Raw genomic sequence first — 144,179 nt, forward strand, 5'->3', positions numbered from 1 at the left:
GTTTCCACCCCGGGAATCTAAGCGCCAACATCCTTCTAATGCGTATGCTGCTTAAAGTTTCTGTCTTTCACCTGTTTTTTTGAGATTTGGGTTGCATTGTTCTGATTGGAGTTTTTTTTTAAAAAATAAAAATTCACAGGCTTTTTACAGGGTTAAGGAGTTACTCTTCTCCACAAGAACTTGCACTAAGGTTGGAGCCTTCAATCCGAAGCTGGGTAAGATTCTACGCGCTAAGCAAGAAAAATACAGTATTATGTCTTTCTATTTGTGGGAGAAATACAATTTAGTCTTCAAGATTGTGCAAAGGAATGACATTTGTTAAGTTTTGAAACCCCCTGAGCCCATTTTTGTTTGGAAAGTTTTATTTGGTTAGTGAAATCAGGTTAAAGCCTCGACTTGTTTGACAAGAACTCTTCAAATTTGATGGAAACTTTAGTGAATATCAGGTTAAATCCTGGACTTTCTTGACAAGATATCTTCACATTTGTTCATCAAGTGCATTTACATTTCCGTAAGTTTTGTCCACATATCAATAAATTACAAGGTTTTCTCAGTTTGCTTGCTATCCGAAGTGTTCTTTACCTTTTCTTAATCCTTTTAACCTTCTGTTGAATATCTGTAGTATTTATCTCGGAAGATTCCTGTCTTCATCATTTACTTCTCCGTCTTGTTGATCTTTCCTTTTATCTGATTGATCTTGATTGGAGGATTGTTATCGAATTGTGTTATTAGTGATATATGATTTAGTGCTTGTTCAATTACTATTGGACAGTACCAGGCCATGTGTAATTCTGCAGGTATACAGAGTGCCTGTCATTCACAGGACAAAAGCTTGAAATATTTCTGTTCATTTCCCAATTGGAGTAATCTTGAAATTATTGCTATACGGAAGCTAAAATTAGTTATTGTCAACAGAGAGAAGGCTGTTTTATTTATTTTTACTTTGATTTGTCTTGTGTTAAAGTTTCCATGCTTATCATCCTTGGCTTTCTTAAATGGTGATAGGTGCGTGAAGAGATTGAGAGAACGCTTCAATCTACCCTGAGGTCAGTTCTTGCACAATGAGGAATTATGTTGTTTTCTTAACTAGAAACTTACCATTCTCGAAGTATCGGCATGAATATGTTGGTTGATATTGGTATAAACTGATTTACAAAGATTTCTTCTGGTTGTTGCAGATACTCACTAAATGATAATGAGACTTCTCAATCAAGGGCTATTCAGTTACTTTTTGACGATATATTTCCTTCTTCCCTTTTCACGGGCAGTAAAGTATCCATGGGCAATAGGCCCATTAAGGTTCTCTTGCATGATGCCAGTTCCAACAAGAGAATAACATCTGGACCCTTATCTTCGGCAAAAGTTGGTGTGGTTGTGCTTAATGGGGAATTTAATCCCAACGATCTAGAAGACTGGAGTGAGGAAGAGTTCAGCAAAAAGGTTATTCGTGAAAGAGACGGAAAACGTCCATTATTGACTGGAGATTTAGTCATTCAGCTGAGGGATGGTGTGGGATATCTGGGTGATATCAGCTTCACTGACAATTCAAGCTGGATAAAGAGCAGGACCTTTAGGTTGGGACTGAAATTGATTAACCGTTCTGGTCAATTTAGGGTCAGAGAAGGAGTTAGCAAGCCTTTTACTGTAAGAGATCATCGTGGGGAAGGTAAGTTCTTTTTACGTTCCCTTATCTCCATTAACCTTTTAATGAAAACCCTGCAAAGCGGAAGAAAGGACAGTTGGGTAGAAATTTGTTTGGGCTTGCTATATTATCCACTTCTACTTTCCTCAAGCGGATTTGAATATCCATTTTGTTGAGATGTTGCTCGTAGTACAACTGATGACCAGTCTTTGTGCATATTATTTTGATGTAATATTTTGTACTGATATTGTTGTATTTTCTTATTCCTTTGGTTTAGCTTATAGGAAGCATTACCCTCCCACTTTGGACGATGAGATATGGCGGTTGGAAAAGATTGCTAAAGATGGTGCATCACACAAAAGGTTGAGTACGGAAGGCATATCATGTGTGAAAGACTTCTTACGGCTGCTTGTCACTGACCCATCTCTTTTACGTAAGGTAAGGTCATCCTTAATAACATTTAGAATGTTGTCTTTGGTCTGAAAGTCAACCTTTTATTTATATAAAGTTTGTTTTTGGTGTCATCTAAATTATAGATGCTGGCTTGTGGGAACAACATATGGGAGAAAATAACTGAACATGTGACCACATGTCTGTTAGACAACAGCGAGTGGTACATATACAATGCCGGAGAAAGTATTGTACTTCTGTTCAACTGCATCTATGAGCTTGTAGGTGCAATTCTTGATGGACAAAATTTCCAGTCCATTGACAAATTAGATGTATTTCAGAAGGTCTGTACTCTGTATCCCACATAGATATTCATTTGATTCCTTACTGTAAGAGTTAAGAAGCTGATGGTATTCTTATAACTGCCAGCGGATGGTGGAAGACCTTAAGCGTAATGTTTATAAAAATTTGAATTGTCTAGCTCCCTTTGAGGACCATTCTTTGATTGGCCAAGCAGTCCTTACATCCAATCTGCAAATTGGCCTTTCTCATATTCTTAGTTCAAGCCAACAGAATATGAACTACTCAGATAACCAAGGTATGAACCATCAAATCGTCTTCTGCAGTCATATGCCTCCTTTTGCCATTTATTTTTCCATTTTCTTTTATTTCGTGTTTCTTTTAAATCTTTTGGTTGTGGGGGGTGGAGATGAGGGGTATGGCAAGAGTATGCTTTTAACTAGGCATTTTGATGCATCTGATTGAACATAAATAAGTTGTACTCTTGAAAATATTCACTTATTTGGAGCTAATATTGAACTTCTTCCAGTGTCTAAACCATCTAAATAGTACTAGTAGTATAACTTAAAGACCTACATTTGCTTACCTGCCCTTCCAGGCGGTAGTTCCTCTTGGAAGGGCTCTCTCAACCAAACTTTGTTGTTATTCCTCTTTTTTGCCTGAGAAATGCTTTTATGGCCAAGGAAATGTGTTCTACAGGTCAAGTGGAGTTACAGAGCAAGTCTGATCATACCACAATTTCACCACCACTAGTCTACACAGCGCAACAGGATAGTCCAACTGCAGTGTCCATGCCTGAAAGCTTTCATGGAATGCAAGCATTTAATTCGACCTTGGCAAGCAGTTTCTTGGTTGGTGATCCCTGTTCTAATATCTACCCTGGTGATTATGATTGGGGTTCCAGTGGTTCATTGGATTCACTAGGGATGACCGATTATCTACCTTCCACCAACAATTATCAGTTTGAGACACCAGTGCCTCAAGGGAATGGATTGTTAGCTAGTTCAAGTGTTCAGCCGGTGTCTCCTAATATTGGCTTTCACATCACTAGACGTGGAAATCCTAGAGCCATATGGTGCACAATCCGTGCTGTCCTAAAATGGAAAACATTGGTTAAGCGAAAATAGCTGTTTGACGATGGAAAGGCTTTTACAAGTAGATATCTGAAGTTTGTTCGAGATATAACCAGCAAACTTCACCTCCATGTCTCAGCCTATTCCTTGAACTCTTTGGTATTTTGAAATATATATTTGTGTCCATTACATATAGCATCCATCATATATATGTGAGTAAATTGTACATATAGTAAGGTTTTTGTCAGGATGAAGGTGCATGTAGGATGAATTTGCTTGCAGAAACAATAGCAAGATATCAAATGTTATGCTACCGCAAATGCCATCGTCCTTGGGGTAGTTTTCTTGTGTTTTCTGCATCAGATGCAATAAATGGTGCTTGTACAGGAAGTAATATTATTAGCTTGATTAGTAGTTTATAATAATGAGATGCTATGTGAATTGTTGTCAGCTGTATCGTTGGAACTCATCTGGCCCATTGTACATTTTTTCTGTAATTTTTTTTTACACTTCATGGTATATAAACATATATCAGTGCATTGCGTGCTAGTCGGGAATTTTATTAACTCAGTTGATTGGCTATCTGAACTTTTATTTTATTTGTGAGGGTTCGATTCCACATCTTGTAATCCCCTCCCCGATTTCCCCTTCTCCCCCCCAATTTTATATTTTAAAAAAATGTGTTTATCTAAGATTAGTGATGGACATAAACCTTTTGAGTTTAGGAGCCATATGCCTAACAAAAGAACGATTTTATTTAAGTTTTTAACTGCGAGTTTAACATTACTAAGCATAATAATAATTATAACAAAAGAAAGAAACATTTATGTATTTGCTAAAGATATTGGAAACAAAAATAACCCCCAGCTCAGAAAATAGAGGTGAGCAAGGTTTTCTCGGGAGATTGACTCTCAAGTGCAATAGGTAGAAGAGAGCGTGATTGTAATACCTCCTTTCGCCCACACCTAAAAGCAGAAGAAGAAAAAACCAATAAAGTAATATATGCACTTGTTTTATTTTATTTGATCCTTATATATTTTTTTTTATTTGTCCATTTTAACAAATTAAGATAAGTTTATTATTTTCTTTCAATATTACCCTTATCATTAATACAAACGATATTACTAGTCAAATTTAAATTTCTAAATCATAATTAATAAGAGAGAGTACATCACTATTGTTTCCACTGTAATGTGTGGTTACTTTCCTAAAATCTATCTAATACTCATGAAGCTCCAAAGAAACATTATCTACTAGAAAAACTAAAGTTACTTTTTTATTTAATTAAATAATGTAATTTATAATTAAGCACAATTAAATTTACTAGTCACGTTATGAAGCAAACTTCGAATAAAATAACTTTATAGCCCTTTATAATTACTTTTTAAATTTTATGTTTTTTAATTAAAAAAATGATTTTTTTTCTTATAAAATTTTAAAAAATCGAATTGTAAAAATACAAAAGATCTCATTGTTAAATGAGTTCAATAATCTTTCCCGCTCTATTTAAAGACAACCCGAAACCTTACATCATGATCCGGGAACGACAACGACTTTATCGGATCCAATGGCATTCGTCGTAAATTCTACTAACCGTGAAGCCTAATTCCAAAACACTCCTCAATAAAATATCTTCTCTGTTTGGAAAATCCACTCTCTCTCGAACCTTCTTCTTGGCATCACAATCTTTTTTCTTGCTTAGATATTTTCATCTTTCCTCCCTTTTAATAACACAAACCTTACAAAATCATCTTCTCCACGTTGCACATTGGCCATTGCGTTTTTGCCTCCATCTTCTTCTGTTTTCCTCTTCAAATTCTCAAATATTATGCTCCACTTTCTCTCTGGTTCGTAACTGCATTTATCTATGGTTTAATTGAATTAATAATTCTGTTTTCGCATCAATTTTTTGGGATTTTGGCTCTGGATAAGAGACAAAACAAAAAACGGTTATGGATCGAGAAGGAGGATCAGCCGGATCTTGTTACTATTCAGTTCTAGGAATACGCAATGATGCCTCCTGCTCCGACATTCGCTCAGCTTATCGGAAATTAGCTCTGGTACGCCGTAGTTTCTTCACGTCCTGTATTTTTAAATTTTATCTAACTCAAAATTGAGAAAAAAAAAAGTTAGTACTAATTTTTGGTACAAATATATAGTAGTACTCTGTATAAAAGTGTATGTGTGAGTATTGTAACATCCGCGTGAATTTTGTGAAGAAATGGCATCCGGATAGGTGGGCGAAGAATCCGTCGGTGGCCGGAGAAGCGAAATTACGATTTCAGAAAATCCAAGAGGCCTACTCAGGTTACAATTCTTCACTTTTACAAGGCGCGTGTGTGTGTGTGGCTATTTTGCTTGTTGAAAACTGTTCTCCTTTTGGAGGGAATTGACGGTGGTTACTTCTCCGTTATTATTCGTGTTGGCAGTTCTCTCCGATCAAGACAAGAGGTCAATGTACGACGCCGGTTTCCTTGATATGCTTGAGGAAGACGAAGTACGTAATTTTGTCCTTTTCACCAAGTAATCATATAAGTAACTACTGCTATTACCGCTGCAATCTCTCACTAGTTCCACAACTGCGAAACATCTGCTGCTGATCGTGATTTACATTTCAGAATTACTAAAATTTTGGTGATCTTGATATTACAATTCGAAATTATATATTTGAATTTTATCTTCCCAGTCTTGTCAATTGCAATTCGACTGGGTATTCGAATTATGTTAGAGAAATAATAATAAAAAATATAACTATTATTTTTCCGCTAGTTTCACCCTTCAATTATCATCATCTATATATTAAAAACATATGCAGGGAATGGGTGATTTCCTGCACGATTTGATGAACAGAATGGATCAAAATGTTGGGGCGGCGGTAAGAGATTTTTATTAGTCCTACATTTTTTTTCTGTGCCTGTATGATTTTTTCTAAAAAATAATGCAAGTATTTATTTATTTTTTTATTGTCGAATTAAATGATCAAGGAGGAGAGTCTAGAGGATTTACAGAGGACGTTTGTGGACATGTTTGGTGGAGATTTAGCAAAGATGATGGGCAATGAAAATCCAACGGCGAAGAAGAGGGCACGTGATTCGGGGTGCAGCACAAGGGCTGCACAAAAACGCAACAACGCTAATGTCAATTTCAATGGCACCTGTTAGTTTTTAGTTTTAAGCAAAATATAGAGAATGCCCCTACCTCTCTTTGGTGTTGATTTTTATGGAACTGGAGAGGAATTAAATTTGTTTATTTGGGGGTAGATTAGGCAGAACAGAACCTTTTTTAGACTTTTGATTTCTAAGGAAGAAGTTGTTCAAATGTGTTGGGGCTGTTGAGTTGCGTCATAAAGCTTCTCTTTGCTTTGATTTAAGTACATCTTTTTTGTGGCTCTTCCAAAATATCTTCCCGTTGTTATCGATACTTATCTAAGGAAACTTGATATTTATGACATATGATTTGGCTAATCAACTTTTTCATATTTCGCATGCACTACACATTCATTGAGAAGGTTAAAAATCTGAATGCTCTAAAGGTAAGAAGTACTACAGTACCATTTTATGGGATGTTTTATTTAAGTTACTTTTGTCTTCTTTTTTAAGGCAACAAAATCATTCATCTATTATTTTTTGAATCAAAAAATATAAGACGCATGTACGACATGTCATATCATATTAAATCTCCAATTTTAATAGAGTAATACATTAAAATTCTTAAACTTAGCAACAAAATTTATTTAGTATTTTAACTACATGAGCGTTTAAATATTCCTTTAACAAATTTAAAGTTAATTAAATATCATCCTAAGAGTATAACACCACTTTCATCTATCACATCACTATCATGTAAGTACCATGTCATTAATTTTTATTTTTATTTATTTTCTAACACTTCCTTCTTTTTGGTAATAAAAGACATATATATATATATGATGCATCATTACATCAGAAATGGCCATATTAGTGCTAGCACAGGCCCTAGAAATAGTAGTAGTATATACTATGTTACATGCTATTGATTCATTACTATTTGACAAAAAATCATTTTATCCCTAACAACAGCATCAAAAATGAAATGGGGAATTTCATCCCATTCTTCTACACAAGTACTAGAATTTTGATCCGTTCCTCTCTTTGCTAGCATGTTGGCCACTTCGTTTTGCTCTCTAAATTCATGCCGGATTGTTGGCATCCCCATCTGCTCGACTAACTCCCTGCATTCAATTAGCAAGTTTGAGTTAGTGTCATCAGTATTCCAATAATTTTATTACCTCAGTGGAGTCTGTGGATATGACAATGTTGCTGATGTTTCGAACTTTGGCTAGTTGCAGGCCATGGACTACAGCTAGTAGTTCTGAGTTTACAGCTGATATGGTATTTGATCCTAGCACTTTTCCCTGCTATCCAGTCACCATTTGTGTTTCGAATAACTCTTTTCGTCCCTCTCTTATTTGATTTTGGGTTGAAAAACCATCAATATTTAGTTTAAAGCCTGTCAAAGGAGGGCTTCAATTGATAGATTGTCTAGAGGTCTTCCTTTTTGTTGCTCGATGGCTCCTGGGGCCAGAGTTATAAATTCCTTGATAATAAAAAGGACATCATTGCAACTGATATCATTTTTAATATCATTGTGGAAGTTGTGATTTCTATTTAGCCATATATTCCAAACTCCAAAGGATAAAAGGGAAAGCCCTGGACCACGGAATAGAGTGGAAACTGTGGTTTATGTCCCGAATTTCCCTTAGCCAGTTTGGATCATTTCTCCTTGTAATATTAGCCATGTAATTATACATTCCTAAGTTGTTCCAGAATTCTTTGATTAAGGGGTAGTCAAAAAAATGTGAATAATGGTTTCAGGATTTTGGCAATAGTAGCATCTAGGATTTATGTCAATACCAATGTTATGGAGGTCGTCGGAAGTGTTTAAACCTGCCGTGGTCGTAAAGTCAGAGAAAGAATTTAATTTTATTGGGTCAGTTTAACCTCCAGATCCATTCGAAAAAGATGGGACATTGAGAAGGGTCTGAGCAGAGTTCTATTACTATTAATGGGTGGCTCGGCGATTTCTTATGGGCACAGGCATCCCAGGTAATTCAGTCTTATGGTTCTTCATTATCTAGTATTTGTCTCTTAGGAACTTATAAGCCAAATGGGTAGTGAAGATCCCATCATTTGCTAGGGCCCAAGATAGTTTGTCATGAGTTCTGGGGGTTTGAGGGATATGTGTGGAGAGGTTGTCTAAATATATCTCAAGAAGCAGATGAGGGGGGGGATGGACTGAGAGTTCCATGCTTCATTACGAAGCATGTCCCCGACTTTGAGAGAGTATTCAGAAGGGGTTAACGGTCCTATAAACTTACTCCTAATTGGGGAAAGCCTTATTGACTTTCCATTTCCTAGCTCCCATCTACTACATTTTTTTTTTTCTTCAAACGCCAACCCTAACTCCGCCGCCGCCCCTACTCATCCCTTATTTCTTTCTTCTTCATTCTTCACCATTTTTGGCCTTCACTATTTCATTTTTTTTCCTCTTCAGATTTTTGGGCAAGCCATTTTCTTTTTTTCCTTATCCTATTCCTTTTTTTCTTTTCCCTCAAAATGAGATGTGCTATTAATTTCTTGATGAACAGATGGTCAAAAATTTTATCGGATATTTCTTTCGGTGAATCTCTCTATATTTTTTGTTAATGTTCTTTTCATTTTTTATATTTTTAATTTTTAATTTTAAAAACAAATAAGAATGAAGGCTTTCTTCCTCTAAAAATAAATCATCATTAATGTATCTTAATTTCTCATCAAGATGTTCATCAATGGTGAATCTGAAAAATTGAAATCATTCTTTGTCAATTTCACTGATGCCTCATTCTTCAAAGCTGAAATTTCAAAGCAAATATATAATTGGTATTTTGATGATAGGTATGCCAAAATGAATATGGCAAAGTTGAAGATGAAAATGGATGAAAAAGTGATACTTCTCCGCTCAATGGAGAAAGAGCTGTATTAGGAAAGAATAAAAAGAGAAAAAGATTAAAAAAATTGTGCCCAATAAGAAAATCTACATATTTTAATAAAACTTAACATATCAAGAAAATAATATTTAAAATATTAATTATACATTGATCTATAAAAAACTATCATGTGTATGATTTTATAATTTCTTTTTAAAAAAAATATCTTCACTAGCTTTAAGAAGAGCGGAGGCAGAAATTTGATGAAAGGAGTTCAAAACAAAATCAAACATGCTTAAAACTAAGCCTACAAATGCGCCTAAAATTAGAAAGGATTTTCAAATAATATATGTTACTCCCTCTATTCTAATTTAGTTAGCACATGTGAAATTTTTAAAGTTAATTAAATTTTTAATATGTATTTCAATTATTTTAGATTGTTAATTGTTGTGATTTATAGTACTCTTAACATAATTTTTAACTAACATATGTTAAGTCTTAATTTTTGCATCCGAAATTTTGAGAGTTAATCAAATTTTAATATTTCAAAATGTTAATTATTGTAATTTATAATATTATTTTTAAAATAATTTTTAGATAAATAAATTTTAAGATATCTGCACGTCCATCACCGGAAAAGACAAAAAAAAAATATGAAGCTCCAACCTGCCAAAATTTAAAGCTGCATTGAGAACTGAACACATGAACTCCCACATATGACATAGAGCCTTAACCACAGCTACTTGGTGACCATGACACAGGTAGCTGAAGCTTCTCAACTGTGGCTTCTTATATAAGAGAATATACTCCCTCCATTTAATTATTATTTTTTTTACATTTTTCCTTTTAAGTCTATTTTTTAAAAAATAACCTTTTTCTTTGCTAATATTTTAATTTTAATTTTTATGTCATATTTTAAAAAGCCATAATATTAAAAAATAGTTTGATATATTTAACATAATTTTAATTTAAAATCACAAAATTAATTTTTTTCATTTTAAAACTCTGCTTCAAGTTAAAGTAGATTTTTTTAAAAAAAAAAACGGAGGAGTAGGAATATAACAAATGGAGAGGAGGGTATTAATGATTGTAGAAGAGAGGGAAAAGGTGAATGTGAGTAATTTACTTAAAGGCAAAAGAGTGGGTAAGGGAAGACGTGTAACGTGGTAGGGAAGGATGGGATCACACATACGGCATACCCAGACAATGATATTTTATACTATTTTATATAGTGATTAAAAAATCATTAATAGATTGATCAAATTTAATATTTTACTCTTTATTCATATTAATTAATCTGTTAAAAAATAATAATTAAATCTTTAAAATTTGTTTAAACTTTCAAAGGCTATAATAATTATAAAAGTATAATAAAAAAATCAATTAATTCTATTCTAATTTAATAAGTGATTAAATAATATAAAAAAAATATTTTTAATAAAATATCCGTCTAATATGAGACTGGAAAATATTACTAATAGGAATTGAACAGACACAACACGCGGCATTCTTTCTTCTACCTCTGTTTGCCTTTAAAAAGTGAGAGAAAATATTACTTTCTCAATTCCATATTAATTGAATTTTTGAGGATTTTTTATTGTTTAAGATAATTGAATTGTTCAAAGTTCAATATGGATGTTTGAAATTTTTTTCATATTTGTCCTTTCATTTATTGAAATTTTATATTTTCTAGGAGATAAATCACACTACTTGTAAAATTATATTTATGATTTTACAAAAAGCAATAGTAAAAAATATGATTTAAATTATGTCTTTAAATATTATTTTAATATATATGTATTGCCACACAAATTCAATTAATATGGCATAGGGAGAGTACAACTTAATAGTTTTAAAATGTGAAGTTTTTGTAGGCAACATCCTCTTCCTTTCTCCTAATTTTACTTATAATATTTGTTTTCAGCAAATCTTGTTATTTCACACATTTTGATTGATTTGAAATGGATAGTCTTGTGTAAAACGTTGGTGTATATGTATTTTATTATTAAAATAAAATATTAAGTGCATATTTTAGTGGATATAAATTGACAAGAATGTGATCAATTATTTTCGGTGTAACTTATGTAACCATTAAGTCATATTCTACATCATTATGCCTTATAATATATGTAACTTTCAATACAAAATTTCTTCATTTATTTACCTACATTATTATCTACTTTATTTCTATTTAAGACAAGAAAAAATTCCTCACCTACAAATAGTGGTGTTTCTTCCTTTGTGAAATACATGTCTAATAAGATGAGATGAAATATGTTAAATGTGAAAAAATATTGTAGTGTGTAGTAGTGAAAGAGAGAGTTGAAACAGGAAAATATTATATATCTTCAACTATATTCACTATACAAAAGAGAGTAATTATATGTTGAAGGAATGTATTCTTTTTGTGGAGTTTTGAACTCTTCAACTAATCTGGAGTTGATTGAGTTGTACAACTTTGTTGGGCTGTTGTATCCTAGAGGGGATAAGTCAAGATATATACTGCTGGATCGGTGTAGATTATGCTATAATTGACTTGAATCTCCTTAAAAAGAGCGAGAAATTCACGGCTCAACCTGAATATTTATTTTTTTATTTTTTTTATTTTTTTTCAACTGTAATTTATTATAATTTGTGGTATATACACCAACATAAAATAAAGCACATATAACACAACAATATTGCCTATCCAATAGGTTAGATTGTGCAAATTAAGTTCAAAAGGTATATATTTGGCATAAAATTTGAAATACATAATGTGTTAGTGTTGTTGCAATTACTGCTCCCAAATATAAAAAGTATACGTACGAAAAGGCTTAATAAAATTCAATATCTATTAGTTATATAAAAAAATAATGGGATAACTATTGTTATATCCCATTATTTTCATATTCCTTGTTTTTAACTATCTCGCACATTTGATACCATAAGAGTATATAATATACTTTTATGGTATCAAGCAGTTTTGCTAAAATATTGTTTCTTCCTTCTTGATACCATCAGAGTATATTATACTATGATGGCATCAAGAAGAAACTGCTTGATATCATCAAAATATAATATACTCTGATGCAGGGGCGGATCTAGGGGGGAGGGGGTTCACCCGAACCCTCTCGACAAAAAATTACACTGTATATATAAAATAAATTTTCTTTATTTACGTACATATATTAAGTTTGAACCTCCTTAACATGAAATGAAACACAACTCAATGGTATAATGCCTTCTAAATGCAACCTTGTGTTCAAGATTCAAATCTCATCAACTACATTATATTTTACAACAACATTTAGCTTTTGTTATTTTCTTCTATTTAATTTCCAAAACAGCCATCGCCCACACGTTTGTCCTTTGTTGGCTTATTCAAACATTTATACTTTTATTTTTCGAACCCCCTGAGTGAAAATTTTGGATCCGTCACTGCTCTGATGGTATCAAAGAAGAACAAAGGAAGGGGCACTAACGTAAATATATGTTTGATACCATGAGAGTATATATATACTCTCATGGTATCAAAAAGGAAGAGATAGTGCTTCAGCGAAACTGTTTGATACTATCAGAGTATATATATACTCTCATGGTATCAAAGAGGAACAATGATACTGACGTCAGCATGACGTCATGCACCAAATTAAAAGGAAGAAAGTGAGATAAGAGGTTAAATAGTTTGAGCCATGAGTCTATTGAGGGTAAATAGTTTGGGTTGAGTCCAATTTAAATAAATAATTTCTCAATTGATCCATTTTGTATAGTTTTCCAAAAATAATTTTATTAATCATATATAAATAATATAATTTTTTTCATGAAAGGAGGTTCATACTAACACCTTAACCCTACCTGACTCCGTCCCATTCTAGGTAGTATACACTGTATTTACTCATATTTCACGAAGGGAAAAACATTATTCCCTCTCGTCCCCTTTATTTGCAGCTTGAATCCAAATATTTGAGATAGTATTTTGACACCTTAACGAATTAAAAAGGTATTTAATCTTTTGTTTCAATTTAACTTACTACTCCAAGTAGTCAAATAGTCATTAATTATTCATTTAAAAAAGATGCAAATAATTCAATAAAAACATTTTATGAAAAAAATATGACTTGTGTTAAAACGTTATACAACAAATAAAAGTAACCTGATTTGTGGTGAAATATTTCATAATTTAATGATGGAGCTAGAATTTTGGTTAAAAATATTTAAAATATGATACAATTTTTTGGCCAAGTAAACCTTCGTGTATATGTACGTGGCTCTTGCTCTTGACATTTCTTAATAAAAATCTCGAATTTAAATAACGGCAAAATGATAAAAATCTTCGTTTCTCTGTATGGCCCCAGCTAGAAAATGCTGCTGCTACTAATTATTAAGGTATGAATTGCACCTTTTTGTATAATATATCGTGGCCACAAGGCCCACCACAACCAACAACTTATCAAAAATTGACGTGACATGAAATTATAAAGTGTATATTTGTCGACCATATGAATTCTATCTAGCTTCATAAAAATAAAATAATGGTCAGGACCAATTCTATATATGTATGTATATGAAATATACTTTATAATATTACAGTAGTTTATGTGTGTGCAAAAATAAAATTGGACAAGCGGGACACAACATCATGTGTCAGAGATGGTGCTAAAAGTTGTGTTGTTTTGTGTTCATGATCTTCTTTGGAGTTTCCAATCCTATTTAATTATGTGAATAATAATACATTATAAAATAATGATATTTGGTAGTAATACCTATTTATCAACAAAGTTTTAGAATGTATGCGTTAAGGACAAGGAATCACATGTTACACAAATAAAATATCTAACCATGGAAGGAAGATATTCTTCTTGTGTGGTGACAGGGGGCTTATGAAGGATCATGTGGAATGTATATTTAATGCCAATACCTCTTTCCATTTTATTTTATTTTTTAAAAATAATTTTTTTTAATTTAATGTCCGATATTTATATTGGAGTCCGATTCAATTCGAATTCACACAAAAAAGTCTTACGTTATATTAGAGTGTAAAGTGCACCCTAATTAACAATGAAGATTCCGTACCGAAAACTTAATTCGTTACACCAATTTGAATTGTGGTGACATGAATAAAATTCTTTCATTTTTAATCAAAGATTTTAAGTTAAAGAATTCAAAAATGGAAAAATCTTATTGAAAGTGTCACCCCTAAAAATATACTTTTTTTAATGTGCAAATTTAGATTTAATTAAGATTCAATACGGATATTGAACACCAAACTAAAAATCGAAAAACAAATAAATTATACACTACTATTACTACTGTCTTTGTTTCAATACTTAATACCGAGTTTAAGAAAATAAAAATGACTTTTAAATTTCGTAGTTTTAATTAATGATACATAGAATATATCAAAATATCTTTTAATTTTGTGATTTTAAATATGTCACGTAAAAAATTAAAATTTAAAAAATAGATATTTTTTTTAAAATAAAGTAAAAAATATTGTGTCAAACAAATTGAAACGGACTACGTATATTTTATTTTCTTTTTCTAAATATAGCCAAGTTGCTACCATTTTGTTTCTGATTCCAATTGATATTTGACGAATGGACTTTCTAGATCCTTCCATTTTGAAATTCACGTAATCAATGACGTCTCCATCTTTCATGTCTTTTTAACTTCTTGCTATACATCGAAAGCATTAAATTTGGAAGCACCAAACTGATTAATTAAGTATGATCTTTTCAATATCTGTAGAACTACTGTTAGTGCTTTATTCAATATTTTTCTGAATTTTTTTTTAAAAAATAATCACTACCTTATGTTTTCGAATATGGTTGTATCTATTTTCTTCATTGATTTCATTCTTTCATTTAATATCAAAATTCATTAGATATATTTCAAAAAATAGAAGCTGATCACATTTACCTTTAAGTAATATCATAAAAAATTAGCTCAGAGAATACTTGAATTAAGGTAGACTGGATCAATTTTAAGTTAATACTTGAAGTGGTTATATTTGTACTAATACTAATGAGTGATCTATTGATATATTAAAGACAGGGAGCAACAAATGCACAAATAGTCTTTTTTAGAACTCTCATAAAAAAATATCACAAATTAGTATAATCAATTAAGACATGTGGGTGTGCATTAAAATTGCGGCCACTTTAGACCTCAGGTTTGAAGCTATAAGTGGCTATTTAACATTTTTTTTTATTTGATGCTATGTTTATATATGATTCGATTAAATTTAAATTTAAATTTATGTATTATAAAATTTATTTTTGAAAGCAACGCTTTAAACAGTTTTTTAATTATTCCTTTTTTCATTTTCAAGAGTTAGAATCCGAGGCCACTAGCTCATATATGAAATTGAGGAGATCCTTACCAAAAAAAAACTAATGTATCTACTTTATTCAAGCCCCATTTTGAGTTGAAATACAAAAGTGATTGCTAATAATTTTCTAAAGATAATTCAATTAACGTAATCTGAACTTCTTTTTAAATTTGTTTTTTTAATGTTAAGAAACACAGTGTGTTGGTTTTTGGTTGGACCGATTATTTTAATATCACCTCAAATTATAGGTATCTTCCCTCACCAATTTTTATTTGTCTCTAGAAGCATTGTTTCAATTTTATCATTTCATGTTTTAAGAAATAAGTAATTTAATCAGTTGGATATATTCATACTGAACTTTTCCACAATATTTTATAGTGGTGATCCATAATGGTTTACTAGAAGTTCCTTCTTTTTTTATCAGAAAAACAAATAAAAGTAGTTATAGAAAAATAATAAGTAGCTGTTTCTACTTCTTTATTCTCTGGCCATTATCCTATTCTTACATCTTCACTGGCTCTTTTGACTTGGTTTTTTTGACATTTTTTTTTTTTTGGAAAAAGAGTCAAATATGTTTTTAAATTCTTTAAAATGGGTCAAATAATTATTTTTTTGGGGAAAATAGTCGTTAGTAAGAAGGATATTTTTGTTATTTTGGTAGTTGGAGCATATTTTTGAACAAAAAATATAATAGTAAAGTATTTTGAGCCAAAAATACAACGAAAGGTAAAACTTGTTAGAAAAAACAATAAGAAGTACAATTGAAGAAGAAGATGGCTTTGAGGCGTGAAGAATCAGTTTCTTTAAAGAGATATTGCTTATATAAATATTGGGAAAAATACAAACAAATTCCTTAAGGATATAACAAATCCCTTTGTTTATACTTGCAGATTCTTTATAGGCTACTTCTACAAAGTCTTTATACAACAACAATCCAGTGAAATTCCACAACGTAGTGTCTGAGGAGGGTAAAGTGTACGCAGACCTTACTCCTATCAAAGTAGGACGACTGTTTCCGAAAGACCTTCGGCTCAATAAAAGCATAAAAAGAGGTCAGAAAAGGCTAAGAAATTCAAAGCGATATGGAAAAGCAAATAACGAAAGCGACACAGATAAAATCGGATAATCAAAGTATAAACAATAATAGATAATAACAAAAATCAGAGCACAAGAAATTGTAATGCGCTTACTAATAAGGAAGAATAATGAGACTGTGTACTAGCTTTCTATCCTAATGTGGGTTCTTCACACCCTCCTATCTAAGGTCATGTCCTCGGTAAGCTGTAACTGCGTCATGTCCTATCTAATCACCTCTTCCCAATATTTCTTCGGCCTACCCCTACCTCTTCTGAAACCATCCATGGCCAACCTCTCACACCTCCGCACTGGGGTATCTGTGTCTCTCCTCTTCACAAGTCCAAAACATCTCAGTCACATTTCCCGCATCTTGTCTTCCACCGAGGCCACTCCCACCTTGTCCCGAATAGCTTCATTTCTAATCTTGTCACTCCTGGTGTGCCCACACATCCATCTCAACATTCTCATCTCGGCAACTTTCATCTTTTGAACGTGAGAGATCTTAATTGGCCAACACTCTGCCTCATACAACATAGTCGGTCTAACCACCACTTTCTACAGAGTCTTTATATATATTTATAAAACTTAAGAGATGACTTTTCATAAAAGTTATGTTCTTTCATAAATATATGACTTTTCATAAGAGTAACATGACTTTTCCTAACATTCATATTCTTTCATGAACAGACGTGTACTCAATTTAAAATTTTTATTTATTACAAAATATCCAACAAAAACTGATCCATTTTAAAAAATTCATGTATATATCATGCATTAATTGATTTAATATAAACATACCACGCAAATAAATTTCAACTAATCAATTTGGGGCATCCTTCATGTCGATGTGTTTGTTTGACCAGATTATGGAAAAGCTAAAAGTGCTTAAATGTAGGGATGGCAATTGGATGGGTATGGGACGAGTTTAGAGGTAGGCGGGACGGGGCGGGTTTAGAGTCATGTGTGACGGGGCGGGGCGAATGTGGGGCGGGTTGAAGTAATTATTATCAAAATTAATGCGGGGCGGGTTTAAGGTATCTAATAGGAATTCGAAGAAAATTAAATCTTTGTAATTAGTAAAAATAAAGATATATTTTTATATTAAACTTTGACTTTAATTTTAACTTCTTCTTTTTAAAAAAAAATTGAACTAGACAAATGTTAATTAGAGTTAATTAGCGATTAAAAAACAATTAGTTGAAATGTTAACTAGAAACAGTTTAATTAGTTGTTGAGAATGTTAATTAGTGAAAAAATAAAAAAAAAATTATGAATTTTATTTTTCATATTAAACTCAATTAAAAAAGAAAAAACATAAAAATTTGTGCAGGGCAAATTTATGCGAGATGGATCTATATGAAGCGGGGCGGGATGAATTGAAAATGGAAAAAAGTGTTATACGAAGCAGAGCAAAACGGTTTAAAAAATTTACGAATTGAGCTCAACCCGCTTCGCACCCGCCCCTCCCCGCCCCATTTCCATCCCTACTTAAATGCTTATATGGAAAAGCTACATTCGGAAGTCGAAAGAAGTAGTTTTTTTCACTAGAAATATTTTTGAATTTTGGTCAACTATGTATTATTATTTTAATATTGATAAAAGTGAATTAAAGTTAATTAGCTAAATACAAACGACTACTTTTTTTTTTAAAAAAAAATAATCAAAAGGAAATTTTAATAAAAGCATTTTTCGAACTAAACATATTTTGAAAGCTATCAAACAACTACTTATAAAGCAGTACTAGAATTTTGTTCAAGGCATACTTATAATATATTTATAATATAATTTTAACACATATTATCAAGAATAATTTATAAAACACATATAATACAAGTTTTATTTATTGATAATATATTTATCACACACTTTAATACACTTATGATATATTATGTCAATTTCTTACAAAACAAACATAATAAATTTTAATACATTTATATTACAAGTATAATTTACTTTTAATACATAACAGATTTATAATAGTATTACTGTGTATTACTGTAGATGATAATTAATTAAAAAATCGCTAAAATTAATAATTATTTATTAAAAAATGTTCTTCCAAAGAATTTTTCCATTTGTTTTATGTTCCAAATTGTGGGCTCCCACTTTCCTATAGCATTGCAACCCAACTTTTTACCCATTTGGGCCGACATCCGTTATAGGATGTTTGGGCTCGTGTGATAGAGCGGTTAGATTATTGTTAGAGTATATAAGTAGGCATTTAATTATAAGAAAAATTACCCGAATGAGCAAACATTACTAATATATTATTTAATGAGAAACTTACATAAATAACTATATTTAATGGGTTATTGAATTTGAGTAGCTATAAGTATCATATTTACTAATAATGACTACACTTTCTATATAAAAATAGTTAAATGTATGTATATATAAGTATTTTTGGTTAATTTATACAGATATACAATATTAATATATTATGCATTAAATAAGGTAATATCAATTACAATAACTGACTTCCTATAATTATGTCCCTAAATCCCTCACCTTACCATTGTTAATAACAACTACAATTATAGAAATATACATCACATTCAATTGGAATTAAATCAGAAAAGATAAAAAAAAGTGGGATACAAATCTTCTTCTTCTTTCTTCTCCATTTTTGTTTCTTCAATTTGCGTGAAGAAACTTCATTTTTGTTGATAAAGTTGAATGTTTGAATAAAAATCATTTTTCTGTTAGCAATATCTTGTTTTGTTTTCTTGTTTATTAAATTAGAAATTTAATAAATAGTTAACTCATCATAAATTTTGACAATGAACATGTAAGAAACTTAAATGCTGAAATTCTCAATATATATGAATACGTATTTAAAAATACAAAAAAAACTGGTGTAACTTTTTAATTCAAGTAATATTGTTATGACAAACATTTAGTCGTTTAATATCCATGATACTCATTCTTACTAAGGCTGTTGATTTTAAATATTTGTATACTAAATATTTTTATTTGTTTGCATACAACATGACTAAAATAAAATATTTATATATAGTGAAATATATTGATACTTTCATTTTTAATAACAAATTTAGTTTTCTCTTATTATTTTATAAAATTCAACTAAAATCCTCTTATCAAACTATTGCTCATTTGAATACTTAGATATTAGATTTGACAAACAATTTTTTAATTTAATACTTGTATACTAATGTTATTTAAATTGCATTACATACATTAATAAGTTCTTTCAACATTCGGGAGTTTGTCCTCGTTTTAGTTCTAATTTAATACATTAATACTAGCATGACTGAGTATTTAGAATAATAAGATACGTTAATACGTTTATGCAAATATTTCTCATATCAAAAAGACATGACTCGTTTAGTTTCTCTCTTTTCAAATCAATTCAAAATAAAATTTCATTGCCAATCTTTAATTAAGACTCCCATCTATAGAAAATAAAATGGTTTCATCAAGATTAATTAAGTACTTGAATTCTTTAGTTCTCCATTTAATAGAAATTTACCCCAAAAATTACTAAAATATAATATCCAAAATAAAATTAGTTGTTTCAAAACAAGGGCTAATACATGCTATAAGTTGATCATGACAATTTCACTATTTTTAGTTCCAGTGCATGGCTGCTTGTTTACTCTATATGGTGCTTCGTTGTCGCTAACAGCCCCATCATCAATCTTCTTTACAGCATACTCCCATAGTAAAGTGCCGTATCTAATACGAAGTAACTCAGCATCAATTGGTTCGGCAGGAATACCTTCGCCATCGTTCAAGTACTCTGCAAAGGCAAGCAAATACAATCTACAATCTACTATACATATAAAATATAAGTACACTTATGGATACTTCTATGCATATAAAGTATAAGTATATCAGTATAACAAATTAGTTAAAGTATAATAATATCAAACAAGATAAAGTATTAGTTAACAAACAAGTTAATTAATAGAACAAACATGTTAATGTAGACATGTGAAATTATAAATATAAAAGTTTATTGAATAAAGGTAAAATATCAAAATATCAAGAATGTTAAAGTATCAGCATATAAATCATGCAAACATGCAAAAAGTATTAGAATATCAAGTATGTTAAAGTTGTAGTATAACACACAAATAAGAAGCATGTTAAAGTATATGTATAAGTATATAAGATTATTACTTATACATTTATCATATGAATGAGGCTCACTACTGTATTAAAGGATGCTAAACTTATACTTTAATATGACTATATTAACATGTCTACTCTTTTATTCAAATAACACAAATATTACTTCTTTTAAATACATTCCACTTTTGAAAAAACAATGGTGTAGCTACTGTATAGAAGAATACTCAAAATTCTAGTTATACATGACACAAATAATAACCCTCAAATTGACAACCCATACACACACATGGCACAAATTGGCAATTCATAAGCATAGCACAAATGATAACACTAAAATTGTGTGTATATATATATATATATATATATATATATATATATATATATATATATATATATATATATATATATATATATATATATATATTTAACTGATTGCTTTAACAAATCATTTTTTTCTATAAAATCCATGAGATAACTAACCAATGAAGGATCCGTCTTGTTGTCCATATTATGGTCGCTGCTAACTGATTTATTAACCACTGCTTAGTACGTCTTATTCTTGGAAATTGACCTTTTTGAAGCAGAACTTTTGCTTGTAACTACACTGTTGGGGAATGCATCAGTTTTAGATCAAAATGGGCTTGAGCATGCTAGCCCCCTGGCTTCAGGAGGATTGTTTTCAAACGGAGGACCTAGTGTGGACAGATGGGTGAGAGAGAGCATTGAAGAGAGTATATCCAACATAGAAAAAACATAGGAAATCAGTATAAATTTAGCGTGTAAAAGGCAACAGTAATTATTAGGCGTGTAACTACCTTTATTTTTTGTTTTAATATTTAATTCTTAATATATAGTATTAAAATAAAAAGTTATTATGAAATATTAATTAGTTTTGCTATTTATATTATAAGTGTATTCATATAATTTTTAAAAAGTAAATTATAGCTATTTAATTTAAATATGTATTAAGGTTTGCTAGATCCGGTAGTTTTTTCTTATTTAATAGCGCTATAGTTTCACATAATTATGAATCGAGGCTATAATTTAATGAAATCTGCTATTATACAAATCTTGATGAGAATTTAGGAGCTCATATACAAATCTCTAAACAAAATTTTTATTTTTATATACAATCTTTTTGAAAGTCCAATTTGTATAATGTAGCGAGATATGCAAATGAAAAAACTCAATTCGTATAATGTAGTTAGATATAAAAATGGAAATTGACATAGCAACTAACTATAGATTTGAAACATAATTAGGTAAATTTTAGCTAAACAGCCTAATTATGTTTCAAGTCTTTGTTATTTTTAAAAGTTTCTCTTGATTATATAAGTTGTTAATTATTTGTTTTATAATGTTTTTTTATGTATTTTTTAAAAATATAAATTTTATTTCAAAACACTTGATGAAGACTGAATAAAAAAGTATAAATACCATGAAAGAATATTTTGCATATTGATACCTAAATCTGCTAGTATCCATCAGATACTGCATCTGAATAAAGTGAAAAATATGTAGCATAATAAAAATCGTGACTATAGTATAAATAATATTCTTAACATAACTATTACGCCATTGCCATATGTTATTGAAAAAAATCGAATCTAAACACCTTTTTTCTAGACTCTTCCCTAGGGAGTTCCCACACTTTTTCACTCCTTGACTCAAATCCATAATCTATCATCGGAGCAGTCCCTTTTGAATCAAGACACGAACGACAATTTTCGATTCTTCACTTCAAGGAGTAGAGTTGCTGTCCACCTTCATTAATGTTGATGCAAAGAGATTGACGTGCACGTACGGATTCAAGCATAGCCCTCCTTCCTATCGGAAGTGTGTCACGAGGGTGAAACACACTCGTGACACCTTTCGAGTTAACACTTGCAGTCTGAATTCCATTGGTACGAACACCACCTAACGAAATATTTAATGACAATGTTTTCAACACTAAATTTTCAGCTTCTTCTTCATTCATCCCTTTTTTCCATTTTTTATCCAAGAAATTATTCAAATACGCAATCCCATATCCTCCTACACAAAAATTGGACTTTTCTATAACACTCCCACCATTACTTATCTCATATATTTTCTTTCCTCCACCAATAATAACACTAGTTTGTAGTATATTATTAAAATCGGTAACGATATTAAACGCGGACAACATAGTACCAATTGTCTCGGCCGTGACCATAGTATTTTCTTGATCAAGAATAAAGTTTCGCGCATCTTCTAGTAAGGCTTCTGTTTCTAGCGCACAATGACAGGAGACAACATTAGCATTGAATTGTGTGATTGTGTCAGTGGAACCAAGAATGATGCCGTCGTCGTACGTGACGCCGACGATGGTGGTGGTGGTGGTGGTGTTTGAGGGGTGGGGCTCGTCGGCATTAATGTTGAACAAGCTCATATTAAGAGAATTGATCAAGCTAAAATAATTAAGAGGAAGTTGTGTTGGTGGATTGACTAAGGGGAGTTTCTATATATAATAAAGAGTAAAATTTGTACTAATTTGATTCGGAGTAGGAAAAATCAAGAATTTTCCTAAATTTTATCGTAAATTTGGAAGAGAAATATATCATTAGTTCAATTAGGATTATGAAGAAGGAAAGTTTCCTAATAATTAATTAATTGGGAATTTTTTTTAAAGACCTCCTTTTTTTTTCTTTATCAAATTATGAGGGTGAAATTGAGAGTGAAAAAAATTGGAAGCTAAGCAAAGTATTGAGGGTGAAATTGAAAACCATCAGCAGCATTAATAGTCATTATTAAAAACCTTAACCTCTTTTTAGCTTATAATTAAAGTAGAAAGTAGAGAGATCTTTTTTTTTTTTTTTAAAAAAAACCCTAACCTCTTTTTTTAGCTGATGATTTGAAGATGCCTTTTTGAGTTTTGCACTTTGTTGTCACTTGTCTGCCTAAAATTGGATCAAATTTGATATAGTAGACGATTTTTTAATTATTTTAAAAATTTTTAGTCGGGTAAATATTTACGACTTACAAAATTTTTATTTAGTTCAAATAATAAAATTAGAGATTTTTATATGGCAAAGGTTTAATCAACATTAAAATTATAAATATTAGATATATAGATATTTTTTGACTAAAAAGGTTAAAGAAGAGCTATTCTTGAACCAATCCTGAGTTTTGATTGGATAATTGGATGTTGGCCTTTCTGTTAATTTGTATGGGCTTCAATATTAACTAACTTATGATTTCCTTGATTCCTCTATTTTTTCCCTTCATGTATTGGTATATGTTGTTAAATTTAGATTTTCCAGGTGAACATGGACCAATTATATTGACTTGCTATAAAGAGAAACGAATTATATTGTTTATGTTTTGCTCGTTGTTGATTTACATATATGTATGTGTTAACGATGAGATTCAATGCGCTTAAATTGCTATAATTAGTAAATTACACTTGTTGAGCAATGACATTATTGATATAACAACGCAACTAAATGTGTTCAAAAGTAATTTTAATATTAGTAAAAGTACAAGAACAGCCACATAATATAAAGTGTGGCTCGATATCTTATACTTTATAAGATCAGATATACAACAATAATATATTCAGTGTAATCCCATAAATAGGATCTAAACAACATGATGTATATGCAATCTTACCTCTACACAGCGTAAAGCACAAAGGAGCTATGTTTCTGATAAATATAAGTTTAATCTGTTTCGATATTATTATTAAGCAAAATAATTCAAATCTTTACTTGGGATTCTCAGGGGACTATTATGTGATAGACTAAAACTTTGAAAAATCATGGCGATTACATCTTTTAGGTTTGTTGCATATACTTGTCGCGTCTTAATTTATGTGGCACATTATTTCAAGAATCAATAAAATTATTCTTTGATCAGAATTTATTTATATATCTTTTAAATATTTTAATTTATTAATTATAGTGAAATGATAGATTTACACTTTGTTAGTAATTAGAGTTATATACCTCCGATCCATTCTTATTAATTAAAATAGGCTAAATTTATCGTTATTTTCAAACGACGGAAGCTTAACACGGAATATTACTTGTCAAGCAAAATGAGAATTATTTTCTCAAAATTGAAGGGCAAATTTTAACCTTTGGCATAGTTCAAAAGCAATTTTGATCATTCTTCCTAACTTTGAATGTTAATAGGCTAAATTTATGCAGAAAACCATTAAACTTTATTTTGTATCAATAAATCAGTCAAGGCTTTTATCATACAAAATCACTCTTTATCATAAAATAAAAAATAAAAAGCCAAACATGGCAAAAGAAATTAAACTACAAGATTTTTTTATTTTTTTTGATATTCTTGAAAATTGATTAGATACTTATTGAAGAAACAAGCATTATCATATAAAATTAAATTGTTTGGTCTGATTTGAACAATTTATTTTATTTTTGGAGTGAAATAGTTTCTTAATCGATATAAAATCGTCAACTCAATTTTTTTCATCTGAAAGCAAGTGGAAACTCCATCTCAATGCATTGCTTAACTTGTATTTCTGTGCTCTTTCATGATTGGACTATCATTTCACTTGGTACCTTTTATTTTATTTTAATTTATGGTTAATTTATGATTTCTGCTAGTTCTTCTTGGTCACCAAGTTGCGCAAATGAGGATAATAATTTTAGCCAATACAGACAGATATTTATGCTCTTATTTAGACTTTGTTCTGTACTGTTTCGTTGTATTTTTTTGAAGGGGCGATTATTGAATAATGAATTGCTCTTAAATTCATACATCAACATTAGCAGATTAGTCAGAAGGGTAAATTAGTTGGATTACCATATTTTATATTAATAATAAATAGACTTAGAGATTTGTTATTAAAAAAAAATTAAAATAAAAGAACTAATCATAATATCGCAAATCATAAGGGAGTGAAGTATTATTAGGATAAACCTTATAAGGAAAGGTCTCTAATTATATCCCAAAAATTAATTTATTTTGACATATTAGATCTTTTTAAATATAAATTTAGGTGAGTGATTTTGTAAAATAAAACCCTTAATTAATTGAGTGATTTTATTAAAATACAAAATAGAGTTCAATAACTTTGCTACATAAATATCCAAAGTTTAGTGACTTTTTGAAATATTAACTCGTCAAGAGTTCACTATTTCCCCCACAACCATACCTGGAAACAGATATTCCTCTATACTAGGGTATATTATATTCATTCAAACTTTGAGTAGAAAAAATAAAATTAAAACAATTTAAAACTAGATTATGAAATTAATGGCACAGAAGATCAAGGGAGCTGAAAAAATAAAGAAGTCCATAAAAGTTACTAGTATCTACATCAAAGTAATAAGTAAATAAGATGCTCAAAAACCGCTATTAAAAGAAATACTTAATAGCCTACACAAACTAGCACTCGAGCAATTTCTTCTTGAATCTAGTCACCCTCATTGACGTTGATGTGCACGTACGCATTCGAGCAGAGCCCTCCCCCCAATCGCATGTTCCAAGTCCAATTTTTGCGTAATCGGAAGCACAAATACGATTACCACCTAAAGAAATATTTAACGATAATGTCTTCAACACTAACTTCTCAGCTTCTTCTTCATTCATCCCTTTTTTCCATTCTTTTTTCAAGAAATTATTCAAATACGCAACCCCATATTCTCCTATACACAAAAATTGGACCTCTCCATAACAATCACATCATTACTTATCTCATATATTTTCTTTCCTCCACCAATAATAACCCTAGTTTGTAGTATATTTATCAACTCAGTAACGGTGTTAAACGCGGACAACATTGTACCAATTGTCTCAGCCGTGACCATAGTATTTTCTTGATCAAGAATAAAGTTTCGCGCATCTTTTAGTAAGGTTTATGTTTCTTGCACACAATGACACGAGACAACATTAGCATTGAGTTGTATGATTGTGTTAGTGGAACTAAGCATGATACCGTCGTCGTACGTGACGCCGACGATGGTGTTGGTGGTGTTTGAAGGGTGGGACTCGTCGGAATAATTGTTGAACGAGAACATATTTCTGGTGTAAAGAATTGATCAAAGCTAAAATAATTAAGAATTGCCTAAGGGGGCGTTTCTATAAATAATAAAGAGTAAATTTTTACTAATTTGATTTGAATTAGGAAAAAATCAGGACCGTTCCTTTAATGGAATCGTAAATTGGTAGTTTTGTTATTAGTTCAACTGAGATTAGGAAGAAAAATATACTACTAGTTCAATTAGGATTATGAAGAGGGAAAGTTTCCTAATATTTAATTAATGGGAATTTTTTTATACTAAAAAGTTTCCTAACTTTTTATATAGTATATATCTCTAAAAAATTATTTTTAATCTATATACGCTATATTTTTTTTTATATGCTTAATATAATTTTTTAACGAAGGTTATTTGAGTGATCGCCCTTACATCAATGTAACTATACCGTTACCCCGCCCTGATGGAAAGGTTTCATGCAAAGTATACAAATGTAATTTTGCTTCTTTTCGTTTTAACAAAAGGATAAAGAGTCAAATTAGTTTTTGAATTATTGTGAAATGAAATAGATTTATGCTTTGTTAATAATTGGAGTTATATATCTCTTATCCCTTGTTATTAATTAAAGTAGGCTAAATTTATTGTTATTTTCAAATGACAGAAGCTTAACACCTAGTAATATCATGTGCCAAGAGATTAAGAGTTATTTTTTTTTTTTAAATTGAAGTACAAATTTGAACCTTTTGCATAATCTAAAAATACTTTTGATCATTAATTCTTCCTAACTTCGAATATTAATAGGCTAAATTTATTATTATTTTCAAACGGCAGAAGCTTATTAACACTTAGTAATATCACTTGTCAAGCAATTAAGAATTATTTTTTAAAAAATTGAAGGAAAATTTGAACCGCTCGCATAATTCAAAAATAATTTTGATCATTCTTCCTAATATTCAATTTCTCCGACCATCCCCTTCTTTGTCTCTAGTAACTTTCCATTACCTTTACTACCTCACCATTACTACGAGGGAATACGCTAAGTACGACTTGAACAATATGTAACATAGAGCTCTATTTTGATGCATGTGTATGGATATCACATATAGGTCAAACAAAGGAGGAGGAATATAAAAAATAAAAATTCAAAATTAGGGAAAAGAGTCAAATTTGTTTTTGAATGATATGAAAAAAGTTCAAATTTGACCTTTTATTTTTTTTAAAAATAATCTTTGATTGCGGGACACATGACATTATTAGATGTTAGTTTTTCTCCACTTTTTTTTTATTATTATTTTTTTTTTTACCCCCCATTTTGGAGGATTTATAGTGTTTCCACACTTCCCCTCCAATGTGACTCGAACCCAGTTTTTCTCCACTTTAAATTAAGTAAAAATGCATTTTAGTAACGATAAGGTATATATTTATAAAAAAATAGATTTTGGGTCTAACTCAAAATCAATAGTTTAGGGAAAAATTTCCCTAATTCATATAAGAAATTCATAATTTTCTCATTCTATCAATGTGAAACTTATCGGTATGGATTCATTGATTAGTACACCTATGATATGATAAATCAAGATTGTGATCTCATTTTCTTATCCTATCGATGTGAAACTTAACAATATTTTACCTTAGAGAACATTTTTTTTTTCTATTTCACAGTCGATCATTGTTCAATTAGTAAACATGTTTAATTAGTACTTTAGGAGCATTGACCCGCTTTGTTTTCTTTTCTTTTGTTCTAGCTTTATTTTTTTCTTTAATTTGGTTGGAGTCATGACGAAAAGACTATCGAGTATGTTCCTTAAACATGGTCGAAAAACGAACATTATCTTTGATGAATTTATTTATTTAGTAGGTGCTTGGACATGCGATTTTATCCCATTATTTGAAATTAACATTTGGATATGTGATTTCATTTCATGATTTTAAATTATGAGATGAAAATCAAATTCTCAAAAAAAAAATCACCATTTTATATCTATCAACTATTTAATTCATATGCAAACAAAATCTATAGTTGATATTATTACTCTTACCAAGCTTTAAACCATTTATATCGAATATAATCATTACTCTCACCAATCAAATTTATTATTACTTCAACAAGAGTATTACACTACAACTCGTGTTCAATTTTACTTTTTATTGATCTAAATCTCGATCAATAAATGTTAGTATTTTTTAGAATAACTTTCTAATAATCTGTTATACTTATTTATTAAATTTATATAAAGAGTTAAAATAGTTTTAATAATTTTTACAACTCATAATCCTTTTATAATTATAAACAAAAAATACAATTTAAAAAATTTAAATCACATAACTAATTAAAATTTTAATTTTATCTTATATAATTTCATATCATAATTCATCTTTCGCAACGGAACGAGTGTTTAATTTTTGGTTGGAGTCATAAAGAAAAAGGCCAGCCAGTACGTTCCTTAAACTTGGTCGAAAAGCGAACATTTCCTTTGACAAATCTATTTATTTATTAGAGTTAGCCAAGACATGGACGACAGACGAGGCATAAATTATGTGATTTTTTCACTCAAATCTTTCTAGTATTTGACAACTTTTCATCATCTTTAGTTTTTCCTCTTAATTCATAGAGTACTTATCTTATTTTTTATTTTATTACCAAAAAATGAACACTTTAGCCCCCTGGTGCATGCAGTTGGACACGCGGTATACATTTAGCACTAATTTTGCAGTCCTCAGTGCCGTCAAAACGAAAATCCAAGGGCATTCCAGTCATTTCACACCGAAAAATTAGGGTTGAGTCCACTTTCTTTTCCAGTGTGTCCTTTATATCATTACATGAGCCACCTCACTCACTCTGTTCCTGCAAACACACATACGCATTTATCAAATCTTCTTCACTTTTTTATTTTTTTTGCTCCAATTATTCTCCAACTTCTTCAGTTCACTGGAACTAAGGTCCATTTTAGTCCATTAATCTCTTTGGGGTTCTTTGCTTTTCGTAATTTTAGCAAGAAAACCCACTTAGAGATTTCTCTCAATTGTCACTTTGTTCTGTTTTTTTGACGAGTTTAAGTTCATGGATCCGACCCAAAAGGTAAAATAAACCCCTAATTCATAATCAATTTTTCCAGCATTGTGGGATTTTTCTCCTCTTTTTTCTTTTCAATTTATATTAATTTTTGTATTTTGGTTCTTTGTCTAGGAAGAATCTTCGGGTAGTGAGACAACTGGGACCACAAAATCTTGCTCTGATTGCAAAACTACGAAGACACCCTTATGGAGATCTGGTCCTTCTGGGCCTAAAGTAAGTTTAGTTACACCCATTTTTCTGATCTGGGTTTTGATCCAAATCAGTTGATCGACTGCTAATTCTCATTGTCAATTACTTTATTTGCAGTCGCTGTGCAATGCTTGTGGGATCAAATACAGGAAGAAAAAGAGTAGCCCAATTGGGTTAAACAAAGGGCCAACGAAGAAGAAAGAGAAACTCATTTCAAACAGTAGCAGTACTGACGAGGTTGCGTACTGCAAGAAGGGTAAAATCGGAAATGGAAAAGATGAGAAGCTAAGCAAAGTATTGAGGGTGAAATTGATGATGTTGGGGAAAGAAGTAGTGATATTACAGAGGCAGAGATCTTCAATGAAGAAGCCGAGAAATCAAAGAAAACTTGATGAAGTTGAAAAAGCTGCTGTTCTATTGATGGCTCTGTCTTGTGGCTCTGTTTTTGGCTAAAACCAATCAGCAGCACTAATAGTCAGTATTAAAAACCCTAACCTTTTTTTTAAAGCTTAATATTAAAGTAGAAAGTAGAAAGATCCTTTTTTAAGCTTTTAGTAAAAGCTTTTTTAGGGTTATTAAGAAATATTACAAATGTGCTAACTGGAAAAAAGAAAAGAATCTGGTTTTTAGAGCCTTTATTTAGAGAAATGGCTTGATTTTGGTAGCTTTTGGATGAAAATGAAGTTGTATATAATGATGGTGGTGCCTGATGATTTGAAGATGCCTTTTTTGTGTTTTGCACTTTGTTGTCTCCCTAAAATTGGATCAAATGTTGAGATTCTGTCGAATGTTAGTAGTTTGGTTGTCTATTAATAAAGTTTCTAAATATCCTCAATTGTTGCCAATTCCATGTTTTCTTCAATGGTCTAAATTGTAGGGAGGAGATGGGGGTTAACCGAGGTAGGTGGAAGGTAATACTCTACTCATTTTAACTTGTTTGTCTGGTTTAAGGAGTTTTAAGAAAGAAAAGACCACATTTGAATCTTAAATTAAAGATAGTATCAAAATGTCATTTTACCCTGGTGGCTTTAAACATGTTACTGGTGGCTTTAAACATGTTATGTAAAAACGAATTAAAAAAAAAAGTAACTAGTTATAACAAGGCTAGTGTGACTCCACAAGCGGGTATGAAAAAAATGGTTTTAAATGTCACGTGGAAACGGAAAAAATTGAAATGAAATAGTTATAACAACTAGTTTAGTGATTTCATAAATGGAGTCTAAAAAAGTGGCACACAAGTGAGTTGTAGAGAATGTTTTTGATACATTCTTGGCTCATTGAAAGTTTTCAAAAATAGATTTGAGAAATGCTGTCTTTTCCAAAAGTTCTGCCAATTAAGACTCATAATAGAGTAGTCTTTTTCGAATGCTGTTATAAATTGCACTATGTTAAGTGTGTTTAGTCTAACATATAGATTTATAATACAGTACTGAAACTATTGATTAATACTCATTTGTTTTCACGGAAGTGCATTTGTTGTTGTCTTCCTTTTTTTTTTCTTTTCACAAGTGATTCTTTTCAAAATCAGAATCAACAAGGCAATGGCTTAATCAAAAATCAAAATCAAAGGCTGATTTAGTAAAATAGTCGGACAAAAAATGCAAAGCCGTCGTTGGTTTTGGTTTCGATTGTTTGGAGCTCTGTTTTAGTTTAACAAAGGACCTTTTTGATGAAGATAGCTTCCTTTGAAAATATGAATAAATAATCAGAGCCTTTTAAACAAAGGGCTTCATTTTGGTGTTAGGAAAAGGTTGTATGTGTATATGATATTGCTGATGATTGGAGATGTGCCTTTTTTAATTTTGCAATTTGTTGTCTGCTTGCTGCCTAAAATTGGATGAGATTCTGCTAATGTTTAATTTTGGTTGTCTTGTAAAGTTGATGAAATTTTTCAAAAGTTGTCATGTTTTCCTCAATGGGCTGACTGAACTGAACAAATTCATTCGGCGCCAAATACCATATTCAATTATCCTTTTATCGTCTCTATGACTAATTCATACATATTAATTATTGCAAAATTTGCACGGATGTCAAATTTGAAGCGTTCAATCATCTATGTGAGCAGCAACACAAATAATTAGGTTAATATCGCCATCCCACCCCTTTTTTCTTCTTACAATGGTAAGTTTTTCTCTTTACCAATTCTTAAAACCAATATTAGTGGAAGTTTTAGGTAATTAACACAGCTATAAATTTGACTTTATAGAGAAAAAGTCTCAATGGTTTAGGATTGTCTGGAAGTAGATATATAGTATTCCAATTATTAAGAATAACAAGTTGAGAATCAAGAATAACTTAAAAAATCTAAGTGCCAAGAGAAATTGATTTGTTAGAATTAGTTGAAAGCTAGTTAAGGTATTGTTGTAGAATTCCTAGTGAAATTAAATGATTAATAATGCTTTATAATTACATTCTTAACTCTTAAGAAAGACATGACAATTCTATAAAGGCTTAAATATAGCTCTACTCCCAGCCTCTATCGACTTTCAGATGTGACAACTTTAGCATATAAAATTTTGTTTTCGAGAAATTAGAATATAAAATCTTTAGTATATGTCTTGTGGAAACATAACCCAAAGTTAGGTTTTCACAACAATTAATGCACAATTAACAGAAAAAAAAATTGTAGGTATTGTGCTGACCTTCTTAAACATGTTTGTGTTTATACGATAAGTAGACATTGGTTATAAATAATACAAGTAAATGAAAATCTAGAACAAAAAATTGAACTTTAAAATCACCACTCAAATCCACCCACTAGCCCCTAGTATGATGTATATATGTACCAAAAGATTCTTTTGCTTCGAATATATGATTGTAGCCTCTATACTTGCCGAAAGCAACATATTTAATTAAAAACAACAATTATATACGTTTTATATAAAGTTTAAAACGTTAATACCTTAAAAAATGTAATTTCCTTTAATTCAGTTTTTATACTATTAGTGTATTCTTTTTTTCCTTTTCCGGATGAACAATTTCACTTATTATGATCAATTAAGAGCCTGTTTGGATTGGAAGATGGTAAACAACTGATACGGTTTTAAGTGCTGAAACTGATTTTATAAATAAATAGTTATATATTTAGATAAATTATTAATAATCAAACTTATGATTTTTGATTGATTTTGACTTATAAACAAATGCATTTTGACTTTCTTCAATTATGTCACCGTAGGAAGGTGCAGGAAGATTCATTGTGGAAAATTTCTTCTCCTATCTACAGAAGCAATAAAAATAAATTAGATAAATTAGTGAAACTTAATTGAGTAGTATATGTTAAGCCAATAAAATATATTCTCTCGAAAACATACTGCATTCTACTGGTTTCCATTTTAACATTTTAAACTTCCTCTTGTGTATTTCAAATATCATTTTTTTAATCTTATATTTGGCAGCAAGAAAACAATATCATTTTAATCATTACACATTAAGTTCAACATTTCTAAGTGTCGACTTTTTATTGCAGTAGTAGCGAGAGCACCAATATGGAATTGGCCTAAAACTAGTAGAAGCGAAGTCAAATTTTTAACTTAATGGGTTCTGAATTTTATAATGATGATTTCAAATATTAATAACTGGATTCTAAACTTAATATTTGTACATATTAATAAACTTCTTCACTATTTGAACAAAAGTTACTAGGTTCAGTCGAATTCGTATCTGGACTTCTAGCTCTATCCCTACCTAAAGGGCAGTGGTGAAGGTCCCACCTCCAAAATAAAAAGTGAATCTTTAATTTCTTTTCCACATGATAACTGGGGTAGAAATTATTCACGAAGACAGAGTCCAATCCTTACACCTCGTGTTCCTATTAAACCTGAAAAGCACTCAACAACAATAACAAGAAAAAGAAGAAGAGAAAAGAGATGTAATAGAAGAGCTTTCTAGTTCTGGCAAAGGGAAAATTAGTAGAAAAGGATTAGTCCAATTTGATGTTCAACAAGAAAAAAATGACTTGGTTTATTGAAACTTCAAGATTTATGATCACTGTTCCAATTGTGATCATTTTGGCTTATCCTTTTCTACAATCTTGCCCTCCTGCAGAAGCAATAAAATCATCCAATTCAGATCATGTTCCTCTGTTTAACTATAGAAAGTCACCAAATTTCAAGAACTCACCAAAATGTACAACATTTCCCACAAGTTCAATTACCACAAAGATTTGTAATCCTTCTTTAGTCCATATTTCAATGACCCTTGACACTAAATTCCTCCGTGGATCGGTGGCTGCAATTCATTCAATCCTTCAGCATTCTCACTGTCCTGAAAATCTCTTCTTCCATTTCATTTCATCAGACACTATAAATCTTGAACCCCACTTGGGAAAAATCTTCCCTTTATTGTCATTCAAGATTTACTATTTCAATCCAGGGATTGTGCAGAACAAGATTTCTTCTAGCATAAGGCAAGCTCTTGAACATCCATTGAATTATGCAAGGAATTACTTAGATGATTTGTTAGAGTCCTGTGTCGAAAGGGTCATATACTTAGATTCCGATATCATTTTAGTCGATGACATATCTAATCTATGGAGAACAAGTCTTGGATTATCAACTGTTGGATCACCTCAGTACTGCCATGCGAATTTCACCAACTATTTTACCCCAAAATTTTGGTCTCACAAGAAGTTTTTTCGCGCATTCCATGGTCGGAAACCTTGTTACTTCAACACAGGTATGATGATGATGATGATGATTTTTTGCTTTTCCTGTAATTGTTTATGATCACATTGGATAGTCTTTCTTAAAAAATGGTTCAAACCAGTATGCATGAATCATCAAATACTTTGTCAAAATGCAATATAATAGAAAAATATATGCTTGTCTGGTACTATATAATAAAACTACACATGTACATGTCCAAACTTCCACCTAATTTACCCTGTTTCAACAACCATTCATCAAGTAATTAAGTCCTTAGACTTTACCTAAAATACAACTAGGAGTCAACGACTAAATCATGCAACATTATAAAATGATGAATTTAACTTATTTATACTGATAGTACAAATAACTTTTACACTATCAAAGCATGTTAACGTTTTATAAAGCTTAGTATTATCTACTGATTGTGTAAAAAAGGTATACATTGCCAAAGACTAAAGTCTAAAATGATTTTTTGATAGGACTAATGATGATAACTAAGTTGTTGACATTTTTCAGGTGTAATGGTGATTGATTTGATTAAATGGAGGAAGTACAGATACACAAAGAAACTAGAAAGATGGATGAAGATTCAGAGAGTGCATAGGATATATGAGCTTGGTTCATTGCCACCATTTTTATTGGTATTTGCAGGGAAGATAGCACCAATTCACCAAAGATGGAACCAGCATGGACTTGGAGGGGATAATTTGAGTGGAAATTGCAGAAATATACATGCTGGTCCTGTTAGTTTGTTGCATTGGAGTGGAGGTGGCAAACCTTGGCTCAGGCTGGATTCTGGCAAATCTTGTCCTCTAGACGAGCTCTGGGCTCGCTATGACTTGCATGGCTACAAATAGCGTTCACCGACTACTGAGTTCTAAATTCTACAAGTAAAACTTCAGAACAATAACTATTTTTCAATTATAGAAGCTGAAAAGTGACTATTTTGTAACATTTCCCCCCTTTACATGGACCTCCTAAGTGATGACCACAAATTTGAAAATTACAACACACATACATTCCCAATTTCTTAGGTCTTCCCAATAAGATTCTCAATGCACCATTTTGTGTAAATAGTCTTATCAATAATTTATACTAATACTACTGAGTTTAATGTTTCTGCACTAATTATATATATATATATATATATATATATAAGATTTTACACCATACCATTGGTACATAACTTCGCTTATTAGTATTTAGTAGGGGTGAACAAAATCAAACCGAAAATCACACCAAACCGCAAATTAAGTCAAATTGAAAAAAAGTTCGATTAGTGATTTGGTTTGACTTGATTTGGTATTAGGAAAAAAAACTTCGACTATACTTGAGTTGGTTTGGTTTAAACTTTAAAAAGTCAAACCGAGACCAAATTAATCCTACATTATATATATAATTTTTAAAATTTATTTTATACATAAAAGTATTTACTTTTGATATAATTTATAAATATTTCTTATACTTTTTCATAGTTCTCATCTTTTAACATATTATTTCAGGTTTGACTTAGAATTTTGAATGGTCCAATAAATGTTACAGTTCATAGATAGTAACTCTAATAAATCTCAAATCAAAATCAAAATCAATACTAATGCTAACAAAAAAAATCGATTCAACACTAAGAATGACAATAAATTGATTTTTTGTTATTTAGTTTTACATTGATTTAGACAATTAAAATACATAACCTAATTTTAGTTTTTCTTTAATATTTAGTCATGTAATTAATACTTATTAGATTTATTTTAGCATGATTTAGTACTTCTAAATTATGATCATTTTCATTATGACTTATTTATTTGCAATATTTATTTTATGCGATTTCATTGTTTTTTTTTTTTTAATAGTTTATGTCATCACTCATATCATATTTTGTGTTATTTTATTAAGAAACACCTTCGATAGTTGTATTTTGATAGGGATAAAAAAATATTTGAAGCACAAGTTAATTATATTTTGTATGAATACTTTACCGAAAACACTCAAAAAAATTCGAAAACCCGAAAAATCCAAGGTTGAAAAAAAGAACGTTTTTAATTAGTTTGGTTTGGTTTATAGATTTACAAACTCGACTCGAATAATTTGGTTTGGTATTTGGAAAATCTGAACCAACACGCTCCATATGCATACCTACTCATTAGTCACCTAATAATAGTAGCAAAGTCGGAATTTTCGCTAAGGTAGTTCAAATTATGAAGTAACACATAAAAAAGTCGAAGGGGGTTCAACATCTACGTACTATATATGTATAAAAAATAATTTTAATTATATATAAATAATATAATTTTTCACAAAAAAAATTCGGATGACCTCTCTTGTCTCTACCTAGCTCCGCCCTCCTGAAAAATATGTGAGGTTATTTACATTTACAATATCAATGTCATCATATATATCACTTAAATCCATACTATTTGAATACCTTTTAATTGACAAACACGATTTTTGTACAAGAGCTTGTTTAAATGTTCAAACAGGGTTTTGATTTATGGTACAAGTGTTATAATGAGTCCGTTTGAATGGGTTTAAAAAAAGTAACTTTTATATATAAAGTGTTTTTAGAACTTTAAAGTGCTGAAAGTTATTTTTATAAATAAGCAGTTGAGTGTTTGGATGGGCTTAAAAAAAGTAACTTTTATATATAAAGTGTTTTTAGAACTTTAAAGTGCTGAAAGTTATTTTTATAAATAAGCAGTTGAGTGTTTGGATGGGCTTAAAAAAGTAACTTTTATATATGAAGTGCTTTTAGAACTTTAAAGTGCTGAAAGTTATTTTTATAAATAAGCAGTTGAGTGTTTGGATAAAAGTGCTTAAATGAGAAAAATTATATGAATTTTAGGGTTAAAAGAATAAAAAGGGTAGTTTGGGAATTTAGTTAAAATATAAGGGATATAAAAGTAATTTCCATGGTCAAAGAAAATGACTTTAAGCACTTAGAAAAAAAAAGTTAGGAATCCTAACTTTTCATTTTTGACTGACTTTAAGAACTTTCTGGCTTAAAGTTAACATTAGACAAACACGTCCAAAAGCTGAAAAGGGGCTTTAAGTTGGTTTTGACCAACTTAAAGCCAATCAAACGGGCTCAATAACGCTGGTTCTGCATTCCCAACATGCTCTTTACAAAAACAAATGTTTGTTAGAGTAAAACCTTTATAAATACAAATGTTTGGGATCGAAAAAAATATATTTATTTATTAAAATTATTAGTTTATCGATAAATGCATAAAATATTTATTTATTGATAAATAAATATTTATTATTTTAGAGAGTATTTTGCAGTATGTGCCATAAGAAAGAAAAACAATATTTGAATTAAGAATTTCAAAAGTTTAAATCTAGGAAACTAAAATGTGTAGTCTTTGCATATTTATTATTTAAATCTAGGAAAGCTAAACAAATTTAAAGAAGTTTAATGTTTCTAATTGTATTCATGTATATAGAATATGAAGAGATTTTATGTTAACTATAAAAGAAAAAAGCTAGATGTTTAAAAATTATAATCCAAGTATAATGTCTTCTCATCATTTGAAATTTTAACGTGAAAGAAATAACAATTACAAATTATTTTTGGCATTGCAAGGTCCGGTCGGAAGAAAACAATGTTCCCGAACCACAAGTTGGTGAATTAGATGAAGGTATCCAAGAAGTTGGTGAATTAGATGATGGTATCCAAGAATTAAATGATGTCATCTCTAATTTAGCCTACAGAAATGTGATGGATGTTGAACATCTTTTGAACTACCCTAATGAGAATGATATAGTTATGAAATCACCTACAGAGGAAGAGATTATTCAATCAGTAATGAATAATGATGATGAGAATGATCCTGAACAAAATGATAGTAGCATTGTCTACATGTATGTCAAAGGAGACATTTCAAACAATGACTACATTGTCAAACTATTTGGTACAACACAAGCAAAACATTCTGGAAATTGTGTTTCCTCTTCAAAAAGTTAAGGATGAGATTAATTTTGATTTTGGTGGGAAGAAAAAACAATCAAAAATATATATAAATTCTTGATGTATTCTAGTAATTATTACTTTATATTTTTTCTAGGCCTTTAATACTTTATTTTTAATTATTATTTAATGCATTTAGTGAGAATATTTCTTTAATATAACTGACCCAAATCGGGATCGGAGAAAAATATTCATTTAGCGAGATTATTACTTTATCGAATATTACTTTTTCGAGGTTTTGTTGTATATCTTAGAACGATTATTGTGTTGCATATAGAAATCTGTGATTGAAAAGACATAATCGTAAAAGCAACATGTGTAAGTTGTAGACATAAATTTTATTGAGTTAAATATTCATATAAAATTTGGATTAAATCGATGTTTATTTGGATTGAATAATTGACACTTCTAATTTTAATGATATGAAAAATAAAGTAGTGACTTTAGTAATGTAACGACTAAAGTTTAGTGATCTTAATAATACAACACATAAAATTCAGTTACTCCAATGATACAAAAAAAAAAACAATTTTTATGACCTTGTTGACGAAGCATATAAAGTTGTACTAAACTTGGAAGTCTAAACCAGAAAGGAGAAAGAAGTTATAAAAGTATAGTCCAATCAACTTGCCATCTATTTATACTCTTCTTCTTCTATTCTGAACTTGTTTCTTTATTGTTGAAATTTTTAATTTTACGCCGAAAAGTTCGAATTCTATGTGCCTAGCCGTACACATAGAATATACATGTTCATATACATATTATACATAAATTCTATTTATATTATATATCATCTAACTATTTTTAATTTAATCAGTTATATGAATAAATTGCCTCCACCCTATGAGTTCCACTGAAATCCCTGCTTGTTTAGTTCTTTTCTTCTTTCTCATCTAGCATTTGGTATCTGCTTTAAGACCCACAAAAATTCATATTCATGCATTTTTTAAACCTTGAGGGTGAATTGCTCCAATTCAAATGTAACTTAATTCGTATGTACTGAATTCGAAATTTTGAGTTGAAGCATAAATATAATATTTTAACGTCCCACCACAACATTTGAGTGATCGTGCCGCTCCGTATTGATCGGTTTGGTTCGATTTTAAAGTTTATCGATTTGTGTTAGTGTGACATTTTAATATTAATAAAAATATATAATATGTCAATTGGTGGACATTATATTTGTGCCTCTTTACTCTCATCAATTATGGTAGAATGTTGTCATTAGTTATTAGTAATTTTTGTAACCACCAACTCTTCATTTCACTATTATTCTACCTCTTTATTTTTGTAACTTATGTAACCTTTGGCCATTCATTTAGCCAATTTACTATCCATAATTTTCCTATTCATTGCAAGGAAGAATTCCTCATCTATAAATAGTTATGAATTTATGTACAAGAGATGAATAAGAGAAAAAAGTGTAAGAAAAGATGAGAAGTTTATATTGAGGTTAATGTAGTGAAAGAGAGAGTTGAGACAAAGAAATTATTTTAAGTTTTCAACTATATTCACTAAACAAAAGAGAGTATTTATATGTTGAAGGAAGGTGTTCTTTTTGTGGAGCTTTGAACTCTTCAACTAATCCGGAGTTGCTTGAGTTGTACAATTTTGTTGGGTTGTTGTATCTTGGAGGGGACAAGTCAAAGTATTATTATTGGATCGGTGTAGATTATGACGCAGTAGGCTTGAATCTCCTTAAAGAGAGCAAGATATCTGTGCCTCGGCCTAAATGAATTATTTATTCATTTTTTATCATTTTATTTTTCAACCGTAAGTTATTGTATTTGTGGTATATTACGCCAACAGTTTGATTTATCGATTATCGATTTATAGAAATGTCAAATCGTTATAAAATCATTAAGATATTGACTTATCGATTATCGATTTGTCGGTTATTGATCATTATCGGTTCGGTTATCGGTTTAACCGTTGAGATTTGACACAAAAAAAAACTCATTGAAAATCACTTAGAAACAAGGTGACAAATCAAATGGACCATGAATGTGAGTTGATAAATTGTGTCTTTCTCAAAAGCAAATACAAAATATTGTAGAATAACCAAGAGTTTGAGACAGTCAAAAATAAAAGTATGAAAACTAAACCTGAAGTGAAAGACTTTATATTCAAATAGTAATAAATATTAATTATTAAGTTACTATCGAGTTATCGGTTAATCCATTTAAAAAAAACCTCAAATTATTAAGAATCGATAACTCAATAATAAAAATTTAAAATTATTATTAAAATCGCTAAATTAATAGCTCATTATTAATAAATTAATAAAAAAATCAATTTAATTTATCAATTTCGATTTGAGTTTGAATGACGCTAATTGTGCTTGTTTAGTTGGGAGAGCAAAATGCTTCCGCAAGGCGTGACGCTAATTCGTAACAAAATGACGATAACAGGACAATACTCTATTATTGGGGGATCTCTTATGAGAATAATAGGGCCCGCATCATTCAAAGACCAGTCAATGCCGCCAGAACTTGGGGCTTACGCTTTTGCCTTTCACCGGTTGCTCCCGGTCCAGGTTACTACTCCCCTTTATTTTCTTCTTTTTTACTTTTTTGGGTGGGTTCCGTAAAAATAATATTTTTAAAAAAAAATTCACGTTCGATTCAGTTAATCAAAACTTTTGATAAATAGTTTCTCTAGAAAAATAACTCAAATAATAAAAATAACTTATCTAGTTTTCTTTTTTCTGTAATAACTTATCTTAGTTGAATTACGAAAAAAAGTTTAACATTTTGTGAAATTCCTCACCCCTCCAATTAAGGGTGGCTAAAAAACGAACCGATCAGTAAATTAAAATCGAAAAAATTATTATTGGTTAATGAGTTTTTAATTGTTTTATAAAAAAATATTATATTATTGATTTGGAATTTATTTTTTAATATTGAGTTATTGAGTAAATCGATAATCCATTAAGACATATATAATTTACTATTTTACCCCTACATAAATATTAAGTATTAATATCAGTACCTTATTGGTTACTATCTTTGCCCTTTAGCCTTTCATTCATATTATTTTCTTAGTAATTTTATTTGTGCTACACTTGTAAAGTTTCTTTCATGTTAGTTAGAATCTATTTTATGAGTATTTCATAAAGTTACGTTATTGTCTTCTCTCGTCAGATTGTTGGAGAAGTTATATAATTATTTTATAAGTATTTTTTATGGGTAAAATTTTAAAAGCGAACCGTTAAGGACCAAAATTGATAAATTAAAAAATGATAAAAAATATCTTATTGATTTAGCGTATTTAAAAATTAAAAATTAATAAATAAAATCGATAATACATAAAATCTCACCAAATCGATCGATGCACAACCCTACCTCCAACACACTCCTTAAGCCCCATCCCCACCACTCCCCATCCTATCATCAAGTCCTCACCTCTCACCTTCTATAATATTTATTTAAATTAGATAAAATAATAATTTTTTACTCAAATATCAAATAAATTTTTTTAAATATTTTTCATATGGAAATGTTATAAATTAACTAACTTGAATGTTATAAAGGAAGAAAAACAAGAGAATATAAAGAAAGTATTAATATAGAGAAAGTAGTAGAAATTTTCTTCTTTTGTGTGTATTCTTACATTGCAAGTGATGGCTTATTTATAGCCAAAAAATGATAAAGTAAAATACCACTTAAATTAAATAAATATTTCAAGTGGACAATCCACACAAATAATTCAAGTGGACAATTCACAAATATTTCAAGTAGACAATCCATTTGTCCATTTGTTCTTTAATAGGAAAACATTTTTTTTGGTACTAACACACCCTTTAGGTTCAAGTTCAACCAATTTCTTTGATAAAATCTAACCAGTGTCTCGCTGAGACTCAATCAGTCCTAGTTAGTAGTTACGACATTAATTGCTTGCAATTCCTACTCCTGAGTTTTGTTTCCTTATTATAATGGGTATTTGGTAAAGTTTATGAAAAATAATTAAAACAATACTCCATTGTTCATTTTTACTTGTCACTATTTCATTAAATTATTTTTATTAATTGATGTTTAGTACTCTCTATTCAATAATAATTGCATGCTATTGACTTGACACACATCTTAAGAAATAATAAATAATAGAGATAATATTACTATATTATTCTTTGAATATATTAAATTTAATATTTTAAAAAATATATTAAATATTGAATAATATCTACACAAATAGATAAATAATTCATTGTTTTTCTTAATCAGATAAATATTATTGGATATTTAATACATAGAAGGAGTATTATATCTTGAAAAAGAATTTGGAAAATAGTATTACTAAAAATAAACATAAAAAATAATTATCTTTTTTTGATATATTAAAAATAACAAATAAAATGATAAGTAAAATTAAACTAGGGAGTAAGTAGTATAAGAAGAAACATTGACGAAATAATTTCTAATAATATTGCATTAAATGTAAAAATAAATGAAATGAAATGATTAACTTGTTGTCTAAGATAAAGTTATAAAAAGGGAAAAAAGGTAGAGTCAAATTCTAGAATAGTCAAGTAGGATAATTTAGTCAAAAGTCTCAACTAGAAAAGTGTGATATTTTTGGACGTAGAGACAAAAGTGGAGGAGGTCATCACACTTTTGATACTTCACCCCTGGTCGCATAATGTCAATTTGTTCACTTATCACTCTTTTAAAAAGAATGCATTATAATATTTTCTTTGTTTTCATTGTAGGAAACAGACATAAATTTTCAATTACACATTTATTATGAAAATTCTATTATCCTTCGGAATTATTTATGTATGGTTTCAAGCTTTTCATTTTTTCATATTTAGATAGAAGTAAAGCATACTAAAAAAATAAAAATAGATTCACCTATTTATATAGGATTGTTTTTAATTCTAGAAAGTTGACCCTTTGAGATTGAGAGGAAGAAAAGAATAGAGATTGTATTAAATCATAAAAACTAAGCTAAAACCGATGGTAACCTTAGCCGGTCACGATTCACGAGTGGTTGGGTTCATCATGATCAACATCTCTGCTTCCTGGAAGTTGCAATTTCTTCATTGAATATTCTTAACCCTTCTCTGTTTCCTATTATTATACACTAGTATATATTAAAGACACCATTTCTTAGCTTCCAACCTCAATACTTCTTCTGCTACTACTACTTCAACAGCATCGCTAAAAATAAGACTTTCTATAAGTTGCGACTTTCTCATTTCTCAGTTCCTATTTTTGTTTAGAATTTCTGGGATTGATTTGATTCTTAATTTCACCAATCAAACATCTCAGAAATCAGTAGCTCAAACTAATTTCCATGAAAGCCCTATTCCAAGAGCAGCTTTTCCCTTTTAGGCACCCTTCTATTCCAATGGATCCAAGAAATGATGTTGTACAAAATGGTGCTATTACAATATTCAATAATCACCCTAGTTTTGATGAAGATTATCACCTTTCAAATTATGTTGTTGGAGAAGAAAGGGAAGGGGAAGGGGAAAGGGACTGTTCTGATGCAATGTACAAATTCTTAAGTCAGATGCTTATGGAAGAAGATGATTTGGAGAATAAGCCATGTATGTTTCATGATTGCATGGCTCTCCAAGCTACTGAGAAATACTTCTCTGATGTTCTTCATGGATCCGAAAATAACAATTCCCCTCAATCTGTCATCATCAATCCACATGATTCATCTAGTCTCCTCAGCAACAATTCATCTGATTCTATTGAGTCGCCTCAATGGGATCTTAATTTTGAATCTCCTGTTTCCGTGACGACTACTCTATTCAATCATGACTCTTTCTTCACATCCCTTGCCAATGACCAATTTGAAGGAGGAGCTGCTAATGTCTTCCAAAGTGGCACAAGCAGCAATTCACCCATTGGTTTGAGGGAAAAGAAAAATCGACATCGAGGAGATGCTGCTGCTGCTGCAGACCAGCAGAGGAGTAACAAACAGCTGGCTACATTTACTCATGATGAATCTGAACCATCGGAAATGTATGACAACGTGTTGCTTTGTTTAAATAATCCATATGTAGAACCACATAATGCTACTAGTGTTACTTCCTACTCGCCGCCTAATGAAGCCAAAAAAGTAACCAAAGTTGGAAGGCCGAGAGGTGGTAGGAAGCATGGCAGCAGCACTGTCAAGAAGGAAATGGTGGATTTGAGGGGTCTGTTGACTCAATGTGCCCAGGCCATGGCAAGCTATGATAGCAGAACAGCTAATGAGCTGCTGATGCGGATAAGAGAACACTCTACGCCCTATGGCGATGGGACGGAGAGGTTAGCTCATTATCTTGCCAAGGCCCTTGAAGCACGCCTGTCTGGCACAGGAACAGCCTTGTATACAGCATTCGCGTCCAGCAGGATATCAGCAGCCAACATTTTGAAAGCTTACAAGGCATTTATCACAGCATGCCCATTCAAGTTGCTGTCAAACATTTTCGCAAACAAGTATATCCGAAAGCTCATTGGTGGAGCACCAAAGATACACATCATTGATTTTGGGATTTTATACGGTTTCCAATGGCCCTGTCTCATACAAGGTCTATCCATGAGGCCTGGAGGACCCCCAGAGCTTCGCATTACTGGAATCGATCTTCCCCAGCCTGGTTTCAAACCAGCAGAGAGGGTTGAGGACACAGGGCGTCGCCTGGAGAAGTACTGCAAGCGATTTCATGTCCCTTTCGTATTCAAAGCGATCGCGAAGAAGTGGGAAAGCATCACGCTTGATGAGCTTGAGATTCAAAGGGATGAAGTGTTGGTAGTTAACAGTTTGTATAGGCTAGGGAACATACCTGATGAGACAGTAGTACCAAACAGTCCAAGGGATGCTGTCCTGAATTTAATCAGGAGGATCCGTCCTGATATGTTCATCCACGGAGCGCTAAACGGGACTTTCAACACTCCATTTTTCGTCACACGGTTCAGGGAGGCACTTTTTCACTTCTCTTCACTATTCGATATGTTTGAGGCTACCTTGCCCCGCGAAGACGAGGACAGAAAGCTTTATGAGGAAGAGGTTTATGCAAGAGATGCTATGAACGTGATCGCTTGTGAAGGAACGGAGAGAGTTGAGAGACCCGAAACGTACAAGCAGTGGCAACTTAGATGTGTTAGAGCTGGATTCAAACAGGTGCCACTTGACCAGGAGATTGTGAAGATAGTGAGGAATAAAGTGAGGTCGGAGTACCACAAGGACTTCTCAGTTGATGAAGATGGTCACTGGATGCTGCAAGGATGGAAAGGACGCGTAATTTACGCTCTCTCTTGTTGGAAGCCTGCTAAGCAATCTGTAAAATTAGTCTAATTTATTAGGCCATTTCTTCTATGGCTGGTTTTTCATTTGCTAGTGAGTTTATCTTTCTTTGTAGCATCATGTTGGAATTTATTTAATTTGGTTTCACTCTTTCAAATGCTTCAAACTCCCTCTCAATTAATGTGGTATAACAGTTTGTAGCAGATTTGTCCAAAACACAATATGCCTTAAAAATTTACTAAATAAACACAAGTAATATTATTTCAAACTCAATAAATTAAATTTGCGGTAGAATGCTTAATGCATATCATGAAGTTCAGATTTTGAATTAGTCTCCACACAAAGACGTGCACTTTATAAATGAACAGCCGGACAATCTTTGAATAGATATAGAAAAGAATGAACCATAACTGGAAAAAAAGATGCATGATAGAATATAGAAATTAGGAATCTGACTTTTTTACTGTGGACAGAGGGGGGGGGGGGGGAGCACCTAATAGCCCATTTGGATTGATCGAATTTAAAATAGCTTTTAAGTTTTAAGTGCAGAAAATACTTTCAAGTTTTGGAGCTTAATTTATATTCGATAAAAATTATAATTAAAAAGTAAACAGATTAATCAAAGCAAAACAAGTGTTAATTTAAAAAAAATAATCAAAAGCAATAAGTTGGGGTTGATTTAAAAGTATGTAACTTTAAAAATTACTCTAAAATTTTGTCGAACATTCCAAAAAGTTGAAAAGAATTGAAAATCAATGTTTTAGCCCATCCAAACAAATTCTAAAATGAAAAAGGAAAAGGTGGGAGTAAAACTTATTCCGCACCTAGTGTATACACCAATTCAAACACATGGCATGTGTTTGAATTTAGAGTTCATTTTTACATAATTTTGATTAATTAACATGTGTTTAGGTAAGTTTTTACCGGTGGTGGTTGTAGGTAGGGTAAAAATTTGAATATTTCGCTGGAGTGGCGGGATCCTTTATTATTTTCTTATAAATAAATACAAAATCCCCTTTCATATGAACTCCTGTATACCTACGTAAGTAACCGTCCACGAAACAGAGGATTTCGCGGCTTCAATTCCGAAAGAATATTTAATTTTGCTTACCAATAAAAACTCATTTCTCTAACAGTTTTGCACCATTGAAAGTGAGTGTTCTTGTAATCTTCTACTTTGAATTTTCTCCATTATTGTTGAAATTTTTTGTTTGAACTTTTACGCTCCTGAAAAGGTTGAGTCCTATACGGTTTTAGATCCAATGTAACAGTATAGTTGCAAAAGTATTAGTACTATGAAACGTCTGCGCAAATTGCCTGACAAAGAAGGTGTAGTCGAGGTTTCTAAGGATATCATAATCAACATATTGCATCGTTTGCTTTCAAAATCTCTAGCAAGGTTTAAATGTGTATCCAAATGTTGGCGGAAGTACATTGCTGATTCATCTCTGAGTTATAGTTGTCGTTCTCGAAGATGGAGGCCTCAACCCTGTCTAATTGGTTTCTTTTATCAAGCTCGGGATACATGTGAACGTTCGAAAATTCAGTTCTTCTTCTCTTCTGAGGAATCATCACTAGATATTGATAGTAGTTTTGATCAATCAGTCAGTTTTCTTGGCAGGACCGCGTATATAGTTGCATCGTCCAATGGTTTTCTCCTTTGCAATAGGCAGAGTGTTTATTATGTTTATAATCCTGCGACGAGGCAGAGTATGGCTCTCCCTGAAACTCAAATCAGGATGAATGATCCAACTGTTGGATTTATATGTAAGGTAGATAACCCTGATAGAGATGTTATCTCCTTTACTATAGTTCGCTATTGGATTTTACAATCCAATGTGACAATTGAAAGTTTCTCTTCTGAGACGAATGTGTGGATTGTCGATAATCTAATTCTCAATGTAACTCTTAGACTGTACTTTTTCGTTTATATGAAATCGCCGTCAGCTGGTGTAATCGACGGAGTATTCTGTTGGCTTGATCAAGGACCACAAATCACTGTTTATGATAGTGTCCATAAGAGTTTCTGGGCTTTGGGATTTCCTGAAGAGATGGTGGCTACAGGCAATTATTTTCTCTCGGATTTTCTGGTGGAGATTTCTATTTTGCATTGTATGTTAAGACAGCTATTACTATGTGGCAACTCAAGAGCAATATTCGTAGTCGAGATGCACTGTGGGTTAGGAAGTATGCAACGGATGTCGCGACTACAGTTCCTTTTGGACTTACAGGATCTCTACATATTGAAGTGCAGAACATGGATGTTCATCCTGCTATTCCTCACATCTTTTATTTGGATGTAAAAAGTAAGATTATTTCATATGACATGGAAACGGATATTGCAGAACTTGTGCATGATTTTGGAGAATATGGGTGGAGAAGGAAACACTTTAAATTATTTTCTTATGAGTGGCATCAATGGCCGCGCGTTGTTCTATAGACTGTCAAGTTTGTGTTGGCTATTATTTCTTTTAATAACATTTGTGGAGTATCCTATTTACTTAGTACTTAAGATGTAGATAGTAACTTTTATGGATTTCCTTCTTTTTATTTCAGCTCCCTTGATCTTCTGTGCCATTTCATTATCTGGTTTTCAATTTTTTTTACTCAAAGTTTAAAGGAATCCATTTGTGTTCACTAGTTCTGAAGCCATGTTTAGTGAATAGATACTAGTAATATTTAGTGCTTCTGTGATACAATGAAACGGCTTATAGGTGCGTCTGTATTGTTCAAGTCAATTAGAGCTCTGAATTCCTGCCTATTATACAATGTTTGCTTTACTTTGGTTTCAACTCTGTTCGCAACAATGAGACATGGCAGCTCGACGGAATTACCAAATTATACCTTGCACGAATCAAAAAAGATAGATTTTACACTTCTCTTGCTATGAAGTAAGGTAGATATAAATAGTCGCATTAATTTCCAGAAAAAAAAAAGGATCCTCTAACGCATCTGCTAAAGCAAGTTGACGCCCAAAAAGGAAACAAAAATGGAAAAAAAGAAGGATCAAGATGACTGATTCAAAAAGAGTGAACAGCTTATACCCAGAAGAACTATCCCATCAGCACTTTCAAAATAAAATATGCTCCTTGTAAACTCAATCCGAATCAGAGGAATATTGAGGATAGGGCTTCAGTGTCGTTACCATCTTAGACAGTACCTCTACCATATCTTCCACTTCATCTTTTCCAAAACCCCAACTTTGGAGCAATGGTGCGCCAAGGGCTCCTCGCTCAATACCAAACCTACGAAGATTTCCAAGTTTACTTTCCAAAAAGGGCAAAACAGCAGTGCTTGAACGTAATCTTGTCGCCATAGGAATGGAATGGACTTCAAGGGATCCCCTAGATGAAGAACCTGAAATCGGGGTATCCAATAGCTCGCCGTGTTGGCCAACCATATTGCCAAAGATCAAAGGGAAAGGCAAGGGTATAGGAAGAGGACAAGTAGAAGCGGATAGGTGTGAGAATTTGGGCCTTGTGACTGAATTTTCATAAGCAGCCTCAACTGCATCCTTAACTTCATTAATTGAGGCCCTTTGGTTTCCTGAAAATCAACATGGAAAACAACAGTTAAACAGATCAAATATCTCTGGACAAGCTATAAGCAAGAAGATGACAACAGAAAGGGGATACTAAAACAACACTGACGCAGATCAAATATCTCTGGACAAGCTATAAGCAAGAAGGTGACAACAGAAAGGGGCCACTAAAACAACACTGAAGAATCAAATATGCTTTAAAAGATGGTTCATTCAGTTCACTCTGCGTTAAAGTTACAAGCTCCTTTTAGAAACTACTATTCTGTAGAGTATAGAATGTTGAAGTGCTTTGCTACCAAACATAATCCACTATTTAGGTTGGTTTTGTCTTTGAGGTTTAGTCCTCATCACTCACTGGAACATCTCATTCCTAACTTTTCTTTGTTGTGTTCGGTCCATTGTCTCTAGACTTAAAAATGAAAAGCTTAATTTTCATAGCAGGGATTTGAAAGTTACATTTTAATCAGTAACTTTTCTGGCAATGTATCTTAGCTGTTCAAACCAGGATACTTCATGAAATTTTTGGCATATCGTGTTATAGCTTAAAGTTCTCAAAGGTAAAGCAGCTTAGAGATAAGGTAATATGACATATATTACGTAGATGGAGTCCAAAAGGAGATGCGGAAGCCAGCATGTAAATCATCAAACTATGTATCAATATAAAAGTGGGATCAGAAAATTGAAAAGAAAATGTTAGAAATATAAGAAATATGCTTAAAGATCAAATCAAGTACCAGATGTAAATGCTCCGTGAATGTTCATAGTTTCCACAGCATGGAAATCTTCAACATCTTCTGCTATGTCCGGAATCAGGGGCTGCATGTTTCCGAGAAAGGACTGCTGAGCCCAGTCTACTGGGGTAAAAGAGTTTCCAACATCAGGAGTGGAAGTAATTGCACAGTGACTTCAGAAAAATGAAATGCCAGAGAAACAAAGCATACCACTTAAAGAAGGTGCCGGCATGGCAACATCCAATATAGTTACCATGTTCTGCCTCATTTGGCCTGCTAGCATTTGTACTGTCCCATACATATCCAGAGCACCAGACGTACAGATTGATTCCGCACATGGACCTGATTGTTTCATCCTAAAAGGGAGACTAAATGAGTGCATTGCAGATGCATACACTGCACTGGAGTGGTAAGGTTTTTCGTCTTTAATGCAGAGAAACTGGGAAGCTCTACCTAGATAGTTACATTTATCCAAGTATCAGCCACGGGAACTCAAGAGATTGAAATATGAGAAGCACACAGAGTAAGAGGTCATAAAACAAGATTCAGTTACAGAAGTTAACGTGCACCAAATACTAGAAAAGATAAAGGTGCGCAAACAAGGCACAAGTTCATATAGGCGAAGAAAGAGCTTACCAACTATACAACACTCATCAGTTTTAAGATTCAGTGAATTAACTGTCAAAAGAATGATTACTTCACATTTTTCTGTTAAATATACAAGTTTGACACCCATGATTTCCTTAACAAATATTGAATCCCCGGTTCCTTTAAAGTACATAGGATTCACATAGTTAACTGGAATTCAAATTTGTTGATTCCGTTTGATGCTAAAAATTGCTGAAGGATGTAGACAAAATGCACACAACTTCTTGCCTTTTGAGTGAGGAAAACCACAAGTTTGCATACAGCAAGTGAAAAATTGTGAGGCACGAGCCATCGTAGCTTCAAAATGTCCCTAACCTCAGCTTGCAATTTAGAATATTCTCAAAATTTGGGGTGGAAATATATGAACTCACAGATCAGCTACTCATACAGTACACGTGAACCCATTAAGAATCTGTTTGTTGTGGCCAGGATTCATTACTGATAAATAATCTCCTTTGGATGGACAAATATGCAGTACGCACTTACAATTCAATTTAGTTCAACAAAGAATAAAGAATTTTATGCCTGAGAGAACCATATGAAGGAAAATTGATAGTTCTACTGAAAAAATCACATTATGAGAACAGTAGTTCTTACTTCCACTCAGGGAGGGCAAACCAACAGGGATAATCAATTTACATAGCTCAGACAGCCTTGAAAATGAGACTGCATCATGAAGATTACGGGAGATAGCTTGCTTGCGACCTTTGGAGTCCATGTGCAAGCTAGGATTACGTGCATTGTATAGTAAAACTGGGACATTTGGGTACTCATCTGCAACGCTCTCCAGGAACATAGCAGATACACCAGAAAATCCCCCAGAGTCGTCCACAACGCATTGGATCCCCTGTCAAAGAGATGCAATAAAAAATGTAACAACTCTTGCCGACAGGAAGAACACAAGTGAAGGTGAAATCATTTTCGTTTAGGCATTTATACAGAGATACATGTTAGGCAATAAAGGAAAATAAAAACAGTTGAGTCCAAAAAGAGCACAATTTGCACGATCTCAGAAAGCAAGGGGAAGAATATAAAGTCGCATTGCTGGTATCAGGCTGAAAGAGTTGATACTCAAACTGCTATAATGGAACTGTTGAAGACCAGATGAACTTATGAGGTTGTTAAGTCAGTAAACCAATCTGACAGCAGACAAGATATTGTGGCAGTATCATGAAGCTGCCCCCAGGGCTTTGGTTCAATTGTAAGGATGCAACACATAAAATGTGGGTGCACGAAAGGTTTCAAACCCCACCATGGACAAAAAGTTTGGTATTTTAGTTGGGAAAAGGGTAGACCATACTCCCCAGAGTTTTGTGCCTGCTGATACCTCACAAAGTTGGTATACAGGCTATTTCTATGATATCAAAAAATAAAAATATTGTGATAGAGAACAGGATTAAAGGAAACTGTATTGATATACTCAGTGAGGACAAAGTTCATTTAGCATCAAAAAGAAACTTACAAGACAAAGCAATTTGTCAAACATGTATACAAATAGTAATATTATCGTACTGGAAGGAATCAGAATTATTAGACGGAACAAATGTTAGGTGGTTGATCTGCCTACAAACCTGAGGGGATTCATGAACAGCAATAAACCAACTAGACAATATAGTAGTCTAGAGATTTCAATTGCGAGTACCTGAATATGATCACAATCTTCAATGAAGAAACGAAGTCTGTCATCTATTTCTTCACCATGTTGATGCCCACAAAATGCCTCCTTCCCGAGTCCATAATTATCAAAATCCTGAATATCTGACCATAATCCACTTAATTCATACAAACTCAGTGGATGATAGTGCACTTTTGAAAAATCTGTCCAATATTGAACATCACTTTCCAAACATTCAACGATATCCTTATCTTGAATTTCTGCGGGAGAATTGTTGTTCACATTGTCTGAATCATTAGCTTTGCCCACGCTCTTCTGTTCTTCCTCGCTTAAGCTTTGCAAGAAGAGATTCCTTCTAAAAGGTTCAGATGCATGAGTTGTGACTCTGCCCTTCCTGCATATTTGTTCCACTCAAACTTATGTAAATGATATTAGTAAAGCAAGCCTTCCCTTCACCCCTCACCCCACCCCACCCCACCCTCTCTTGAAATATTCCTCCAACATCACAAGTAATGTAGGATATGTAAATGTCCTGTTGGTTCTTATTGGTTTTTTCATAAGTTTTTTGATCAATGGGTCTTTTTTTATGCTGATTTTGCATCTTCTGGATGAGGAGATGGAGGAGAAGGCGTGTTGTTGATCTAGGAACTTATTGAAAATCCTTCTTATATTGAAACCATGAGGGTCTCCTGTTGTTATCTAAGAAGACGAATGACCAAGGATTGAGGCATTGTCGTCGTTGTTGTTGATCTAGGAACTTACCAAAATATCCCTCTTAAGTTGTAGCCATGAGGGTCTTCCATCATTATCGAGGAGCCAATCTAATATAGTAATACTTCAACTGTAATCATCCCAAGTAGTTTCTGTAAATTCACCAACGTGGCTGCCAATTTATCACTTTGTCATGCCATGAAAGAGTTGTCTACTTAAAGACAAGCAAGTGATTCATTGGATTACAAGCTATCTTTCCAGACTTCTAAATTTCAACATATTCTCTATGAAACAGGATCCTACATGTAGTTATTCTAAACCAATCTGTATAGCTCCTCTCATCTCTTTGATTCACATCCACTTCAACAACAAAAGGAGCTTTCAAGTAATTCCCACTCCATTCTCACTCTAGCTCGATCTTAGACAACTAAATAAACAATCTGACTATTCTCTGAGCAAGTCGGCACTTATCAATTTGTCTTTCAAGAAAACATAGCATTCCGGAAATTAACTGCTAATTGCAAAGCATTAAATAATTACTCCCTCCGTTTCAATTTGTTTGTCATAGTTCCCTTTTTAGTCCATTTCAAAAAGAATGTCTCTTTCCTTTTTCGGCAACTCTTTAATTTTAACTTTCCACATTGCATATTTAAAACCACAAGATTAAAGGAATTTAAGACCACAAGATTCAAAAGTCTTCTTTACTTCTTAAACTTTATGCCAAGTCAAAACTTTGACCAGACAAACAAATTGTAACGGAGGGAGTAATTAATAACATTCTGTAAAGCTCAAACTTGTCTCTTGAAACTGAAAGAGAAACAAACTGAAATGGGAGATGGTCACCAAAAATCCCAGTGAGTTGTTCAGTATAACTAATCAAATCAATTTTCACTTAGTCTGCAGTGTGGGATACATTATTATCAGCAAACAAGTTGCAGAAAAGGCGATGAATGTTTGGTGCTTCCTGTGTAAGGAACACAGGAGAGGAAACGGAACATCCTGCTTCATTTCAGGATTGCAACAGAGATTTAGAACATTGTACTCTTGTTGTTCAACATAGCACGGGTGATACAAAGGACAACAAAAGAGGCAATCACGAATTGGAGATTAAAGATTGTTCTAGAAAAATGAGATGGATGTTAAGAGTCTAAAAAGAACATTTTTATTTTACTCCTACATTTCTTGCAAAGAGGTATTCTCTTTTCTATATACAGATAAAGTAATATATTTATCAATGTGGGGAAGCCCCGATATACAGAAAAGAGAAAATTCTCGTATGTGTAGATAGTTCGAATTACTTAATAGATGAATGTTATTGCTTGTAGAAAGGGGCATTTTGGCCTTCAGATTCCGAAGCACATTGTTCAGTGAAATGCTATGATTTATCACCAAACTGGCCTAGTAAATACATATTAGACTTAAAGGTCTGCCTAACATGATCAGTATCTTAAAAGTAATTACCAAATTAAACTTCTGCAATGATCAGGATCACTGAAGGCATAAGCCGATTCCATGAATTAAACTTTTAAACACCAAGAGTGATATATTTCAAGGTAGTAATCAAAAGCAGAAGGCTCATTTATCATTTATCGTCTTTGATTTATGGATATAAGACTCAGGGATGCTGAAACAGTTACATGGAATTGCACTTTTATTGCTGTAACAATCATTTCCAAAGCAATATCAGCAAGCAGTAAGAATGTATGAATCAAAAGGAATGCTTATTAAGGAAAGAGATGTAACAAAACAGCTGCAAGTCTAGACCCCCCTTTTTGTGTTGCGTTTATTTTTCCTTTCTTTCGCTTTTTCTATGTTTTAGACAGGGAGGTTTGGGTGAGTGGGAGAACATGTCACTCCTTACTTACTTTGTGGCATATTATTAAACAGAGAGTATTGGTTTAAACGACAAAAAGGTTTAGAGTCTCACCATGTCGAAACATCCATGTTTTTGGCTGGGATTTGATTGTACAGCGATCCACGTGAACTCACAGATCCAAGGGACCCTATCATGTTACAGATGTGCAAAAGACCATCCATCAGATCAACTAAATGAGTGAGAATCTATTTATTCTCTAGCGTAATATGAAAATATATTGTTTTCTTCTTCTGCTTGTCAGTTTCACGAATGGGTGACAGCAGAACGATCCATAACTTATGTACGAATGTGGTAGGGCCATGTATTTGTTCGTGTCATGAGATGACATAATGTGCATATCTATTCATGGAGAACGATTTCCTTTGTTCAACAGATGAGTAGTTGGAATGACAGAAGTGAAGTAGATAAGCTTGAGGCTTAAGCCTATGCAATTATAATTTGAATATTGTATACATGGTATAGCAGAAAAATCCAAGCAACGGATTTTCTGTCTTGACCAAATCTCCAATCGTAAGTTGCTCATTTCAACAATTAAGAACACTTAAGCTACCTATGGTGTAATTCTGCGGCAAAAGTGTAAAAATAAGAAAACAGATTGAGTTCACCAAACCTATAAATTTGTGAAACTTATGAGGAATACTATACCACTTGTATTCTGCATAGTAAAGATCAGAACCTTCTAAAAAAAAAAGAAATAGTGAAAAGGAGGGGGTGTTAAAATAAGAAACAAAACAAAAGTAGGAAGAGTCTAAACATAACAATATACCTTGAAAGTTTACTGAGACCATTCGAGGTATGTATGTAAGGAGTCCCTACATGCCAACAATGTGAAAGAGTAACTCTTAAGTATGTGATAGCTATATAACGAAAGACAAAATCCACTATATAGTTTATGATCAGATAACTCACTTGCTGGGTTTCCCCAGTACGATACAACACATCCATATCAAGACTATGATTTTTGAATACTTGATCACTTTCAGGGCTTTCAGCCAATCCAAGTAATTCATCCTTCAAAGTTCAATATTGAGTAAGAAATATCAGTAGTATTTGACCAACTAGCAGCCTATTATCTGAATAACAACTAAGTATTAGGAACATATGCAACTATTCCCAGTAGGAACTTATACAAAGAAAAGAGAGTAAGGGAGAACAGAGGAGGATAAAAAAATAAAAAAATAAAAATATCATCATCTTAAAATTGCATAAACAGAACCTCAGAGAAATTTACTACCTCGGCCGAACAACATTCTAAACCCCTCAAACCCTCTTTCCCAGGACACAAACCAAAAATTCCAACACAGTTGCCAAATTTATCAGAGAATTAAATGAACTACTACAAGACAGTTTAGGACTATCTTGAACTCGTCGTCTGTTTAAAACAAGCAAATGGGTATTCGACAAACCTACATATTTTTAATTAAAGTATAACAGGTAAACAGAATTGATGTGTTTCTTGAATTAGAGGCTTATGAGTAAAAGGGTTTACCTGGAAGTTCCAGAAGTGAGAGCCAATAAAGTTGGCGTAATTCCCCACTTGAATAGTTACGATTTCCCTCATATCTCAAAGGAACAACAAATCTTTAACGATTTCACTGCCAGAAAAAAAGAGCCAAGAAATTGGCGCACGATATAGTAAGAAAGGGAAAAGGCCACCTTATGCGTATTTTTGTTTGGAAAATTTCAGGGGCCAGTATAGAAAAGGGGAGTTGGACTATTGTTGAAAGTCGAGGGGAATTTAATTTTAAAAATAAAATTGGGGTGAAAATGATTTTATTATGTTTGATCGTAATTTTTTTTATTATGAACAAAAGATATTACATAAAATAAACAGTTCCATCTATTATTTTAGTTTGTGCAAGTTGCAATCAATTGTGATTTATAAGTGGTATTTTATAATCTTGATTAACCTTCTCAATCTAGACTTATAAATCATATTTGTTAATTATGACTCTTAAATCTTAATTGAAATTGAAATTATGAATCACAAAAATACTTTGGTGTCCTTTTTCTTTGTCTAATAATTTCCGTTCCCATCATAAATTTCTTCTTGCCTCATAAGAATGTTTGTTGGTTTTATTAACTTAATTAAGAATAATATGTATTTCGACTTATGTTTACATAATTTTTTAATTTCTTATTGTGGATAAAGGGGAACAATACAATTATTTTTATGTGAAAAAAGAAAATTTTAAGGCAGAATATATGTCAGAATAATTAATACATGTTTCAATAGTGATAGTTGAACTAATTATATAAGGCGTACAAATCAAGAATTGACATTTAAATAGATAGATCAATATGTACACTATGTCCTCTAGTTTTCTCTTGTTTGCTTTCTTCTCATGTTATTTGCACAAAATTCTATCCTAAAAACGTCGGCATGACTTTCACTATAATAGAATGTAACAATATATCTTATATAATTTCACAAATAAATTTAATCATTGTAATAGAGTACATATGTTTATAATCTATAATCCTTTTAATGAACAAAATCTTAACATATCAACAAATGATACTCTTAGAAATAATTTGTATAAGGGCAAACTGTTTTTATTTTAACTAAAATAAAGGTGTATTTATTTATACGATTATAGAAAAATATTGATATATATATATATACTAGATGGTCTTGTCCGTGCTCAGTACGGTCCAACATTTTTAATTTTGATATAATCTCATTTGTGTTTAATCTATCTAAGAAATATATTTGAGATCCAAAGTAGCAATAGATACTTTTGAATAATCACTATTTCAAAAACACAACACCCATCATTTAGTGACGAATCACATTTCCTAGCTTGCACAATAAAAGAATTCACATCCAATAAGAAACAATCAAGGTGTACTGTCATTTCTCTTTCAAGTTTCAATCAGTTCAATCGTAAGTTGGCCAGACATTCACAATTTAGTATCAACATTCAAAGTCTATCAAACATAATGTAAGGAGGCAATCAAATATTATTGCATAGTTATAGAGAATGCAATACAATTTTTTTTTTTTGTAAAGAACACTTAACCGCTATTCTTTAAGTATTCATCATAAGAATCAATACAACATCAAGTAACTAAAAATACTTCAAAAATGAGTTTTGTTACCATCTCAGTAAGAATTTCAGAAATATTGGAGCAAATAATGAATAGGATGTGATTGTACTTCATAAGATGTGCGATTAACATTTTAGAGTAGCAGACCTCTCCAAACAGACTTTGAACAACCACTTTCGTCTAAGCAGGGAGGCATAATTATGATTAGTGTTTATTAATGGCTTAATCTTGCAAGACGATGAAACTTGATAAAGTTTTACTGACCTAAACTATGCGATGAATGGTGCATGATGTTGTGCATCACCTAACCTATGTCAGACTCATATATGATCTTTCAAGAAAAGCAAGCATATACATCTATAAATTATCTCTTTAAGACACTTACTCACATATTACATTTGATGAAACAAGTTGTAATCACACATTTTATCAACAAAACAGTTAAGGTAAACAAGATTTACACCAATAAAGAAGCTAATACAAAAAATATATGCATTCTTTCCTCCTCATTATTGCACATGAAACATCTGCTTCAAATTGATACACCTCTCTTTACCAGTTGTTTTAGTGCGAGATGGGTATAATGTGTAGGATTACCTCGAAGCCCTTAGGTTTTTAATTTTAAATCAATTCCTGTCAAAATGACGGATCGTGTCGTAGATGCCTCTAGATGAGCTTCAGCATAGCAGCGAGATTTTCCATTTTCCAGTCTCTTGGAGGAACCTTTTTCCTTTGTTTTTCGAGTTCCAAACGAAAACGGTTTTCCAACCAATTTCGAAGAATTCCCAGTTTCTCTTCGATGGAGGCTTCCTGTTGTGCTTCGAGTTCCAACTCCACCGGACTCTTATTTAAACTCTCCTTATCTCTTTTTCGTCCATAGGGGGACTACTATTGAGATCAAAACCTTACCCTATTTCAAGGTTGCCGCTAAGCAACATTTTCTGATGATGGTGAAGAGTATTCAATTAACAAATATCTCGCTTTTTTAAAATAAAAAAATAAAGAAAGTGATCTTCAGAATTGGTTCTTGAAAATCATTTGTAAGTGTATGAAAAAACAAATAACAACTGATCAAGTGTTGCATGTGTTCCAAAGAGTTAGAAATGGTCTTTTATACGAACGTATGCAGGAAAGTCGGGGTTCTTATTCAAGATTTGTGCAGTATTGTTCTTTAATCGATAAATATTGATTGAAATATAACAGACTTGTAGTTTGAACCATTATCCCTCGGAAAGAAGTTCTCATTTTGCATAAAAAGATGACAAAACAAAACTATTTCTTCTCCATGTACTCATTCAGAGTGACTATGTAATCAGCTTGCATTTACGTATCATAACCTAACAACTAATCTTATCAATAATCTCACTATTACATTGCATTTTTCTATTAAGCTTTTGAATGAAAATTAATCATCCTCTTTTCTAGCGAAATAGACATTTTTGTTTTTATAAAGCTGTAAGACTTGGTAGACATTAGTAATGTAAAAATTTATACAATAGCTCACCAGCAAAACAACCTTTGTAGAAAAAGAAGATAAATATAACGCGAGTAAAAATAAAAATAAAAGGTGGTAAATGTATGAATAAGAACAATTGATGCAAATACAATTACAAACACAATCTCCACTAACTGAAGAATGGGGGTGAGAGGAGAGAGAATTGAAGAGCAAGTGAAATGAGAAATGAAGTAGTGTTTATTTATTTGTGCCAAAGACCTAATTCTATAAATATCATGAACTTGTGATGAATATGAGGAATGGGGTAGTGTGTATTTATTTGTGTCAAAAACTAATTTTAGAAAAATCATATGTAATTTGTGATTTTCTAGAAAAATCATATAACTTATAACTTGTGGAGGACACATAGCCACATATACACAAATATTTTAGACTTTATAGAATTTTAAATGAAAAAGATAAAAAGAGTGTGTAGATGCTTCTAGATATTTTTAATGGTGTTATTCTGAAATTACGTTTTTACTCTTGGTCTTAAATTGAATAGATAAGAGAGACAGTGTAGATACTTCTAATTTTTTTTTAATGATATTATTATGAAATTACGTTTTTACCCTTGATCATCCTTCTCATGGCTCTTATATAATAATAATAAAAAAAATAATATATATATATATAGTATTTAATGAATAACTAAAGTTGACACAATTTATTAATTCAGTCAATAATGTAGTTTAATTATTTTTCTTCATTGTATGTATTGAATATATATAGACAACTGAAGTAATATCGAATAATAAAATAATTTTAAATAAATTGAATGTTCAATAGAAAGTTAGAAACACATGTGAATAAGTAAATTCCATAGTTTGTATTTCTTAATAAATGCACCAAAAGGAATGGGATCTGTAAAGCATATTCTTTAAATCAAAATCTATATGATGAGAAGCTAGTGCCAAAGGTCTCATCATTTTTGGCATGTGATTGCTTCACCTTTTATCTAAACACTTGTCCTTGCCGTAACAGAAACGTCTTAATTTTTTTAATTATTAAAAAGTCATTATATAAGGAGGCTAAATTCAATAATACAGTGATTATTATGTTCCTTTCAAAAATAGAAATAACAAAAATAGGAGATTGAGATACAACATTAAGCTTCCCAAAATATCAAGCTTGTGTCCTTTTTTTACTAATTGGTCTGTTATTCCATTAGCTTTTTTATACATATTCTTGATTGTTGTCATTTCTTCTTTATGCAATAAGTACTTGCAATCGTCAATTAAATTTTAATAAAAACAGTCTTTATTAGATAACATGCCTATAATTTCATAACAATCGATTTCAATTACTAAGGGTGTTAGTTATTCTGTAAAGCGAACTTTTAACCCGAGCCCGTCAATCATTTTAGCGTTTGAATCATGAATGTGGTAGGATAATTAGTGTGTTTTTAATGAATTTTATCCTTGATCATCAATAGAATTTTTCTATCAACTTTTTAAAACATTGAATAATTAACTTTTTTGAATATTGGAAGAGAACTCCAAAAGTTAATTATTATAGATTAGAGAAAGTGTAATCTTATTTAATACTCCATCCGTTCCATATTAGTTGTCATGTATATTAAAAATATTTGTCTCAAAATAGTTGTTAATTTAAACAATCAAGAGAAAATTAATTATTTTTTTCCAACTTTGACCTTAGCATTAATTATTATAGAATTAAGAAGCACGTAAATAGATAAAAATTAATATTGGAAGAGAACTCCAAAAATTAATTATTATAGATTAGAGAAAGTATAATCTTATTTAATACTCCATCCGTTCCATATTAGTTGTCATGTATATTAAAAATATTTGTCTCAAAATAGTTGTTAATTTAAACAATCAAGAGAAAAATAATTATTTTTTTCCAACTTTGACCTTAGCATTAATTATTATAGAATTAAGAAGCACGTAAATAGATAAAAATTAATATTGGAAGAGAACTCCAAAAATTAATTATTATAGATTAGAGAAAGTATAATCTTATTTAACACTCCATCCGTTCCATATTAGTTGTCATGTATATTAAAAATATTTGTCTCAAAATAGTTGTTAATTTAAACAATCAAGAGAAAAATAATTATTTTTTTTCAACTTTTACCTTAGCATTAATTATTATAGAATTAAGAAGCCCGTAAATAGATAAAAATTAATAAGGAGTATATTAGTCAAATAACACTTGTAATTAATGTTTTCTTAAATGTTGTGTAAAATTTTATCAAGACAACTAAAAAAGAACAAGGAAAGTATAACACTGACAATTTATTGTCTAAAACATATCGAAATCAAGATACTTTATAATTTATTGTCATAATTATTGTTTAGGAATCAAGATATTTTGTAATATTTTGATACTATTATATTAAATATAAAAATAATATTGAATTGTGATGAATTCTAATTAAAACTTCCTTACAAATGGCATGAGACTATTATTACTCCATTCGTTTCTTTTTACTTATCAAATTTTAATTTGTCACATCAATTAAAAAAATAATGATTAGTATATGAGTTTATTATTTTATCCCTATTAATTGATAGAGTCATAAACATATTTATTCACTATATTTTTCAAAGACATTAACTCCAAATTAATAAATTAAAGGTATAATAGGAAGAAAAAAATTGTCCTTCCTTGAGATTTGTCAAAAATAACAAGTAAAAAGGGAAAATATTTGACAAATAAATAGAAACGGAGGGAGTACTTGTTAAAGTTATGCACACTTGATATCATTTTAGTTATTGATGTACTTCCTCTATTTAAAAAAGAATGACCCTTTTCTTTTTTAATAACACATTTCCACATGACATATTTCAGGCCATAAGATTAAAAGACATTTTTGTATATTTGACATAACTTTAATTTATAACCACAAGATTGAAACGTCTTTTTTATTTTCTTAAACTCCGTCTCAATTCAAATCAGGTCATTCTTTTTGAAACAGAAGGATTGTTAATTTCATGAATTGATACATCCATCTATTCATTTTAATAAATGAAAAAGGGCCGAAAATACCTCTGAACTACAAGAAAAGGTTTAAAAATATCTTTCATTCATCTTTTGGTCTAAAAATACCATTCAACTCATTTTTTTGGTCTAAAAATACCTTTTTACTTATTTTGTTGGTCTAAAAATACCCTTCTACTCATATTTTTGGTTTAAAAATACCTCTCATCCACCTTTTTGGCTAACTTTAACCATTGAAACCAACAACCCTCTTTTTATTTTTTATTTTTAAAAAGTATTTATCATGTCATTTTCTTATTAGATGAAATAAAAATCTCACTTCCACTATTTTTTTTCATAATTTATCTACGTCAAAAACAATATACCTCTTCAAGACTCCCCCCCCTCCAATTTTTTTTGTAAAAGCTACATTTTAATTAAGACTAAGATTTTTTTATCCGGTTAATCAGAAAAAAAATTAGATTTTTTTTAGTTTTTGGCTTGATTTTTCTTTACTATTTAATAATACTGATTTTTTTACAATATATATAAATAAAATAAGTAAAAAAATTTAGTTAACGTATAACTAAATTATTTTTTAGTTATTACAAGATAAAAAAAATTAAACTAAATTAGTTATTACAAGATAGTTAAAAATAAATATTGTTTTTTCTATTACAAGATAGTTTTTAGATAGTTATTGTAAAACTATCTTGTAATAATACGTATAACTAATAGATTTTTTAAATAAGTTTTTCAATATTTATCCAAACCAAAACAATATACATGCTTGATGACCATAAAAAACTAAATTAAAAAAACTATTTTTTAAATATTTTTTTCCATAATTATCCAAATCAAAACAATATCCTCTTCCTGATCCCAAAACAAACTTTATAAAAAAATAAGAAGAAAAAGCTACAGCAATAAAAAACTATTAGATTTTTTTTTAAAGAAAAAATTGGGGTCTTGAAGAGGTATATTATTTTTGACTTAAATAAATTATGAAAAAAATTTAATGGAGGTGAGATTTCTATTTCGTCCAATAAGAAAATGATATATGATAAATACGTTTAAAAAATAAAAAATAAAAAGAGGGTTGTTAGTTTAGCCAAAAAGGTTAATGAAAAGGTATTTTTAGACAAAAAAAATAAATAGAAGGGCATTTTTAGACCAAAAAATAAATAAAAGATATTTTTAAATTTTTTAATATAATTCAAGAGTATTTTTGACCATTTTTCCGTTTAATAAAATAAAAAAAGGGGGTGTTGTTTTCTATGTCCAATTGTCTTTTGGAACATTAAAGTTTATTTAGTGCATCAATTATAAAAGTAAAATAGAGACCCTATCCTTTTAAAGAAATAGAAAATGGCAGTGGTCCGGAAGCCATGGATCGGAGCTTCATGATCCGCACTTTATGCTTCCCTTATTTTTACTACACTTCAACGACACGTTATTCTTTCTACGGTTTCTTCACGACTTCTACCTTCATCCATTTTTCCTCATATTTCTCTAATCCTTTTTTCAACTAACCTCATTTCTCATCCTCTATATATACCAGTCAAAAAGAAAGAAGCTTCAAAGTAAATGCTTGTATTTTGTTCTTCGAATCACTGCCAGGCATGTCTTTTTTTCCTTTCTTATTTACTGATAACATGTTATTTTCTTCCCTTCGTACTGTTCGCTTTTCAATTTTCTTTCATTTTTTTTTGGGGAAATGGGTCTCTTCTTGAATTGCCATTTTTGTGTGAAAGCCGAAAGGACTAGTTTTTTTTCCTTCTTTGTTTCAGATGGGGTCTTCTGTTTGTTGGGTCTATTTTACTTTCGTGAAATTGTTTAGAATGTGATATTGTTCATTGAATGTTCTGATAGATGAAATTCAATAAAGTTCAAATCTTTTTAAACATTTTCATTTCTAGCAGTAATGGTTTGATAGAAGTGTCTCTTTTGAAATTTGAATGTTTTGTATTGACCCAATTTAGGTAATGATTTTCAGGTGAGTTGTTTAAATACTCTCTTTTTTCTTTCCCTATTGGATTAACTAAACTTTGTTCGATTTTCTGTATAGTTTAAATTGCAATGTGTTATCTTTTGTGTTGGCTATAGTGCCTTAAACACATTTCAAAAGGGTCTTTACCAGGCCAACTTGCTTTGTTGAGTTACAATGTTGGGGTCTAACTAAAGTTTTGGTTTTTAATAGTCCGAGGAAGATACGTGTAAAAGGGTTTCCACTTTCTACTGCTGAGTGATAATATTGGCTTTCTAGACTTGGAGAATGAAATTTGGTTATAATCGGAAACCCTCTATTGTTGTTGGCATCAAAAGATCTTTTTTCTAAAATAAAAAAAATTGGAAAACAATTCAACTCAAATTCATCTCATTTATTACACAGTGCTTGTAAACTGTGTGTGAGATTACACTGGATATGTTATTGTAGCAATAGCTAATGTATAGAGAATACATTTCATTTGAAACCCCTCTTTCTGAATATTTAGTTGCTTTTGATCTGCAGGTTGATATATCTTCTTACTTCATCAATTTGAGCTATTCTTTAGAGTAATTATTGGATTTAGATGAGAAGAACTGCAATGTGCTTCTCACTGTCACAGTTTCCTCGATGTAAAGTTCATACATTGACTAATTCATGGTGGCAAAGTTTCCATCATATAAGTAGGATTGGAAGGGAAAGCATCAGCTCCAAAGTTCTTGCCGCTGGTAAACATGGACTGGAAGGTAGATTTAATAGTACTGAGAATAGACGGACTCTAACTACAAGAAGTGAAGGGAAAAATAAGGCCGCCTTAAGTAAAAGAACAACTATCAGACATGAAATATTGGATGAAACAACAAAATCTGAAGTAGACATATATAGTTCAGAAATTACTGAAATAGGAAGTACACAATATGTTGATATTCGACAAACAATTGCTGAAAACAAAGACTTGGCCAAACTCATGACTTTTATCATTTTTGATATTGAGACCACTGGGTTTAGCAGAGATCGTGAAAGAATTATCGAGATTGCATTGCGGGATCTTCATGGGGGTGAAAACAGCACATTCCAGACATTAGTCAATCCTGGATGTATTGTTCCAAATTCACATGTCCATGGAATTACCACCGGTATGGTCCACAGACCTGATGTCCCCAGGTAATTATGATAAATATTGCTAGGTTGTTTCACATGCTTTCTCTCTCTCACTGTATATTGACTTTTCTTCACAGAATCCTAGATGAGATTATTTACAACTTAGTTTGTCTAATTAACCAGAGAGTTTGCCTTGAAAGAATATCTTTGTCAATCTCATGTTAGGTATTGTGCTGAGTCCTACTTAACCATGTGTCTCTATATCTGAATGCGATATGCATAAATATAACTAAATGACAATTTGATGCTTTCATGGGTTTTTCTCTTGTAAGCATATGTCTTGTCGAAATCTGTTCATTACATGTATTTATTAGGGTTCATATGCTAATGTGTTTTTCCATTGACTTGACAGGTGGGCTTGTATGTCATAATGCATGTGTTTTACTCATTTTTTTTTTTAATTTCCTATGCTAAAACAAGATCATTATTTGAGACGAGAACTATCAAGACATAGTATGTATAACCATGGATGAAATTATGTGCTTTCATATTTGTCCCGCTCTTAACCATGAATGTATATGTTGATAATATCATAGACAACCTTATAAATGTACTGAACTTTGTATTGTGAGAATAAACTGGCCTAAATTGCTTGGCTGAAAAAAGTCGTGCAGCACACTAGAAAACATCAATTTACCCCTATCTATCTCGAATAGGCAACTGTATAACTCCCTTTATGATAGTGGTATTAAAGTGAGTTGATAGCTCACACCATGTTCTGCCCAAATACCAGTATAACATGTCATAAATATTGTTTCTGCGGTGTTATATCTTTTCTAACTTGCCTTGTTATACATCATATGGTATCTGCTTACTCTGAATTTGGTAAAATCACATCGTCAAAATTAAGCAATACTTGGTTGTGCAACTTCAACCATGAATAGCTAATGCAGTGGAATTACTTTTCTTTAGGGCCTGTTTGGAAACCACTGTGTGATTACTAGGATGTACAAAATTGCACATCCAAGTAATTACACAATATAGTAAATACAATAGTATGTTTGTTTGCCTTAACATAATTACAGTATGATTCTTAGTATCATGTTTGATTGCACAAGTGTAATTACACAATTTGATATTAAATTTTTTTAAAGATGAACATGTATATAAGTTTTAGTGTGTGTATACAAGAAAAATATTAGAAGTGCATAAAAAAAGAATTTGAGAAGTCATCTTGTAATTACACCATGTAATTATCACCAATTCTTTTCCCGCTTGAGAATTGGAGAGTGCAATTGCCTCCTCCCAGGTTGCACCCAATTCCTGCTCACCAAATAATTATTGGTCCAGAAAAAATAAGCCAAACCATGTAGTTACACCTAATTACACCCAAATCCAATTACAAGGTGGATCTTTCAAACAGGCCCTTAGAGGTGATAGACGTGGCAAATTCGAAGTCTCAAACTAAAGTTCTTGTCATGAATTATTAATCTCTCCTTTGATATGTACATGAAGAACCATCTTTTGACTAAATTATAGAAGAGCGAAGAAAGTCAAGTGGCATAACATGATACAATTATTCACACACATGTTGAATGGCCTGTCTCGTGGTGGAAAATATGTATTCTTTTACCCTTTGGTTTGGAATAAGTTGTCTTCTTATAATGCACGTATAAAATATCCATCTTTAGCATCACATTTGTTAAGCAGAGAACATTGTGATATTTTCTGATATAAGAAAAATGTATTTTTATATGGTATATCTTATTCTTGAGATCGGTGTTATCTTGCTCTCATACTCTGCTTTGCATATATCAGGATGGGGGACCTCATTCCGATCTTGTTGAGGTATGTAGGAAGCCGCCAGAAACCTGATGGATATGTGGTGTTGGTTGCACATAATGCTCGCGGTTTTGACGTTCCTTTTCTAATTAAGGAATTCAGTAGATGCTCTTTTGATATTCCCTCAAATTGGTTGTTCGTTGATACTCTTCCTTTGGCACGTGAAGTCATGAAGTCCGGAGGTCTTTCTACTTTATCTAAATTTGTGTCTGTTTCAAAAATTCCCATTGCTTTGGATGTCTTTAGCTTGATATTTTTACTTTCGGTTTCCAATTAGGGTCAAAGCCAAAACTCAAATTGCAAGAGCTTGGTCAACACTATGGGATCCCTTTAGTTGGTTCTGCTCATAGAGCCATGGCGGATGTGCACATGTTATCAGCAGTTTTTCAACGGCTGACTTTCGACCTGAAGTTGACAATCCCTTCTCTTATCGAAGGGCATTCCTTTTGGCCATCAGAATTAGGAAGGTCAAAGAAGAAGAAGAATCCTGGCTAAACATGCTTAGATTGTTCAAATAGTCAGGTGCAACATTCTTTTTAGGGAAGTTATTAGTGTAAACAAGTTATAGAATTAGCTAATTCTTCCATTAAAATGGCTGGTCATAACATAATCAAGTGGTGTTTATGAGCCTTGGCATTGATCTTTGCCATTCTTGTATTTTAACTTCTCTTTCCTTACTCAAGAATTTGAAAATTCCTGTTTCATTCTGAAGCTGTCTTTTTGTTGTCTTTCATATACTAATTGAGATTGACATTATATACCAATTTTGCTCTTCAGTATTCAGAGTATTCATCATAAGCAGACTATTATGGAATGTGATTGATTATACATTAAGGAACTCAAAAAGACACTGAAAAAGTGCTAAAATCACATCATTTTTGACTATCTTAGATACCTTATGACTATCTTCTTTCCCTTCTTTATTGTACTTCCCATTATTATTTTTTGAACGTGTCATGTTCTTAAGATTACAAGCTGTACTACGAACCGTCGTGGGTGAATAAACAAATTTGATATTTGGTATGAAAAACCAGACCATCAGTTTTCATCAGAAAACAGAAGGGGAAAAAAGAAGAAAGAAGAAAAAGAAGAAGACAACTGATTAGTCTGGGAAAAAGAAAATGCTCAAGACCTCCCGCTTACTAAACGGGTGCTCTAACCAACTGAGCTACGAGAGCTTGTTATGTTAAAATAGGCCATCAAAATGACTGTTCAACACCCCTATTTAGGTAAATCAATTTGACGTTCTATGAATCAATTTAATCCTTGTCATTTTCCATTTTGTGAATGTTTGGAAGAGAAAAGAATGACAACCTTATTCACTCTAACTACAGAGCTCAAGGCCACTAACAAACATAATGGAGGGAGATTTTCAAAAAAAATTATATAGGCGGTAGCTTATGAGAGTAGTGGTGGAATCTTGAGTTTTCACTAAAGAGAAAATTAAAATATAAAAAGAGTAAAATGTGAAAAAGCCAAGAAAATTTAGTATATATATTATGTATTACCTATCTTTACATTGTAAAATTGCAGTGAAGTATAGTATCAAGGATACTGTACGAATTTTATTTAGTCAAAAGTTTTACTATACCAAAAAAAAATAAAGGCCTCCATTTGAATCAAATAACGGAATAAGATAAACTATAATCTACAGGACAGCGGCAATGCATTTGGATCCCTAATATTGGTTAGAATAGGGGGTCGATGAGATTATATAAGCAAGATAGTAATAAATTGAGGGCTATAGCTATATTACTTGTGTTCACTTAAAAGTCCTTACAATTAGGACCTCACATGTATAAATGCATTCAAAACTCGTCCTCTTTCCTTTTTACACTCTAATTAGATGGTTGTTACGTATTATTTTATAGTATATCGTATTATATCTTACTGTATTGTTTTAATGAATACAAAAATAAATTATATCATTATGTAATGTCACACATCAACAATTTGAAGGATAAACCTATAAATAAAAAAAAGGGGACGGGATAAAGCTACTATAAAAAAAAAGGATAACGAATAAAATAGGATCATTAAATAATTAGGATAAAATAGTGAAAACATGAACATGGAAAGCGTAAAATCAATTAAAAATGAAGGGCCACAAATACAGAAAAAGATCCATCCTCCTCAGGCATATAATGTCAAGTCAGCGAGACTACAAAATTCTCCAGGGTAAAGAATATGTATTCAGCCGATGCTCTATACAGGATCCCTGGAGATCTATCAACTTCCTCTGACTATAATACAAACCTTCCGCAGTCCTCACTAACAATACAGATACAATAAAATGTAGTAGCAGAAAAATGATATGGAGCAAGCTCACCCAATTACTCCACTTCTTGCATATGTTGCTTCACCTTGTAGTGTTGTGAAAAACAATACTATGCAAAGTTTGTAGATAATACTTCCAAAAATCAAAATATTATCTCCTTCAAAATTAAGAGGACCAGCATTATAAAGCACATGATAACTAGAACTGTTGCACACATGACCATTCCACCTTGTTTCTGGCTTCGTTCAGCCTGCAATTCCATCAAACCCAACATAACATTAAATGAAATGACCGCCTTAATGAAGAAAACATTAAATCAAATGACAAATAAGACTGCAAAGATGGGAGTTTCTGTGAATTAGAAGAATGGCAATGGAGAAAGCAAAGTGAGACCTTCTTTAGTTGTTTAAGGCCGTCCTCAACTGTTGATGCAACATTTTGAATATTGTGGTCTATCCTATCGACGATAGTACCCTGTATTAGACATAAGTTCAGTACATCAATAACCTGTGCTGATTGCTGAAGCAGAACTTGGTATATGAAGAGGTGTTGTAAGTTCAAACCTGGTCTATCACCAGAACTGACAGATCTTTCATAATTTGAGCAAGGTCGTTCACTGATTCAACCACCTAAAATATAAGCACATGGAGGCTAAGACACAAAACAAAGATATGTACATTTCAGAAAACCACAAGCAGCAAAGAAATATCACCTGCTGTATTTCTCTCTCTCTTTCGACAGTGAATGCCTCACTTTTCTTTAGCTTGGCCATCTGATGCTCATTAAATCCCTGGACAGACATTTGATGCAGTCAAAATTTTCTTGTGAGATAAACTCTCCAAGATATCTCCCAAAACCATTCTTCAGAGGCAGGAACAAATTTCAAGGACGTAAGACCAAACACCCTCCAATCACAGCCATAAAAAGTAACGAGGATCCAAAATGAGAGAATCCAATCAAACAAATATCATACAAGACTAAGATATATTGCCAAAAGAAACTGATGTTAAAGCAACAACTAGTGTTCTTTCTTAACACCTTACGCGATCACCTCATGTTTGTTCACTTGCAACAATAATATATATGGTCGTGTAATTCTAATTCATATCTAACAACGTAATGAATTTTATTGGTAATGCTCTGTTTTACTTTTGCTGATCAATAGCATTGATATTACCAAAACAAAGTCACCAGACTATTACTTACACATCTTTCCTGATTTCATTTGTAGGATCCCAAGTAGAAGTAAAAAATAAAACTTAAATATAATAGAAATTGCATACCAAGTCATCCAAATCATCATCGTCCCTTCTAGAATGGCTCCCATTTAAGTTCATTTCCAAGTCAACTCCATCTGGACCCTACATGAAAAAGCAACATTTTGAGAAAAGCTAGCATATATATTTCAGGAATCCGTCCACCCCCACCCACCCCCCATCCCCCCAAAAAATAAAAAATATCCTTGAAACGCAGGCAGCATGCTGATCAATCATCATCCATAAAATTAAGGGTATACATGAACAATTGAACTAATATACACTAGACAGCACAGTTACACATACAGGATGTCATAATATAGGACTTTGATTCGTGCAATCTCAACAGCAAATAAAACTGACTCCTGTTATTACCTCCTGCTAACAGATTGTGGCTCAAGCTATAAACTATTTGTACACACCTCTTTTTGCTGCTGAAGCCGCTTCAAATAAGTAGACTGTTTTCTGCGAAGCTCCATTGATAGGCTTTGAAGATCTGTAGCAAGAGAGCGCTGTCATAGGAATATCACGATGTAAGCATAAATGCAGTATGCAATTGTTGTAATCAGATTTATTGCAGAATCAAACTGAAATTGTAGTTAAAAAAACCATTCATTACTAATGAAATGGAATAGAGCATACGAAGACACCTTATTAGCTATGCCCTTATCAAGTTCTTAAAATAGAACACCTCATTCTTTGTGAAGTTTCCATGTTACTCCCTCTGCCCAAATCAAATAGACCCAATTTGGCTGTAGTTTAAGAGTAACACATTGGCATAACATAATTATACCAAGTTTGGTAAAAAGTATTTCATCTATTAATTGAAATGTAAAAGTGAGGAAGTTGTTGAAAAGATGCCCCATCAAGTTTTAAATGATATAAAATAATGATAGTTCATATGAGTTTGAATCTGTTTAATACTTTGACAATGTCTCATTCTCAAACTAGGTGGGATCAGAAATATGAATCTCTATAGCTATTCTGCTTTATTAGGGTGTTCAAATGATGCATTATATTATTTATTTGATGAGAAAATGATTCATGATATTATGACGATTTTTGGGTTTTATCGTCAATTTACTGCAACCTTTTTTCCTTTATTATGACTACAACAACAATTATGCCCCAATCTAAAGCAAGTTGGTGTTGCCAATATGAATTCTGATTGTCCATGCCACTACATTAAATATGACCATCTGTTTAAGTTGTCCGAGGAAGAGAAATTTTCAATCTAAGGGAAGAGATCAAACTCTTTGGGACTGACCAAAAAAAAGGAACATTAGTTTTACACGGACAGAGGGTGTAAAAGTTAAAAGTCTTGAAGACAACTTATGGATTCCAGCTTGAGAATGAAAAGAAAGTCATACAAATTTGTACTTACCGGTATGTTATAAAGGAACCGCTTAATTAGCGTATAACTGGATGTACAGAAACCCCAGACCCTCCAACCTCTCTTTTTGGTGGGATGGAGGAAAGAAAATAAAGGAAAACTAATAGAACCAATGCATTCAGGCTATAAGTTAAAATCAAAATTAGAAAAAATCAATGGTTTAATGATCATGAAAGCACACCTGTACATTTTTCCTAACATTTGAATCCTCAGAAGGCCCAGCTGCAGAAAGTCTTTGTAATTTCTTTTCCGATCTTTTGAGAAGATCAGTTATTTCATGGGTAAGAGCCTCAATTCGATGCTGATCTTCCTTACCATCTCCAAATGATGGCATTAAAGCCTTAGCATGAGCTTTGGCTAGTTCAGACATCTTTGTGCGGACCCGTTGCACATTAGCTGTGATTTCATCTGACAAGTCCACCCAAGCTGGCGGTAGACCTACTGTAACTGGACCATTACTGCAGCAGGGGAACAACATGTAATCCAGAGCAGGGGAAACCATAAAGGACATCCATATCATCTAGGAAATATATACTTGATAAAAAGAAATCTAGGATGTAAAGAAAACAAGATATTAAGATCTAAGAAGGCTGCCCAATTGAAAACGGTGCACAAGAGATTTAAATGAAAATAATTTCTTTTCAGAGTTTATAATATGACAACTGACATGGTTCTCAACGGTTATGTTTTACGTAGAGACTGGGTATCCCTCTTCAAATCTTCGCAGTTTTTCCAGGTATAATAAGCACCAGAGTCTCTTCTTCTTTTTTTTTTTCAAAAAGCCTGCATTATGCTTTACTCGAAGATAAGACTTTTAAATGCACGACAAATGGGAGAACACCAATTTAAGGATTCAACCACCAAAGTACCATAGGAAGATCAACAAACTGGACTTCACTTTTGTAGATTCACATTTGAACTCTAATCTGCGGGCTACGGGAAATTGCAGGTGATGCCCACAACTTCCTCAATAATGCCATACCAGAACCAGGTTCCATTTCCATGTCAAATGTGCAGAAGTTTTCTTAGAATTAACAAATCGGCTGAGCCCCACAACAAATGATATGAACTAAATATAAAGCAACCACAAAACTCTTTTAAGTGATAATCAGAAACCAGTTTTTTATGACATGTTACCGTTCTAAAAAATATATATTTTATTTGTCAAATTAGAAACTCTGATTTGGTTTTGCTAGGGAAATAAAATATAAAAAATTAAACTTGCTAAATTAAGACGGTCATATTTTTCCTGTTGCAAATTGCAGCACATTCAGCAGATCAAGTTAATTATAAGAACTCCACGTCTCCACCTCAGTAAATTCCACCAATTATCCTCCTTTCCCGAATAGCCGATTAAGCAAACTTCATTCGAATATATATGAAATTGCATCATTACACTCATCACTTCAATAAACTCTTACAGGGACAAAAAATTTGAAACATGATTAAACAATTAAAATTACACAATTAACAATTTAGACTTAGTAATTTCAATCACCTATCATCTAATAGTCGAGCTTCCTCTCTGTTATCATAAGAAAAGAAATTGGACAAATAAGTTCCCAATGACATCCGTTAAAGTTACTTCCAGATTCCGAGCTAGCATAATATGTCCCTAAACTTATAACTAAAGATTTGGTAACAAATTCAGAAAGATAATTGAAAATGCAAAGACCTATATACAAACCTGGAGGTTCCGGGGTCTTCTGTACTGAGAGGAGCATAAGATCGATTGGGATTAAGCAAAGACGTCGTTGCCAATTCGATCACCGGCCCACTACCATGTCCCGATGACGTAGACGGCGAAGAGCCCGCAGGGATCCGAACACTTCTCAACGCATCTCTATACTTTCTAAACAAAATCGTTCTATTTCTGCTCGCCATTAACCTTTCCCAAACAAAAAATCCAATAAAATGGAAGAATAAATTGTGCTCAACGTCCTACAGGCAACTGATTCCACTTTTGCTTGGATCTGAGATCTCTTGATCGGAGATCGGTGAAATGGATTCTCCGGTAATGATGGAGTTGTGTAGGAATTAGAGAACGAGTTCCAATCTTTCAAGCTAAGTTTGAGAAAGATGAACCGAACCGGAAGGGCATGGTAAAGTGTGGGTCCATGCTTTTATGTATTTCACATAAAATTGCAAGTGTAATAAATAAATTTAAAATAGAGAAAGAAACAAACCTCAACAACAACAACATATCCAATATAATTCTACAATATTATATTGACGATAATTTCATTTTATTGATATGAATCAATATTGAACTTAATTAGATGTTACCAATGTATAATATTTATAAAAAATACCACCTTCTAATATAATTTAAGTAGGATTGTTAAAAATCGTATCGAGAAAAAAAGTTATTGATTTATTGATAATGGGTTATTGGTTTAGCGATTTCGGTAATAGTTTAAAAAAAATTATTATCGAATTATTGATTCTTAACGATTTAAAGTTTTTTCTTAATGGGTTAATTGATAACCTGATAGTAACTTAATAATTTATATTTATTACTATTCGATATATAAAGTTCTTCACTTAAGGTCTAGTTTTCATACTTTTATTTTTCGATGTCTCAAATTTTTAGTTATTATACAATGTTTTACATTCGCTTTTGAGCAAAATACAATTTACCAACTCATATACCTGATTCATTTGATTTGTCATCTTGTTTTTAAGTGATTTTCAATGGATTTTTTTGGTCCCAAATCTTAACGGTTAAACCGATAATAATGTTCAATAATCGATAAGTCAATATGTTAATGATTTTATAACGATTTGACATGTCTATAAATCGATAAATTTCAAAATCGTACCGATTTATAAGTAGGGCTAGATATAAGTGTGCCAAAAATTGTTATTACTCTATAGATTTGTCAAATACAAACAGAGTTGTTGCAGTTTTGATTCAGTTGAAAATACTTATTTTACAATTTGTCAAAGTCATTGAGCCAAAAAACATTAAAGAAGTAGGTATTATATTCAAAATAAGTTGCCTAAGAAAATAACTTTGTAATTTTGGAGGTCAAATAATTAAATAAGAAATAAGTTTCCTAATTAATTAAAGAAAAAAAGGTGTGTGGAAGACAAGTCTCGTCTTGTTTTTGGTAGAATTTCACATTTTCAGCTGCTTTAAGCCCTAAGGTGTCGCTACCTCCTCTTCATCATCTGCTTCTTCTTCTACATCATCTTCATTGATTCGTCGTCGTTTTCTCACACCCAAATCGCACTCTTTTCCCTTCGTTACACAAATCACATACACATACACATACACACTCTCTCACACCGACAGTCCTTACAATTCATAAATTTATCAACCCATCATTCTTAGGGTTTGTGAACGAACGATTGAGTCGAAATTGGTACTTGAATTTCACTGTTTCGAATCAGAATCTAGCTCTTCTTAATCCTTGATAATTTTCAAAAGTAAAGTGAAGCAAATATGGATGCTGATTCATGGAGTGCTCGTCTATCTTCTGCTTCCAGGCGCTATCAATCTGCTTTTCAGTCTCGATCTGGTAAAATTTCCCATTTATCTTTTAGATATATAGTGATTTTTTCAATTAAAGATTGGATTTTTATGCGAATTATGCGGTTAATTTTGGTGTAGGGATGAAATGGGAGAATTTTGAGGCGGAAATGTTGATGAGTTTTGAGGAACTTGATGTGGATGATGATATAAGAGAGGAGTTCCCTTGTTGCTTTTGTTCCGAGTATTTTGATATTGTTGGTTTATGTTGCCATATTGATGATGAGCATCCTGTTGAGGCCAGGAATGGGGTATCACTCTCTTTTCTCTTCAGTTATTATTGTGATTGATCATCCTTAGCTGTTTCCCTAGTGTAGAAAAATTGGATATCATGTTGTTTTACACTTAAATTATCATCGATATTTAGAACTTGAACTTCTTTTCATTTGTTGGAAGATAGAGTGTCGTGTTAATTGTTTTGGTTTACTAGCTGAAATTTCAAGCTATGACGGCGGCATGATTTAATACAGTTGTCTTTGATGGTATTACATTTTTGTATGTACTGGTTGGGCATTCTTGAGTGTACATAAACATGTATATGCCTCTGGCAATTGTTCTAGTATTTCCAAATGTCCGTGAAATCATGTTAAAGAAGTTCTTCCCATTGCTCTTGGTTGAGATTTCATCTTTTTCTCTCTCTCTCTCTCACTCTGTGCTTTATACTAGTAATATATTTGGTTGTCTAGTCAGAGATGTTATGTGGGTTGCTTAAATGTTAACTGTTCCTTGTGCTGGTGTGTGTGTCTGTCTCTCAGTCTTCCTGGAGGAGTGTTGGTGCTGGGTGGAGTAGAATCCCTCTGAACTTGTTGTATGATAGTTTTCTCCTATCTGGAATGTTGTTCCAATTTGCTGATTTGATTATTCTGTCAAGAACATCTGATGCATATGGAAGCTATTTTTAGAATTGTTCCTCACAATCGCCTTCTTTGTGTAGGTGTGTCCAGTTTGCGCTATGAGGGTGGGCGTTGACATGGTTGCACACATAACCTTACAGCATGGGAATATCTTCAAAATATCCTTTATTCAGTGTCTTAATATCGTTTTTTGGGTTCATTTGTGTAGTTTCCTTTTGGTGCTTCTTTTATTTGTAAATAGCAACGTCTTGTGCAAAAATTGCCAACTAACGAGAATGTAGGAGATGGATTTTTCGATAAGCTGGGTATACTTATCAGTTATCACAATTCCTAGCTCTGAAAGGTTCTCCAGATGTTTAAAGCATTTCTTTGCTATCATAAATTGGAGTGAGAAGTCCTCCACCAGTGGAATAATGTCTAACTCTTCCATTTTCTACCCCTCTCCCTACTTCTTGATCCATCACTTTATCACAAAGTTTTTCCTTTTTAGAGCGTGTTCAATTAAGCTTCTGAATCAAGATGCTTGACTGTTTCGGTAACTTTCTGGGGGCTGTCGTCCACCAAGCTCTTAATTGGTATTCGTATGGTAGGATTCTGTATGTCAGTTTCTTTCTAGGGCCTTTAAGATGTTCTATGGTTTGGTGCTCACTTCTGTTTTATTTCCTGGAAAAGTACAAAAATCTGCCCTCATATTCTGATACCTTTCTCGGCCTTTTGGCTAAGATCTAGTATTTGAAATTTGACGTAATTTTTTGGGGCACTTCAAGTTCTTTAAAACCTTTGGCCATTTGGAAGCAAGCTGCTAAATCCCTCTCTCACTTCAAAGGCATCTGTCATCTCAACTTAACTATCAAAGCACACCTTCACATGCATCTTTGACCTCGGCTCAATGACGTACAACTTTATGTTTTCATTCCATGCCAGTCCGTTAGAACTTCTTTTTTTTTTTGATGACAAAGGAAACCCCAGCCACCATTGGGTGCGCACAGGATAAAACTCTCACTCCTATGCAATAGCTCGCAAACCACACAGGAGAGGTAATCCGGACTAGGCAAGCCCGGTGCAACGAGCTCGACCCAGAAGCAGTCCATTAGAACTTTTCTGGGCATGCTTTGGAATTTGTCATTTATCATGGTCCTGGAACCCAAGGATCATTTTCTTATACACATTGAATGAAAGCACTCCAGATGCAGATCGTTGAAAGCTGATACTCTTGTTTAGGTTGTGTAGCTTCATAGTTGTGATCAGTGACAAGACTCGTTTTTCTTCCTCTTTTTTTTTTCTGGAGGCAGGGATTTAAGTGGATTGGAAGACAATAATTAATTATCAATGAAGGAAAGAAAACGTATTCCCTTTTTTGTTTCAAGATGTATAAATCAAACTGCAAACTACATATAATCTACTGCTTGTAAATGAATATCAAATTTTAAAATTCTTTAGTTAACCTAGGGGTTGTCTTTGTGATCCAAAACATGATAAAAGGCTGATCACTACGTATGTAAGGAGTTCTGTTACTTTTAAAAATCCTGATATCATGAGAAACAGAGGAAGTAAAGTTTCCCATGCATTCTGGTTAATCTGGTAATATTTTCTTATATTGCCTTGTGGCTGCTTGTTCATCAGGGAGATCATACTTAAAAGTTAGATAATAATTGAAATCAGAAATTATCAAGCTCATTTTGTTTTTTTATCAGTTGGTTCATATTGAAATTTGGAGTAGTTGTAGAGATCAGAGCTAAAATTTTGGGGTTAAGGAAAGGTTGAATCATGTTGGTAATTATGTCCTTTCCATTTTTGCGGAGCCCATAGTCTCTATTTGCTCCTCTCATCTTCTTCCCTTATTTTGACAAATTCTATATTTGTAGTGGAGTATGACAATGAGGGACTCCATTAGCTATTTTGAGTTCCTTGACTTCAGCTTACATGCAGCGCAAGAGGAAATCTCGCAGAGCTGGTTCTCATTCAACACTTTCCTTATTAAGGAAGGAACTGCGAGAAGGAAACTTGCAGTCTCTATTTGGAGGGTCCTCTTGTGTAGTTTCCTCAACTAGTACTGCACCAGACCCCTTGTTGTCATCGTTCATTTTGCCGGTGGGTGATGATTTCAAGAGTGCTCAAACGCATTCTCCTGCTGAAACAATCTCAGCCAAGAAAAGCTCAATTGTAACTGCCTCGGAAAGGTATGTATTTTATCCTTTTCTGTGCTTCGGTACAGCCATACAGTAGCTTCTTGTAAACACTTGTATAGAGCTGCTACCAACAGGGCTTAGCTCAATTGGCAAATGATGAGGGACTTGTGAGTTGTGACTTAGGCCACAGGTTTGAGCCCTGCGCCTAGCTAACCAAATATGGTATTTAATTGGAGAAAGGTAGAGGGCAGGCCCATTATTCCAGTGTTTCTAAGGCAGCGGTTGGAGGTTTGAGTTTTGACTGTGACACCCCACCCTTTGTGGTAGCTTTAGAATAGAAGTCAGTCAGTCACCTATGGTACTTGTGGAAAGAGACTGGGCGAAAAACCTCTAACTTCGAGGGTGAAGTTTTAAGGGTGCTTTGAGCAATTAATCTTCAGTCCCAACCTCTAATTGTATGCTGAAGCACCATGGGTGCTTGGTTCTTTTGGTCCAAGCTGTATGTCATCAACCTTTTGACTAGGTACAGCCGTACAGGTGTTGTTTGTTAGTTTCATATTTTTTGAGAAGAATAAACACAAGTGATGTAACATGGATTTGTTTTAGTCGTGCTGGTAATTTACATTAGGGGTGAGCATAAAAACAGAAAAAAGGGACTGATTTGAGTTCTTTGGTTTCGGTATTAATTTTTTTCAAACTTCGATATTTGGTTCTCGGTTTTAGGGTCCCGGAACCGATTTTTTTTAAAAAAGAGTGATATATATCACCAGAGTCATGAGAGGAAGCTCTAGTGAGAGCTTTGAACTGGCACTTAATTCTTAAGAGAAAAAACGTTTGCTTGAAGGGTTTTGACAGTTCTTAGTGATCTGTATCTCTCTCTCTCTCTCTCTCTATATATATATATATATATATGCTCCTCTCATTTTCAATTAGTTAATGCAAGAGAGAAGGAAGGAAGAGTGGTGAGTAGAAGCAGCAGTACGTAATGACTATTTATAGTAAGAGCAAAGGAAAAGGGGATTCTATACGCAGCTTTTTTTATTTTTTTCTAAGTCATCGATCATCATTATCATTGGAGGAAGACATAGTGATGCATTTCCATTTCCACTGTTGTTGTCATGATCTCCATGACTGAAGAACTGAACCGGGCCGAATTAGAAAAATGAACCGAACTATTTTAGGTTCGGTATTAGGTATGAACCCGTGAAGAACCGAACCCAATATATTTTGATATAATTTGGTGTGCTAAAGTATCTGGTTTACTGCTTTTGAGCTGCTTATAGTGAAGCAGGCAGAAGTTTGAAATTTTTGCATACATAATTTTCGCTTTCAATATGTCATGCTTGAGGGATTAATGCTCAACTAGGATTCTGCTAGACCAGCTCTTATTTGTGGCTTCTATCAACTTATGCCATGACATGGAAATCACTGTTACACTGAATGGAGGATCTTTTCTTTGTTTGACATTTATGAAGGCACTTCTATGGTCAAATAGACAGGAATTAGAGGTTTTTATTTTTTATTTTTGTATTTCATAAATGAATTAGAGGTGTTATGATTGGGTTGTTCCAGTATAGTTTACCTTGGGGATATCTTTGTTCTCAGTTCATTCCATAGAAAACTTTCGAAAAAAGCAGAAGAGAAAAAAAGTTATCATTTTTTTTTTTGGCTTTATAATCTGAGGGAAGGAAACAGGAATCAGAGATGCCTTTATCATGATAATATCATCCTTGTTGTTCTATTACTTTTGGATCTTATCTAGCACTTGGTATGTTGTTGTTGTACTGGTTGCTCGCATAGTCTTATGGTGTATTTCAACTTATTTTGCAGGAAAGTTCAACAGCCCCCATTGTCAATCAAGGATCAAGAAGAGAAGGCAAAGAGGAGTTCGTTCGTGCAAGGATTGCTGTTGTCTACGATTCTGGACGATAATTTATAAAGGCTGACATAAATGCTGCCCAGGGTTTACTGATGAACCCGTGTTTTTAGTGATCCATCGCAGTGCGCATGCTGGCACAATGTAATCCAACCGTGGAATAAGATGTGTAGTAATCCATGTAATTTTATCTTGTTTGTAGAATTTAGTTGATAGGCAGCAGACTCGTCATGTATCTTCTTTTATTGCAGCTCATGCTACCATAAAGAGTGTATAATAAACGTTCAAGTTGGTTTTAACGGTTTTCTCTTCATCTCCTTGCCAATCAAATAATGCCATTTTCCCAGTGACAAAATTAACGTTACAATTCTCTGTTGACAATATTCTGCAGGACATTTAACAAAGCAAATACTAGTACCATTTTTTAAACAGAGGAAAATAAAAGAACGAAGAAAGCACTTAGAACTGGCTCGATTAAAGAGATGGAAGAAACAAATGAAATTCACTGCCAAGAATCAACAGTAACCACCGGTGGCATTTATCCAACTTCCATGATCCTGGATCAAGAAAAGCAGTAAGCAGCACTGCCATGCCATCTTTAAGCGAACAATAAATTAAAGAGATTTAAGCCAACAAGAACCAGTACTCGCAACAGATAAATGGTCAATGGTAAAGAATTCCAACATATCCAAACAGCTGAGTATCATTCTCCGATAACAAATTGGCTACTAAATAACAATGGCAGCAACAGTTGCTGCATATTTTTAACAACAATCAAGGAATCATATGTCAGTAAAGCGTGGTATACAAGTGTAAAGCTGAAAAGTCTATCCTAACAAATGGATTTGCCCGGCAGGGTCAATGGGCAGAAAGAATGGCTAACGCTATTTCTGAGTAGTCGCACATCAAATCCAACTGCTTCAACAAACAGCATATGTCTTCTATACTCATGATTTCCCTCACCATCATCCCTTACATACAAAAAGAGGCAAGAGTACACCGACCCTCCACAGGGGAGATTTGGCTGCCAGCTGTCTCCCAAAATAATTACAAATTATGGTTGACTGCACAGGGGAGCTTCACTTCACGACGCTCAAGCACATGCAGCTAAAATGGTCTTCTAAGAGTGCTGGGCAATGTCCTTGTAGGTACTGCAGGCTGTACCAAAGCATGTAATATATTCAGAATTTAATACGCCTGTAATTTTGGGGGGGAACAAGTAATAAACTAGAAAGGTGCAAAGGAGAAGATGAACTAGCATAATACTATCCAAGTAATATACATTCATGGCCAGTCACATAATCAGGTAGCTAACTTAAAATGGTGAGATGAGCTATCAGTAGGCGAAAAGGAGATTCAAGTTTGTTCACAGTACAAAAATCAAACATCATAAAAAAAAGAAAAGATAATGTGGCATTATTCATCAGCAATAGCAGAGGAAGTGTGGGCATCCAAGTTTGAAGTGCACACTGCTCTAAATACGATCTCCTAGCCCAGTGAAGACCTGTCTAAATTCTGATCAATTTGACTAATGAGAAAATGTTAAAAGACATGAGTCATGTTTCACTTGCATACACAGAGATTGGAGTGTAAACAACAACAGGGCTAGATGTATTCTCCGCATTACCATACCGTTGAACTTAATCATACTACTGTACTTGAAGTCCCCGCTAGAATATTCAGTTAAAAGGAATATCAAAAACTAGACTCCCTCAATTTTGATTGTCCGAACTAGATTTTAAATAACTTCTAACCATCGATGCCACTAATTCCTTATCTAATTAAAGAGCTCACCTCTCTAAATTGACAAGGAGAAGTGCTAGTATCAGGCCCAACATTAGATCTGCTACTGCAGGGATGGAGTTGCTGATGAACCATATTAAAGCTGAAACTTGCATCAGTCCCTTGCAATTCACTTTCCAAAAATTCACCAAAAAAACTTTGCGATGATGTAGAGGCTCCATTCAAATTCAGTTGCCCACTCAAATTACTTGACCTTTCATGTATAAGGTTCCGATTTTGAGATAAACGAGCATCACTCTCCAGTTGCCTTCCTCGGAAAAATGAATTATGAGGTGCTGCTCTTTGTGCTATAGCAGGTTGAGTTGCTAATTCCCTACTTCGAGCAATTTGAGAGCCAAAGAGACTATTCCCTGATACATCACCCAAGGTCCCAGTAAAATTACCAAGTTGTCTCCTCCTGTTATTAAGGAGTTGATGTATTTGCCGTTGTATTCTGCGTCGGTCAGAAACTGTAAATGCCCCAATCCCAGAAGCTAGAGAAGAAACTTGACCATCTCGGTGAGATTGAAAATCACCTGATTCTTCAGTCAACGGGGTATCAGGTACATACATTTCATTAAGATCAAACGTTTCTCTTACATTCACAACAGGAGGTGACCCAACAGAAAAACTGCCGCTTGTTCTATTATCAGGCATAGGATTCAGATTCTGTGGGTTTGAAGAAGCAAGAGCAGTTGGCCGACAGCTTTCACAGTACCAGTTACCTTCAGGTACTTCATGTCCAAGACCAACACAATAAGTATGCGCAGGGGAATCACAGAGATCACAAAGTAGCATAAGAGCGTCATCCCCACCTTGCTGACACTCTGTACATAATACATTTTCGTACGGGTCAAGGTAACCCCTAAGCTCCTCTTCAGATGGCTGATAAACCTATATACACAATTTAAACATTGAATGCAGTTAGAAAATTTGGTGTTCTTGTATAATCAAGTGTAACAACTTATAAAGGAATATTCAGGTTTACCATATAAATGAATGCACATAAGTAAAAGGGGGCTGTACCTGATCACGCTCAGGGACTTGAATAACCACAGTCCTCAAATCAAAGCCAGTGTCTGACCTTGCAGGCTTACTGATCGTCACAAACCTTTGCTTGCACAGTGGGCAACGAGATTCCACTTTGGACCACTCCATGATGCAAGCAAAACAAAAGTAATGACTGCAGCAATTCAATGTCCCTCTAACTGTTCCCTTACCTTCTTCAGACAAACATATGCCACAAATCTGCTTTCCGGCTTCACTCTTTAACACCTCCATCTTTTCTTTAGCCTTTCTGGCTGGATGTTTTCTTTGTAGACGTGGAGCTTCCTCTCTTGGTGATTTTTTCAAAGATGATGAGCCCCTCCAAGTTGTAACCAAGCTCCTGCAAAAATTGCTAGCCTCTCTGACTTGTTCCCTCTCTTCTTCAGAGATGGTAAACTCACGTTCAGATGATCCAGAACTCGCAACAAAATCAGAATCAGGATCAAATGTTAGTCTCTTTCTTTTTCTCCTCTGACCTGCATTCTTTTTATTCTTTTCTTTCACGATTGGATCGAGGTCTATGAACTCCTCGTCATTTTCAGATCTTGCTTTCCTTCTCAATCGCCGTCTCTTCAGTGGTTTCTTTCTTGTGATCTTCTTCAACTCTTTGTGGTTTCTATTTCTCTTCTGTTCTCTGGCAGCGCCCTTACGCAACCGTGGCTTGGTTGAATACTTTATCCCTTCCATCTCTGGAAACTCTTCTTCTTCGTCCAAGCCATCTGGAGTGAATTCCTCATCATCGTCATCATCATCATCTTCGTCATCATCTTTGGTAGTGCCCTTACACAGCCGTGGCTTGCTCGAATTCTTCATCCCTTTTGTTACTGGAATATCCTCTTCTTCACCCAAGCCATCTGGAGTGAATTCCTCATCATCCTTGTCTTCTTCATCATCATCCTCGTCATAATCTTTGGCAGTGACCTTACGCCTCCGTAGCCTGCTTGAATTCTTCATCCCTTTCATTACTGGAAAATCCTCCTCTTCGTGCAAGCCATCTGGATTTAATTCCTCATCTTCTTCATCATCTTCATCTTTAACAGTGCCCTTACATAACCGTCTCTTGCTAGAATTATCCATCCCTTCCATTACTGGAGACTCTTCTTCTTCATCATCTTCTTCATCCAAGCAATCTGGTGTAAATTCCTCATCATCTTCATCTTTGACAGTGGCCTTACGTAACTGACGCTTGCTAGAATTATCTGTCCCTTCCGTTACTGGAGACTCTTCTTCTTCATCATCCAAGCAATCTGGTGTGAATTCCTCATCATCTTCATCTTTGACAGTGGCCTTACGTAACCGTCGCTTGCTAGAATTATCCGTCCATTCAGTTACAGGAGACTCTTCTTCTTCCTCATCCAAGCAATCTGGTGTGAATTCCTCATCATCTTCATCTTTGACAGTGCCCTTACACAACCGTTGCTTGCTAGAATTGTTTGTCCTTTTCATTACTGGAAACTCTTCTTCTTCATCCAAGCAATCTGGTGTGAATTCCTCATCATCTTCATCTTTGACAGTGCCCTTACGCAACCGTCGTTTGCTAGAATTGTTCGTCCCTTTCATTACTGGAAACTCTCCTTCTTCATCCAAGCAATCTGGTGTGAACTCCTCATCATCTTCATCGACTCCATCATCTTCGCCATCATCTTCTCTATATGAAACTCTCTTTCTCTTTCTAGACTTTACAGTTCCTTTTTCATTTCTGCTTGGTGCTCTTGATCGAACAACCCTTTTCACCTTCCTCATCTTCAATTCCTCCTCCTCGTCTTCATATTCACCTAAACTCTCTTCTGAATCATCTCCAACAAAAGAAGAATATCCATCTTCTGACTCATCAAACTCCTCATCGTCATCAACTGTGTAATCCTCATCTGAATGATCTGAAGCTCTATATGTGGATCCAGCCTTTCTCCTATCATTAGTCTTGCGTCCAACCTTACCTCCCCTTGCCATCCTTCCTCACACACAGGGGAGCATAAACCGACAACTTGAATCAGATCAAATTATGTAATGATAATCCCATGTACCACTAGATCCACCGCTTAATTAGAGAAGGAAGCGAATTCACCTGAAACACAAACAAGGTAAGGCCTCCACAACACAAGCTCTAAATCATGCAATTTATTTCCTTACTACTTCAAGTTCTTCCAACAGAAACCCCAATAAAGATTACAAATCTGTCTATTTGCAGTTACAAAATTACTCAGATTGGATGGGACTTCTTAAAATCTTAACATTCAACTGTAAGTTCATCCAAATAAGGCATCAAATCAACTAAAAATAAAACAATTAAACACCCTAAAAATCAAATCTTTACTCAGAAATAGGAAGAATTGATCTAACTAAATACATAAATGAAATCCCCAAAAATCAAAACCTGAACCCTAGATCAAGATACTAACACTAATCCCCAATAACTCAGATAATTCCAATAATTAAATAAACATAATTCCCAGCAAAAACATGAATAAATTAGTATTAAATTCAACCACAATAACACCAATTCCCAAAATTCAGATGGAACAGTAAAAAACAAAACCAGATAGCAAATCTCAACAATCAATAGATTACCAAACAGACATAACCCAGATAAAATATGGAGTATTCTTACAAAAAAAAAAAGGAAAATAAATAAATAAAGATGGGCTATGGTAAGTACCTGAGAATTGAAGAGGAGGCAAAATCGGCAAAACCCAAAAAAAATAAAAGGGAATTATCTAGGGCTATATATAAAATCAATCCAATTTTTTTAAAAAATAAAATAAAAAGAAAAATCAAGCGGTGAGATGAAATTTGAAGGAAATAAGAAGAGGGTCACCTAAAGAATCTGTATTTGTATTCTTTACTACTTTTCTCATATTTTTTGTCTTTCTATATAGGTAGATATACGTGCTTTTAAAATAGTGATATTATTGCAATGACAAAGTGAAGCATCTATTATTCGAAGCTATTTTTCTATATTTTGTATTTCAAATCTTCATCTAGACGGATCATTCCTTTTTTCCATATATGAAATAGAAATTTTTTGGGGAGATTTGATTTTGTAGCATTTTATAAAAAAATTTATTTATTTTATGATTTTTTTTAATACAAGATTTTTATTTTTACTCTTAAAAATATTTAGTATATAAATAGTCATAAAATATTAATTCCATATTTTCGAGTGGTCGTTGGGCCCGGACACTTTTACAAGAAGCAACTTGGATGTAATGCTATTGGTTGGGCATATGTATGAATTTCCATATTTGCCCCTTTGTGATGTTGAAAGCAGCTCAACTGCTATTTTGACTTTGGGCTCACCAAGTTGGGTTTGGGTTTGGGTTTGGGCAAGTTGCTAGGAGGCCTATGGGTGTTTAGAATGAGGGATTTCTGCCCATATGCAGCCCAATAAGCTACAAGGAGTGATTATTAGCTTAAACCGAAGTTCAACGATACAATTTACAAAAAAAAAATTACAAATACCAAACATTAAATAGTATCCCTTACCTATATTTTTACTATTTATGTGAAATAATAATATTTTAATTTCATTTGCTATCCATTAAATTTATGTATTCTTTCGTCAGTTACATACAAAAAATACAGATAAAAATAACTAATTTGAGTAGATCATGGAATAAAACTAATCCAACTTGGTAAAAATTACAGAAATCACTCTCATATCATTGCAGTTACATACAAGACTCTGAAATTCAATTTACCTTCATTCAAACTCCTTGAATTTGAAAAACCAATCACATTGTTTTTTAGCGAAAATTCAAAATCGCTAATTGATTTGGAGTAGTTCATCTTCGTCATTCAAGAATAATACAAAGAAGGTGTTGCATCTGTTAACACTATTGAAATCGAAAAGTCTCAATTGTTCACTACCCGAATTCAAACAAGTATTTTCTCAAAAAACTCATCGAATTTACAAAGAATTAATTGATGGATTAAATTTAAAAATTTGTATTTTGATATAAAATTGATAATATGATACTACTGATTGACTAATTGCATCAGATAATTGATTGGAATAAATACTTGATAATTTGTATGAATACAAATTAGCTTGAGATTTTAAATTGGTATGATCTCTAATGTATATTGTGTGCAAGTTGGTATGATCCGTAGTATATTTTGGATATTATACACAATGTTGGTAATTTGTATATATATTGCTTATAGTCGTTAAATGTATACAGGATATTGGATATAGAGTATAATTGTATATTGAATACAAATTAGTTAATACTTGAATGTTGAATACAAATTAGTTGGTACTTGAACATTGAATACAAATTAGTTGATAGTTTGTGTGCACAAATCCTTAGGATACAATTTCTACTTCAGAAATTAAAAAAATGGAATTAAATGTTTTTTTGGATTGTAGAAATAATTTGGTAATCTATGTATGACCATTTAGAATACAAATTTATTTGGAAAATATATACGTGATAAGAGGTAGAATACTAATCTGTTTGTATATATGATGGCTAGAATACAATTGTTTTATGAATACAAATCTAATAACTAGAAAATAAATTTCCTATAAACACAAATTTTGTGTATTAGGTAGCAAATATGTTATGAATACAATGTAATCATTTTTGCGAGGGATACAAATTGTATATAACTTGAATGTAAACTATGAGGGATCCATATAAAATCGAATTCTCATACAATTTTTTTTTTAATATAAATTGAATTATGAAAATACAAAAAATTATTGAAATACAAAACAAACACTAAACAGAAATCGTAATTTGCGGAAATATACAGATACTTAGACATTAAAATAGTTAAAAGATACAGATCAAACTTATAAAATACCCCAAAAAATCTCAAAAAATACACACCCATAAATATAGATGCCTGATTTAGTGGAATTTTGAGAAATTCTTTATATGACTTTTTTCATTTTGCGAAAAAAGAAGAAGAGAAAGAATGCGGGAAAGAGAAAGGGAATATTGAGAAGAGAGAGAAATGGAATTGCTTAAAAAAAAGAGTGGGAACGAGGGAAAGTCAAAATAAGATTAATTTTAGGAGATAATTAAAAACATAAAATTTGCTATAAAATCAAAATATAATGGTATTTAATAATTTTTTTAAACTGTGATTATTTTCTATAAATAAGTTGAGATTTTTGCTTAGTTGCATAATTTCTCCTTTTACAAATAGCCACTTTTTGGCTTTGTTCATTGAAAAATAGTTTGAAATTCTACAAGTAAAACGTCATGACATTGATTATTTTTTTTATAAGACAAAATTGAAAAGTGTCTAGTGTGCATTATTTCTATAGAAGTATAGTGGCATAAGCTAGACAACGATTCTTTAATTGAAGGGAAACTTACATAGATATACTATATTAAAAAAATATTTATCATTTATAGTAATAATATTTTTATTTTCGCTGAATACTTATAATACAGTTCTAATATATATTACAATTTTTTTTTTATAAAACACCTATAATACAAAATTTATTGATAGGTAATACATTTATCACACATTTTAATACAATTATAATACACTGTGTCGATTTTTCACTAAGCAAGCATAATATATTTTTAAAACACTTATAATACATTTATATTACATGTATAATTCACTTTTAATACATAATGCAGATTTATCATAGTATTACTATAAATGATAATAAATAAAAAAATATTACTAAAATCAGTAATTATTTATTAAAAAGTACTCTTCTAAGTAATTTTTACTTAATTGAATGGTAGTTTATCGCTAAAACTATTATAGGTATAAAATTTGATCAAAGTTTGTCGCACTTCTTTTCTATACCAAAAAAGCAAAGAGTTCGGAAATGTATATAATATGTATAAATGGAGGAAGAAAGAGAAATTTCTACTTCAATTGAATTAGATTGGAATTTATTGAAATTGGCATAGATTCAAACAGAAAAATATTAATAAGACATGAAAAAGAAAAAGAGATGCAATGTAACTTTGTAAATCTTTTAAAAAAAGAAGAACAATATTAAATTGATTAAAAGTAGAAGAGAAGTTTAGGGTGATTTGCAAGAACATAACAAGATAAATGGGCTTCAAGAGAATTGTGTCCACTTGGGCCTATGAAAACATGAAAGTCGGCCCATTTAGAATATCGTTCAAGGGCTCAAATAAAATTTCGGAGGTAACTACTAATGCCCAATTATGGATATTGGATCAACAAGCCCAATGATAGAAACTATCCCTTTTCAAATTGGATCACCAGCTTTGATCTTCATCTCAAATCTTATGTAAAGGGTGGTTATGATTGCCTTCATTCTAGCCTAGGAAGGTATTGTTGCATTAAACCCCCTCAAATCTTTGTAACATACACGGTATGCCTTATGAAAAGAGTAAAACTTACTCGCACCTGGGGTAAACACCAATCCAATACATACATGCCATGTGTTTGAATTTAGAGTTTATTTTACTTAACCTTGATTAATTAACACTTGTTTACATCATTAAATCACCTAACCATGGGAAATTACATCAGTTGGGGTGTATACACCGGGTGTGGGTAAGTTTTTACCGAATGAAAGCATCCTGTTGGGAGCGTCAGGTACTGTAATGCGTGAATCTAAATTTAGTTAAGCTCCAATTTGAGTATCAGGCCCCCGTGAGAAATTAAAAAAAAAACTCAATATAACATCAAAATATTTTATCTTTCACTAGGTAATCATTTTAAGTTTTTTTTTTTAATCCAATAAGATTATAATTTTTATAATATAACACCTTAACTAATCTCACTTGTTAAAAGATTGGAATTTAAGCCTGCACCCATGTTAAATTCATGTGTCCACACACGCTCATACTCACTTAAAAGGAATCTAAATATACATAAGTTATATTGAGCTTTGTTTTTTTTTTAATAGTACTTCATATATTTTCTAAATAAAAATATATTTAACAATAAAAGCTTTCTATAGGGTACTTCAAAAGATATTTTTAGACCACAAGAAATAGCTCAGTAAACTAATATGACAAATCATTTTAATTAATGCATGCTTAATTTGGAATAACTTTTTTTTCTTTTTTCCGCCAGGCAAGGCTTTTTGAGATGTTATATATATGTTGAGTTGTCCCTATTGAGTGAACAGTGTTGATGACAGCCATATGTTGCCTACATTGTATAATTAGCCAAAAGTTTGGGACCAATTTTCACCTCTTAACTTTTAAAAGTTGATTAGATAACAAAAAATATATAGAAGAAGTGGACCATGCAAGTTGAAACTGAATTAATTAGGATTGTGAATAAAGATGTTTTTCATTATCGTAGATATAAATTGGGACCTTTGGTCCTTTTAAAGGAAAACAGCCCCATTGAGGAACGAGGAGCATTGGGACTTAGTCTATTCGTTAGATTATTGTTACCCATCCTCTCTTTTTTGTCTCAGTTTGTATCACTTAATTAGTGTACGTTTTTGACAAGTCATTTGCTAATTAAGGGTACTAATTAAACATAAAGAAGACAGAATTTTGGAGCTATGATAATAAGAATTTTGGAGCTATGATAATACTATGTGTTTCAAGATTAGATCATCGAATGTGGGGTGTTACATTAATGTTTATTTGGTTTGGATAAAATTGAAATGATAAATAAGATAGTGATGTACATTAATAATGTTTCTTGGATTTGAATAAAATTGATACGAAAAAGTAAACTGAGAAGGAGAGAGAGGGAACTCAACTTCATAATCTTAAAATCAAAAGTGAAAAAATGTTAATCACATAAATAACGTCGAAAAAATTATACAAGATCGGGTACACTAAGAAAAGAAAGTATCGGGGGTGAGAAGCTACGAAATTTGGAGATGGAGTGAATCAATCACCATAAAATGGGAAGAATCATCCCATGAATTTAGTGGGAACCATTGGTTAGTTTTCTAATCCCTTATTACTTCTATTATTAAATTATTAATGTATTAAGTTAGAAGGATGTGGGCACAACTTTTAACGTAAGTGGTTGATTATCTGACTTTCTGCAACCTGGGACCCTCTGGTGATTAGAAAATACAAAGATGTTTTAATTATTTTAAAGTAGTAAACCTGGTGTTGTATAGATGCCCCGAAATTGGGTAGAGAAAATTGAAGGCAAATTATATATTAGGATTTAGGGGCCGGGGTTGGCAGAGGAAAGAGAAAGCAGCCCGTGAAGCCACTTGTATCGCATACTAATACTAATAAACTAAAGTTATACTACTAGATTTATAAAAGAAAAAAGATATGTTTTATGAGTATATTCCTAGCTTTTGTCGTGTAATGTATAACTTAAACTAGTTTAGTTATATGTTTCTTCACTTCTCATAAAGCATGATTAATTGATATTGACTTCATAAGACGCAATCTACTTTGTATATTAATTGTACTTTACAATGTAATTTTGTGTTGGACCATGTTACTCCAATAACTAGTGAAGCCGACAGTACTACATATATAAGCTACCTCATGATAGCTTTAAAGAACATTGCATATATATCATCCCTTACCCCTCAAAACCCTAAATTTGGTAGAGAACAGCGGGGCCGATTGTCTCAGTCAAATTGAAATTGCATCAGAAAGAAAGAGCAATTTAGTGGAATCCTTCCATCTACTGTCGGCATGCTCACTTGCCAAATTTAGAAGTGAGATCGACATCCTGTACCCGCAGTCGCAGAGGCGGATCTAGCTCACCGGCCACAGATTCATCTGGACTCATAAATATATATGTAAAGAGATCATCAAAACTTCAATTAATATTACCTTCTGAACTCATAAGTTTTAATAATATGCAATAGATTCAGTGATAAATTAAAAACATAAAATATGAACTCATCATATTAAAATCTTTCATCCGTCTATGATGGACATAGGCAATAGGAATAGCAATATATATATAGAGAGAGAGATCTTTAACTCAATTTCAAAAGTTAATAATTTAAAATTATCCAGTCCAATTACAACATTAACTCAATTTCAAAATTTATAGACACTCGTGAGCCATGTTCGTCACCCTAGGCTTATCATTATTTTATTTCATTCTATTGATTGGTTCTAACTCCAAAGAACATATACATGGAGCTATGTCGACTTACTTACGTACGTCCCTCACATGCCGATTCAATATATAATTCACAATCAAAGGTTTATAAAGATTTAGTGAAATTTAATTGCAATACATATACACAGTTTGGCAAAAACAATTTGGGTTCCGGTGAACCTGTTAGTTTCACTATGGATCTGCCACAGTAAACACCAAAATGACACATTTACCCCTCCCCAAACTCTTCTCCCAAAGTCCTTTTACAATTGAAAATGAATATTGATTTCATTTTATCTTAGCTTAAACCAAATATATGTTTTATGTTACAGTACCTTATTTATATAGTCCAATGAACGAAATGTTTACCAATAAAAGTACAATATTCACTAAATAATCCCATCATCATTAATCTCAAAATTTATTAATTTTATTATAATCTCAAAATAACTTATTCTACCTAACAAATCACCAAGTGTTAGAATTTCTTATGTACTGTTATACGCATTCTCTTATTCTCTCCAAAGAAAAAATACGACTCTAGTAAGTACTTGAAATATTCATTCGATTATGGAAAGAAAAAGGTCTATTTTAGGTGCTTAGTCCATTTTAATTATTTTTAAAAGAAAAATCTAAATTGCTTTTGGCGGGACTTTAAGTGGGGTTGTGGGGTCCCCTTTTTTGCTTGACACGTCCGACGCCGGCAGCCGGCGTGGAGGTACTGTGGGTCCTTTATCTCTTTTATGCGCCCACGTGGCCACTCATTTCTATCCGAAGCTATTAAGCTTCGTCTCCGAATCTACTTTTGAATATTATCGACCGTTGCTTCGACCGCGGAATAGTAAATTGACCCCATAACTTTTTTTTTCCCTCCACTTAACTTCACAAAGAAAATTAGATTGGACATTTCAACCAATGAGGATTGAGATTTCATGAGAAAAGAAAAAGATTTTAGTAAGTCCCTCTTATTAAATCGCTATTTGCATACATAATAGGGGTAGTAAAGATCGATGAGGATAGTTTTTTACTTCTTAGATACTTTAGATGTAAATTTGTTTTGTAAGAAAAAGAAATAAACTATAAGTTTTAGATACTTCATGCATTGTTGAACAGTTTCAATTGTTCATCATATTATATACTCATTTTAAGTTTAATATATTTTGGTGTATATATAATTAGGAGTGTGGTGAAAATAGTTTGTTTTTGCTTAACTGGAACTTATTTTTGTTTATACTATTTGTTAAAAATTAGACATTGAGCATAACTTAATAGCAAGAGATAGCTCATGAGGTAAACATATGTCATTTGAGCCTAATTCAATCCCTAAAGCTAGTTTAAAGAGAGAAGAATTGTCCAAGCCTTATAAGAAAATTACACATCTTATCTACCAATATGAGACATTTTTTTCATTCTTTAACACTAGGGATGTGTCGGTCAATTCGGTTCGATTTTAAGTATTATCGGTTCAATTTATCAGTTTTAGATTTTTTAAATAAACTAAATCGATAACCAAACCAATCAGATATTTGTTATCGATTTTCGGCTTATCAGTTTATCGATTTTTTGTCTTTAATGGTCCGATTTTTTGGTTTAACCAATAAGAAAATGCTTTCACAACAAATATATATGACTTCTCGAACAATTTGACGCGATACAAGCATACAACGAAACAAACAAATCAGATGTTCTTGTTGTGAATACTCACAATTCACAATCCTAGCCATCGTCTAACCCTTGTCGTTATCGTTGCAAACCATAGCTGCCACCATTCTTAAATGTTTAGATTTTGACATTGTAAACCTAAAGCAATACTAACGCCTAAAGGGTAAATACAGTGTGAACTGTGAAGAAGTGTGAAATGTGAATTGTGTAGGGTACTAATAATCTGATATAGTAATTATATTAATATCTTTTGTTTGATACTTTGATATTTATATAATTTGTAGAAATTTAAAATAGTAAATTATTATAGTCTTTATGGGTTATCGATTTATCCAATAACCCAATATTAAAAAATCAATACCGAATCGATAATTCAATATTTTTTTTATAAAACCATTAAATAACTGTTAACCCAATAACCCAATAACAATAAACCAATAACATTTTTTTTGTTCGGTTTATCGGTCGATTCAATTTTCGCACACCCCTATTTAACACTACTTTATGCTCAGTGCTAAGCATCTGATGCATGAGCAATTTTAATTTAGGGGCCCAATAATAGGTGAGTGGTCCTACTCTGATACCATGTAAAGATATGTTACTTGAGTCTAACTTAACTAGAAAAGTTACCTCAAAGTAAGGGGGATTGTTCAAGTTTTATAACAAGACTACCCATCTCATCCACCGATGTGAGACTTTTTTCATTTATTAACAAAACAAGAATATATCGTCAAGATCATAAGAAGACTAATTATTTCATCTCATATCGACATGAGACTTTGAACACCTCTCTCATGCCCAAATTTATCAACTGGAGTTTGGACAATATTACATAGGGACCCTACATTGGGAAACATAATACTAGGGGTGGGCGAGAGCTGTATATGATACCATGTTAAAAATTAAATATCAAGTCTAAATCAATTTCAAAATCTAGTTAATATTACTCTCTTGTCACTCCTTTCACTCACTCAATTGAGTTGGATTCAATCATTTTGTTAGTACTAAAGAATCATTTCACTACAACTTAATATATTTTTAGAGGCAATTACTAGTGATAATTACGTTTTAGCACTCTTTGTAAATGCCGCTAGAGCTATATAGTGACATTCGATTCAATAACAATTAATTAATGTCAGTAAATGCTTTAACACTCTTTATTAAGGTGCATATTTGTTGCTACTAAAATTATTTTTGTCAAGTAGTGTTTGTTATTAGGCGAAATCCATCGGTGGCCCCCTAAAGTTGGTACCAACTTTCACTTAGACACCTAAACCAGGAGATGTTTATTTTAGACACCTCATGTAAGGGTCCTCTGTGTCATGTTGACACTTTTAAATAATTTGTTATTAGACTCAAGCGCATGTATTACAATTTCGTCCACATGGATTAGTTGGCCAATTATATCATGTCAACTCATTATTCTTTCCACGTCATATTGGCTCCAAATTTAAAGGGTAAAAAGTTGATCTTTCATCTCCCATTTTCTCTTCTTCAGTTTCCCGATCAAAATCCTAAGTAAGAATATAAACTTTTAATCTTTCTTCATTTTCATTCAATTCTTAGTTAGTACTAACTATTATGTTAGTTTATGTTGCCGATTTCCAGGTTTAAATGTTGAAATCAAGTATTGGAGATTGCTATTTTATCGGGCTTTTTGACATTGGAAAAATTGAAGGTTCTATCAACTACTTCTTGTGTATGTATGTTTCTTTCTTGAAAAAGGTGTATGTTCTCGTTGTTTTCCTTCTCTCTATTAGCATTCTCTAACTAGGAGTTTTTTTGAATATTGCACTGATAAAGTAAGGGCTTTTGGGTATTTTCTTGTGTTGGGGGTCTTTTTTTGTTACATTCCGTATTTTTGCATTTTGGATTATTCGTAAGCTAACGATTATAAATTCAAGGACTTTTAATTTTGAATTTTAAAAGGACATGATTTGTTGTAGATGCCAAGTTATATGAATAATTTATGTGTAGTAAAATACATATCAAGAAGGACCCTTAAGCCAAATCAAAATAGAAGCCATCAAATATGTTTTTCTTAAAGTCACGTTTCGGGTAAGCTGACTTCGGGAGGCCATAACCTCTTTATAATTTGAGAATTTGGGAAAACTCTCAAAATGAAAGTTGTAGATAATTGAAATATATTTCCAACCATAAGTCGTGGGACGAAATGTGATATCGGAGTAATAAGATATAGACGTTTTAAGCCTGACAGGCCAAACTAAGTAGTGAATTCGGCCCAACCCAATTCTAATTCGGGTCAGGCCCAATACCCACGAAATTAATCTAATTTTTATCTCTTCCTTCATACTTTAGACTAAGAAAATATCCAGAAAAATTTTCATAGAGAGAGAGAGGGGAAGTTCTTGAGAGAAAAACCAAATCCGATCAAAATTCGAGTCCCGAAATCCGAAGCTCATGAAGAGAAAATTGTTGTACGTCGCGTTGGCTTCAATTTGAGCTAGATATCAGCCAATAAGGAGAAGATTTTATGTGGTTGCTGCAAATTTAAGGTAATATTAAAGTCTCCTTTTCATTGTTAACAAGTTTAGTTAGAGTTTTAACGGATTAGAACGGAGAAAATAGTGTTATAAACTAGTTGGTGATTTATTGAGATTTATGGGTTGAAGGGTTGTTTTAGGTAGCTTAAATGGATGGAATTAGCTTAGTGATGATGTATAATAATGGTTGATATTGTTTTGATGTTGTTGATGAGTTGTTGTTCTTGAATTTGGGGGAAAAAGGTGTATGAAGATTGTGAATGTTCAAACCCGTTTTTGGAATTGAGTAGCTGGTAGTAATTCGGGAATATCTCATTGTGTAGACCTTAGATTTTAGATATTAAACATGTTTTGGAAAGCTAATACACGTACCTACAACTCTTATGTTTATGTCTTAGTCTATATCTACTGTTATTATGTCGAAAACTGAGGATGAATCATAAGACAAATTCTGTCCAGATTCTGGATTGAAAAATCCTTCATGTATAGCTGTTCGTATTTTGATGATATCTCTTTGTAGAAAATGATTTTTGAGTTGATTTCTTTTGTATTGGAAACTTAAGACAGAGATATAAATATTTCATGAAGGTCATAAAGTCCAGTGTTACCGTTTTAATTTTCAAAATTTAGATACAACGTGAGGTACTTGACTTTCCGAATTTACTGCTTTGGTAACATGAGTCGGGTGGAAATATTCTAGGCTTATTGTCAATAATAAATCTTATTTTGTGTCAATATTTTGGATTGTTGATGTTGATTGATGATTATATGGCTGGTTTGAAAGTGGGAAAAGTGAGCGGTATAGGGGAGGTGCTGTCCAATTTTTTTAGAAATAACCTACTAACGATAGACTATGTTTTATTCTTGTCCATAACTTAACCATAATGCTTAACGTTTTAATATAGGTTGAGATAATATTGGACAACATATACGTATAAACGCTAAAGGTATGTAAAGTTAACATTTTCTTCTTTTGGCATGATCCATATGAAACGAACGAATGACGTATGCTTAAATTCCAAAGAAACTCTTATTCGTAGATATACTCGGATGGCTACCGTTCTTGATTTTCAAAATTTATATTGTTATGTCTTGACTCATGTGTATGATTCCAGCCATCTAGTTGGTATAACTCATGTTGTGGTATAATTCATATTTTAGTATAATCCATAATTGGTGTGATTCATAATGACTATTGTCTTGGTTTTCAAATGATAGACTGTTTTGCTTATTCTATTAAGTCTTCAATAATGATCAAATTTCACAAGGTTGCTAATGATACCTTATTCGTGCATATTGTTATGGTATTATTCACCGAGTCCTACGATAGGCCAGGTATGTTATCATGTATGAATTCCACTACATTATTCACTGAGTCCCTTATTAGAGGGTCGAGTACGTGATATGATAATATGATATTATGATGATATGACGATATGATTATGGCACCGAGTCCCATAATGGGCCGGGTACGGTATCAGTGTACACTACTCTATTCACCGAGTCCCTTGCTAGAGGGCCGGGTATGGTATATATATATACATATAACGATATATTGATATAATTGTGACACCGAGTTCCCTAACGGGCCGGGTATGATATATGATGATGATATGCATGTATTCATTTCATAAGACACAGGTACAGTGATTAGCTCCTGAATCTTTATTGCAGATGTGATCTTCTTTACGGTATTTTATGCTTTATATACTCGGTACATAGTTCGTACTGACCCCCTTTCTTCGGGGGGCTGCATTTCATGCCCGCAGGTACAAATACTCGTTTTGGAGAGCCGCCAGCTTAGGATTCTACTCAACGAGTTTGAAGTGCTTCATTGTCTCGGAGCCAAACTTTGGGTACTAATCCTTATAATGTATATATTGATGTATTTAGGGGTACGACGGGGCCCTGTCCCGTCATATGCTATTGTTAATCCTCTTAGAGGTCTGTAGACATATGAGTGGGTTGTATATAGATGTTGTCCGGTGTACTAGTATGACTTATGTTTTTGGACGTTTACATTCAGAATGGAAGCCTTGTCGGCTTACATATTATGTTATCTTATTTTTGACAATTAAGACTCCCCAAAAAATAGGTGATTTTGGTATATATATAAGTAACAGTTTGAGACGATGTGCTACCCATATAAATCTTATATCATGTTTAATTGCCGATTGACTATAGATAATATGTGTGTATATGAGGGTCCAATTTGGACACTAGTCACGGGGTTAGGTCGTGACATTTTTTTTAGATATGAACAACTATATATTGACATGTTTTCATCATGGAGGTCATGTTATCGCAAACCCTAACCATACTTATAAAGGAGAAATAGATGTATTTGCTGTTGCCATTGATAAAGATCATTTTAGCCTTGTCGAATTTTCTTCATACACTAAAGACCTTGGGTACACAAATGTGACAGATTTTTACTGTCAAAATAAAATTATCAATGAATTTATTCAAGTTACTTCTGATATTTAATTATTAGACTATGTGAAAGACTTAATAGATGGTGATGACCTTCATGTCTATGTGGTCCATAAAATTGATTAGTTAGAGAAATTGCCGTCTCCAGTTGGTCTTTTAGCATGTCCAACCTATGTTGATGAATCTGTGGATGTAAATACTGATGGAAATATAGAGAATGAGGCTATTTCAGATGTGAATGAGACTAAGGTTGTTTCAGATGTAAATGAGGCTCGACCTGAGTCAAATCTGTCTAATAGTGACTCAGATGTCATTCCTAATGAAGATGATTCAGATGTTGATGAAGAATTGAGATCCTTTAGAGCTGAAAGAAGGAACAAAAGAAATCCTAATCCTAGGAGAAAAAAAAGTACCTGAAGAAATACCAGTAGGTGAAAATGGTATTGATAGAGACTTTGAAGATATTGGAAGAAATAAAAAGGATATTTATATTAGCATATTAAGAGGAGATGAAGAGTATATTGATAGCTTAAACTGTGATAATGATGATAGCACAAATGTGCTAGATATAGAGGCTGTTAGGGGTGTTGATCAATCAGGAAGAAGAAAGAGAAAAGGTCAGGTATGATGATGAATGTGAAATTGCTATTTTTGAAATTGAAATGATTTTTGAAAATACTAAATAATTTAGAAAGTTTTTGACAAATTATGCAGTAAAATATAATTATCAAATTAAGTTAAGGCCTAATGAAACTCATAGAGGAAGGGCTAAGTGTAAATTCAAAGAAAAATGCAAATGGTTGTGTTAGGGTGCAATTGATAGAGATTCTAGTAACTTTTTGATCAAGAACTACCATCCCATACATAAGTGTTCTCCATAAAATAAGAACAAAATGTGTACAAGAAAATTCCTAGCAAACAAATTCAAGGATGAAATAACTAAACAACCATCCTTAAAAATTTGAAAAATACAAGAATTATGCACGGAGAAGTTAGGATTGTATGTGGGTAGGACCATCTGTTACAAAACAAAACTTATGATTATTAGAGAATTCATGGGTAACTGGAATATGAAATTTGCAAGATTATGCTGAGGTTATAAAATAGAACAATCATGACAATTCTGTTTGGGTAAGAATGGATAGAGAAACTACACAGGAAATAATTTCTTTGTATGCTTCTATGTGTGCTTGGATGCATTAAAAAGGGGATGGAAGGAAGGATGTAGAATAATAATAGAATTTGATGGATGTTTTTTAAAGGGTGCTTCAAGGGTGAACTTCTGGTAGCAGTTGGCAAGAATGTAAACAATCAGATGTTTCCTATAGCCTGGACAATTGTAGATAAGGAAACCAAGCATAATTGGAGTTTCTTTATCAATTACTTGAAAGAGGACCTGCAGTTGGGTACTGGACAAAGTCTTACTGTGATGGCAAATATGTAAATGATAATTACCTATTACATTTGCTAAAGCTAGTAAATTATCTATTAAGTATTGAATTGCATTCTATTTTCTTTGCAGGGTTTCAAGCAGTTGTTGATGAACTGCTACCAAATGCTGAAGTTAGAAGGTATGCTAGACATATTTAGAGGCTGTTTGGATTGGCTTATAAGCTGTTTTCAGCTTTTTTAAGTATTTGGCTGGTCAACTTAAAGTCATTTTATGCTTAAAATAAGCCCCAATAAATATTTGGGTTTATTTGGATGAACTTATTTTAAGTAGTTTATAAGTTAAAAACAACTTATAAGTCAAAAAAAAGTTGGCCTGCACCATTTTGTTTTTAAACTTATAAGCAGTTTTCAACTTATAAGCTGCTTAAAAATAAGTCAATCCAAACAGGCTATTAGTCTAATTGGAATCAAACTTGGAAGGGAGAGGAAATGAGAAAATAATTCTGGAGATGTTCAAAGGCAAGTTTTGAAGTGAAGTTCAAGGAGGAGCTTCATAAAATGAGCAAACTTGGTAAGGATATTTGTGTTGATTTATTGCATTATTCAAAAGTGTCATGGGTTAGGGCATTCTTTCAAGAGCATTTCAAATGTGATGTAGTTGAAAATAACATGTGTGAGACCTTTAACTCATGGATATTATCATGTAGACACAAATCTATAATAACCATGTTGGAGGAAATTAAGAGAAAGATAATGACTATAACTGTGGACATGATTAAGTTTGCCAATACCTGGATATCTTATATTGCACATATAGCTAGACTTATCTTAGAGGAGAATAAGGACAAGTCTAGGATATGCAAGGTGCTTTGGAATGTTGATGTTGGGTTTGGTATTGGAGAAGGGGAGTATAGGCATACAGTTAACTTGGCTGATAGAGTTTGTAGTTGTAGAACTTGGCAACTGAGAGACGTTACATGCCAATATGCTATTTCTGTTTTGTGCCACATAGAACAGGAGCCTGAACCTCTTGTGGAGCATTGGTATAAGAAGGATATCTTGTTAAAGGCTTATAGTCATTTCATCCAACCAATTTCAAATATGAAATATGGCATGAAACTAACAATTCAAGGATTGAACCTCCTGAACCTAAACCAATGCCTGACAGACCTGCAAGAAATAGAAGAAAGGGCAAAGATAAACCAAGAAAGAAGTATGGAAAAATATCCAAACAATGGGTGAAACAGACTTGTTTCATGTGTAAACAACAAGGTTATAACAAGAGATATTGTAAGGTAACATAATTTATACCTGCTTGTGTCTTTTTTAATCACTTGTTGAATTTTTAATGAACATATATTTTGTGCTTAAATATTCAGGTTACTGGTCAAAGTTCAGAAACAGCTAGCCATAATTCACAATTTACTGGTCAAAGCTTACAAGAAAGTAGCCAACCTGAACCAAAAAGCTCCAGCCAACCTGAACCAACAACATTCAGCCAACCTGCATCAACAACATCAAGGAAGCATGCTTCTTCAACAACAGTTTGTGCTGATACAAGTAGAGTTAAGAGGGTGAATGAATCTGCAAGCTCAAGCCAACCACCATCATATATGGATACAAGTATTCCTGTTACAAAAGGAATAACAAGTCAACTACCTCCGAGGAGAAAATAGATTATTGGACAAAAGGTAGAAGGATGACTTTACCTTTGAAATTTTACAAGTAAAAAATCTATGACCTGAATTTAGTTGGGTCCAAGAAGTCTTTATAGTGTTTCATTACCACATTTACAATATCGACCTTCATCCAAAGAGGCCATGGAAGAGTTGGAGAAGCTCGACATGGAAGTATTGGAGAAGCTCGACATGAAAGAGAGAAAAACAAAGGAGAAGAGAGAAAATTGATTATTTTTTTTCAAATCAGAGAAAGAAGCTAATTTAGGACAAAATTGAAGAAGAAAGGGTATAAATACATAGATGGGAGAGATATTACCATTATATGCCAAGTGTGATGCCACATCAGATTAAAAAATAGCTTTTACGCGCCTCAAATAGGTGCAAAACATGCGAAGTGCCAATTGTGTAAAAAGTGTCAACATGACACAACGGACCCCTACATGAGGTGTATAAAATGAACATCTCCTAATTTAAGTGTCTAAGTAAAAGTTGATGTTAACTTTAGGGGGCACCGATGCATTTCGCCTTGTTATTAATGACTCTCTTTCTACTACTCATAAATAGGGAGTACAACAACTAAGAGGAAAGCATGATCTGATTGATAATAGCAGGGATCATGCATGTGCTGCAAATGCCCTGTCCATGAAAAATGCCTCTTTAATTTGATTCCTGTCATGTCTTAGAAGTGAGGGGTATAGTATATACCAAGAGATAATGTAATTCAACTTTCCTTGCCTTCCCTACACTTCTTGCTGGCTCATCCACAACTTATTGCTACTTTCTATGTTTATATTCATTAAGTTTAGTTGTACTAGTATGGTCTCTGTACAGATATGCAAAGGACCCCTTTTCCACTGACATGCTCCCTTCGACCATAGCTTAGAAAACTTTCTTTAAATAGTAACAAAAATAAAAACCATCATCTTCTTGTTACAGTAACAACCATTTTTGTTTCCAACCAATACGACGAGTAATTATTTATAATTAATAACCGTACGATATGCAGTACATAATTTTATTGTGACTAGTACGCTAATTAATGTAGATGCTCAAATACTCCACTAGTTAAATATACTGACGTGTCTAATATGACATGCAGTACATTAGTACTGTTTTATTCCATGAATACTAATTCTGAGGATAAATCATAATAAGATTCTTTGTTTGATTGCTAATTCTGAAATAAATTATAACAGAATTAGTATTAATATCCATATAAATTATCCTTGCAATAGGGTGAAGCAATATATAGTATCGGGATTAGTTATCTCGAAATAAAATAATAAAAATAAAAATATCCTGGGGTCCTTCAAACCATTTTTTTTACTAAATAATTAGGTGGAGGGTATTTTTGTAACAGATAATTTTTTATTAGAAATTATGCAATGCATGTTATTTTTAATACAACAAATCAAATAATCAATAAAAAATAATATCAAAACAATTAATCTGAAAATTATTTACAATTTCAACATAACTTGTACCAACCTACCCCTTGAGTGTTTGAAATAGTAATGAAGGAAATAGCTAGTATATCATTGAAATAGTGTTCACTAATTACTTTTTCGATTTGGTTGAACATGTGCATAGTCTTATTTGGCCACTAAAAATACTCTTATTTTGTTTAAATACCACCATTTAACAATTTACCATATTGTGAACATGTTTCCACAACTGTTCTTAACAAATTTCACTCTTTATTTCTTTTTAAAAAGGGATAAGATCAACTAAGTTATATCCATTATATTGTGGAAAGCAAAAGGGAACCAACTTCCATATCTTATCTTCTCTTGTCAATCAAGAATATGACTAATTGAGGAGAATTATTATACCAATTAGGGTTTGGTTGATGATATAGACATTAATGTGGTGAAACTTTTGCTAGTGATCATCAGTAACAACTATTTCAATATATACTTGAAAGTGATTACATATATGGCATTTTCATTTCTTTGGCTAATGAAATTATTTGTATAATTTCTCCTTTATGAATATGCATTGCACATTTAAAGAGAAACAAGAATATAATTGTTAGATTTTGGAGATAGATCATGATGGAACTATGTTGATGAGACAATAATGAAATGATATCTAAATAAAGATTTCAATGTTATCCATGAACAGGGCAGGATTAACTGGATCTACAGTATTAAAATCACATAACTTAAGAAATGTCTACAGAAAAATGGTTAAAAAGCAATGAAGTCTTGTACTAATTATTATACGAGCACGTTATATATGTCTTTAAACATAAGTAAAGGCATCCACTTTTTATGCTATTTTTAATTCTCTAGCCAACTTTCTTTCAAAAATTATTTTGGATAAAGCCACATATATTAAGTATTTCCTATTGATTACATTTTTAAAGCTCCAACACATTTTATTGCAATGGACTCCATTCATAAAAAGAGTGGACCATAATTAAATTGCTAATAATTATTTAAAAAAGAACGACATAAACTTCTGAAAACAAAAACGAAGAAAATAATAATCTTCTAACTATGTTCATATTTAAGAAGAAAAATAAATTAGAAACAACTCATTACTATAGCACTAATTATAAGATTTAGCTAAGAAGAAAAAGAACTCAAGAAAGAAATTTGATATGAGATCAAACAACAACAACCCAGTGAAATCCCACAACGTGGAGTCTGGGGAGGGTAAAGTGTACGCAAACCTTACTACTATCAAGATAGAACGGCTGTTTTCGAGAGACCCTCGGCTCAATAGAAGCATAAAAAGAGGTTAGATATTGCTAAAAAGTACAAGAAGTTCAAAGCGTTATGTGAAAGCAAATAACGAAAGTGACATAGATAAAATAGAGTAATCAAAGTACAAAGAGTAGTATATAATAACAGAAATCAAAGCACAAGAAATTATAGTGCGCTAATGCGCCTACTAATAAGGAAGAATAACGAGACTTTGTACTAGCCTTTTACCCTAATATGAGTCTTCCACACCCTTTTATCTAAGGTTATGTCCTCGGTAAGCTGTAACTGTCCCATGTCCTATCTAATCACCTCTCCCCAATATTTCTTTGGCCTGCCCCTACCTCTTCTGAAACCATCCATGGCCAACCTATCACACCTCCGCACTGAGGCATCTGTTTCTCTCCTCTTCACATGCCCAAACCATCTCAATCGCACTTTTCGCATCTTGTCTTCCACCGAGGTCATTCCTATCTTGTCCCGAATAGCCTCATTTCTAATCCTGTCGCTCCTGATATGCCCACACATTACTTCATGAGATCAAAGTAAAGAGTATATGCATTAATCATACAATTAAATTAGAATATTTCACTATTACAAAGGTCAGTTATATTATAATGAAGAAATTAACTTTTTTTAAAAAAAATAATTCAAACTTCGTTTCTCAAGAAAAGCTCCTAAATATTAGCAAGGGGAAATTTATATGATAAATTAAAGTCTCAACATCTAAAAAGTGTATACAGGAAACAGTCAATAATGTAATTTAGAGTGCTTATTATAGTGAAAATGTTTTACGTAGGAGTGTCAAATGAGCGGGTTAGGTTGGAATTGAGAATATTAAAATGGGTTGAAATAAAAATTTAGTTGGGTCAATGACCCGCCCAAATTTACTTTGGGCTCAAATGGGCTGGGCTCAATTGGGCTAAAATTCGGATTGGATCATGATCCGCCCAATTTGATCCGCTTAATCTCAATAATTTTAACATATTATTATTTATCTTTTCTAACCACAATTTGAATTTCAACTCAAGAAAATAAAAATAATAATTTACAAATGGATAGATTAATCCTAAAAAATATAAAATAAATAGTAATTCATACCTTTATTATGAGAACATACATTATACCAATACAAATAAAGAGCCTTAAAATGAGTTGAAATTGGAGATTAAGTTGGGCTCAATTGAAGATTCTTTTAAAATGAGTTAAGACTTGAATGAGTTGAGATTGAACCCAATACAATTTAGAAAAAATTACTTAATTGAGTGCTTTTTAAAAATTAATTACTGATTTTAGCGATATTTTTTATTTATTACAATTTATAGCAATACATAGCAATATTATGATAAATATACACTTGTATTAAAAGTGAATTATGCATACAATATAAATGTATTATAAGTGTTTTAAAATATATATTATGTTTGTGTAGTAAGAAACTGACATAATGTATTATAAGTCTATTAAAGTATGTAATAAATGTATTATACATCTTTAAAACTTGTATTATATATGTTTTATAAATAGTTTTCTGCAATATGTATTAAAACTGTATTATAAATGTATTATAAGTGTTCAGTGAATTTTTTTTTATTGCTATAGATGGTAAATATTTTCTTAATATTGTATATTTATGTAAGTTTTCCTACAATTTATCTTGAGCCCAACCCATAAAAGTTTGGACGGATTGAACGGTTACCTATATTTGGGCTCATTTTGACACCCCTAGTTTTGCCCACGATAACCTGGTCCTTCATTTATTACATTTTAGGGAAGAAAAAGCCTAAAATAATCCCTTATTTTTCAGGAAATGACTAGGGGTGTCCCCAAAATGTTTGGTTTTGAATTTTATCTCCATTTAATAAAAAAATAAGTAATTAAAATGACCTTAATTGAAAAAAATGTTGGGAATAAGTCATGTTAAATATTATGTATAAGTTCTAACTTTTGTCCATAAAATAATTTTTTTTACTTAATTAATTAAGCAAGTTTACGATCTTTAAATATCCTGAACATCTGTGTTATACGCAAAAGTTATAACTTATAAGTTATAATGTTTGATGGATAAAAAAGACCTTTCCGTGTTGTGCCTTTAATTTGTTTTCCATCAAACATAAATTCTAGCATTTGCCTATGCAAAAACTTGTGGTCAATTAAGCAAGTTTATTATCTTTAAATATCTTTAATTTTCATCCTGTAAGCAAAATTAATTTATGTCCGATCCACAACGTATGCCTGATGGGCAATAAAAACTTAGCCTAGTGATTTTTCCTCAAGTAGAGGCAAAAAACAAAAGTGTTAAGTAGCGCCAAAGTCATTTGTGAACTTAACCTCTTATTTTTGGATCGAGATTCAAAGTCATTTTTGTATTTTTATATGGTATATTAATAGTCTCTTGTTTTTGTAATATTAATGCACTTTTGATTCTCCCCAAATTTCAACCTATATAACACTTGAGATCGAAACATGAATACGTAAATAAGGCAGTGAATGAGCTTCTAAGAATTCTCGGATAAGGCAATGACTCATTCGGTCGTGAGTTAAATTGTAGTCACCTCGTTCGTAACAATACTCTTCTTTTCGTATTTGATTCCAGTCTTTAAGAATTTTATTTAGTTGAACAAGGAAAAATAAAAATAAAATATAGAAATAATGTAGTCAAATTTATTCAAGTTGATTACATGTATACCTAGATTTATCTTCCATGTAGAGAAAAGATGTATTTCCTGCCTCCAAGTTTTATTCAATTTATTGTAGATAAATGGCATTGCAGGGAACAAAAAGTTTGTACTATTGCACGTAAAATTTGATATGATGAATCTCTCGATGTCAAAAAAAGAGATAAAAGATATTAATTATATCGATATTATAAATATGGAGAATTTGTAATGCTTCTTATAAAAAACAAGAATGACTTTAAGTTTAAACTCACAATAAGAGATTATTGAGTTCGAAATAAAGTTATGGTTAAGTCCTAGAACAAGCTTTAACTCTCAAGATTTGTCGGACAAGAAAAATTATGATTTTATTCGTTTGAAATAAGTTGTAATAATCAAAGTGGTGAAATTATTACAATCTACATTTTTTGAAATGATCCTCTCGGATCCTACTTGTTTGCGAAATTACATTAAAATTATCATAATATTTGGATGATTTCTTTTCAGATAAAATATCATAATATTTTTTAAAAAGAATAGCAATTGTGTTTGATCAAATCATTAAAAAAAACATCTTTTTCAGTGTAGAAAAAATACTTTGCGTGTGGCCGATATTTCTAAAAATTGACTTTTAACTTCTATATAATGATGAAAAAAAAAGTAAATGTTCTCTTTCACTTAAAAAAAAGAAGATACTTGTAAAAATAAGTACATTTTACAATGAATAATAAAGAGTTGTAAATCATTTGAAACAAAAATCTATATATATTAAAGGAAAGAAAATAAGAAATAGATGTATACCATTAGAAACCCGAACCTTTCGGCTCGGAATGTGGTTTGTCAGGTACCTATAGTGAGTGTGCGTTAGAGAGAGAGAGAGAGAGAAGGAGAAAAGTGAAGGTGGCCATGGTTATGACGGAGGGGAGAATAAACTTAAACACAAAATAAATTTCATTTGACCCAAAATTAGAAAACTAAAAAAAAAAAAAAACAGTAAAAAGAAAAAATCAAACCCAGTTTTTCATCATAATTTTTTTCGTTCTTCTATAACTGTCCTTCCATTTTCTAGTCTTCTTCCCTTAAGATCCTTCCACCCATCTCTGTATATACATAATCCATATATGTATAGATACATACATACAATGCACAGATATATTTTTTGATTCTCCCCTTTTTGTTGTGATTTTTTTAAATTTGGTGCATTTGGCAATAATGGGTACGGAAGAGGGGATTGTTCAAATTTCTGTGGCATCAGTGGTGGAGGATGTTCTGCAACAAGGGAAGCGACTGAGCGACATTGATTTGGCTTCTAGGAAAGCTGAGGAAGCTTGTATGTACCTTTTATTTCACCATGTTAATCATTTTTTCTGCATTAATTCCTTTATTTCTTGTTATGAGTGTTTCTCTATTTAATGTATGTATATTTCCAAGATTCTGGGTCTTTATGATTTCCCCTCCATCATGAAAGAAGAAGAAATTATGGCTTAAATTGGTTGATTTTGTTCTTTACACGTGAAAGATAAAATGAAAAAATATGAAGCACCTTGCTTGTCTACATTGATTCAAATGATCACTAAATATTTTAAAAGAAAATGAAGTGTGACTTGTGTTGTAACTAATGAACAAGCTGGAAAACATTCTTTATCTTTTCTTCTTCTTCTTCAGATGAACCATAATGTACCTGTTATAAAAATCAAGAATTTTAAGTGAGAATGTTTGACTGGAAATGTAAAAATGCAGCATTCAGAAGATATGTAGCAGCAGGGTGGCTCAGAAAGACAATTGGAGTGGTTGCGGCTAAAGATTTGCCGGCGGAGCCTTCAGAAGAGGACTTCAGGCTTGGATTGCGTAGTGGAATCGTACTTTGCAATGTTCTTAATAAAGTTCAGCCTGGTGCTGTGCAAAAAGTGGGGGTTTTGAAGCTCCTTTTGATTCTTGTGTTTTCAATCTTTAACATTAATCAATTTCATCAAGTCAATGACGTGGTTCTACTTTGCTTGTTAGGTAGTTGAAGCACCTCCTGATTCTGCTAATGTTCCTGATGGAGCAGCTCTTTCTGCATATCAATATTTTGAAAATGTCCGTAACTTCCTTGTAGCGGTAGAAGAAATGGGCATTCCCTCTTTTGAAGCATCTGATTTGGAGAAAGTAAGTAGATGATATGGGATAACTTGATACTTGTTTGTTTCATCTTGTTAGTTGCGCTCCAAGCTAGTCAATTTAACACTTAAAACCATCTCTTGAACCAGAGTTTGAAATGTTTTGTCGTTTCCTGATTAGGGAGGGAAATCTTCCAGAATCATCAATTGTGTGCTGGCATTGAAATCTTATGCTGAGTGGAAACACGGAGGTGGGAGTGGATCATGGAAATACAGTGGGAACTCAAAACCTTCATCTGCAGGAAAGCAATTTGTCCGAAGAAACTCCGAGCCATTCATGAATTTAATCTCAAGGACTTCATCCATCAGCAACAAGAATCTTGATAGCAATGATGTTGGGCATGATGCCCGTGAAATGGTTTGTAAGCTTATTCTGTAATGTTTGGCATCTCAAAATATGTTGTGCTAACTAAACATCTTAATCTTTCATTTCCAGGTTAACCCAAGTTCCCTCCATATGCTTGTTCACGATCTTCTCTCTGACAAGAAGCAAGAAGATATTCCATTTGTAAGTGTTCATAGCTTGATTCCCATGAGAGGGTTTGATATGTTTCGTGTATAAAGCACTTTGTCGCATCACTGCTACTTTGTTCAGTTGGAAGACATTATGAATGATTACCATCTTTCTGATTGTAATTCTCAATAGATAGTTTGGATGGAAAATAATCTGCCGGGCTCATAGAAATACACATAGTCTTCGTAACTTAGGCAGGGCTCTCATAATTAGCTTCACTCTGTGGCTTCCCTCAAAGCGTAAAGGCTTAGTAAAGGACAGTAAGTTTAGTCTAGATGGATTATTATAAGGTTTGAGGTTTATATGGACAGTAATGGTTAGAAAGAGAAAGAAAATGTCTGGCATCACCCTAGAAAGATATATTCCTTCAATCCCAATGCAGTAGCAAACTACAATACTAGGTTATCTGATTACTACAATCAGATGCTCCCAAAGTTCTGGGGAATCTCTTGAGAGGAACATGGACTTGGAATTTTGGGATCTAGCTGGCTTTTTCCTCTACTAGTATCCTATTGGCTATAGAGTCCTCTGATAAAAAAAAATGTTGATGCTCTGCTTATCTGAAATAAATAAATTACTCATTTGGACAGATTGTGGAGAATATGCTGAGCAAAGTCATGGAAGAATTTGAGCATCGGCTTGCCAGACAAAATGAACAGGTTGGAGCTCTTTCTTTACTGGTGTTTTTATTTTTCTACATATTATGCAAGTCACTTCTTCCAACTTCTTCTTTGTTTATATGCTTCTGACATATGACAGAACAGATTGCTCTGTTTAGCAGTTGAAAAATGCTGAAAGAATCTCACTGTCTTTTCTTGCTTAAAGTTGAGTCTTACATACTATTGGTGATTTGACAGTCAAAGACCTCCCACAAAGAGACAGTTGTTTCAACAACCGAGGGATCTCCCTTGGAGCTTACATGTGAGGAGGCACAGGTCGCAATCATCGAGGATGAAGAAAAATCACTCTATGAGGGGACATGCGGCAAGGTAGACATAGATGATGATGGTGCATCAACAACACAGGTCGTAAGGCAGCAGATGCTGGTTGAACACCAACATAAAGAAGTCCAGGTATAGGAGTTTTGTCGCAGATTCGAGAATGAAGTATGTTTGGTTCAACTAATTGATTGACGTGCCCTATTCATAATCTGTAGCAATTGAAATCTACTCTCCATGATGCTAAAGTAGACTTGCAGTCTCTTCAACTGAAATATCAAGAGGAAGTCAGCAATCTGGGTACAGCAAAATTGAACTGTTTCATGCTAATTGAGATTGTGACTGGATTTAGCAACTAAAGTATCTTTTGAATAGGCAAACATCTGCATGGTTTAGCTCATGCTGCTTCAAATTACCAAAAGGTTCTGGAGGAGAATCGGAAGCTGTACAATCAAGTGCAAGACCTTAAAGGTACACTTTTTACAGAAAAAAATCAAATTTTATTGCATCCTGCTATTATATTATGATGATATTAACCACTATTCTCTGTGTACTTTTACATGTTTGGACAGGGAACATCAGAGTGTATTGCCGGGTGCGGCCTTTCTTGCCTGGCCAACCAAACAGTCTAAGCACTGTGGATCACGTAGATGACGGGAATATTACAATAACTACTCCTTCAAAGTATGGAAAAGAGGGAAAGAAATCATTCACTTTTAACAAGGTCTTTGGTCCTTCAGTAACCCAAGGTCTCTAAGTTCCCGATACTTTTCCCTTTTTGTGCACATTGCAAGTTTAAATTTTATTCTAACACTTCTATTTATCACAATGCAGCGGAAGTGTTTGCAGATACACAACCTTTGATCCGGTCTGTTCTTGATGGCTACAATGTTTGTATCTTTGCTTACGGCCAAACGGGATCAGGGAAAACACATACGATGGTTTGGCAGTTGAACTTTATTACTGAATCCTTTAATCACATACGTATATCATTTGGTTAAGAGATATGTTGCTCGGACTCTCCAAAAATGTTGTCATACCCATGTCAGATCCTCCAAAAATGCACTATTTTTAGAGGATCCGGCATGCACCAAATGACATTTTTGAAGAGGCTGGGCAACATAGGTTAAGAGAAATACACAAAGAACATTATGTTAATAGTTCTTAACTTCTTTACCTGCAGACTGGCCCATCAGATCTCACGAAGGAGACCCTTGGTGTGAATTACAGGGCATTGAGTGATCTATTCATTATCTCAGAACAAAGAAAAGATGTTATTTCTTATGATATTTCAGTTCAGATGGTTGAAATTTATAATGAGCAAGTCAGGGATCTCCTTACCCCAGACGGTGTTAACAAAAAATATCCTTTTTGCAACCATTCCTTTCTTTGCTCTTTCGTGTTACTATTAGCTCCCTATCTTGTTGGCCTCTTAAATGTTTGAACTTAACTTCTAAATACAGTAGAAATTCGCAACAGTTCCCAGAAGGGTTTCAATGTACCTGATGCAAATCTAGTTCCTGTAGCATCAACTTCTGCTGTGATGAATCTGATGAACCTTGGGCACAAGAATCGTGCGGTGGGTGCTACAGCCATGAATGACAGAAGTAGTCGCTCTCACAGGTGCTACTTATATGTCTCTTTTCCATTTTTCCTGTCTTAAGGGGAAAGGGTGGAAGTTCATGCTGATTTAAGTTCTTTCCTTTCTATATAAAAATTTATTTTTGCACATTTGCAGTTGCCTTACAGTTCATGTTCAAGGAAGAAACATGACATCTGGTACTATTCTTCGTGGCTCCATGCACCTTGTTGACCTGGCAGGAAGTGAAAGAGTGGACAAGTCAGAGGCTGTTGGTGATAGGTTGAAGGAGGCTACACATATCAACAAGTCTCTTTCTGCTTTAGGAGATGTCATTGCTTCACTTGCCCAAAAGAACTCACATGTTCCCTACAGGAACAGTAAGCTTACACAGTTGCTTCAAGATTCTCTTGGTAAGATCTTGTGTTCTGTAGCCATAAAACGTTTATTTCCTCTTATTTCTGCTATTCAAGTTTTTGCTTTCCTCTCTATCAGGAGGCCAAGCAAAAACTTTGATGTTCGTTCATATAAGTCCTGAGCTTAATGCTGTTGGAGAAACACTCAGCACACTGAAATTCGCTGAACGAGTTTCTACGGTTGAGCTTGGTAGTGCAAGGGCGAACAAAGAGGGTTCTGACGTCAAGGAACTAAAAGAACAGGTTTCACATTTGCCATATTTTTGGTTTTCAGTGAACTTGTAGGAATGAACTGCTTTTCACGTCTAAGTCTATAGTTGATAAGATGACAGCTATTTTCTTTAAAAGACTTAAGTCCAGAAGAATTGCATTTGGATTTTAGATATACCTCTTTACTGTTTCTAGTTTTTGTCTAATTTCATATTAATCAAACTACAAGTTTTTCCCCTTCCACAGATTTCCAGTCTTAAGGCAGCCCTAGCAAGGAAGGAGGAAGAGCAAGGGCGCCGTCCGCTTTCCAGATCAAGTACTCCAGAAAGGGTCAGAATAGGATCTTCTCTTTCTTCTAGTTGGCATAGTATGGAAGATGTTGGTAGTAACATAGAGGTATAGTTTTTTGTATTTTCCTCATCTAGCTTGTACCCTCATATAAAATATATTAATTAGTTAACGCATTTCAAATTTTATGCTTCACTACTTGCACATTGTAATTTTTATGATACAGAATTGGAACACACCAATGACAGTTGCGCAAGAGTTTCATTTTGCTTAAATCACTAACCGTTCTAAAAACTTGAAATCATTTAATAGTATTTTAGATGTAAAATGTTTTTTTTCCAAAGATGTAAAATGTTCATTATGCTTCTGCATACATTCTAGTTATTCTGCTATGAGTGGACTGAATCATTAGCCAGCTAGCTCATGTACTCCAATTAGCACTATCTTACTTCTGCATTATTAGTTATGTTATCTATCCCAAAAAAAAGTCATTTGCCAGCCAGCCCTTTTCCTGATTCCCTCTTGCTCTGATTTTCTCTCGTGCTTCTCTGACTTCTTGATAATTCAAGTCTCTCCAATTTAACAAGCAATCATGCTAAGAACAGTCTTCCCCTTGTTATCCTTCCTATTCAAATTACAGAACGAACAAATGTATTTTTCATTCTATGCAGTTTACTTGCACTGGAAGCTCAAAGTTGATGTTTTCAAATCTTTTCTCAGGTTAAGAAGAAATCTACGTCAAAAATGAGAAGGCGAAGCTTAGATCCCAAAGACTTTCAGATGAATTCTCCTCCCTTTCCACCAGCCAATAGCCCTGCATCAAGGGAAGAGGACAGAGAATCAGTTTGTGGTGATTGGGTTGACAAAATTATGGTGAACAAGCAAGATGGTCTGAGTAGAAGTAGTTCCTTAAGAGGCTGGGAAGAGGAAACCAGGATTTCACCTGACCTGTTATATAGGAAATGCCCACCTGATAGTTCAAAGGTGTATCCAGAACAACCTATAAACAAAGTTGCAGGAAATAAAAAGGATGGCCAAGACTATGAGGCAAGTAAGACTCGGTCCGAAGCAGGTTCCATAGATGATTTCGATGAACTGGAAGCTGCAACAAGTGAGTCTTCTGAGCTTGAATACCTTTGGCAACCGAATCTTCAGAAGGTTAGTCAGACTCCCAATGGACTGGGATCCAAACTCAAAAAACCTAGTCCTAAGCAAGTGAAGAAGCCAGAAATAAGGTATCGTAGCTCACGACTTCATTTAACTTGCTATTTTTGGGTGCGTCTTCTCTCAGGGGCTGCTTATATCTTCATCTATTGTACATTGTGAAGTCTGTGTGTTTTTAATCTAAAAGCTTAAACTGATTCAGCGGAACACTTTATTAGGTCTGCAACATCAATAATTGTCTGTGGACACATGCTTTCTATACCTTTAGCAAATGAGCTTTTTTCTATATGCCAACTCAAGGAAGCGAACCAACCAAAACTAAATCAAACAACTATGTCAAATGAAATAACATGCATTCTGGTGTTTATCCCACATTTACTGGCCACTAGATGACTAACCTGTTGCTATGTAAATCAATGCAGGAGCTTGATTCCTCCACCACCAACCAGGAGACTTTCTAATGGGTTAATCTCACCTTCTGCAAAGACGGGAAGAGCAGCTGCCTTAGAAGGAAAGCGAAAAACAGCAAGTGGGAAGTGACAAATGTTCCAACTTAGTTGAGTTTGATGCTTAAGTAATCAAAGATGTGCTTTTTTCTTTCTTCTTTTTCTTTCTTGTCAATCTTTTGCTCTGCATTCTTTAGAGTGAAAGAGAGCGAGGGTATGGCAATAGCTTCAGTTGCCATCTTTTCCTCCAGTGGTGATCTTGAAATTGTTTTGGTGTCCCACTGATGAGTTTCAGTGGTTGTTGGCTTGTTCTTCATTTTCTTTTCCCCCCATTCTTTTGGACTGAGGAATGTAAAAATGCAGAAAATGAAAAGTAATACTTAATAGAATTACAGATACCAATCACCGCGGCCTAAGTGCACCAGTAGCCACTCTTAGAATTGAAATTGGTGGCTGTCATTGCTTTCATACTACATAACGATGGTTAGCTATGCATAACACTAATTAGCCCTTGAAAGAACGTTAGATTCAGATCTAATGTTTGCTCATATATTGCTTAACCTTATAAACAAAACATTTGACTACTTGCATAATTTTAGACACAGTTTTCTAAGATTTCCAAGTAAAAAGTCTATAAATTGCAAAAGAAACTAAAAGAATGTTATTTACAAAATAACCGTTTGGGAAAAAGGACAACCGACGGAAATATTTGGTGTAGAAAGCCCACTCAAAATAGGTTTAGCCCAATATATATCCCATTAATCATTAGTTTCCTACTGTGCCAGCTGAAAAGAGAAATTGAAGGCCTACCAGGAATTTCTTGGCCAACTTGTCAAACTTACAAGAATAGTACTTTTATTAAATTTTAATACAATATTTGGTTGCAAATTTAAGTTTGATATAACTAGTATATGTATTAATAATACATTTTATTCGATACTATTTTTATATACTCTACCCAATTATCAAGGATATATGTATTAGTTTTTTTTATTTTTTATAAACAACACCCAACCCAATATTTTCTATCGGTATTTATGGATTGATCACAAGTCAAAATATGGTTAGAGACCTTATATGTCTTGAACTTATATTGAATGCGGTTAATATAAATTTGTAACATTTTCTGATTTTTTTGATAATCGTCAATTAAAAAAAGATATTTTCTCAATTTTTGTTATAGCTATTGCAGCCGCTGAAGCAGCCATTGGACTGGCTATTGTTTCATCAATTTACCAGAAAGTCGTATGCTTAAAAGAAGTTTGTACAGTTTGGGAAGGGTTTTTGATTGATAAAAAAGCAATCCTTGGTGGATGAGCTAAAATTTTGTTGGTATGTTGAACCAATTGAAATGGAAACATGGTTGGAACAAGCATTAAATGTTATTTGGTTTATGTTTTTGGATCCATTTGCCAACTTTACAAATTAAACACAGTAGATATAAATAGTGCATATCAAAATTGGAAACCAAAACTATAAAGTTAAGACTTTTTGTTATTTCCAAAATGAGAACTAAAGATCTAAAAAGGGGTGATGATTAGTTTTTGCTGAAACTAAAATCAAATGAATTTTTACAATCTCAAAGATAAAATATAAAAATGAAATAGTATTTTACTTTTACAGACTCCTCAATTATGAACTGGTAATTATAATTTAGAGAGTAATAAGCATATATAGCACGTAATTAAGATGTTTTGAAACCCATTGATCACAAGTTGTCTCTTGAAGACATTAATTAGGCTTGATTACATTGTACAAGTATAAATAATATGTCGTCAACATCATGAATCAGGCCACTAGAGCTAAAGGATTGGTGTTATTATGTGTTGCATGGTCCATATATATACGCATGCACATAAAAGTCCTCGTATTTTCTAATACTTATTTTAGGTTTAGAACAATATAATGCCTAGTGGCCCAACTTTAATATATTGATAAGACTTTTGTATAGAGGCAGAGCTTGAGTTTTAGTTACAAATTCAGCATAAATCAATAGCTTTAGCTATAATCTTATATTTGTATTATGAAATTTGTTTAATTAATTTATATGAATTTATGTATAAACTTAAAATTTTAAATGTACCACCTTTGATTATGCAAGGTCAATATAAATAATATTTACACATTTTGATGGACTTTAAAAGCAACTAACTCACTCTTTTATAGGTCATTGATTATGCAGTTGACTTTTAAATTAATTTAAACCTCCTCCAAAATACCAACTAAATATGCTACATATGGGCCCAATTTGGTTCACCATCAGAAGTTAGTGCGCTCATGGTAAGAAAATGACCAACGACCCGACTAATTTAAATTCAAATTCAAATCTGTATAGTTAAGAATCATTTAAAGAAAAAACGTTAATCTTTTAATTCAAGTAAGAGTGAAATGGTCATCGGAGTACGTAGGTTATTTACAATAGTAGTACAACTTTTCAAAAAAATTTGATGGAATACAAAAGAAGAAGAGGGGATATATATGTATATAACGAGAAGATAATTCAAAATATACATATTTATACTTGTGATTATCAAAACACCAACAAGAGCATGGATTGGGACAAATAATTTCATTTTGTGATGTCCAAATTTGTCATATAATATCCATATAAATATTTGTTATTTTTCTTCTTTTTTTTTTAAAGCAGGGAGAGAACAAAGTCTACTTGACAACCTGGAAAATTATATTAGGGTGGAAGAAAGAAATCACAAACATTGTAATGAAACAATAATTACTCCTTTATTCTTAATTAAAAAATTTAAATTTGAGCCTTGAATATGAAATCATCTTTAGTAGGATGCGTTTTATCCCAAAGCAATTTTTTCCAACATAAATTCAAATTAATCAAGTCCCGAAATTAATAACGGACACCAAATATAAATTTACAAAAACTCAAGTTGTAAACGTTATAGTTGTACAGCTAGGTCCAGACCCCTCCATGATAGGTGGTACAAAATCCCGTGTGGGTCCCAGAAAACACATGGCCATGTCAGCAAATTCCTTGTACCCATCTTTTCACTTTTTCTTTTCTTTTTTTTTTTTAGGAAGAGGACCCTCAAGGCCTCAACAAACATCCTTTTCCAATTTTTCCATCTCCCCCAAAATAATTACTTTCTATTTATTTGTTTAATTTTTTTTCGATACGGAGTTTTAAAAAATTATTTTTTAGAAAAATTTTGTACTCTAAAATTGAAGGTACGTAAAATATTTTTTAATTTTGTGATCTTAATTATGTCATATGAAAAATTAAAATTGAAAAGTTATAAAAAAAATACATTTTTTTAAATGAATGAAAAAGAAAATAACACAAACAAATTAAAACAGGAGAGTACATTTTTCAATTGTACCATTGTTATATGTATATTGAAAGAAAATCACTATCAATGGTAGCTGTTCACATGGTTTTGTAACCGAAAGAATCAACCATATTTCTAGATAGCCATTTTCAGATTTCTTCCAAACGTCAAGTATCCTTGTGTTACTTTCATTTGTTTTGTTTTCATCAATCACCATCAACTATAGTTGTTCCTGATGTATATATTCATATTTTATACAATACGTGTGTATGCAGAGAAAAAGAACAACAAGAAGAAATGGATGAGATCAACTTCCTAAACACATTTTTTCCTTTTGGAAATTAAACTTTTGATAAAAGCTTTTGAGAATTGAAAGTTTTTTTTTTTGGATTTCTCATTTGACATATGTTTAAGGAATCCAACTAATTTGAATTTGTGTTGCGTAAAGTCCTAAAAAATATTTTAAGAACTCAAATTCGAAAATTTTGATTAAGACGTATTCTCTATTTTTTTTTTTAAGTTCCATCCATCATCATATTTCCTACATAAATTAGCAAAAGAGACAACCACACTAATTACCTTTCAGCAATATCCAAGCATGAGCTTTTTCCCACTAGCTCCTGCCTAACCATCATCAAAGTCTCGAGACAAATTATTCAAACAATACTTAGTTATCTTCTGCGGTTATAAATATTGAGCAATTTTATATTCTTTTATCTTTAATGAGATTTGAACCAAAATCTCCCTTAATAATAATAATTTTCATATACTTTATTGACCAGTATCAAATGTGAGTTTTATACTTATATATATATATATATTCTTATAACATTTATTCATATGGTATTAGCGAGAGTACTATGGTATCTCTTATAATTACATCATACTCAAATAATTTGCAACTTTAACATGATAAATACTACTCTAGAATAAGTTCTATAATGACTCGTTTAGTTTGCAATATCTACCATATTTTGCTATAACATTCACAAATTATTCTATGGTAGCAAATTAAAGGCACAAAAACAAAGTCACAACAAAAAGGGAAAAAAATAGTTAGTAAAAAATAAAATAATAAAAGAGAGGTATGTCCTCTGAGGCAGAAAATACAACTACTAGTCTACTACTAAGAAAAAGAATCATTGCCATCTGTAAAAATGAATTGTTAATAAGATAATAGATGACTTTATATATTACATACAATTTCAATTATTTTTATTAGTCTAGGGGAGAGATATTTGTAGGCGTATCTGACGATAATTAATATCTAGTGATTCCACTATTAAATTTCCTCAATTAAATTAAATGCAATTGGACAGTTGACGTTATAATCTTATTGGTAGGATCAACCCTTAATTCCTTTGTTAGATAGAGCAACACAAACCACATGCTCAATCATCATGTCCTTTTGCTTTTTTAACAATTAATTAAGCCTTGAAGTTAGAGTTTATAGTCATAAATTAATGACCAGACAATTAATTAAAGAATGCCTTGGCCGGTTGGATGTCTCTTATTGTTAATTTTCATAATTAAATTGATTCTATTATCTGTTTGCTTTCTGGATTCAAAATTATATAGTTGGCTTCGTGTTGTCTAAGACTAATTACATGATTTCTTTATCCTAAACTTACCTAATTTTCGCCAACCAAACACAGTTTCCTATGAGAATAGAGAATAAACAAATACATTGTGAAATCACTCATAACATAATTACAAATTCATAATAGATAAAACTAAGTAATAACTTAGCTACAACACATAATAAATACCATGGTAGAATGACACATTTACTGCAACAAAAGAGATATTTAGTGATAATATTCTTTTAGCGGTAATTTACTGTAAAAATATTTAGCAGCTTAATGTCTTTGGCAAAAACATTTTTCCAAAGACTTTAACAACATTTATATGTAGTGTTAGTTAAAAATATCTATGACAATTATATTATTATCGTTCAGTTCTTTATTTATTATAGTGACTATTTAGGATATGCGAATTAAATTCAGATTAAAATTAAAGAGTGATGTTTGTCCCATGTTTATCTTTCTAATAAATTGGAACAATACATAGAATATTAGTACTGTGAGAATATTTATTTAAACTCAATACTAATATCAAAACATGTATAATATTAATAGTTAATTGAATTAATGAGGAAAAAATACATATTAATCATGATTAAATACTAAAGTCCATTTACAAACACCAAAACATTTATGCATCAATTGATTTTATATAACAGATAAATTTTACCTCAGTATTGCTGGCTTCGCAAAGAGTACATACACAAATCCAAAAATAGTCCTAATATTCTTGAAAAGAATAAATATATTTATCTTTTTATGTGGTCAAAAGGTTGAATATTCCAGAATATTTTACTATGGTGCCATTTTTCATCCATTTCCAGCCAACTAAATGACACATCAGATGGATTTCTTTTTTGATTTTGTGCATCAAACAATTACTATAGACTATAGATGGACTATAACAAATTCCTCATGATCAGGGTAACAAAAGTATTTACTACACCTAGCATTTTATTTTTTTTGAGATTTTATATATAGTAAAGTATTTAGCCAAAATTTTAGCAATTTTTGGTCAACAGAATTTTGGGACAAAATTAGTGACTTAATGGGGGAATCATCTTTGAGATATCTTCATGATTGACACAATGTATTTCAATCTACAAGATATATCTCAAGATTTCAAACTAATTCATATAAACTCTTGAACAAATTTAATATGAAGAAGTCAATGTTCCTTGCATAATTAGACAATTTCATTTATTTTTTTTGTTTGAGTAATGATGAAAAATAAGTAAAGGTCTTTTCAATATTTTTAACGGGCTCTAAAAAAATAGTCACGACAACAAATAAATATTTTGTTCGTCATATATACATGAACAATACAATAAATTAAACACTCGCGTTTTATTTTCGTTATCAAATATTTGAAACAAAACCAATAATGCGTGTGGGTTGACATATGCTAAAAAAATTAATTTATTATCCTATGTCTTTCTAATCATGAATTCAAAATAATTAATTAGATTTGTTCAAAGAAATCACAATTTTCACTCTAGTTAGGAAGAAAAAAACCCAAAGAAAAAGTCAAAACAACAAAGAATACGTTATTCTTTATTCCATTTTGGTAAAAGCATTAGAACAAAATCATTTATTGTGTTTTTCAAAAAATACAATTTGACATAATGGTTTTCCATAAGTATTAAGAACAACTTTTTTTTTTTTTTTCTAAAAAAAAATATTCCTTTATTAGCTGTTTATGTGGACATTTTATATCATCAAATTGCACTTTCTTTCTTTTTAGTATTTGTATTATAACAAAAAAACAAATTTGAGAATCGGAGCCTTTGCCCGAAATCGACCTTTTTTCTCCCCGCGCTTCCCTTCTCTTTCTCTCTCTACATTTTCTTCCCCCAATCAAATCACTTTCTCTCACTAGGGTTTCGTTTTCAACATTCGGATCCAGCTCATAACTCAACCAAATCCATTTGCTTTTTTATGCTTCAATTCTTCTTCAATGCTTAGCATTTCTCTGTATATTTTCTCCAATTAATCAGTTTTTCTCTGTAAGTCTCTCTAGGGTTTCCAATTCTCTTTTTTTCTTCATTTTTTGTGATTTTTTCTAGTGCATTCTTGTGTTTAATGATTTTATTTGTGTTGCATTGCTGTTAAATTGTGTGGCATAGGGTTTACAGATCAGTGCAGATAACGAGTGATTGTGTTTTCTTGTTTTTGAAATTGGGGAATTAGGATTTGGAGAATGTCGGAACAGGGAGTGAAAGAATGAGTGAGGCGGAGATTACGAGGATGAAGCAAAAGACAACTCCGGTACCTCTAGGGACACTTATTGGTCGGGAGTTGAGGAATGATAAGGTGGAGCAACCTACAATAAAGTATGGGCAGGCTGCTTTGGCTAAGAAAGGGGAAGATTATTTCTTGATTAAGCCTGATTGTCAGAGGATTCCGGGAAATCTGTTGACTTCTTTTTCAGTTTTCGCGGTAATTTAATCACATATGTTGAACTGAATCTGTTAATTGCCTGTAGTATAGCCACATTGTCAGTTTTCTTGTATGAATTTACTGAACTTTGGTTTCTCTTGAATAGATTTTTGATGGGCATAATGGTATATCGGCTGCTATCTTTGCTAAAGAGAATCTATTAAACAATGTCTTGAGTGCTATCCCTCAAGGAATTAGTAGGGAAGAGTGGCTTCAAGCACTTCCTCGAGCACTAGTTGCGGGTTTTGTGAAAACTGATATAGAGTTTCAGCAAAAAGGCATGCTGCAAGATCTCTGGCTTTAATATTTTTTTGTGGCTTCAAGGGTTCTCTTTCCTTTGCTTCTGTCATTTAGGTGTTCTCAGTACAATTTTTTGATATCGTTGACAGGTGAAACATCTGGGACTACTGTGACTTTTGTTGTGATCGATGGGTGGACGATCACTGTTGCATCAGTCGGAGATTCTAGGTGCATACTGGACACCCAAGGAGGTGTGGTTTCTTTGTTGACTGTTGACCATCGATTAGAAGAGAATGAGGAGGAACGGCAGCGTGTAACTGCAAGTGGTGGTGAAGTTGGAAGACTCAATGTTTTTGGGGGTAATGAGGTAAAATCATATCAGATATTTGAAATTGTTTTCTTAATTATTGCTACAGCATCGGAAAAGATGTCCTGATGCTCAAATTCACTTGGTTTAAAGGTTGGACCACTGCGTTGCTGGCCTGGTGGGTTGTGCCTTTCAAGGTCTATTGGTGATACGGATGTTGGGGAGTTTATCGTTCCAGTACCTCATGTCAAGCAAGTGAAGGTTTGTAACCTTATCACCAAGAGTTCCCCTTTTGTCTTTTAACGAGTTCCATGTATGATTCTGAAGTGGAAATAAATATGTAATTAGATTTCAAATGCTGGTGGGAGGCTTATAATAGCATCGGATGGTATATGGGATGCTTTATCTTCGGATTCGGCTGCACAGTCTTGCAGAGGTTTACCGGCAGAACTTGCGGCAAAGTTGGTTGTGAAGGTGTGAATAATTATAAAATCTCTTTCATTCAAATATGTCGTATCTGTGAGGTTTTCTCTAACTATTAGCGGTTTTACAACTCAGGAGGCTCTAAGGTCACGAGGCCTGAAGGATGATACAACCTGCTTGGTTGTTGATATTATTCCTTATGACCATCCTATCTTGCCTCCAACACCTAGGAAGAAGCAAAATTTGCTAACTTCATTTCTCTTTGGGAGGAGATCACAAAATGCAAGATCTAATAAGCTTTCTGCGGTAGGTGTCGTGGAAGAGTTGTTTGAAGAGGGCTCTGCGATGCTTGCTGAGAGGTACTCTGTTTTTTTCCAATTTTGGTGTCATTGTTAGTATTTCCCCTACATGAGATATACCCTATTTAATTCCTGAATGTGGTTTGTATTAGGTTGGTTGGCCTGTCTGTTTTATCCTGGATAAGGAATAATTACTTGTCATAGAACAATAGCTAGTTATAACTTGTACTTACAAAACCAAATGAAAAAGTTCTCATTATACTCTGTTTTCTTCATGGAAAGTAAATGCAGCAGTCTTTGGTTGCCTTAAAGTGTCCTAGTTGGAGGAGACGTTCTCCGGCTTACTGATTTTGTTGTCAGGAGTTTTTACCTCATGCCTTATCTATTCTTTCAACATCTATTGATTTTACCGTATCTTACTTGTGAGCATTTAAGTTCTTCTGGACGTGGATTGTTTGTTAGATGACAAATATAATTCATGCAATGATGTTTCTAATATTTCGGATGGAAGTTTTACCTGCTTTTCCTTCCGTTTGATTTCTTTTCATGTAGTTTCACTAAAGAATAGTGATTGGATGGTTAATTTGAAGGAATGTTATATTAGTAATAGTAGCAGAAAATATTGATAAAGTAGTAGAAAACTCTGTTTGTCGAGGTAAACCTTAAATTACTTGAAGTAAACTATTTAAGTTAGTTTTAGATATTAAAACTTGTGAGAGATGATTATGTTTTTATTTACAGTACTGTGCTGAAATTTTTGACACACATCCCTATAGTTGTTTCTTGTCGAAATATTGGATCATAGTAAAAGTTTTTCATACATCTGCACCCTTTACTTTTGTCTATTTTTGCTCTACTGTTGGAGATGCTTCAGAATTTTGTGCAACTACACGTGTTTTGATCTAAACCCAAGGCATGGTCATGTGTATTGGTCTTCTATTCTCACACTCTCTCTTGATCTTGTTGACATAATTACTAGATGACTTCATCCTGGTTATCAAAACTATACTTAAAATCACTGTACTTCGGTATGATAGATGATAGCTATACACTTCTCATTGAGCATATACTGGAGCATTTTGATAGGTGACAACTAATCTATAAGGTCCATTAGTATTCCACTGAGGCACATAGGTTATGCTGTATGTACAAGGAAAAGAACTTTTGTGTTGGGGCATGAGTTCACTGTATCTGTTGGACTGGGATACTTTTAGAATGTCAATGTAGGTGAGATGAAATGCAAATCTACAGGCGGATATGTCGAGGGTGTTGAGAAGACTAACCTTGAACAAAAAATTGATTCCAATAAACTTGATACATTATGTGAGTAAATTCTGAAAAATTATACAAACAACAGCTAAAACTTTTAAAAATAAGCATGCTGCAATTTCAATTTAGTGACGCAGGCTAGAACAGAAAATGAACTTCGTAAGTTTTTGAGAAGGTTAAAGAGTACACCATGATGTCGTTATTTTAAATAATGTTCTGACAAAAACCAAAAAGAAAAAGGAGCAGCTACTTTTCTTTGACAGTGCTAGATATTGATTGGAAGTTTAACCTTAAATTTTACTTTATGAGAAGATGCTGCAGTCGAGTTGCTTAGGTATGGTTTCGTGCAGATATATTGTAACTCAATCTCCGATATATTCTAGTTGGATTGCATGTAAGTCTAGGTTCAATTAGTGAAAAATTTCTGTTGTTTTTGTTTATCAGGCATAGGACTTACGTTAACCAAACTGTTAATGTAACTCAGGAAGATTTTCTTTTGCATTGTGGTTAGTGTTGCTGAATAAAGATTACAGAAAAATGGAAAAGGATGGAACATTAACACAAGATTAATATGCATTTACAGTAAACCACATGCATAGTTACAGACAGTATATTACAACTTTGTTAATTATCAGTTTATCAGATCTTTGCTCTTTCGACATCTTACCTGCTGCAGTGATGCCCTAACTTTATCTTCCTTTTCTGACCCTGCAGGCTTGGTAAAGATTTTCCTCTGGATTCTAGCTCTGGGCTCTTTAGATGTGCTGTTTGCCAAGCGGATCAGCCTCCAAGTGAGGGCTTATCTGTTAACTCAGGCCCTTTCTTTTCACCTGCATCAAAGCCATGGGAAGGCCCATTCCTTTGTGCAACCTGTCGGAGGAAGAAAGATGCCATGGAAGGGAAAAGGCCTAGTAGACCTACAATAACTGCTTAATCTGGTAACCTAGTATATGCTGATATATTTTTTGCCTGGCGTGGGAACATGCTTGGTTCTCAATCTGCAGTGGTTATTTCTGTAGAAGTGTGCAAGGTGTTTGTACTGATAGTTGGTAGATGTTTTGAGAACAGCAAAAGTTTGTGCTAATTATTGTACTTACTGACCAAGAACAGACACTCCTGATGCATATGATTGTGTTAATTTTTACTAACAGCTTGAATGTAAGTAAAGGAATGATGCTTGTGAAAATATTGTTTAGTAAAAGTATCTTCATTTGTGATTGATCAATTGCTACCGCACCCATTTTATTTCATGAATTGAAAAAGCTCCTCTGCAGCTTTAATCATCTGTTTTCATCAGACTTGTTACAATATTATTTTCTTCCATTATATGAGAGGTTAACTTTTCCATATGGTATGCGTCTTCGGCTTATCAAACCAAACAGATTACTCGAGAAAAAAGTAAGGCTTTGTTATCCTGCTTCTTCAAGATTTTTTCTGCTGTCTTTGGAATGGGCTAAAGGGAAAATTACAAGCATAGGATTATTGCATTGGTAGTATTGTGCTAAAACTTTAGCACTTAAATAAAAGAATTATTTGTTATAAAAGTAATTAAATTATAAGAAGAATAATCAAAAGACAAGAAGGGAAGAGAGAATTATTTTGATCTCAGTGTGATGAATTGCACGCATTCGTTGACTATTTATAGCCAAAATTTAGTATGTCAAATTTGACTAAAGAAAAGGTCGAGGAAAAAGTTGGGGTAGGGGAAGAAAATAGTGAAAGGGACATCCATTTACAACATTCCTTCTTGGATGTTCATGTAAAAGAAAAACAAATTATAGTGGAAGAACAAATATGTATAGTTATTCTCAATATGCATTGATTGATGCCTCATTAAAAATTTTGCTAGGAAAATCAGTGGGACAAAACCTAGACTAAGAAAAATAAAGTGCAGCGCGTATTATACTCCTCCTGATGAAGACATCATTTAATATCTCGAAGATCATGCATTCAAATCTTGTATCTCAATTTCTCAAAGGTTGAAGTTGGCAATTTCTTGGTGAACATATCTGCTAAATTATCACTTGAACGAACTTGTTGAACATCTATTTCACCTTTCTTTTGAAGATCATAGATAAAGAAGAATTTTGGTGAAATATGTTTTGTTCAGTCTTCTTTGATGTATCCTCCCTTTAATTGAGCTATACATGCAGCATTGTCTTCATACAACATTGTTGGAGCGTCTCTTGTCAAAGAAATGTCACATATTTCTTGAATGCGTTGAGTTATTGACCTTAACCAAACGCATTCTCAACTTGCTTCATGAATGACTATTATCTCTGCATGATTTGAAGAAGTGGCAACCATAGTTTGCTTTGTTGAACGCCATGATATAACTGTACCACCACATGTAAATAAGTAGTCTGTCTGCGATCGACCTTTATAGGGATCAGAAAAATATCCTTCATCTGCATAAACAATCAATTCTGACGTGGATTCATTTGAGTAAAACAATCTCATATTTGTTGTCCTTCGGAGGTATATGAAAATATGCTTAATTCCATTCCAGTGTCTTCGCGTTGGAGAAGAACTAAATCTCGCTAACAAGTTTACCGAGAAAACTATATCTGGTCTAGAATTGTTGGCAAGATACATTAATGCACCAATTGCACTAAGATATGGTATTTCAGCACCAACAAGCTCTTCATCATTTTAATGAGGTCGAAATGGATCTTTATTAATATCAAGAGATCTCACAACCATTGGGGTACTCAGTGAGTGTGCTTTATCCATATAAAATCTCCTTAAAAATATTTTCTGTATATGTTGATTGATGGACAAATATCCCATTTGCAAAATGTTCAATTTGTAGACTAAGATAAAATTTTGTCTTTTCGAGGTCTTCCATTTTAAATTTCTTTTTCAGATATTTTATTGCCTTTGAAAGTTCTTGAGGAGTTCCGATTATATTCAAACCATCAACGTATACGACTATTATAACAAATTCAGATCCAGACCTTTTCATAAAGACACAAGGGCAAATTGAATTATTTTTATATCATTCTTTTAGCAAATATTCGCTAAGATGATTATACCACATTCGCCCTGATTGTTTCAACCCATATAAAGATTTTTAAAGTTTTACTGAACAAGTTTTCCGAGAATCTTTATATATTTCATGCATTTTAAATCATTCAAGATTTTCATAAAAATATCGTTATGTAGAGAGCCATATAAATAGGTTGTAAGGACATACATCAAATGCATACCAAATTTTTCATGAACTGCCAGATTTATAAGATACCTGAAAGTGATTGCATCCACCACGGGAGAATATATTTCCATATAATCAATGTCAGGTCTTTGTGAAAATCCTTGTGACACAAGCGTGCTTTATATCTTACAACTTTATTTTTCTCATTTCGTTTTTGCACAAAGACCCATTTGTACCTCATTGTTTTTATACCTTCAGGTGTTCGAATTATCGGTCCGAAAACTTTATATTTTTCAAGCAAAGTTAATTCAACTTGAATTGCATCTTTCCATTTTGGCCAATCATTCCTCTGTCGACAGATTTTGATTCAAGATCTCCATTTTATTGCATTATTTCAATAGCAACATTATAAGTAAAACTATGGTCGATAGTTACATTATTTCGGTTCCATATTTTTTCTGATGAGACATAATTTATTGAAATTTCTTTATCATTTTTAGGCGCCTTAACCTCTTCCAAAGTTTTATCAATTGTTATGTCTCCTCGCTCTTCTTGAGTAGGTTCTTTCATATCATGACCATCTTGATTGTTTGTTCCTTTTTTTGAGGATTTTTATCTTTGGAACCGATTAGACTACCACATTTTAAATATGATTTAGAATCATTTGCATTAATTAATTGTCCTACTGAGACATCAACTCGAATTGGAACATTAACAGCTGGAATATGAGATTTAGTAACTCTTAATAGGTTAGTGAATTCAGCTGACAGTTGATTTGTAATATTTTATAAATGAATTATCTTTTGAACTTCCAGTTCACAGGTATTTATACGAGGATCTAAATGAGATAGTGATAATGCAATCCAATCTATTTTCTTTTTCAACTACTTATTTTCTCTCCCTAATGATGGGTATACTGATTCATCAAAATGACAATCAACAAATCTTGCAGTAAATAAATCTGCAATCATAGGCCAAATATTTTATGATAAAAGGAGATTCATATCCAACATATATCCCCAATCTTCTTTGGGGTCCCATTTTTGTGCGTTGTGGTTGGTGAAAAGTATTTTCACGCCAATGATTTATGGAAAAACACTTGACATCATAATCTTTTTTTATTTCATTTGTGAGGAACGTGAAATATTTCTATAGCCAGCCGTGTGCGAGCTATACTGCACATCCAAATATTCTAAGATGAGAAATGTTCGACTTCTGCCCAAAAGTTAATTGTAATGAGGAGACTTTATGATAACTTGTGGGTCTGATCCACACAAGACTTGCTGCATGCAAAATAACATGATCCCATAATGAAATGAGGAGTTTTGTTCTCATAAGCATTGGTCTAGCAATTAATTGGAGTCGTTTAATCCATGATTCCGCTAGACTATTTTGAGTATGAACATGAGCAGCCGGATGCTCAACTGTTATCCCAGTGGACAAACAATAATCATTAAATATCTGAGATGTGAAGTCACCAGCATTATCAAGACGCATTGTCTTTATTGCATAATTTGGAAATTGTACTTTTAACATAATTATTTGAGTAAGTAATCTCGCAAATGCCATATTACGAGTTGATAATAAGCACACATATGATCATTTTGTAGATGCATCTATTAAAACCATATAATATTTAAATGGTCCACATGATGGGTGAATGAGCTCACATATATCACCCTGTATACGTTCTAGAAATGCTGGGGGATTCAATTTCCACTTTGATTACTAATGGTCTAGTAATCAATTTGCCTTGAGAACATGCCGTACAAGAAAATTCTTTAAATTGAAGAATCTTTTGGTTCTTCAAAGAGTGTCCATGTGAACTCTCAATTATTTTGCGCATCATAGTAGAACCGGGATGGCCTAACCGATCATGCCAAATAATAAAATTATTTGAGTTAGTAAATCTTTGATTTACTATGGCATGTGTTTCAACCATGCTAATACTTGTGAAGTATAAACCGGATGAAAGAACGGGTAACTTTTCAAGTATAAACTTCTTTCCCGACATCATTGTAGTAATATAAAGATATTAATTATCTTCATCATTTGTAGTCTCAATATGATAACCATTTTGAAGAATGTCTTTGAAACTTAATAAGTTTCTTTGAGACTTGCTACAATATAATGCTTCATTAATTGTTAAATTTGTTCCTCCTTTAAGTACAACTTTGGCTTTTTCTAATCCTTCAATTAATCTTACGCTACCAAATATTGTATTAACATTAACTTCTTTCATAATCAAACAAGAGAAATATTTCTTATCTGTTAAAATAGTGTGCGTTGTGACACTATCAGTAATACACATATCATCATGATTGATTTTGGATCCAACTAATGACTAGCAAATTTTTATATTTTTTCATAAACAAAAAGATACATTATAAAAACTCAAAAAACTAACAACATCAGAAACTTTAAGAAATTGCACTGTCTTAAGAAATATTTTTACGAAGGATAACATAATATCAAACATAATAGAAAAATAATAACTATTTTTATAATATTTGTCCCATTTAGATGATCAATTCTTCAGTCAATGTTCATAAAGTCTTCAGTTTACAAATGAGTAATTTTTTGTAGATCTTCAAAATCATCATCTTTATACGCAAGATTTGCCTCAGTAACTTCACATTTATTTGAGGGAGTTGCTTCATTATCATCAATCCAAAATTTCAAGTGCGCCTCCACATTATTATCTCTTTTTTGTGAGAGGCTTGATAAAGTTTCACAAAATGATCAGGCGTACGACATTCACGTGCCCAATGACCCTTCATATCATACTGGTGGAAATTATTGAATTTACCTCTGGAAGAATTATTTTGAGGAACTTTATTGTTCTCATGTTTATTTCCATCATGATGACGATAATTGTTTCATCCTCTACCACATCATCGCCCACGTCCACGACCATGGCCACGGCTTTGTTCGCGATAATTATTACGTAATTCAGACTGATTATGTGCTTCTACAACATTCGTTTCAGAGAATGGAGCAGACTTAGTGTGACGAGCTTCATGATATTTCATCAGCAGAGTATTATTTTACTCAGCCACAAGTAGGCATGTAATTAATTCAGAATATTTTTTAAACCCTTTTCACGATATTGTTGTTGTAGCAACACATTTGAAACGTAAAAACTGGAAAGAGTTTTCTAAGTAACTCATCATCAGTGATAGTATCTCTGCATAATTTTAACATAGAACTTTCTTGTGAATAGCAGATTATACTCTGTCACAGTTTTAAAATCTTGAAATCGAAGGTCTATCCAATCATATCGAGCTTTTGGTAACACCATAAATTTTAGGTGGTGATATCGATCCTTTGAATTAGTTCATAATTCAAGAGGGTCTTTCACAGTTAAATATTCAGTTTTTAATCCTTCATGAATATGATGACGGAGAAAAAATATGGCATTTGCTTTATCTTGGCTTGATGCTTTAGTTTCTTATTTAATAGTATCACCAAGATCTTTAGCGTCAAGGTGAATTTCAGCATCAAGGATCTATGACAAATAATTTTTTTCGGTAATGTCAAGTGCCACAAACTCAAGTTTTGATAAATTTGACAATGATAAAGACTGAGATAGAAATTAATTTAAAAATAACAAAGATAACTAAAATTAAATTTCTTTAGTAGATATACCTGATATGAAAGTTAATTTGTCTGGAGAAAATTAGAGCTTCGTGCTGATAACGTGTTATAAAAGTAATTAAATTATAAAAAAAATAAGCAAAAGACAAGAAAGAAAGATAGAAAGGAAAGAGAGAATTATTTTGATCTCAATGTGCTGAATTTCACACATTCGTTGGCTATTTATAGTCAAAATTCAGTATGCCAAATTTGACTAAAGAAAAAGTTAGGAAAAAAGTGAGGATAGGGATGAAGAAGAGTGAAAGGGACATCCATTTACAACAGTATTATGTTTGCTATGTTTATTTACATATGATAATCTTTTGTCAACCGAGGGAAATTCTCATGTTGTAAGTGTTACTTTCAAGTTTGTAGAATACTACAATAGCTCACGTGAAAGAGAAAAGAAAGAAAAAATGAAAAATGCAAGAATAGTATATTACAACGAAAACAATTATGGAAAAAGAGAAACTGTTATTTTGTGTCTGTTTTCGATAGGCCTTCTGCTCAAAAGAAATATTTTTGGAAAAATCAAGCGTTTCAAAAGAAATGTTTTTGGAAAGACCAAGTATTTCAATTTTTTTGTCTTACACTTCTATTTTTTGTTTTAAAAAATGTCTTTTTTTGTTGGTAACTCTTTAATCTTAAATTTTCACATGATATGGCATTTTGGTATATTCTACACATTTTTATGTATCATTTAAAATAAGATAAATTAATTAAAACGGAGGGAGTACCAAGGAAATAGAAAGAATGGAAGGGAGTGGCCCAAAAGACTTTGGGACACCTAAAGGGGCCTATTTGCCCAGATTCCTAATGCTTTTGGACCAGTTATTTGGATAGAGGCCGGCCAAGCTGTTGGGCTTGGGGCTAAAATTTCAAGAGTTCAAAGAAGGATAATTACAGTAGAAAGTCATTCGGTCAAAGTAATCGACAATCTGACAATATATTTGCTCGAGTAGGGAAGCACCTGACAAAAGGGAGATAAGAGTTACTTTTGAAAATATATAGCTTAAATTGACCAATGACAAGTCTTGTCAAAATATAAAATTTCATTAGATAATGCAACAAGTTATAAGAAAACAAATTGAAAATTTATATCATTCTAAAATTTTGGGGGTTGAGGTATGATCCATTGTTTAGTTCATCTTGACTCCGTCCATCTCAATCTACTTGTCCATTTCTAAACTCAATCAATTTTAAATAAATCTCAAAGAATTAACTTAAATAGCCGCTCAACCAACTAATTAAATGAATACAGGGAGATGCTTCGTATATCTGAAGATTATGCTAGAAATAGTTGCTTTTGCAAGAGATCCTTAGACCTTAATCATTAAATTAAGGCCAACTTCTACAGTGCCAATATTCTTCAGGTTAACTTAAGCTTCTCATACGTTTATTAATTAGCTTCCGATATTGATATGCATAAACCTGTGGAACTGAAAAAACACAACCAAATATTTTAATCAACATTAACCAAAAACTAAATTGTGTTGACTTTTTTTTTTTTAATATATAGTATTTTCAAAAGCCACGCAGAGCACAACATTTAGTCAAATGAAAAAATAAAACAGATGCAGAGCACGATTTTCCTCTTACAAACAACCCTTCAAGTCTTTCTAAAAACTATAGTTTAATTTGACTTTGAAGATTGCAAATCTTTCTACAAAGATTTTCTCAACCATTTAAGATGAATTATTTCCCTCTAAATGGCAATTATAATATTAAGAAAATTAATTAATCAAATTACCCAAATAAGGAACTTCTCCCTCTTGTTTCTATTTTTTTCCTCTTCTTTTTGTAATCCTTGGCTTATTGTCTTCTTCTCTTTCTTTTATGACATGTTCAAAATTATAATTTTGGAGATTATTATTTTTAAATTTTTATATAGTTTTCTTTTTGGAACTCAGAAAAATTTGTAGTTGCTATTTTTTGGGCACACACTGAGTAAACTCACTCCTGAACTATAGTTCGCAAATTACATAGGACATGTAAACCGCACCAGACAAATATGTTGCGACGAAAAAATTGATCTTTGACCTCTCCCTTGTGGGCTTGTTCCACCAACTCAACCATCTTCATGAGTAATCTTTACCTAGTTAAACTATGCTGTATAAATTAAAAATGGAGGGAGTAATTTAGAGCCATTATTGATAATACTGGTTGCAACCGATTGAAATCTTCTTCGTTAGTCATGATTTTGGTCCATCTCGAACAACAACATTGGATATCATGTTAGCAGTTTCACATTTGTGAGTGAATGATAATTTGTCTTATAATCCATATTGTGTGTTTAGTTTTTGAGGTTAAATTAGGCGCAAAGTTTATGTTTGTATCATGATATTGTAGTCAAGCTCACTTAATTTTGATTTCATTTGATGTTGCGACTCCATATTATCATGCCCACGTGCCAGCCTTCAGGTCTGGACAATGATGGGATCAGAAATTTATATAAGGAATATCAAAAATATTCTAAAATGTCACAGCTGTAATTTGAACATATGACCTCAAACAATTTTGAACCCCCTTTATCATTATATTTGGTTTTTTCTTTATGTAAAGTGGATTCAACAGTTCAATACATATAACTAAAATAAATCATTTTTACATTGGTTTGTACAATATAATTTTCTAATGAGTGAGACTCAGTTAAACCCCCTTGACACTACTTAGTTCCGTCACTAACTATTAATTAGTAGTTCCACGTCGGTGGATGGGATGATAATTTATCCCCTGTTATGATCTTAAACAATCCTCATATTAAACTAACTTTTGTTCTAGAATTACCCAATGTCATTTTCATATCACTATATCACAAAAACACCCCTTAGAATTTATTAATAATCTTTGAGTTGATAAATAATTGATTTTGGCAAAGATAGTAGGTCACCCTTTTCTTTTTCTGTTTCTCAAAAGAACTCTGTGTTTTGACTTAAATTAAATTTTCAAAGCCACGCAGCACACGACCTTGGCTCTCAAAAATTAAAACAAAATAACCCTCTACTTCTCCAAAGGTCCTCCTTTTTTTTTTATCTTCATATTTGTCAACCATGCTCTTTCATTTATTTTTTTGTTTTAATTTAAAAAAAGAGAAATAAGAAGTCCATATGCCAGAAGTCAAATTAATTATATTAAGAATATAAAATATGAGTTGACTTGAAGGAGCAAATCTTTCAAAGGTGTTCTGTGCACTCAGATGAATTATGTGCTGAATATATAAAGGCTATAACAATTAATGGAAGTTGCCCAATAATCCGGCGGATGTTTCGATACTCTCCACTAGTTGTTACCTTAATTTCTTTATAGGATAACAAATTTTGCGTGCTTCGAACATCATGTGATTCCTCCACTAGCAGATTTTTTCGGAAAATTCTATTTATTCTATTGTGGATGAGAGGCAGACCTATATTTCTTGGTTTTAATAGGATTCCTTACAAGCGTTGTTTCTATCTACTATTATCTTTTGCGTGCTTCGAACATCATGTGATTTATCCTAGACGGAGAGTTTCCATATTCCATTTCATTGGCAACTAAAATAGATCGACCTCGGATCCTGAAAAAGACACCGATTAGAGATGAAAATTATATTGTATTGTAGTGGGTTGTGTTGTGATGAGACTGCTTCGTTCTTAATTAGAAGTCTCTGAGTCTTTGACATTAATAAAATCATGTTGGAAGCGCCACATCCGTATGGATTCGTGCCTTGATTATTGAGAAAATTCTGTTGGGAGATGCAGTGCGCGATCCAAATTTAGCCGAGGCTTGAATACATGCTCTGGACATCCGGTGGAAAATCAAAAAATATATTATATTGTGTTGTAGATTAGTATATTATTTTGAGATTGTATTTTTTTTCATCATTATATAATGTTATATATCAATAATTTAAAACATAAATTTACTAAAAAAAATTACATGGTAGATCTATTATAAAAAGGTAGAATGAAGAATGAAATAAAATTATTATGTAGATAATAAGAAAATACAAAATAGGAGAAAATAAAGTAACAATGCGATCACATTTACGATACAATAAAATTTAAATGACAATTAAAATAAATATTATATTTGAGAGAATAACACAACAATAGGAAAACAACCTATAAAATAAAAAGTCAATTCTGAAAAAGTCAAATTGGTATAATCACTTACTCCCTCCCTTTCATATTAAATGGACACTTCCAACTTTACACAATAATTAAAAAATTATTAATAGCACAAATTTCGCCTAATAATTAGCACTTCACAGCTCAGAAAGTTTTCCTAATTAGAGGACATCGAATTCTGTAGCGTAACAATCAGATTTTCTGTGACATTTACAAATTATATGCAAACATTGATGTACGTGTAGGGTCGGCGCCGGCCTTGCTACTTTTCAAATACTAAAATCAAACGCATTACTCCTCACTCCATATTTATTTTTTAAAATATATGTTCACCCTTTTATTATTCTCAAAAATCAAGAGATAATATATTATTTTATTTATATTGTTCAGTATTAATTATTTTTAGTTTACTTTCTAATGAATAAAATAACTTATAATAATTGAAGGTGTAACATTCTATTTATGAGGATGTGTCAAGTTAATAATGAAGAAGAAAAAAGGGAGTACGTATAAACTAATCATAGTACCTTAAATACTCAAAATCCTAGGTAAACTCTAGACAAATAAATTCTTAATTAACTTTGTTTTTCTTCCCTCCACCTTGAATAAGTCAATGTCAACCCTTATTTACATAACTGAAATACCAAGTTATGGCAGGTGGCGTTATAATCCATTTCTCTATATAAATAGATCTAAATCTCTCCTCCTCTCATCATTCTCATATTCAACAGAGAAAAAGAAAAAAGAAAAAAACAACAACATTAAAGAGTGGGAAAAATGATAAGCTCAGTAGTAACAGCACAATCTCATTTTTCTGTTATTACATTCACATTCTACACATTTTTATATATTCCTTTTTGTCATATACATCAATTCATTCACAAGATGTTGGGATTTTTTTATCCGTATCCTCGTCCGGTCAGTGGAGCTGTCGCGGTGACCGTGCCCACATACTGTGAGCTGTCACTCGCGACAACTACGTTCTCCGACGTTTGCCAGAGCAGCGTAGACGATCGGGAAGTTGAGGAGAGTTGCTCGATTTGTTTGATGGAGTACGAGAAAGAGAATGTTGTTTGTGAATTGCCGAGATGTAAGCACGTTTTCCACATGGAGTGTATTGAGGGATGGGTCGAAAGGTGCCAATTCACTTGCCCGCTATGTAGATCTTTGCTCTTGCACCAGCCGGACTGCTAGCTAATTAATTTTATGTAGAAATTATGTTGTAGTTAGTTTAGAACAGAGGCGGAACCTAGATTTTGAAGTTTTGGATTTTAGGACTTTATTTAGAGTCGATGACTAGAGCTAGTTTGATTATATATGTACATCAAAGATTCAAGATATATAACTTCTTTCTCATGAGCAAATTTAAGCGTCATGTGTTTTAAGCCACCATATAAAAGTTCTTCATTTTTCTACATTTCTCTCCATTACTATTCAAGAACTCAACCCATAAACAAAATTGGACTAGTGATTCTTTGATGATTTGAAGCGAATCTTAACAGGCCAGTTGGTTGACTACTTGAACTTTCACCTGGTTGGTGTTCCAGCTTATAATCTTCTCCCTCATTTCCTCCTACAAAAAGAATCTTTGATGATTTGGAGGGTACCTTATCAACTTGGCTGTTGGAGATATTACTTAGCTCAAGATTGCTCCTATTATACTCTGATCATTAATTCTTGTTGGGCTTTTTATATCTTTTAAATTTAATAGCAAAACCTCTCAATGATTTCAGCTCATGAACTCAACAAACTTCTGTTAATTTCTTGAATTAGGAGCTCATGAAAAATAGTTTATGTGCAATTAGATTTTGTTTATGTTAACACAGTTTAATTACCTTTTGAGTTAATTTCCCACTGTTATTCAAAATATAAAGAAGCCAATAATGATCAACATCTTCCGGCGAAGGAGGTGCGCATGAAGCCCTACCTCCTCTCTCCCTCTCTCTCAAATTTGCTTGTGTTATCTATAGTATCAAGCCCTAAATGGAGTTTTAACTTCTGTAAATTGATAATGTAAGTTTTTTATTCTATCATTTTAACTAACAAACAATTTGTTAAGTCCCTTATCGCTGGGACTTGGAGAATTTGGATTCTGGATTTAGGCAAATCTCTTTTTTATGAGTTAATTTTTGATGTTGAAATTTGAGTTTGACCTAAAATTCATTTATTAATTGCATGATATTAAAGTCAGTTCCATTTCAACTTATAATTATCGATACTATGCTTCCATATTAAATTGTCAATATTCCAGATGTGTGTTAGACGAGGTGTTTAGTCCACATCGGTGGGATGAGGAAAAAATTGGACCCACTTGGAACATGTTAAGCTAAATTAGAAGCATTTCATGTTTTGTGATCTCCGCAGCTATATTTATTGCTAATAAGATTTGGCTGGATTGTCTACCGGATAAGGATAAATAAAGCTAGAATTAAACATTGATTTTTGCAATATTTAAGTGAAAGAAGCCAAAATTAAATGACATATAAATCACAAGCCAATCGTGTTTACTCTTGTTTTCAAATTCATTTTGATACTAAAGTAGATCTGCCTAGGCAGTTGGATGGACATTGCCATGTTAGGTGCTAATCAAAGAAAGTGACTTCTTAGAGATCATGAGTTTGTTTTTTTCCACTTTAATTTGTTGGAATGGCCCCTCAAATATAAAGTTGGCCAAATGTCTCACAAGAAACAATTTTTTTAAGGCAAAGACTGCCCATTGAGCAATAATAATACACAACATAATATGAGGACCAGAGCTGTTTGATTTAATGGTCACATTATATATATGTACTGTATATTTAGACTAAAGACGTATAAAAAAATAAAAAAATTATTGTTAAAATAAAAGCTCAGCCACGAGTTCAACTTCAACATGTCATAATAATGAAAGACAGAAAACTAGATCACGACTCAAATGGTTGTGTCGAACTTACTATACTGAAACGAATAACATCATAATAATATTCTCAAATCCTACACACCAAGAGTTCAATTATGATTTGATTGAACAACAAACTTCAAGATTTGGCTAACATAATTTAGTTTGTCTATATATATAGTTGATTTATGACGTTATAGTGTCATCTAAGATTTCGAAATCACATTGTCTATATAATAAAAGCGAACATCTATCTTATTTTCGTCATTAGCTCGAATCAATGGTGACTTATATAAATCTGTTGGCCCGGCCCACTATTTTTTTGGCCCATTGGAAACCGGACTGGTCCGGGCTGGGCCCAGGAGTAAAAAATCTTAAATATTCCGGGCCATGACCCATTAAGGGTATAGTGTCCGGGCTGGGCCCGTTGGGCTTGAATTATTTGTTTTCAGCGTTTATGTATTCAAAAATTTGAGTCAATCATGAATGTCGTGTATCGTTATCTATTTAATTTAAAAGTACTTATAACAATTTATATACTAACAATATATACCATCTATTATAATGATATACTTAATTATATATTATTTATATACTTACAATCTATATGTAATATACTCACAATATACTATTTATTACTTACATTATATATTATATATACCTACAATGTATGACAAATATACTCACAATATAATATCTATTATAATAATAAACTTACATTATATTATATATACTTACAATGTATATCTAATATACTCACAATATACTATCTATTACTTACATTATATATTATATATACCTACACTGTATATCTAATTTACTCACAATATACTATCTATTATAATAATATACTTACATTATATTATATATACTTACAATGTATATCTAATATACTCACAATATACTATCTATTACTTACATTATATATTATATATACCTACAATGTATAACAATTATACTCACAATATACTATCTATTACTTACATTAAATATTATATTTACCTACAATGTATAACAAATATACTCACAATATACTATCTATTACTTACATTATATATTATATATATTTATAATAAAGGGCAGTCCGGTGCACTAAAGCTCCCGCTATGCGCAGGGTCTGGGGAGGGCCTGACCACAAGGGTCTATTGTACGCAGTCTTACCTTGAATTTCTGCCAGAGTCTGTTTTCAAGGTTTGAACTCGTAACCTCCTGGTCAATGTATAACAAATATACTCACAATATACTATCTATTACTTACATTATAGATTATATATATTTACAATGTATAACAAATATACTTACAATATACTATCTATTATAATAATATACTTACATTATACTGAAATCTTATAATGACTACAAATTTAATTTTCAATATATGATTATGTAAAGTAAAAAAATATTTAATTGAATCATACAAAATTTATAGAGAAAAAAATAAAGAAATGCAAAGACTCAGTGAGTCTTTGACTTTATTAATATATTGATAAAATTTAAAACATACAAGTTATAAACTTACAATTAGTTGTAATAATAAATTATAATTTCTACATATTTCAAATCATTTTCTCCAATTCATCTATATTAACATTAACAGGAATTGACTCATAATTTTCAAAATCAACTACTCCGTAATTCGGACAAGCTTGTGCCGAAAGATCTCCAATTGACATTATTTCTTCAAGTTCTTCTTCTTCTTCTGTATCTTCTGTTCTTCTTTTATTTCTATGCTCTGATCTAATCTAATCTGTGAGGCAAACTAAAAAAATCATGGCATTGCTCCCAAAGAGTGTCGATTGTCTTCGATTTGCTGCCTTTCTTGACTAAATACGCTCTCCGATGCAACAGTTGACATTGGAACATTTAACACATCCCTAGCCATGGTTGATAGTACTGGATATTGTTTTTGATTGTTCTTCCACCATTCCAATGTAGTGACACTATTTTCATCATAGGTCTTTGGAGCCTATCTCAAATAATAATTAAGCTCGTCTCGATTTATACTCTGTTGTGATGTAGGTTGTATTCTATTCCAAATAGATAAATTAGAAAAATCATGGGAAGGCATACTACGTGCCTGTCTTTTAGAAGATGATGGCTCGTCAAAAGGATGAGATACAGGAACAGTATGACTAGGGGTAGCATTATCAAGTAAATTGATATAATGATTATATAATGTTTGAATATGATCATTTGTAGACTCATCGCCTTAAACATACTAGAATCTTCATCTTTTTCAATTTCTATAGAATTATATATAAGATGAACACATTCAAACATAATATTAAATTTCATATACAGATTTAACATAGCACTAATTAAATAAATAGGAGGAATATGAATTTTATTTTAAAAAAATTTCTATCATTCCAGCGACAGCTTCTTTCTAATCATCTTTCTTTTTATATTCTATAAGCAATACAGAAATTTTGACTAAATAAGCTAAAATATTAGAAACAGTAGGATAATAAACACTGAAAAATTCAAGCATAGCCAAATAATTTTTTTTCTAAAAATATAACAACATCATTAATTTTAGTCCAATCAGATTTCTCCAACATGACTTCGGAAAATTTGTATGTATATTGATTAAAAATTATAGTTATAGGGAATTTATAAATATTACAAGTCTTTAAAAAATCATAAGTCGAATTCCACCTAGTATCAATTTCTTCAGGCATTAATCTTGGTTTAAGATTATTTTTCTCGCATTTTCTTTTAAATTTAAGTGTAGCTTTTCTATTATTTTCTTGAATAAAACCAATTACATGCCTAATTTTTTCAATTGTTGGCTCAAAAAAATAAAGTTCATCTTTTACAATTAAATTATATATATGAAAAACACATCTAATATGAAAAATATCTTCTAAAGGGGGAGAAAACTCAGTTTTCAAAAAATTAATAGCAACGGTGTTGTTAGATGCATTATCAAAAGAAATACATAAAACTTTATATTGAAGACCATAATATTTTGCAACCATGATATAAAATCAAAAATAAATTGTGCATTATGTTTTCGGTTTTCATCATATTGAAATGCTAAAATACGTTTTTGCATAATAAAATCAGTATTTATCCAATGACAAGTAACAGTTAAATAATCATTTTTATTTATAGCACGACCAAGATTAGAAGTAAGTGAAACTCTAAATGGAAGATTTGTTAATAACCAACGTAAATAATATGCATATTATCCATGAAGTCTAAAAATATCTGATATATAAGTACTTCTAGGAATATCGTTAAACATGAGATTATAAATTGATTGTATATAATGAATAAAATCACCAGAAGAAGCAAATGAATAAGGTAGACAACTCACACCTATCATTTTCGCTATCTCTTCACGGTCCCTCATTTTATTTGACGTCCCTGTTAATTTTCTGGTTGTGTGCGTTTATTCTACTTTGAACTGGCCTAGTAGCACCCCCTATTCGTTCTTTCCAATCAGTATGCTCATTGTCTAGATATCTAATCAATTGACCTGTTCCACCTTTTTTACCCCGGTCTTATGCTCGATTTTTTTTTTGAGATTCTTTACATTGAACTTTAGTTGTTCCGGCTATGCTTTTAAAATAATGCCACACTAAACTAGTTTTTTTTTCTTTTACAGGTCGTGGGAGAAGATTAACAGTTCTAGATTGAGCATTACCTATATCTACATCAGGACTAGTTGGTGTAACATCCACATCATCATTATTATCTTATTCTATTTCTAGTTCAAATTTATTTGTTTCTTCTATATTGTAAGTTTCTTGATATTCATTTTCATTCATATCATGTGCACCTATACCTATTTCTCCAAATTTACTAGGCAGTGCTTTAGGCATATGAGAATAATTTCTACTTGTACTATTTTTACCGGAAATATTTTTTTTTAGTACCACTACCTCCACCGAAACACAAATTTTTAACACTTTTACCTATATTTTTTAATCTATCCATTAAGAAAATTAAACTAATAAAAATTATAAACACAAAAATTAAATATTTAAATATACTAGAATTAATTTACTAAATAAAAGAAAGAGAATGAACGATTATACCAAATTGCCGGAATCAAACAAAGAATCGTAAAATTGATGAAATGTTGAACATTTGAAAGTTGAAAACTTCCACTTGATGTTGTTAATTGTAAAAAATAATAAAAGATTGATATCACTTTAAAAGATAATTGAGAAATTGAGAGAATTATATGATTGTTGGTGGGAAAAAATGATTAAATGTTATAGGTATTTATAGAAAAAAAAATTTGATTAATAATTTATTTTTTTTTAAAAAAATGCCACTTTTGGCCAATCTTTAGAAAATGGCCGTTGTTATAGCCGTTGAACTCAATGGCCACTTTCTGAAAAGTGGCCCAACGGCTAAATTTCAGATTTTTTTTTTGATGCCGGACCTGTTCTGGTCGGTGGATCGGTGGGCCGGCTACTGATCCCATACCAGGCTGGTCTTATCGGTCCAAGCCAAAAGTTAGATCGAACCGGCCCATTTTTTTTGAGATTGACCAATATCTAATTCGATTTCTACCATGTCGAGCCCTTAATAGGCCGATCTTATTGGCCGAAAACTATGCCACTCGGCCTATTTGACACCCTTAATTTATATCATAACGGTCCCAGGCTTCTCAAATTGGGACTTTGTCATACGTACTCTTATTCAATTAGTCAATAAATGACCGAATAATTTCTGCACCGGTCAAAATCTACAATCATTTAACTTAGAAAGTTTATATCTTTAGACTAACAGTGAATTTTTACACTATATCTGGTGACATGAAAGATAACAATAGCTAACACCCATAGGAGTAGGATTAGTAATATGAAAAATAAAACAGATTATCTGTCGTCACAAAGTAACAAGTTAGCATACACATATAGTATAATAAATTTGATTTTACACTTTACTATATACTAACGATGTAAAAAGTATTTGCAATATTAGGTCACTTAATTATGTGATTATAAGTAAATCTTTATAATAAACACTAATTGGTAAAACCTGATAAAAATGATAATTGACCTAGTATCGTAAGTTAAACTACATTATTATGTAAAACAATTATTATACTATTAGTATATATAACTTAAATCAAAAAATCTTTTAAATTGTAAGTTTATATAAGTTTGATTTTTTAAATTTTCGTTTGCTCGTCAGCAGTATCGTGGGACTTTTTTGTTTGT

At 32.3% G+C, this 144,179-nt stretch overlaps 13 protein-coding genes across 16 annotated transcripts in view; 10 read left to right on the forward strand and 3 right to left on the reverse strand.

The window, feature by feature from the left end:
* Positions 1–3,954, forward strand: part of LOC129886108 (calmodulin-binding protein 60 B-like) — a 4,391-nt gene extending 437 nt beyond the window's left edge. The window contains exons 1-9 of one of the 2 annotated variants that reach the window (XM_055960652.1): positions 1–42; positions 140–215; positions 773–922; positions 1,006–1,046; positions 1,179–1,666; positions 1,920–2,080; positions 2,179–2,376; positions 2,462–2,630; positions 3,032–3,954. The exon at positions 1–42 is cut by the window's left edge and continues 437 nt beyond it. In XM_055960652.1, coding sequence (XP_055816627.1) covers positions 1–42; positions 140–215; positions 773–922; positions 1,006–1,046; positions 1,179–1,666; positions 1,920–2,080; positions 2,179–2,376; positions 2,462–2,630; positions 3,032–3,459 — 1,753 coding nt within the window. In that variant the 3' untranslated portion in view covers positions 3,460–3,954. The remainder of the gene's footprint in view (positions 43–139; positions 216–772; positions 923–1,005; positions 1,047–1,178; positions 1,667–1,919; positions 2,081–2,178; positions 2,377–2,461; positions 2,631–3,031) is intronic. The other variant, XM_055960653.1, reaches the window with a different exon arrangement.
* Positions 3,955–5,061: 1,107 nt separating this feature from the next.
* On the forward strand, positions 5,062–6,869 carry LOC129886109 (uncharacterized). The gene is made up of 5 exons (XM_055960654.1): positions 5,062–5,465; positions 5,625–5,712; positions 5,835–5,902; positions 6,221–6,280; positions 6,390–6,869. The coding sequence occupies exons 1-5, from the start codon at positions 5,358–5,360 to the stop codon at positions 6,564–6,566; spliced, it is 501 nt and encodes a 166-aa protein (XP_055816629.1). The 5' UTR covers positions 5,062–5,357; the 3' UTR covers positions 6,567–6,869.
* Positions 6,870–29,640: 22,771 nt separating this feature from the next.
* On the forward strand, positions 29,641–30,784 carry LOC129886111 (GATA transcription factor 17-like). The gene is made up of 3 exons (XM_055960656.1): positions 29,641–29,879; positions 29,988–30,089; positions 30,183–30,784. The coding sequence occupies exons 1-3, from the start codon at positions 29,862–29,864 to the stop codon at positions 30,516–30,518; spliced, it is 456 nt and encodes a 151-aa protein (XP_055816631.1). The 5' UTR covers positions 29,641–29,861; the 3' UTR covers positions 30,519–30,784.
* Positions 30,785–33,159: 2,375 nt separating this feature from the next.
* LOC129886110 (probable galacturonosyltransferase-like 7) lies at positions 33,160–35,832 on the forward strand. The gene is made up of 2 exons (XM_055960655.1): positions 33,160–34,742; positions 35,231–35,832. Exons 1-2 carry the CDS (start codon positions 34,001–34,003, stop codon positions 35,569–35,571), a joined length of 1,083 nt encoding a protein of 360 aa, XP_055816630.1. The 5' UTR covers positions 33,160–34,000; the 3' UTR covers positions 35,572–35,832.
* Positions 35,833–43,583: 7,751 nt separating this feature from the next.
* Positions 43,584–46,074, forward strand: LOC129886112 (scarecrow-like protein 11). The gene has a single exon (XM_055960657.1). It carries the CDS (start codon positions 43,974–43,976, stop codon positions 45,966–45,968), a length of 1,995 nt encoding a protein of 664 aa, XP_055816632.1. The 5' UTR covers positions 43,584–43,973; the 3' UTR covers positions 45,969–46,074.
* A 1,138-nt stretch (positions 46,075–47,212) lies between these two features.
* LOC129884650 (F-box protein At5g03970-like) lies at positions 47,213–48,457 on the forward strand. Its single transcript, XM_055958936.1, is given in 2 exon segments — positions 47,213–47,992; positions 47,995–48,457. Coding segments are annotated over 2 exon segments (1,143 nt in total). The 3' UTR covers positions 48,358–48,457.
* A 314-nt stretch (positions 48,458–48,771) lies between these two features.
* Positions 48,772–56,759, reverse strand: LOC129886113 (uncharacterized). 2 transcript variants are annotated; one of them, XM_055960658.1, is made up of 9 exons: positions 56,529–56,759; positions 55,949–56,050; positions 55,806–55,851; positions 55,091–55,166; positions 52,480–52,846; positions 51,435–51,684; positions 50,400–50,642; positions 50,193–50,312; positions 48,772–49,463 (listed from the first exon to the last, which is right to left on the reverse strand). In XM_055960658.1, the coding sequence occupies exons 1-9, from the start codon at positions 56,598–56,600 to the stop codon at positions 49,015–49,017; spliced, it is 1,725 nt and encodes a 574-aa protein (XP_055816633.1). In that variant the 5' UTR covers positions 56,601–56,759; the 3' UTR covers positions 48,772–49,014. The 2 variants fall into 2 exon arrangements, with proteins under 2 accessions (XP_055816633.1, XP_055816634.1); XM_055960659.1 differs by having other exon boundaries at positions 50,193–50,309; positions 56,529–56,757.
* Positions 56,760–63,859: 7,100 nt separating this feature from the next.
* Positions 63,860–68,172, forward strand: LOC129886115 (exonuclease DPD1, chloroplastic/mitochondrial). Its single transcript, XM_055960660.1, has 4 exons — positions 63,860–64,151; positions 65,044–65,682; positions 67,438–67,643; positions 67,739–68,172. The coding sequence occupies exons 2-4, from the start codon at positions 65,105–65,107 to the stop codon at positions 67,954–67,956; spliced, it is 1,002 nt and encodes a 333-aa protein (XP_055816635.1). The 5' UTR covers positions 63,860–64,151; positions 65,044–65,104; the 3' UTR covers positions 67,957–68,172.
* A 1,305-nt stretch (positions 68,173–69,477) lies between these two features.
* Positions 69,478–74,511, reverse strand: LOC129886116 (syntaxin-43-like). Its single transcript, XM_055960661.1, has 8 exons — positions 74,076–74,511; positions 72,570–72,846; positions 71,418–71,507; positions 71,023–71,100; positions 70,452–70,529; positions 70,303–70,368; positions 70,133–70,213; positions 69,478–69,989 (listed from the first exon to the last, which is right to left on the reverse strand). The coding sequence occupies exons 1-8, from the start codon at positions 74,270–74,272 to the stop codon at positions 69,882–69,884; spliced, it is 975 nt and encodes a 324-aa protein (XP_055816636.1). The 5' UTR covers positions 74,273–74,511; the 3' UTR covers positions 69,478–69,881.
* Positions 74,512–75,457: 946 nt separating this feature from the next.
* On the forward strand, positions 75,458–81,095 carry LOC129886117 (protein DEHYDRATION-INDUCED 19 homolog 3-like). Its single transcript, XM_055960663.1, has 5 exons — positions 75,458–75,912; positions 76,005–76,174; positions 76,858–76,935; positions 78,701–78,957; positions 80,737–81,095. Exons 1-5 carry the CDS (start codon positions 75,837–75,839, stop codon positions 80,843–80,845), a joined length of 690 nt encoding a protein of 229 aa, XP_055816638.1. The 5' UTR covers positions 75,458–75,836; the 3' UTR covers positions 80,846–81,095.
* Positions 81,096–81,440: 345 nt separating this feature from the next.
* LOC129886118 (uncharacterized) lies at positions 81,441–86,530 on the reverse strand. The gene is made up of 4 exons (XM_055960664.1): positions 86,268–86,530; positions 83,591–85,676; positions 82,577–83,458; positions 81,441–81,940 (listed from the first exon to the last, which is right to left on the reverse strand). Exons 2-4 carry the CDS (start codon positions 85,559–85,561, stop codon positions 81,890–81,892), a joined length of 2,904 nt encoding a protein of 967 aa, XP_055816639.1. The 5' UTR covers positions 85,562–85,676; positions 86,268–86,530; the 3' UTR covers positions 81,441–81,889.
* A 22,160-nt stretch (positions 86,531–108,690) lies between these two features.
* On the forward strand, positions 108,691–115,760 carry LOC129886119 (kinesin-like protein KIN-14I). The gene is made up of 18 exons (XM_055960665.1): positions 108,691–108,982; positions 109,393–109,559; positions 109,657–109,800; positions 109,933–110,169; positions 110,248–110,319; positions 110,916–110,984; positions 111,183–111,398; positions 111,482–111,563; positions 111,639–111,734; positions 111,836–112,012; positions 112,098–112,204; positions 112,447–112,625; positions 112,725–112,886; positions 113,002–113,255; positions 113,338–113,501; positions 113,715–113,864; positions 114,477–114,991; positions 115,343–115,760. Exons 1-18 carry the CDS (start codon positions 108,865–108,867, stop codon positions 115,458–115,460), a joined length of 3,027 nt encoding a protein of 1,008 aa, XP_055816640.1. The 5' UTR covers positions 108,691–108,864; the 3' UTR covers positions 115,461–115,760.
* A 6,252-nt stretch (positions 115,761–122,012) lies between these two features.
* On the forward strand, positions 122,013–126,447 carry LOC129886120 (probable protein phosphatase 2C 5). Of its 2 annotated transcripts, none has more exons than XM_055960667.1 (8): positions 122,013–122,251; positions 122,372–122,684; positions 122,791–122,962; positions 123,074–123,291; positions 123,385–123,492; positions 123,580–123,705; positions 123,790–124,013; positions 125,937–126,447. In XM_055960667.1, exons 2-8 carry the CDS (start codon positions 122,469–122,471, stop codon positions 126,154–126,156), a joined length of 1,284 nt encoding a protein of 427 aa, XP_055816642.1. In that variant the 5' UTR covers positions 122,013–122,251; positions 122,372–122,468; the 3' UTR covers positions 126,157–126,447. The 2 variants fall into 2 exon arrangements, with proteins under 2 accessions (XP_055816642.1, XP_055816641.1); XM_055960666.1 differs by having other exon boundaries at positions 122,014–122,251; positions 122,436–122,684.
* Positions 126,448–144,179: the final 17,732 nt, after the last annotated feature.

Source organism: Solanum dulcamara, chromosome 4 (assembly GCF_947179165.1).
Source record: "Solanum dulcamara chromosome 4, daSolDulc1.2, whole genome shotgun sequence".
Lineage (NCBI taxonomy): Eukaryota > Viridiplantae > Streptophyta > Magnoliopsida > Solanales > Solanaceae > Solanum > Solanum dulcamara.

Excerpts from the sequence above, each read along its gene's own strand:
- LOC129886109 (XM_055960654.1), top strand. The coding sequence starts at position 5,358 with ATGGATCGAGAAGGAGGATCAGCCGGATCTTGTTACTATTCAGTTCTA. Across the intron at positions 5,466-5,624 it reads CTTATCGGAAATTAGCTCTG|AAATGGCATCCGGATAGGTG; the intron begins GTACGCCGTAGT and ends AATTTTGTGAAG. Across the intron at positions 6,281-6,389 it reads ATCAAAATGTTGGGGCGGCG|GAGGAGAGTCTAGAGGATTT; the intron begins GTAAGAGATTTT and ends TAAATGATCAAG.
- LOC129886111 (XM_055960656.1), top strand. Across the intron at positions 30,090-30,182 it reads CTGGTCCTTCTGGGCCTAAA|TCGCTGTGCAATGCTTGTGG; the intron begins GTAAGTTTAGTT and ends CTTTATTTGCAG.
- LOC129886110 (XM_055960655.1), top strand. The coding sequence starts at position 34,001 with ATGTTCAACAAGAAAAAAATGACTTGGTTTATTGAAACTTCAAGATTT. Across the intron at positions 34,743-35,230 it reads ACCTTGTTACTTCAACACAG|GTGTAATGGTGATTGATTTG; the intron begins GTATGATGATGA and ends GACATTTTTCAG.
- LOC129886112 (XM_055960657.1), top strand. The coding sequence starts at position 43,974 with ATGAAAGCCCTATTCCAAGAGCAGCTTTTCCCTTTTAGGCACCCTTCT.
- LOC129886113 (XM_055960658.1), bottom strand. The coding sequence starts at position 56,600 with ATGAGGGAAATCGTAACTATTCAAGTGGGGAATTACGCCAACTTTATT. Across the intron at positions 55,167-55,805 it reads GGTCTCAGTAAACTTTCAAG|GGTCCCTTGGATCTGTGAGT; the intron begins GTATATTGTTAT and ends GTAACATGATAG. Across the intron at positions 50,643-51,434 it reads TTTGCCCTCCCTGAGTGGAA|GTAGAGCTTCCCAGTTTCTC; the intron begins GTAAGAACTACT and ends GTAACTATCTAG.
- LOC129886115 (XM_055960660.1), top strand. The coding sequence starts at position 65,105 with ATGAGAAGAACTGCAATGTGCTTCTCACTGTCACAGTTTCCTCGATGT. Across the intron at positions 65,683-67,437 it reads CACAGACCTGATGTCCCCAG|GATGGGGGACCTCATTCCGA; the intron begins GTAATTATGATA and ends TGCATATATCAG. Across the intron at positions 67,644-67,738 it reads TGAAGTCATGAAGTCCGGAG|GGTCAAAGCCAAAACTCAAA; the intron begins GTCTTTCTACTT and ends GTTTCCAATTAG.
- LOC129886116 (XM_055960661.1), bottom strand. The coding sequence starts at position 74,272 with ATGGCGAGCAGAAATAGAACGATTTTGTTTAGAAAGTATAGAGATGCG. Across the intron at positions 71,508-72,569 it reads ATGTTAGGAAAAATGTACAG|CGCTCTCTTGCTACAGATCT; the intron begins GTGTGCTTTCAT and ends TTCCTATGACAG. Across the intron at positions 70,369-70,451 it reads GAGAGAGAGAAATACAGCAG|GTGGTTGAATCAGTGAACGA; the intron begins GTGATATTTCTT and ends CTTATATTTTAG.
- LOC129886117 (XM_055960663.1), top strand. The coding sequence starts at position 75,837 with ATGGATGCTGATTCATGGAGTGCTCGTCTATCTTCTGCTTCCAGGCGC. Across the intron at positions 76,175-76,857 it reads CTGTTGAGGCCAGGAATGGG|GTGTGTCCAGTTTGCGCTAT; the intron begins GTATCACTCTCT and ends TTCTTTGTGTAG. Across the intron at positions 78,958-80,736 it reads ATTGTAACTGCCTCGGAAAG|GAAAGTTCAACAGCCCCCAT; the intron begins GTATGTATTTTA and ends CTTATTTTGCAG.
- LOC129886118 (XM_055960664.1), bottom strand. The coding sequence starts at position 85,561 with ATGGCAAGGGGAGGTAAGGTTGGACGCAAGACTAATGATAGGAGAAAG. Across the intron at positions 83,459-83,590 it reads AAGTCCCTGAGCGTGATCAG|GTTTATCAGCCATCTGAAGA; the intron begins GTACAGCCCCCT and ends TTGTGTATATAG. Across the intron at positions 81,941-82,576 it reads CTCCTTGTCAATTTAGAGAG|CCTGCAGTACCTACAAGGAC; the intron begins GTGAGCTCTTTA and ends GCTTTGGTACAG.
- LOC129886119 (XM_055960665.1), top strand. The coding sequence starts at position 108,865 with ATGGGTACGGAAGAGGGGATTGTTCAAATTTCTGTGGCATCAGTGGTG. Across the intron at positions 109,560-109,656 it reads AGCCTGGTGCTGTGCAAAAA|GTAGTTGAAGCACCTCCTGA; the intron begins GTGGGGGTTTTG and ends TTTGCTTGTTAG. Across the intron at positions 111,564-111,638 it reads AGAGGAAGTCAGCAATCTGG|GCAAACATCTGCATGGTTTA; the intron begins GTACAGCAAAAT and ends TCTTTTGAATAG.
- LOC129886120 (XM_055960667.1), top strand. The coding sequence starts at position 122,469 with ATGAGTGAGGCGGAGATTACGAGGATGAAGCAAAAGACAACTCCGGTA. Across the intron at positions 123,706-123,789 it reads CGGCAAAGTTGGTTGTGAAG|GAGGCTCTAAGGTCACGAGG; the intron begins GTGTGAATAATT and ends TTTACAACTCAG. Across the intron at positions 124,014-125,936 it reads TCTGCGATGCTTGCTGAGAG|GCTTGGTAAAGATTTTCCTC; the intron begins GTACTCTGTTTT and ends CTGACCCTGCAG.